At 57.5% G+C, this 104,172-nt stretch overlaps 6 protein-coding genes and 1 long non-coding RNA gene across 13 annotated transcripts; 4 read left to right on the forward strand and 3 right to left on the reverse strand.

Annotated features, from left to right (window-relative positions):
* Positions 1 to 554: 554 nt before the first annotated feature.
* Positions 555 to 40,102, reverse strand: sema3h (sema domain, immunoglobulin domain (Ig), short basic domain, secreted, (semaphorin) 3H). 2 transcript variants are annotated; one of them, XM_088637127.1, is made up of 17 exons: positions 39,031 to 40,102; positions 28,614 to 28,768; positions 25,992 to 26,054; positions 25,196 to 25,315; positions 20,742 to 20,835; positions 17,860 to 17,979; positions 16,026 to 16,180; positions 15,077 to 15,191; positions 10,383 to 10,452; positions 9,291 to 9,435; positions 8,679 to 8,898; positions 7,755 to 7,843; positions 7,499 to 7,540; positions 6,844 to 6,998; positions 6,692 to 6,753; positions 5,998 to 6,140; positions 555 to 4,928 (listed from the first exon to the last, which is right to left on the reverse strand). In XM_088637127.1, exons 1-17 carry the CDS (start codon positions 39,146 to 39,148, stop codon positions 4,476 to 4,478), a joined length of 2,319 nt encoding a protein of 772 aa, XP_088493253.1. In that variant the 5' UTR covers positions 39,149 to 40,102; the 3' UTR covers positions 555 to 4,475. The 2 variants fall into 2 exon arrangements, with proteins under 2 accessions (XP_088493253.1, XP_088493252.1); XM_088637126.1 differs by having other exon boundaries at positions 6,844 to 7,001; positions 39,031 to 40,099.
* Positions 40,103 to 46,513: 6,411 nt separating this feature from the next.
* rhoab (ras homolog gene family, member Ab) lies at positions 46,514 to 58,455 on the reverse strand. The gene is made up of 5 exons (XM_088637160.1): positions 58,293 to 58,455; positions 49,580 to 49,737; positions 47,977 to 48,097; positions 47,541 to 47,671; positions 46,514 to 47,433 (listed from the first exon to the last, which is right to left on the reverse strand). The coding sequence occupies exons 2-5, from the start codon at positions 49,733 to 49,735 to the stop codon at positions 47,260 to 47,262; spliced, it is 582 nt and encodes a 193-aa protein (XP_088493286.1). The 5' UTR covers positions 49,736 to 49,737; positions 58,293 to 58,455; the 3' UTR covers positions 46,514 to 47,259.
* On the forward strand, positions 48,599 to 57,499 carry LOC148662226 (uncharacterized). Its single transcript, XR_015939691.1, has 2 exons — positions 48,599 to 48,707; positions 53,791 to 57,499. It is a non-coding gene; the product is annotated as an uncharacterized LOC148662226 (long non-coding RNA).
* Positions 58,456 to 58,566: 111 nt separating the features above from the next.
* On the forward strand, positions 58,567 to 62,796 carry tcta (T cell leukemia translocation altered). The gene is made up of 3 exons (XM_088637163.1): positions 58,567 to 59,682; positions 61,345 to 61,399; positions 62,002 to 62,796. The coding sequence occupies exons 1-3, from the start codon at positions 59,472 to 59,474 to the stop codon at positions 62,045 to 62,047; spliced, it is 312 nt and encodes a 103-aa protein (XP_088493289.1). The 5' UTR covers positions 58,567 to 59,471; the 3' UTR covers positions 62,048 to 62,796.
* Positions 62,797 to 63,630: 834 nt separating this feature from the next.
* glyctk (glycerate kinase) lies at positions 63,631 to 70,189 on the reverse strand. 5 transcript variants are annotated; one of them, XM_088637134.1, is made up of 5 exons: positions 69,872 to 70,189; positions 69,173 to 69,443; positions 66,620 to 67,017; positions 65,324 to 65,499; positions 63,631 to 64,783 (listed from the first exon to the last, which is right to left on the reverse strand). In XM_088637134.1, the coding sequence occupies exons 3-5, from the start codon at positions 66,979 to 66,981 to the stop codon at positions 63,645 to 63,647; spliced, it is 1,677 nt and encodes a 558-aa protein (XP_088493260.1). In that variant the 5' UTR covers positions 66,982 to 67,017; positions 69,173 to 69,443; positions 69,872 to 70,189; the 3' UTR covers positions 63,631 to 63,644. The 5 variants fall into 5 exon arrangements, with proteins under 5 accessions (XP_088493260.1, XP_088493261.1, XP_088493257.1 ...); XM_088637135.1 differs by lacking the exons at positions 69,173 to 69,443; positions 69,872 to 70,189 and adding exons at positions 67,979 to 68,191; positions 68,312 to 69,155; XM_088637131.1 differs by lacking the exons at positions 69,173 to 69,443; positions 69,872 to 70,189 and adding exons at positions 67,979 to 68,119; positions 68,161 to 69,155.
* Positions 70,190 to 70,431: 242 nt separating this feature from the next.
* Positions 70,432 to 80,709, forward strand: wdr82 (WD repeat domain 82). Its single transcript, XM_088637159.1, has 9 exons — positions 70,432 to 70,732; positions 71,472 to 71,569; positions 74,692 to 74,758; positions 75,162 to 75,261; positions 76,128 to 76,244; positions 77,091 to 77,246; positions 77,598 to 77,667; positions 78,520 to 78,662; positions 79,155 to 80,709. Exons 1-9 carry the CDS (start codon positions 70,572 to 70,574, stop codon positions 79,182 to 79,184), a joined length of 942 nt encoding a protein of 313 aa, XP_088493285.1. The 5' UTR covers positions 70,432 to 70,571; the 3' UTR covers positions 79,185 to 80,709.
* A 4,190-nt stretch (positions 80,710 to 84,899) lies between these two features.
* twf2 (twinfilin actin binding protein 2) lies at positions 84,900 to 103,925 on the forward strand. Of its 2 annotated transcripts, none has more exons than XM_088637147.1 (9): positions 84,900 to 85,130; positions 90,547 to 90,624; positions 97,009 to 97,187; positions 97,931 to 98,026; positions 98,900 to 99,004; positions 100,330 to 100,455; positions 100,633 to 100,783; positions 101,130 to 101,251; positions 101,350 to 103,925. In XM_088637147.1, exons 1-9 carry the CDS (start codon positions 85,106 to 85,108, stop codon positions 101,515 to 101,517), a joined length of 1,050 nt encoding a protein of 349 aa, XP_088493273.1. In that variant the 5' UTR covers positions 84,900 to 85,105; the 3' UTR covers positions 101,518 to 103,925. The 2 variants fall into 2 exon arrangements, with proteins under 2 accessions (XP_088493273.1, XP_088493271.1); XM_088637145.1 differs by lacking the exons at positions 84,900 to 85,130; positions 90,547 to 90,624 and adding exons at positions 96,305 to 96,787; positions 96,820 to 96,928 and having other exon boundaries at positions 96,979 to 97,187.
* The last annotated feature ends 247 nt before the right edge of the window (positions 103,926 to 104,172 follow it).

Below are 104,172 nucleotides of genomic sequence, written 5' to 3' on the forward strand. Positions count from 1 at the left end.
CACCCACCCCCCCTGTGAGCTGCGTGCTTGTGCTGTTACAGTACGTGTTATTTATTCAACATGGCACCTACACTACCTGATCTTACAGCGGGAACACTCGTCCTGTCCTGGTGCTATACCGGCTTATACAGTATCTTATTATATCTTACCTTGTAAAATGTTTCATATACCTTGTCTCATGAGATCTATTACATACAAAGTCTTGTATCTGGTTGTCCAGTGGTCGCCGCAGCGGCTGCAGAGGAAGCTGTGGCGTTAACCCCTGAATTGCTGCTTCCTCCTGGTGCTCGTGGGTGACTCTCTGACCGGGACGCCTGCAGACTGGATGACAGGACCCTGCCAGCAGTCGGGCAACCCCAGTGCCCTGGAACAGCTGAGGCAGCTGGGAAGGCAGGCTAGGAGTCCCATGCTGTCTCTCTCCCTCCGGCGGGTCCCGGGTCACAGAGACCGGCTCATCTCAGACCCCCCCCAGAGAGACACCGCTCATCTCAGACCCCCCCAGAGAGACAGAGAGACACCGCTCATCTCAGACCCCCCCAGAGAGACAGAGAGACTCGTGAAAAACACTTTATTACACAAGAAAAGCATCCTGACACAGAATATTGTTAAAGAACAGAAACTCTCAGACACTACAACTTAAAAATAATCAAATTAAATACGTAATCTTTTTCTTTAGCGTACCTACCACACAATAAGGTACTAATAATCTTATGAAGAACATGACAACAATTATTATTAATAAAATTAACTTATAATTACCAAAGAGGAATTTTTATGTCAGCTCATCAGACTGCAGGCAAGCCTTTTTGCATTTACACAGCGTAAATGAGGTCAAAGAGCCAGCGATTAATTCAGAGTCAGCGTGCGAAGCTCTTGTTTAGTCTGATGCTCTCCACCTTTTGTCAGGCCCAGACGTCAGACCGCGATTCCCAGGTCTGAGCTGTTTTCCGAGCACCGGGGTCTGGGCAAGACGTGGTTTCACGAAGCCCCCTTGAAGTCTGGGAGCGAGGGGCCGGGCTGAGTCACGTCAACAGCTATTCGAAGCCTGACTCTGACACAGGCGGGCTGCTTCATCCACCACTTCAAAGCGAATTTAAAAACAAACGAAGCCAGCTGAAGTTTAAAACATAACACCCCCCAGCCTTTAATCATCTTTTCCTCGCGCGTCGCGGAAACCTCCTAAAACTCTTCATTCCTCTGACTCCTGGCCCTGCCATTCCATTCCTGGAGTGTGGAATGTCCGGAATTCTGGGAACAGCTCTGCGACACAGTCACGGATTCCCACCTGCCCTCGGTGTCCGCTGCTGCAGGTCCTGGGGCTCAGGACCGGCCAGACAGCAGGGCCTGGAGCAGACGACTGCCGTGGGGTTCGGAATCAATGAGCCCTCATGGGACGTGAGGAGTCGAGCAGGCCGGCAGCATTCTGCACCCCGCGCACACGCGCACATACGCACACACACACTCCCTTCCTTTCACGAGCCGAGCTCACTGCCAGGGCGCTCAAATTGCATGCAAAAACCAAGTAGCTAGAAACCCGAGCCAGAGTCCTCAAGAGCATTAACCTCCGGATAATCTGTTCAAAATGCCAAATCTGCTTTGAGTTCTGGTTTGCTCTCTGTTTTCGTAATGGGATTCGATAGCTGGCAGGTCAGTGCCAGAGGGGTCTGAAGGAGACGAATGGCTGCACTTTGAAGATCAGGCTCCCAGCAGCCTTGTGGTGGTTAACTGGCAGTCGACGGCGAATTGGCACAGCTTGGCCTGGTAGTGCTGCCAGGTGTGTCTGTCATGGCACAGGGGGAGAGAGCTCCGCCCTTCCTGTGCCAGAGCAGAGCCGGGCTCACCTCGCCCGTGGTGGGGCGGTGCTGCGCACTGAGCCCCCGCCAGAAGCTCTTCTGCAGAGAGGTTGAGCAGAGGGCGCTGAGCAGCCTGGAGTGAACTGGCACCCAGCACCCAGCTGGCCCTGAGAGCCACTGGCACACGGGATAGAAGCTGATAGGCACTGCCAGGCTGCTCGAGACCAGAGAAGGGGTGTTCGTACAGTCTCCCCAACCTCCTGGAGCTGATCCAACTACGCTATTGGGTTTCCGAGACAATAAAAATGAAAGGGATTTTGCAAAGAAGCAGGAAGCTCCCAGGCAGGGGAGGAAGATCCCTGTCCAGGACGTCCCGTGGCTTGTGTAACAAGGGGAAACCGCAAGCTCAGAGCAAGCAGCTGCACTGAGCACTTCTAATCACAGGGCGAGCGTCTGCTTCTCAACAGACACGCCTCTTGGCAAGGGCACAGTCACTTCTGAGAGCGCGGCAAAGCTCGCCCAGCCAGCTCAACAGCAGGGGGACACAGCAGCATCACAAAGTGGAGAGGCACACGAGCCCAAGGAAAGCACAGCAAAGCAGCCTCAAAGATACCCAACATCCCAATTCCACTCAGCACAGCGCCTCCTACAGGTCCACATCTCAAAACATCTCAAAAGCTCCTACGTGCGCCGGTCTCAGCTGACTGCTCTCGGCCCCACTGCGCCGACAGGGCCGGCGGCCGGGCGAGCAGAGCAGGACGCAGGCCGGCTCTCCGAACTGCACCTGGATTATGGGGGGGACCCCCCCCAGAGGCCCCGTCTGCAGTGCGGCCTCTCGGAAACTCCTCTCTACTGTCATCGTGTCCTTAATGAACCGTTAGCCTTAGCACAGGTGACGGAGATAAAAACACCTGCGTCTGCATGTCTCATCCAGCGTGCTCACTGGGAGTATCGAACCCCCCCCCTCACCCACCCAGAATCTGCCTCTGCCGGTCACTGGCTTTCTCCCTGGGCCGGACGTGTCTCGGGAAGTGAGAGGAGCGACTGTGACCCCGACGGGCTCGTAGTCGGAGCTGCAGGCACAGCCCCGGAGACAGCGCCAGAAGAGGGGGTGCACACATTGCTACCAGCTGACAGAGGCTGCCGTTCAAAGCGCCTGTAACTCCCCTCCCAGGCCAGCTTGGAACCATTTCCCTGGTGTTTCTGGCAGAGAGCTGCGGGGCGCCGTGGTTACAGGCCCCCCCGCCGCCTTCAGAACCAGCCGGCTCTCTCTGCAGCTCGGCCCAGAGCCACGTGCTCCCAGGGCTTTGAAGGCGGGGAGCCACTGAGTCAGCGGTGCAACGCGAGCTCCAGACCAGCGCCCCGCAGAGCTCGCTCCAGAAGCTGTAGGCCACAGCGCGTTACCTCTGAGCGGAGGCCCCGCCGGATAGGGGCAGGCGTGGCTACAGCAGGGGCGCCAAGCGGGCAGGGCCTGCAGAAACAGCTCAGCCGGTGTTCGGATCAGAACGGGGTCAAGCTGAGTCCTGCCAGAAAGCACTTTTCCACAGGAATTTGAGCTCCTAAAGAAACATTCTCCGCGCAGGGCCGATATATACTTCACACCAGAGCCAAGCTCTCTGATTCATGACTGAGGTATCTCTGACCACGTGGCCTTTCAATTGGCCTTTCCTGCTGGAACATCTTGAACGTGTTGCAGCACAATCACGTGCCCGCAAGCCTCCTCAGTCAGGCAGTAGGCTGCTATGCTGAGAAACAGCCCTTGTCAATATGGCTGTAAACGGCGTCGGACTCAGGGACTCTCTCTATCGGAGCTCTGCTGGACCTCGGTACTGCTGAGCTTTTCCAGAATATCTTCTGCTCGGCTCAACAGTGCGACTGGTATTTCAGCACTTTCCCCCACTGGTGCAGCAGCTTCTCTGTGCGGGTGAGTTAAAAGTCTGGAAATAAATACCCCGCCCAACAGCGTGCTGTTGAAATGCGTCACTGCCCCCAGCACAGGCCACAGTGCTGCCCAGCCACACACGACAGCGGATTCCACGATCCTCGGATTCTCCAGAGCTCACGGAGAGCCGCCACCTGTCCGCCTGGAACGCCCACCAGCTGTGCAGCGGAGCATCTGCTGCACCAGCACCTCCTGGCAGATAGGGGGAGCTGTAGCGCAATCCTGCCGCCTTCCCAGGGCACAGTACCTCTGTCTCCTGCCTCCTCCGAGTCTCGTACCGATCGGCCAAACACAGTATTGCAGGATGGGAGCCGGGACCCCGAGCCACAGACTAAACTAGTGAGTGGAGGAGCATGAAAATAAATAGAGATATACATGGGGGTTTTTTTCCCGAAAACAAACGAAAAGATAGTCAAGCAGCAGTGTAGCTGAGAAGTGCGGGCCTCATGGGGCTCTTTTAGAAACTTCCTGATCCTCTCTGCTGGTGTAAGACACCCTGACAGCCCCCAGTACCACCACAATATAGGAAAGGGCACCCCCCCCCCCCCACCACCCCCGCAGGAGGGTCCCCAGTCGCTCGTGCTCTCCCACCCCACCCCCCAAGTACCCCGCTGGCTTGGCTGATCGGGGAACCCCGTTTTCCAGAGCTCGGTCTCGGCACCCCACACCCCGGCGCCAGCTGGTCTGACTGTGGGCACCCCCCTGTCCCGTGCCAGGGCCGCCGCGGCCGCCCAGGGTCGCTAGACGCTGCGCGGGGACCTCAGGGCCACGGGTTCCGGCCTGCTCCTGCTCTTCCTCCCTCCTCCTCCTCCTCCTCCTCCTCCGCCCCCGTTGCTCCCGCGGCCCCCGTGGCCCCCCTGGCCCCCCGCTCCAAGGCGCCACTTCTTGCGGTTCTTCTTCTTGCCCGCGCGGCCCCAGACCTGCTCGCAGTACAGGTCCATCTTGGAGGGGGAGGGGGAGCTGATGAGGTTCATGACGTCCTGGTACCAGAGCTGCTGGGGGTAGGTCAGCGGGGCGGGCGGCGCCGGGGGCTCGGCCCGGGCGGGGCTCAGCACGGAGAGGCGCACCCTCACCGCGGTCCAGCGGAAGCCGTGCTCCTCCAGCTGGCAGTGGTAGATGCCGGAGTGGGCCGGCTCTGCTCGGCGGATCAGAACCCCCCTGTCGATCAGCACCAGCTGCTCCCCGGAGGTCACCTGGACGCCAGGCAGAGACACACGGAGAGGCGGGGCTCAGCGCCGCGAGCTCGGCTCACACGGGCCTTCGCCGCGGGCGTGCCAGCGCCAGGAATTCCCCGCTCCTGCCCGGAAACCCTCTCCTGCTCTCAGTGAGGCCTGCAGTCGGGCGGCGGCGCCGGAGAGGGCAGGCACAGTGTCGGAGCATTTAGAGTTCATGCAGGACGAGTTTAAATACGTTTTGAAGAGCACTGCTCCTTGTGGGCTGTTTCCTAGCGCTTTTGGCCATATGTATCCAGGCCTGGGAGGTCACCTGGTTACTGCCTGAGAGTGTTTCTGTCCTGAATGTGAAGGTCTGTGTGCACTGCAGGCGTGTCTGTGATGTGGGCACATGCCTGTTGCTGAATCGGCCGATCTGTGCTCTGCACGGACGTGCCCCTGATGTGTTTCTGTGTAGTTCTGCTCTCTTCATGTATTAAGGGTGTGTCCAGATCCTGTGTGGGTGTATCTGTGGGCAACATGTCATTGTCACAATGTGCGGCGTGGTTGTGGGTGTGTCTGTGTGATATAGGCATATCTTTGTGTGTTATAGGCATGTCTGTTTACAGTGTAGGGTGGTGGTGTGTGATGATCCGAGCGTGGCTAATGCAGTATGGGCGTGTTTGTCCGTGGGGTGTGTCTACCAATGGTGTAGGTGTGACTGTTTGCAATGTGGGCGTGACTATGTGTGATGATACGGGTGTGGCCACCACCGTGTGGGTGTGGTTATGTGTGGTACAGATGTGTCTGTTTACAGTGTGGGTGTGGTGATGAATGGTATGGGTGTGACCATTTGCAGTGTGAGTGGACCTGGTTATGTACAGTATGGGTGTGTCTATTTGCATTGCAGTGTGGGTGTGGTGATGTATGGTATGGGTGTGTCTGTGTGCAGTGTGGGTGTCTCTATTTGCACTGCAGTGTGGGTGTGGTTATGTATTGTATGGGTGTGTCTGTGTGCAGTGTGGGTGTCTCTATTTGCACTGCAGTGTGGGTGTGGACCCTATGTTGTCCCAGATGGGTCTCCGGGCAGTGTTTCTACATCACTCCTGACCTGGTGCAGCTCATGGTTGTTCTCGCCAGCCTCTCTGAACCAGGTGACGGCCGCGTGCCTGGACTTCGGCAGACACTCCAGGTAGGTGCTGTTGCCCTCGGCGACCACCATCACCCTCTCTTCCACCTCCACTTCCAGGGCAGCTGGGACAGACAGAGACCCAGAAATTAGTCAATACAACTATTACAAAACTCAAAGTTACACTGAAGCCCGAATAACGGTGCATTCAAAGAGCTCAACCCAACCAGAAGACGTTTACGACAGATTGGCGGAGGGGATGAGTGATCTGTATTCTCCTGGAGCAGAGCTCTCTCAGAGCTGCTGTAGAAATGTCCACTTGCCTGCAATTCCAGCCCGGGCGAGAGGTTGAAACCCCCTTTAAAAGCACTAATCACACCTTATTGATGCTAACAGCGTGTTTCACACAGTCCCACGCGGCCTCCTGACCTCCCTTTTGCCCTCCCCCCACACAAGGAGCAAGAATTCACCACTTCACCCGCGACAGGCTAGTGACCGCTTCTCGCTGCCCGTGAAGGGCGCTCAAGGGGGTCAGCTGCCCTGGGCGCCCCGGCCTGTTCACCTCCAGGGGGGTGAGTTGAGCTGCAGCGGCTGACGGCGGTGAGCAGGCGATGGGAGAGGAGAGGCGCCCAGGGTCGCCACACACACAAGACAAAACCACTCTCGGGGTGCTCACCTCCCTGTCTCATGCACTGGGTCAGCGGGTCCCTGGTCACTCCCGCCTGCCTCGCGTTCCTCCTGCCAACACAACGCATGGCCCCCGTCAGCTGGCTCCGCCCCGGCCTTCCGGGCACCGGGCAGCGACCAGGGCGGCGGCGCCAGGCTCACCTGCGGGCGAGCGGCACGAAGGGGCTGCAGGAGGTGCCGTCCCAGGTGCAGTAGGGGTCCCGCGCCAGGCAGCACTCGGCGCAGGCCTGGCCGTACAGATCACACTGGTACAGCGCCAGCTGGGCAAGGCCTTCCCTGGAGCCAACGTACAGCCACTGCTGCGGAAGGGAACGGCCGCCGCGTTAGTGCCCTATCTCCACAGACGCGCGGACTGGGCGCAACACTCGCAGAAGGAGACCCCAGGCCTGAGCCCCGAGGATCCTCAGGCGCCCTGATCAGGTCAACCCGGCGGACTTCTTCAGAACCGACAGGGAAACACGAGCCAGAGGACTCAAGTGGAAACTACAGGGTGCGGAGAGTTTACCCAAAGGGTGGGTGGGGGTGTGGAACAAGCTGCCCAGCCACGTTGTTCCAGCCGATTCTTAGCTGCCAACTACCAAAGAAGTTAGGGGCGTCACAGGGCCTCCACTCGTTTCCACATCTTTCTAAATGTTTTTTTTGAGCAGAGTTCGTTCAGAAAGCTAGCCAAGTGATTCTGCCCTGCAGTAAGAATGGGCTGTTCCAGGGCCCGCGGGCCAGTCCAGCACGGCCCGGCACACCGCAGACCCCAGGGAGAGGAGCAGGCTGGGGCTGCGATCAAGGGGGGGAGTCTTACCCGTTTCTTGGACAGCGTCATCGCCGTGATCGCAGACTGGTCCTGCACAGAGGGAAGAGGAGGAAGGGCTTTACAGACTGTTCTGCACACTCAGTCAGACAGCACGTATAGTGTGTCATGCCTCTCGATGACCACAGCTATCTAGGGCAGGCCGACGGCACAAGGGACAGACATGTAGAGACGCTGACGGACAGGTATATAGTCAGGCAGGTGAACAAACAGGTAGACAGGTGGACAGACAGACAGTCAGACGAACCTTGAAGACCTGCAGCTCCTCCAGAGTGATCTCCTGCTCGCCCTCCTGTCCCTGGGGCAGATGGATGGCCTTCAGCACCAGCCCAGAGTCTGCAAAATCCACACACCTCCGTTACTCTCACCAGCGCCTGCAGGGCTCGTTAAAAACACAGCGTGACCCGAGGGCCTGGCATCTCTGAGCCAAGGTGGGAGTGAGTTTTATTGCTTCCCGACCTCCTGTAAACATGACCCTTGACCTCAGCAACAGGGCGCTCAGACACCTCAACAAGAAGCCCCTTTGTGGAATGTAAACACAGCAACGAGCCTGTTTTAATTGCAGGCTGCCACTGTGTGGGCTGTCAGTGGGCCTTGTCACCATCAGCCCTCATTAACACCCTGAGTCGCATTCATCACTGTCTGGGGCGACAGGCCTGCTGATCGGGGGGAGCCTGACAATCGCCAGCCTGGCAGGGGGTGACCACTGCCGTTTCCTTCACAGCCTGGACTGAAAGTGCGATAAACAGAGGTGTGACTCAGACCTCGTCCGCTTTTCCACTGCAGACCGACCTCTGGCTCTTCTCCTGAGAAAAAATGCTTTCTTGCCTCACTTATACAGGCAGCACGGTGGCCCCGGGTTCAGTTCCAGACCTGGGGTGCTGTCTGTGTGGAGTTTGCATGTTCTCCCCGTGTTCCTGTGGGGCTCCTCCCACAGCCCAGAGACAGGCTGGTGGGTTAACTGACTTCTTGGGAAAATTGGCCCTGGTGTGAGTGCGTGTTTGTGCTTATCTGCCCTGTGATGGGCTGTACCCCGCCTTGAGCCCTTCGATTGCTGGGATAGGCTCCTGCTCCCCCGCCACCCTGAACTGGATAAAGCTTTTTCGCCAATGGGTGGACAGTCTCGTTCATGCACCGACGTTCACACCGGTCTCACAGAGCAGGCACTGACCCGTGCCGATGAACAGGACGTCGTACTGCCCGTCCACAGCCTCCACGTGATCCACCGCCAGCCGCGTCAGCTTGTACGGCACCCCCACCCGCACCAGCAGGGGGCGCCGGTGCACAGGGTACACCGCCTCGTACATCAGCGGGTGCGTGCGGCTGAAGAAGATGACGTCATCAGGGTAATCCCGCGTCGACCTGTAGCCTCCGTAGGTCTGGCTGGGGCACTGGGGAGCAGAGAGCACAGGCAGGCCGCGGGCATGAGGGGGCGTGGGCCTGAACAGCAGACTGTAACCCAGCAGACATCGCGTGCCCTCCCTCCACAAAGTCTTCCCTGGCCCTAACCCTGACCCCAGATCACCTTGAACCTTCACCCTTATCTTTCACCCCTGACCCCCAGCAGCTGGAGCAGCCCCGATCCCTATAGCCCCGGCCCTGACCCCCAGCAGCTGGAGCAGCCCCGATCCCTATAGCCCCGGCCCTGACCCCCAGCAGCTGGAGCAGCCCCGATCCCTATAGCCCCGGCCCTGACCCCCAGCAGCTGGAGCAGTCCCGATCCCTATAGCCCTGGCCCTGACCCCCAGCAGTCGGACCGCGGGGTGCGGAGAGGCGTACTCACAGTGCCCGGCCGGGGGAAGGGGACCCTGCCCGTGTACTCCACCCACTTGTACTGCGGCCCCTCCTTGTGGGAGAAGTGGCCCTTGAAGGCCGCGGCGATGTCCTGCATCCTGTACACGCACACCGCCGAGCCGTTCAGGACGTCGCTGCAGGGGCGAGAGGGGCAACAACGGGGTCCCATCACTGGGCCTGCTCGGGCAGCACGGGCGCCACGCCCCCCAGGACTTTCAGGTCATCGCCATGACGGGAGGTGCGTCCGTTTTGGGACCTCGGCTAAGCGAGGAGGAGGGGTTCCCTGTCCAGACAGGAGGTGTCCCACTACAGCGGGGTGATGTAGCTGGCGGTCAGACTGACCGCGGTGTACGCAGTCTGGAAGGCCCGGCCCGGCCCGAGCACCGCCAGAGAGCCGCGCAGCGTGTTCCCCATTCCGGCTGAAGCGCAGAGTCGGGGGACCACCTTCGGGGCTCGAGCTCGGCCTTACTCTTACGGCCTGGAATCACAAGAGCCCTCGGGGCGTCGGCGGCGCGTGGCAGCGTCTCGTGGCGCGTGTCCCAGGGCCGGCGGCCATCACAGATCACACGTGAGCCCCCCCAGATGTTACCGAAAAGGAATTGGCAGGATACTCCTTAACAACCACCACAGCAAACAGACGCTGCTGCCAGAACCCGAGAGCGGAGCCTGTGTGGACCTTCACACACAGCAGGGCCTCCCACTTTGCGGGGGGACACTCTCCCCGAACTGCCGCTCGCTCGTGAGGTTCACTCCCTCAGCCCGTCAGCACGAGCGCAGGAGCAGCTGGGGCAGAGGGATCCCGGCCCACAGGGAGGGGCGAACTACCAGTCTTACACCTTCCTGACCTGTTTGTAATGGAGTATCAGACCTCACAGGAGCAACAGGGTGTAAAGTACGACCTCTCGCCAAGTTTTATCTGATCTGAACTGGATTTAGATGGGGTTTGTATAACCAGCGACAGAGTGCAGGGCCAACAGAGTCCTGTCCGAGACAGACGCCGAACTGCCCTGTGTTCTGTGGAGGTGACGGCGCAGTGACTGGCTCTGTCCAGGGGGGCGGTGCTCAAGAGGGAACAGCTTACCTGGACGTAGTGAAGAGACCGTAGATGAGGGGGTTGGCCTTGTCCTTGCCCTGAAGAATGAAGACGTCCTCTGTGGGGGGAACAGGGGAAGAAGGGGTGTCAGCTCAGCTCCAGCAGAGCCACTGTAAGAACAGCTGCACCCAGATCCTAATTCACAACATCTCGTCCGAGTGCAGGCAGGCAGTTTAATAGCCCAGTGCCTGTAACAGGTCAGGGCCTGGACTCTGAACTAGAGAGTGCCATGAGCTGTGAAGTAAACACACGGTATAAAAGCAGGACACAGCCTCTTCCTGCTCACTGTCCGCGTCAGAATCCAAACACAAGTTCCAGGGGATCTCCTCCGGCTCACAGAGGAGGGATCCCTTTCCAGGAGGAGTTCCCTAAGGACCCCGACTTCGAAATGAACAGGATGCGCGGGATGGGTGCGCACTGGGAGCAGCGGGGTGCCGTGTCCCCGGGTCCACTGCTGACCCCCTGGCACCCCTCCCTGCCCGTTCCGCTGTGCTCCGCGGTTTGTCGCGGAACGGGCCGCCAGGATGGAAGCTGGAAAGAAAAACAGAGGTCGACAGAGGCCCTGTGTGCTGTTTCCACATCGGAATACAGTAATCATGGCAACTGTGGCATCCTGCTGGCCACACCGCCTTCGCTCAGGGAAAAGGCCCGGCCTATAAAAACGGCTCGTTTTCGACGTCTGTTTTCCATTTCTGGAAGGAATGACCCGAGACTCCCAGGCGAACGGCACGCCGCCTGACTCCCGGCGGTGTTTTTGTTAATCCCGCGTCTGTTTTATTTTTGGGCAGTGCGAGGTGGCCTTCGCCCGGCGCTCCGGAGGGCAGACCCGGGTTCTGCCTGACCTGGCCCAAGCTGGGCTGAGACCGCACGAGCCGAGAACAGGCCCCTCTCTCTCAGAGGAGCGGGGCGCGGCGTCGCCATGGTTTTACGACGGCGTGAAGAGCCCGAAGGGGGAACCCCAGCCAGGATTCACCCCCTGACCCCAGCAGACACAACACCGCTACTGTGCAGCTCGGCCTGCTCGCGCTCCTGAAAAGGAGCTATGTTTTTCACTGGCGCTCAGTGCTGTTTCCCTGCAAGGTCAGGGAGAGCCAGTCCGTCAGTCAGTCAGCCCCCCCCGGCAGGACGGGCCCGTGTGGGCCCACTGCCGCTCACCCCCACGGGGACTGGGGCGCGGAACGCCGGGCTGGCATTCCTGACCATCCACAGCGTGCCGGCGGGCGGAATCGGATCGTGGGGCTGTGGCCGGGGGGGTGTCACAGGATTCCCGTTCAGCCTCTCCGAGCTGCTCCACAGAAAGACCAGTCTAGCGGAGACAGCCCAGCGCACTCGTGACAGACTGCCACTGGTGTGCGGAATGAAGCACCGAGCCGCACCAGGGAGGCTGACATGACAGGAAATTTCACCATTTCCTTCACCACGCAGGGCGACAACCCAGCCTAATAACGGGGAGCTCTGACTGGCCTGATCCTCCTCCCTTCCTGCATCGCCAGTTACACGCGTTGAGGAGCTGATTCCCCTGGTGCAAGATGCTACTTTATCCTGCAGTCAAGCCTCCCTCGAACCTTGCGCTGCAGTCTCGCCTGCGTCTCTCCCCTTTCCCGGGTCACTCTCCGGGAGCCAGAGGCAGGTCTCCTCCACGCCCGCCGCGATCAGAACGGGCTCGGTCCGCTCTCCAGGTTCCGTGGGCCGCCTGTTGTCATGCCCACCAAACCAGCCCCTCTCTGAATCGCGCTGGGCTCCGAATCCCCTAACGAGCCCCCGTTGAATGGAGCCCCTCCAGAGCTCTCCATGATCCACGCTATCCACTCTGCGTGTGAGCAAGAGAAGAAAGGCTGCTGTGATTGCTGACCGCGGCACTCCACATTCCTAAATGAATCCCCGCCACGCTGGGTGGGCTCGGGACGGCCCCCACCCCCGCTGCAGTCCTGGGAACAGCTTGACGTTGCCCAGCACCTGAAGTACCTAACTAATGAGCGCGTGCCAATTAACCCAGCCCTGACCCGCCGCGCCGGCGCGCCCGAGGACAGTCGAGCTTTTGAATGCGCGGAAGGCTGTTCGGAAGCAGCGTGTCTTCAGGCTCCTGGTCGATTCTCCCCGGCTGCCCCGCTCTCCCACCTGAGCGGCCCGCGGGGAGGGAGACGGAGGCAGACCACACACAGGCAGGCGGCCCTGACAGGGGAGCTTTCCCAGCCTGCCCGCGCTGCCCTGGGGTTTTCCAGGGAACTGCGGCTCTCTCCCTGCTGCGTGCCCTGCAGCTCTCACTGGGGATCCGGGCCCTGCTGAGAGTGAGAGTGTGTGTGTGAGTGTGAGAGTGTGAGAGTGTGAGTGAGAGTGTGTGTGAGTGTGTGTGTGTGTGAGAGTGTGAGTGTGAGAGAGTGTGAGTGTGAGTGTGAGAGAGTGTGAGTGTGTGTGTGAGTGTGTGTGAGTGTGTGTGTGTGAGAGTGTCTATGAGTGTGAGTGTGTGTGTGTGAGTGTGTGTGTGAGAGTGTGTGTGTGTGAGTGTGTGAGTGTGTGAGTGTGTGAGTGTGTGTGAGTGAGTGTGTGTGTGTGTGAGTGTGTGTGAGAGTGTCTGTGAGTGTGTGTGAGAGTGTGTGAGTGTGTGTGTGTGAGTGTGTGTGTGAGTGTGTGTGTGAGAGAGAGTGTGAGAGTGTGTGTGTATCTGTGTGAGCTTGTGTGTGTGTGTGTCAGGCTGTTATCTCAAACGCCTCTGTCCTCTCACAGATTTCGCTCCATGTTGTGAAAACAATTGTCTTGAGCTGCTGAGACAGATCCCCTCGTCCCGCAGGGAGGCCCTGTCCCTCCAGGCTGGCAGGCGCGGGGGGCTGGGAGATAGGGGCGCAGAGGGACAGCCCCCCGCCAGGTGTCCTGCCCATCCTGCAATCAGGGCAGCGGGGGAGGGGGGAATGTTCACACTACTCTTTCTTTCCATCGAGGAAAAAACAACTTTTTTCAATGTTTCATTTCTGTCTGGCAGCCAGCAATCACACAGGAAATTCACCGTGTAGAAAGCAGCTCCCCTCGTGCACCTGCCACCTCCCCCCAGAGACACCTCCGCCCCGCACCCCCACTGCTCGCCCAGCGGCTCACCGATCTGTCCGGCTCACGCCTGAACCTCAGGGGGCGTTTCACCGGAGCCGTCCGAACTGTTGAACCGCGCTCAGGGGCAGAACAAGAGTGCCCACCCAGAACCGAAGCCCACGGCCCGCCACTGACGAGCCCGCGGCGCTGATCGCTTTGGAACGACGCCCGCTTGGCTCACCTGTGACTGAGTCATCTGGTGCTCATCTGATCCTTCATTAATAAGGATCTAGCAGGCCCTAATAACAGCACTACAATAGTGCGATCGGTTTTCGCTCGCTACGTTACACGATATTTCTGCCCTGGATCCAGCCCAGAGAAGCACAATCAGACACAGTTTCAGGCTCGAGGGGTGTCCTTGCGCTGGCAGGAGGAAAAACGCATTCTTCTCATGCATTCGAACAAAGGAGATTACGAGGGGAATCTGATACTTGCATTCAGAATCCTCCGGGGGCCCTGACAAATTCCACCCAGCGGACCTCTTCAGACTCGAGAGCGAAACAAGAGCCAGGGACAGGAAGGAAAGCCTCTGGGAAGTGCATCTCAAACCGAGAACACAAGTGCATTTCAAACCCTTCTTGACACAAAGGCAGGGCAGTGGGGGTCTTCGATGAAGCAGATACCCTGGTTTCTTTCTAGAAACAGCTGGATGACATCCTGGGAGCAGAAGCCAGATGGGCCTCTCTTCATGTGTAACCATTAATTCCTTTATATTCGATTTTATCTCCTTACTTTTCGGCACTGAGCAGAAGCATCAGAGCATCATTACGAGGGGGACACTGGCCCACAGGAAACAGGAAACACTGCGGGATCCAGTCTCCTCTCATGGATCTGCGATACAGTACCTGCCCCGGCCTCCCAGGAGGAGAAACCTGACTTCCCACATCGGCACTGTGGGATGAGATTCTCCGACAGCCCGACTGTCCGCTGTGGTCAGGGGCCGCTGGGAGTGTGAGACTGAACCCCCCTTCGGGGACACGCCGTGTCATTAATCACTGGCCGTCGTGCCCAGAAGATACCCTTTCCACGCAAGGCAAGACACGAGGAATTTGGCTCCCTCCCGCTCCCTGTCCTCGCACGTGAGCCCTGATGTCAGGCGAAGCCCCCCGTGCAGAGGAATGTCTCCCGCAGAGCTGGAAGACCTGCTCCTTCTCGGCGCGAAACACTGTTTCTCTTTCCCAGGCCCCGATTCGCCTGGCGGCTGCAGAGCGCTATGCCGGGGCTTGCCCACGTCCCTGCAGGCGTGCCTTCGGGACTGTGGACACCCACAGCGCCAGCCGCCTACAGAGGCGCCCCTGACTGGCGCTGCGCCCTGAGCCCTGAGCCCAGCAGCCCCCGAGGAGCGATGGCGCAGTGTTTACAAGCGGCGGAGAGCGCAGGAACACCCGAGCGGTTAGACTGGGGAGCAGGTCATTCGCCCCACCAGCTCGTCTGATGCTAATTGAGCTCGTCCGGCCCCTTCCTGGAAGACACCCGGCCTCAGCTTCAACAGCAGCTCTGGGCAGCTTGCTCCAGGCTCACGGGCCTCGGGTCGGGTCGGGTCGGGTCGAACCTGACAAGGACGCCGGCGGAAGGCGGAGGAGAGGGGTGCGGGGACTCACGCAGCAGGTCGAAATGCGTGTGGACGCCGTCGGCGCCGGGGACGGAGCAGACCAGCCGGGCCTTCAGGAAGGTGCTCCACTTGTTCACCAGGCTGCGCTGGCCGCCGATGTCGTTCTGCAACACAGAGCAGCAGCAGGTCAGGGCCAGGAGGGGCCACACGGCCGGACAGTCCCGGCTGCAGTTGTTCTATACACTATTTAACAGACCAACAAAAGACCAAGTGAAGGTGAAGTCCTCCCCGAAGAACAGAGAAGAGCAATGCAACGTTTCAGAGCATTCTCTGCCGCCACTGACGTTCCCGCTGCTGGGAAAACGGCAGGCGCAGCTGCCTCTGCTCCGATCGGCTGCGCGCTGCCCGGGAAGGTCAGAGATCAGGGCTATGGGAAGAGCTGTGTTTCCTCTCTAGCCTGCAAGCGGTGGGGCGGCAGAGAAAGGGAGCTGTCACGTATTAACCCTGTTCTCTTATTAACCCTGTTCTCTTATTAACCCTGTTCTCTTATTAACCCTCTTCTCTTTATTAACCCTGTTCTCTTATTAACCCTCTTCTCTTTATTAACCCTGTTCTCTTATTAACCCTCTTCTCTTTATTAACCCTGTTCTCTCATTTATTTATTTATTTATTTATTTATTAACCCTCTTCAAAGCCGTCTGCTCCCAGACAGGTTTTCCAGCCACCTCCTCTTCCTCCGCAGGGTCGTCCCGACAGGATTTCATCCAAAGTTTAATACTTTTTTTTTTCCCCTGTGGTCCCGGTACCAACCAGCTCAACACCCGATTTTCACCCGAAAACGGCGGGCCTCCCCCGAGCCGGGATGAACCCCCAACCCGATCCCCGTGTGGGACGGTTCCCTCCCCCCCGTCTCTGACAGCCCTGTCCCGCCCGGCCCGGCCCGGGGAGCAGAGTGGGCCCGGGAGGAGGCCGAGGAAAGGCAGGGGGCGCCACTGTACCTTGCAGACCCGGGCCACCCGCGAGTACAGAACCTTCCCCGCCGAGCCCGCCGAGCCCTCCGCCTCCTGGGCGCGCTCCGTGAAGAACACGTACACCTTGTCGTCCTCCGGGTTGCCACTCTCGGACACGGACGCCACCTTCACAAACCTGGCGTCTGAGGAGGGGGGGAGAAGGAACAGAAGAAAGATTAGGGACGACCCCCCCCCTCGAGCTCGCCTCGAGACCACGGGCCGAGAGCTCCAGGGTGTCAGCTTCAACAACAGGGCGGGGCAGCTTGTTCCACGCCCCCACCACTCTTTGGGTAAGGAAGTGCCTCCGGTGCTCAATCCACTTCCAGCTTCCACCTGCGTCCTCTCAAACGCACGAGTTATCGGACACTTGGGGTTTAGACATACAGCTTTTTCACTCAAGTGCGCTCCAAATGGACAGTGCTGCTGTGAATGGACCACCGGATTACAGCTGCCTGGCTGCTGACCTCCGTCACCCCCACACTGAGTGTACAAGACGAGGAAATGGGTTTCACAGATGAGGCTGTAAAAGGCAGCAGGTCGCAGTCAGGGAGTTAAACTGGGGTTAAAGAGCTGCTGGCCAGAAACACGGGACACGGGGGGGCCCCTGCAGGGGGGTGAGGAGCGGGGCAGAAAGACAGGTCGCAGAGGGCCTGGGCAGGGGGGTGCGGACCAGCGGATTATTATGGGACAACCAGGCCTGGGCTTCTTCCTGAAGCACTTTCGGGATTTCTCTTCCCCGTGTAGGCCACGTGCATCATTTTTCTCAACACCACACGCCCCTGATTTCACAAAGCCAAACTGAGATTTATAACCTGCCGGCTTCGGGGACTCCCGAACTAGCTGACTAGTCTGCGCGATTGATGTCACGGCGGCTGCTCTTGTGTTTTCAGTGGAGGGGTGCCTTGGAGTGCGTTATAGGTTCGGCCTTCAGGCTCGACTAACTGTCTCCTCCCTCGGGCTCCGGGGGGACAACACCTGCCAGAACATCCCGGGACGTCACCGGGAGGAGCTCCCGGAGCTCGTTAACCCCTGCAGCGCTGGGATAGGAGGCAATGCAACTCACAGCACGGGAAAAGCAGATCAAAAGAGCCTCCTGCAATCTCTCTCCCTCCCCCACGTGTGTTGCTGTAGAAAAGTCTCGCTTTTTGAGGTTCCACAAGAAAGATGGGGAGACTGAGAGCGGGGTTTTGGTTTCCACGCCCACACGCCCACACGCCCACGGACACTCGTACTGCTGGGTATTGGCTGAGAGGAGGCCAGGCCAGGCAGCACCCTGCCAGCCCCCCTGTGCTTTTCAACCAGCCTGAGTGGACAATTTACTGTCTGTGTGTGTGTGTGTGTGTGTGTGTGTGTGTGTAGGGGGGGGGCTCTTGCTCTACCCCAGTGCAGTTGCAGCAGGGTGACCTGCAGGGGGCGCTCACAGGGTGCCAGGCAGGAGCTGGAGCACACGCGCGGGGCGGTAAGGTAAATATTTGTCACTGTGTGGGCTCCAGTCGCGGGACCACCCAGTTTCCTCCAGCCTCCTCTCTCTTTCACACTTAAACACTCTCCTCAGTTACCGCAGAGGGAGGGAGGGATCCGCGTAGAGAGCAGTCCGCGTTTCGGAAGTGGCCCGAAATGAAAACTCGCGAGGGCTGTGGGTTCATTGGCCCTACGTGAACAGGGCAGCGACACGGGGGCACACTGACACTCCTCCAGCAGCTCTGGGGGGGGGAGGGGGGGGTCCCCCTCTTGCTCCACCACACCGAGAGGACACCCCAGGAATAACCCCAGCCCTGGGGCTGCCCTGGCGTCTGACCCAGCAGGTGGCGGCCTCACTCACCCTGCAGCCACTTGAAGTCGTACTGCTCCGTGCGGATCACGTGCCGGCTGCTCAGGCTCCGGAAGAAGGCCGTGTCCCGGCTCATGAAGTCGGAGGAGATACCGGCGTACAGCTCCCCATCTGCAAGCACAGGGGGGCCACAGCATCAGCGTAGGGCCCTGCAGGCTCTCCGGGGGCTCCCAGGGATCCGGCGCTCGGGGATCACGCCACACGCAGCTGCACCGACACTCCCCTTCCTGCAGGGGTCGCCCTAACTGGGCCTCCCACCTGCAGCAGCGTGGACAGGTCCGCCGGAGAAGCTCACGAGCCGCAAGAAGAATCTCACTCCTTTCTACCCCGTGTAACTCTTGTGCTGCATCGTGTAGTTACCAAAACTTACTTATTACAAAAGACGTTGTTGGAATTGAAATTTGGGTCAGCATGGTGGAGCGGAGATTTCGAATGACTGTCTCCCAGCGCTGGGGCCCTGGGTTCAGTCTGCATGTTCTCCCCAAGTTCACAAGAGTTTTGTTCAGGTGCTCTGTTTCCATCCAGAGTCCAAAGACACGCATGGGTTAATTCAGAGAACTGGCCCTGGTGTGAGTGTGTGCAATGGACTGGCGGCCCCTCCAGGATGCCTTCTGCCCATCGATTGCTGGGATAAGCTCAGGCTCCCCCACGAGCCTGAACTGCATTAATGAGGCTTTTCCTATGCAACAATGTTAAACGGCTCTGGATAAAAAGCACAAGCCAAAAGTCATTAATAATAATAATAATAATAATAATAATAATAATAATAATATCTTGAATCAATAAAGTGTTGTCAGGATAGGTACACCTGAGGGAAAACTGGATAGCTGCAGTATTTTTGCAGGTGTCCTTTCGGAACGCTCCGGGTCCTGTAAAGATGTATCTGCCCCGGCAGTGAGTTTATTTCAGCAGGGACTCTGAATCAGTGAAGCTGTAACGCTGGCGGGCGGCCACGTCCTCACCTCCCCCACACCCTGAAACAGAGACTCCAGCAGACGCAGGCTGCAGCCGCTCCACGCCAGTAACTCCCCAGGAAAACAGACGCACGCCCGTCCAGAGAAACATTCAAAACAGATCCCCATTATGCGGCGCTGGAACAGACTCTGATTTTATTCCTGCCCTATTAAAGAGTCACATGGTGTGCGGAGTGGAATTCATTGTGATGCCTTTGAAGCTCCGTGTCTTGGACTGCGCGCCAATGTGGAAAACCCCTTCTCGCAGACGGAGAGATCAGACATTGGCCGAGGAATGAGGAATGAGAACATGACATCGTCGCTAAGGCCCTGCCGAGCGCTGGCGGAGAGACGGCGGGCCGCAGGCCACAGGTGACAGAGCGGAGAGGCAGGCGTGATTCCGAAGTACCAGGCTCATGGGTACCAGCGCCAACACGCTCCAGGAGGGCTAAGGTTAGATCCTTACCCCCCTCCCGCCAGGAGCCTGAGCAAATCATCCCGTCGAGCTCTTTTCCTCTCCACTCATGGAGAGGAAACCACACGTTCATTCATTTATGGAAGTGAGAATTAAAACAAAACGCATTTTACTGTCTCTCGTTACAAGGCAGCGCCGGAGCAGAGGAGCCCACCGGCTGTGTGCCGGCCCCCCACTCACTGACGCCAGCCCTGCTGGAGCCCGGCTCGCTGCCCGGACCCCCCCCGGGGGAGAAGTGTGCCCCCGCTGCCAGGAGCTGCCTCCTCTCTGCTGCTGGGGGGGGGGGAGTTGGGGGAGAGCTCCGGTGTGTCTCCAGGAAAACATGGACAATTGCGAGAAAGATCCGGGTCTTCTGTTGCAGTGAGACTTTGGACAGCCAAAGGTAAACGATCGATTCCTCTGCCCTGCAGATCAGCGATCGGTCCAGAGCCCCCTCCTCTGCCAGGCATGTAGCCCGCGCGTCAAGGTTCACCAACCTGTGGCCCCTACAGTCCGTTCCGCTGCAGCTCTCTGGGCTAACCAGCTCATTGATTGACTCGTCGAGCCCGCTGTCATCCAATTAAGCAATCAAGGAGCTGACTGTTGCAAAACTCCGGAATGGAGCGGAGTGGCAAGGCCACAGGCTGAGTGTATAAATTTGACACCTCTGGAGCTCCGCTGTAAGCCTGCAGCGAACATCCCCTGTGAACTGTACCAGGTGTACACGCAGCTCAGTGTCTCAGATCACATCCTCCCCTCCAGCTACAGGTGTCTGTAGCTCAGTACCGGTCTTGCCGGGATGTCTATCACAGTATTGCATTACCGACTGCATCCTGTCACCTGTTCGACTGCATTAAGATGCTCTTCTGCCTGAAGCACTGGCTTGTGATGGGCTGTGCTGTCTGCCACTCCTGAGAGGAGGTGGCACCAATTCAGAAGAAAACGTGCCGCAAACTGGTTTACAAGCTGTGTGCAGGGTCTGCCTGCCCACTTCAGCGCCCGACAGACAGAACAGGCCACAGGCAGCCTCAGCTGCCCAGCAGGTCACGGGCCCGTGTTCCCAAACGCAGTCAGGGGTTACAGCTACACTCCAACAGGTCTTGAAAAAAGAAGGGAAGCTCTCCTGCCAGCCCAGGCCATGACTGATTGAGAGGCAGCCCATCCTGCTGGAAAAAACATTTTCTGGCCAAAAGAAATGAAATGGAAAGAGGAATCCTGCTGCAGCCAGGGGTACAGACGGCATCTGCAGGAGCTAGAGTGTTAAACCAGATACTCAGCATCACACACGCACACACACACACACACACACACTCGTGCATACACACACACACACTCACATACAAGCACACATACAGACACATGCACACACGTACTCACACGCACATCCATACACGCATGAACATGCACACACACACAAACCACGTATGCACACACTCACACGCGCGCACACACACACTTGCACTCACCAATGATGGCCGTGGCCGTCCTCTGGTGGGGGTCGTACGGACACTTGCCCTTCCCGCACTCCGTCTGCCCGGGCAGCAGGACCAGCCGATCGCCCTGCGGGACAGACGGACAGGTGAGTGGATGGTTCCAGAGGGGCGAACAAGCGGGCGGAGTCACACAGGGGCCGGGACTGAGCTGCACCGGGGGCTCTCCCGGTCCTGGGTCCGCTCTGTTCAAGAACTGTGGTCCTGCGCACAGAACACCGGCTCGGCTCGGCTCGGCTCGGGTGATGTCCAAGCCCGATCGGAGAGAGACTGGGGCTGAATTCCTGTACTTCTGACCCGTTTGAGGACGCCAGCGCGTTCAGTCAGATCTGGCTCGGGGAGGCCTGCCTGGGAGCGGGGGGGAGGGGTATCAAAGGCAGATGTGCTTTGTGTTTATTCCAGAATCCCCCAGACAGCCACGATCCGGCTTCGGGGACTGGATCCGAGTAAAAGGAAACCAGACATAAGACACGAAGGGAGTTTCAAAGAAACCCCCGAAATGTCACAGATGGGAACGGCGCTTGGCCGACAGATCTGTGTGGTCCAGGCCTGCTGATGACTCAATACGGGGAGGACAGTGCGGAGAGGGGAGAGCAGATTCAGTTTCAGGCTCTCCTGATGTCTGCTTCATGAGGTCATGTTTGATCGCTAACAGATGGGTTTATACTGCCGTATCAGTTACACAACTGGAGATATTTAATATTTTCTGCCCGCGTTGTCCTGTCACTTACAGTATTTCTCTTTTATCTGTCCCTTCAGTTACACTGTGAGCCGCAGATCCCCAGCGTGCTGACGGTGATGTCATCCCAGACAGACTGGGAGCGCGCTCGAGGCCAGGTCCGTCCAGGGCTCGAGGCCCGTCCAGGGCGGGCCCCTTCCAGGTGAGCGGACAGAGCCGCTCTGGGCCTTATCCTGCAGTGCCTGCTGGGGAGCAGTTTCTCACGGTTGCTCAGATGGCCCAGGGAAGAGCACACAGCAGGTGTCTGGGTTGGCCTGGTCCTGTGGCGTTACAGGAACTATCAGAGTGATATAGCGCCTCGCACAAAGGGAGGAGGAGAAACTGAGCCTGTGTGCATGAATGTGTGTGAGTGTGTGTATATGTGAGTGTGTGTGATTTGAATGTGCACACTCATGTGTTTGTGAGCGTGAGTGTGTGTGTGTGTGTGTGTGTGTGTGTGAGTGTGTATATGCATGAATGTCTGCGTGCACGTGTGTGCATGCTCGTGTGTGAGTGTGTGTCAGTGTATGTGTGCGTGCAAGAGTGTGTGTGTGTGTGTGTTTGTGTGTGCAGTGCGTTTGCCTGTGCTGCACATGGGCAAGCTCCATGAGCTGCTGCGAAACTGACTCAGGCCTGGCCTGGGCGAAGAGGCCGGTCTGTGAAGACCCTGCAGGGGAAGAGCTGCCTGCAGTGGGTTTAAATCGTCTGGATCGCGTGACTGCAGGCCTCCTCCGTTATCCCTCCCTCCCTCACCCTGCAGAGCCATGACCGAACCAGCTCAGCTGTCTGACAGGGGACAGCTGCGCGTCTCTGTCCTGGCAGACGAGCGGCCCGGACTTCTACAGCAAACAAGAGCACCGTGGCTCAGCCAGGGACAGCGTGACGCTGTGCAGCACCCAGCAACACGAGCCGGAGCCGAGTCCCTCGCTTACACAGAGAAGCAAAGAAGTTGCGCACAGAAACCAGCCCGCAGCAGCCACAGGAGCTGGGCAGCCTTCACGATCGTGTGTAAATTAATAAGGCATGGGGAGGGAAACCTTATTTCCATAAATGGATTCTCACTGCGACAAATGAGATTAATTTCCACTTACTAACAACGCGCTGAGAGGCTAATCCTCCAGGCTGTGGGAAAGCACAGAGGGATTAGGGCTCCCGGCTCAGACGGCCACCAGCACCAGCCTTCCCAGTACATCTTCTCACAGACACGCGGTGGGATCTCGGGCCCCCCCTCCCCCCAGTATCACCCACAACTGTGTGTGACACAGGTACAGAGACAGCCCCACGGGACAGATTCAAGGGGCCGGACAGGAGCGGTGCGATGAGATCCTGCGCTCATGGTGACGGTGCTGTTGGGCCCTTTAAGACCAAGACTACGACACCTCTACCAGCCTGCCAGCCACGGATGCACAGGGGCTGTCGCGCCTGGGCAGAACCCCCCCCTGCTGTTTCTGCAGCTGTGGTTAGGGGCTCCGGCTTCACACCCCGGGGGTCGCGGGTTCAAATCCCGGGTGGGTTCTCCTGTCGTTCCCCTGAGCCAGGCACGTCTCTCAGTAACACGCCCTGCTGTATCAACGGGCGCCAGCGTGAGTCGCCTTGCGTGAAAGTGGCCTTCCGCCGCGCTGAGCGGATTAGCGCTGGCGCCAGCCCCCCCCCCCCCAGCACACCAGCTGCGCACCCCTGCGCCGTGCCAGCAACACGGCCCACAAGCCTCTGCGCCAGCAGGCGAGAAACTCAGGAGACAGTGGAGCGAGTGGCCTGGCGGTGACGCTGTCATGGTGACCCACACTGAAGTGCCCTCTGGGATACATCGGTGGGCCAGCAGCAAGGCAGCATGGGAAGAAAGGCCGAGCCCGATCCAGAGCGCCGCACACTCTGACCTTTCTCACAGAGAGCTGAGCATGTCGCCCCCAGTGCCCCCTCCAGGACCGGGCACAGGGCCAAGTGGTGCCAGTGCCTGTACCAGCCACTGCTCGGCCGCCCTTAACAGCAAGCAGGGCCGGGGAGCAGGGAGAGCTGGGGCTGAGGGGGCAGAATGGGCACAGTGGGTACTGCTGGGCACTGAGGACACTGTGGGCAGTCTGGGCACTGTGGGCAGTGTGGGTACTGCTGGGCACTGAGGACACTGTGGGCAGTCTGGGCACTGTGGGCAGTGTGGGTACTGCTGGGCACTGAGGACACTGTGGGCAGTCTGGGCACTGTGGGCAGTGTGGGTACTGCTGGGCACTGTGGGCATTGGAGGGCCTGTGGGCAGTGTGGGTACTGCTGGGCACTGCGGACACTGTGGACATTGCTGGGACTGTGGGCAGTGTGGGTACTGCTGGGCACTGCGGACACTGTGGACATTGCTGGGACTGTGGGCAGTGTGGGTACTGCTGGGCACTGTGGGCATTGGAGGGCCTGTGGGCAGTGTGGGTACTGCTGGGCACTGCGGACACTGTGGACATTGCTGGGACTGTGGGCAGTGTGGGTACTGCTGGGCACTGTGGACATTGCTGGGACTGTGGGCAGTGTGGGTACTGCTGGGCACTGCGGACACTGTGGACATTGCTGGGACTGTGGGCAGTGTGGGTACTGCTGGGCACTGCGGACACTGTGGACATTGCTGGGACTGTGGGCAGTGTGGGTACTGCTGGGCCCTGCGGACACTGTGGACATTGCTGGGACTGTGGGCAGTGTGGGTACTCCTGGGCACTGTGGACATTGCTGGGACTGTGGGCAGTGTGGGTACTGCTGGGCACTGTGGACATTGCTGGGACTGTGGGCAGTGTGGGTACTGCTGGGCACTGCGGACACTGTGGACATTGCTGGGACTGTGGGCAGTGTGGGTACTGCTGGGCACTGCGGACACTGTGGACATTGCTGGGACTGTGGGCAGTGTGGGTACTGCTGGGCACTGTGGACATTGCTGGGACTGTGGGCAGTGTGGGTACTGCTGGGCACTGCGGACACTGTGGACATTGCTGGGACTGTGGGCAGTGTGGGTACTGCTGGGCCCTGCGGACACTGTGGACATTGCTGGGACTGTGGGCAGTGTGGGTACTGCTGGGCACTGCGGACACTGTGGACATTGCTGGGACTGTGGGCAGTGTGGGTACTGCTGGGCACTGTGGACATTGCTGGGACTGTGGGCAGTGTGGGTACTGCTGGGCACTGTGGACATTGCTGGGACTGTGGGCAGTGTGGGTACTGCTGGGCACTGCGGACACTGTGGACATTGCTGGGACTGTGGGCAGTGTGGGTACTGCTGGGCACTGCGGACACTGTGGACATTGCTGGGACTGTGGGCAGTGTGGGTACTGCTGGGCCCTGCGGACACTGTGGACATTGCTGGGACTGTGGGCAGTGTGGGTACTCCTGGGCACTGTGGACATTGCTGGGACTGTGGGCAGTGTGGGTACTGCTGGGCACTGCGGACACTGTGGACATTGCTGGGACTGTGGGCAGTGTGGGTACTGCTGGGCACTGTGGACATTGCTGGGACTGCGGGCAGTGTGGGTACTGCTGGGCACTGCGGACACTGTGGACATTGCTGGGACTGCGGGCAGTGTGGGTACTGTGAGCAATGCACCCTGGGGGTGAGAACCATTCTCAGAAACATTGAACTCTGTACGTTTCCAATCAAGCATCATCATGTCCTCTCCCGTGTGCTCAGGAGGGTGGCAGCGTGCAGGGCCCTGTGAAACCACGGGCGTGCACAGCGGCGCGGGCTTACCCTGAGGAAGAGCGCGGTGGGGATGAAGGCACAGCGCGGGTGGAAGGCGCCGGTCCCGCAGGCGTACAGGTGGGTGTGGTTATAGGGGTGCAGCACTCTCAGGAAGTTGGCGCAGTCCAGCTGCCAGGGAGAAGGACAGAACCTCAGCACAGCGCCCCCTGCAGGGGTCAGGGCAGTCACACACGGGCTGATGGCTCAGCCTGACGTGTCCCGCGGAGAGGAGCCGCCCGCGCGCCCCTGCATGAAAACCGCGGCCTGCGCCAGGCCAAGCCGGCTGGACTGCAGGGAAGTGGCTGGCGAAGTGCACTACAGGAGCACCAAGGGGTGCCCAGCTCAGCTCCCTTGTGGAGTTTGTAACAAACGTTCAGGAGGGATGACAACAGCCCAGTTCAGTCCGGCTCGGCTGTCAGTAATTCCCAACCACTCCCGACGTCATTTCCTGTCCTAAATACTGGACATCTCTCCCTCAGATACTTCTTTTTGCACCCCTCCTGCACCCCATCTCCCCCCTGCAGCTGCCCCTGGATCACCCCTCGCTCTGCAAGGGGTCCCAGCCTCCTCGTCCTCTGGCCAGGAGGCTTCTCAAACACTCAATAAACACTCAATACACCTCTCAGCTCGCTTCCTTCCTGGCTGTTATTATTCCGAGCGAATTAAAATTCCTATCCTGCAGCCGTGGAAACGTGCACCTTCACGGCCTCTTGCTCCCTCCCAGCGAGCGCAGGATCAGACGCCCCCTGGGCGATGTGAACAGCCAGCTTGAGAAGAGAGAAGTGGTCTCTGAGGGCTCTCTCACCTCACGGTCCTTCCCGGCCATCTCGCACTCCTCGATCCGGTCAGGGCTGGCCGGCCAGTACAGCTGCGACACAGACACACGGGCGTCAGGTGGACAGACAGACAGCACAGACCTCCATACAAACCAGAGCAGGCATTCTGGGTGACCGAGGAGGCAGACAGGCCGCGGAGCAGACGAGAGACCGGCAGACGGCTTACGATCAGCGTGCGGTCTCGCGCGAAATTGCAGGTGATGGTGTGGTTTCTGTTCGTGAGGAGTGAGGAGTTGCGCTCACACAGAGCCAGAAACTCCAGGCAGGTGCCTGCGTGGGCCGAGGAGACAGGCCCCATACTTCAGCGGCCCGTTAGAAGACACAGGAGCCTCCGGGCTCCAGTTCCTCCTGCGAACACTGCGCGGCGATGGGCTCTGCTCACACCTCTCCCAGTCCCTCTCCTCCCTGTCTGCGGGGCGGGACAGCCGGAGCTGGCTGTGGTCCGCCTGTGGCCCGACTGTGGGCTGGGTGACTTACCCAGGCTCCTCCCCCAGCGGCCCGGGCCAGAGCCCTGACCCAGACCACAGGCCCACTCAGTGAGAGGCTTCAGGAAAACATTCCTGGGTGTGGGGGGCACAGACTCCCTCTGAGGGATGGTATTCTTGGGATCTTCTCTTCCCTATTGTTGCTGTTCCCAGGTCTCCCAGCAGCCAGCAGGGAGCAGGGTGTTAAAATACCCCTTTCCCTGGGGCAGATCTCCAAGCTTGCTTGCATGGGGCTTGTTCAGGAGAGTGATTTTTAACTATTTTTAAACACCCACAGGTGCGCTACATTCACGGCGGTATCGCCGATGGGAGAAAGGACGCGAGAGGATTCAAGTGGAAAGTATGTGGAAGAGCCCTGAAGACGTCTTTACACAAAGGGTGGTAGGAGTGTGGAACAAACCGCGGGGCCATGTTATTGAAGCCCTGGCTTCTTTCAAGACACGGCAGGATGAGGTCTCTGCAGTAACTATCCTTGTGTTCTAAAGCTGACTCTCTCAATGTCTCTTCTGCGACATCATGGGGGCTGCAGGTCATGAGTCTGCTGAAGGGCAACGAGCTTCTCCCCCTGCAGGGGGGCCCCTGCCCTTTGAGCTGGGCAGACATGTGGGGGTGCCAGAGGCGTGACAGTAGGTGAGAGAGCCTGGGACAGACACCTAGAGAGAGGATTACGGCCCCCCACACACTGGGGGGTAGGACTGGGGATACCCCACAGAGAGTGGGTCCCTGTGGCTCCTGGCTGCGGGTCCGTGGGGAGTCAGGGAGAGGGGGAGAGGGGCCAGGAGGCAGGGGGCTCCAGCACGGACCCTCCCTGAGCTACTGCAGCGGTCAGCTGTGGGCAGGGAGAGAGGAGCGGGGCAGACAGACGCACCCAGGGGCCGACAGACGGATCACAAAGGCAACACGGCGCAAGCAGGAAACTCTCTCTATCCCAGCTGGAGCGCCTCTGGAATGGCAGCCCTGATCCCTGGGGGCAGACGGGAGACAGCCCCGGCCGGCTGCTCCGGTTCCGGCAGTGCGACACTGCAGGGGCGGAGAGTGGCGCTGGGCTGCAGATGGCCGACTGGGCTCTGTAATTAAAGACAGCGGCAGTCTGGCGCAGCGGCGGAGCCCAGGAATAGCCGCAGCCCTGCGGCGGGCTGTGGAGGAGCCTGTCGCACGGACTTAACTCTGTCAGCCGCTGGGGTGGAGCTGCCTCCTGGCCCTCCTGGGGGCGCTACAGGGAAGCCAGAGGCAGGACGATGGAGGGGGGCAGAGGGGCCGGCTGGGCCCTCCCTGGAGCGGTGCAGGCCAGCGATTACCCCGCTAACGAGCAGCCATTTGGGCCCAATTTGAGCTCCCCGACGTGGGCGGGAGAGGTTATCTGGAATCTGCCCCTTCCCTGCGGGCCCCTCCTCCCTCACACCGCGGGCCGAGGAGTCGTCCACCGGGCAGAGGGGCAGCTGTCCGCCAGCAGACAAGAGCTTCTAGAAACACCTCTGCCTGCCCCCCGGGACCACCGCTGCGCTCATGTCATGCCACAGCTCACGCACCCACCTGACGAGACGACAGATTGCAGCCAGATGGGCTCACAGTGCTCCTTCGTTCCTGCTGCCCGCCCCCCGGATCTGCTGCGAGCCCGTCAGCAGGACAGGGTGTGCTAACGGCACACACTCACACTCACACTCACACTCGCACACTCACACTCGCACACTCACACACTCACACTCACACTCACACACACACTCACACTCACACTCACACTCACACTCACACCCACACACTCACACTCGCACACTCGCACACTCGCACACTCGCACACTCACACTCGCACACTCGCACACTCACACACTCACACACTCACACACTCACACTCACACTCACACTCACACTCACACACTCACACTCACACACTCGCACTCGCACACGCACACGCACACTCACACTCGCACACACTCACACACTCACACACTCACACACTCACACTCGCACTCACACTCACACTCACACTCACACTCACACACTCACACACTCACACTCACACACACGCACACGCACACTCACACACGCACACTCACACTCACACACGAGCCCCCCCAGCTGGGCGCGGCCCCGCCGCCCCTCCCTCACCTTGCGGACCCCGTGGGTGATGTTGTCCAGGCTGGTGGTGACCAGGTGGTCCTTGATGGCGGCGTAGAGGCGGCGCCCGTCCTCGTCCAGCAGGATGGAGTGCAGGTCGCCCGCGCGCAGGGGCAGGGACAGCACCCTGCCCTTCCTCACCAGCTCTGCAGGGGGCAGCGAGACAGGCACCCATCAGGACAGCACGGTTGACAAGGAGCTGACACAGCGGAGAACACAAGGCACACGAACAGCACACGGATAAGGCACACCGACCACGTACGGGCAATACTGCAAGTGGCCAGCGTGGGGCGGTAGACCAAAGCACCTACAGGTGCAGGATGGAGAGAATATCAACGGTCACTTTTTTCTTTGACAGAACCCCCCCCCGCGCACGCACACACGCACACACACACCAGAAAAAAGTGAAGATCGCCGTCTCCCTCAAAATAAGAAATTCCCTTGTCAGCTTCTTTTCCGGCTGACTCACAGAAGCCACAGGCTGTCCCTTCTAATCCGACCGGAAAACCGCGGTGTCCAGCTCCAGCTGCCTCGCGGGCGTGTCTGTCTCCGGGCTGCAGAGGCTGGGACACAGGCCGCCCAGCCAGCCCCACCAAATGCCACCAAAATAGTCCCTTTCTCCAGCTCCCTGGCTGCAGCAGCAGTGATCCGGGTCTGGCATAGAAGCTCACACACAAGGCCAGTACTGAAACCACCAGCGGGGGCAGCGGTCTGGGCTCTGGACTTGTAAGCAGAAGGGTGGGGGTTCAAACCTACTGTTCCTCCAGGAAAATACCCAAATGTATGAATGGATACAAATGTATGAATGGATACAGAATGGTGGGGGTGGAGGGGATCCCCATTACCTGTAAAGCTCTTTGAGTGGAGTGTCCAGAAAAGTGCTATATAAGTGTAAGAAATTATAAGAATAATAGTAAGCCTCTCTGGATCAGCGCTTTAATAATAATAATAATTAATAATTGCTTACACTTATATAGCGCTTTTCTGGACACTCCACTCAAAGCGCTTTACAGGTAATGGGGACTCCCCACCAGTGTGCAGCCCCACCTGCATGATGCGACAGCAGCCATAGTGCGCCAGAACGCTCCCCACACACCAGCTCTCAGTGGGGAGGAGAGCAGAGTGATGAAGCCAGTTCAGAGAGGGGGATTAGTAGGAGGCCATGATTGATAAATCCCCTTCTCTTTTCGAGAAACGCCCTGGGATTTTTAATGACCACAGAGAGTCAGGACCTCAGTTTTACGTCTCATCCAAAGGACGGCGCCTGTTTACAGTACAGTGTCCCCGTCACTATACTGGGGCATTAGGACCCACATGAGCCGCAGGGTGAGCACCCCCTGCTGGCCCCACTAACACCTCTTCCAGCAGCAACCTTAGTTTTTAGAGGTCTCCCCTCCAGGTACTGACCAGGCTCACACTGCTTGGCTTCAGTGGGCTGCCAGCTGGGAGTTGCAGGGTGATATGGCTGCTGGCTTTAGCCATACAAATTCGTAAAATTGACCAGATCACCTTCCTCAAGGTACATTAATACAGAGAAAGTGCTGAAGAGCTTTCTGTATCCCTCCGTGTCTCACCTACAGCCTCACAGAGCGCAGTGAAGGCTGTGGAGGCTGACCAGGTCTCACGCTGTTCTGAAAGGCCTCACAGCAGCCTGGACCCAGAGCCCATCCCAACCAGCAACAGTCCTGCACAGGACACACACAACTTCCCCTCCCCTCCAGACTGTGGAAGGCAACTGGAGCGCCTGGAGGAAGCCCACGCGAACATGGGGACGACATGCAAGCTCCACACAGACAGCACCCCAGCCCTGGAATCGAACCCAGGGCCCCGGCGCTGCGAGGCAGCGATGCTGACCGCTGAATAAAACTTCTGTGGTCTTCCTGCAAAGGAAATAATCCGGACCCTGGGAGCTGCTGACCCGGACCAGCCTCTAAGCGGCACACTTGTGCTGCCAAGCCCTGCTGCTCTCTCGCATCTCTCCCCACGCCAAGCCTGAGCACCACAGCAGAGCCTGCTGAGCACTTTAATGGAGGAAGGGTCACAGCTTTCTGCCCCAGGGATGTCTTGTTCTGCAAAACTCGACTTTTTCTCTGCAGTGTTGGTGCCCCTAGCAAACGCACAGCGAAGATTTTGCACTGGACAGAAATAGAAATTCTCCAGCGTGTCAGTGCTTCCCTTGTCACCTGGTGACCTGCCTGTCCGATTTCACGCCACCTTGCTTGGGCAACAGCTCACAGGCCTCACCCCTGCCCCCCAGGTCTGCATCCGTGCTCCCTCCCACCCCTGATCGGGGTAAGAAGGGAGAGAAGGAACCGAATCTCTTTAGTGTTGAACAGAAAAAACTACAAGGGAATTTCCCCCAAGGCCCTGAGGAACCCAGCAGACCTCTTCAGAGCCAAGAGTGAGAAACAGACCTGAGGACACAGGTGGCAACTATGTGGAGGTGCTGATAACAGCAGGCATTTCTTTGCACAGAGGGTCTACAATGTATATATATACGGGATAGAAAAGCACAAGAAGGCAAACTATGGCCAAGCCAAGTGAATGCAGAGCCAAAGCATGGAAAAAAGGCAGCGATTCTGCGGGCGCAGACAGAGCGCTGTTTTTCTGTGCTCAGACCGCTGGCACGCTCGACAGAAAAATAAAACTGCTTCCATTCCAGAAACAAGCCAGGCGCTCGCCCTGCACTGAGTCATCTCCCTGCCGTCCCTCCTGCTTTTGCAGATGTTTATGCATCAGAGAAAAAATGATTTCCTTTGCACACAGCCCCGGGCGTGTCCGCGGAGAACACCCTCAGGATGACAGAGCTCAGCTTGCAAGGGGCTCTGCCCCGCGCCAGACCGCGAGGGTGTGAGCCGCCAGCGCCGTCCCCCGCCGCGGCCCCCTTCCCGAGATCGATTCCAGGCCTGCCGGTCGCAGGGTGAAACTGGGGCTGCGCTACGCCTGAGTTCGCATCACGATGATGAAGTCGCGCGTTCCTGCGGGCAGGCTGGGGAGCCTCTCCCTGGAAGCCCAACACCTGCTCTCTCGCTCTCCGCAGTCTCCCCCCCCAGCTCAGGGAGCTCCCAGAGCTGGCTGCGGGGGGGGTTTCTGCTGGAGCGGTAAGCTCCGCGAGACACAAAAGACAGTAGGAAGCCATCCTTCACAGGGAACTGACTCGCTGGCGCTCTGGGCCCCGACATCCGCAGATCTGAGGCTGCAGCAGGAGCGCGGGGGCCTGGGCGGCCGGCTCTGGGGCTGTGAACGCCTGTCTGGAGGCCCAGCTGGCGACAGGCCTGTCCCGCAGGGTCCCCCGGGGCCCCAGCACAGCCCTGCTGACACGGGAGGCGCTGCTCAGATCACGCCGCACGGGGTAACGGAAGATCAGTTTCCCTTCAGACCCACACCCACGGGGACACAAGCGGAAACCAAGCAGAACTGGCTTTTAAAACCGAGAACAGTTTCGCTCCTTTACGCCAAGGGTGGTGGGAGTCTGGAACGCGCTAACCAGCCATGTTGTCAAAGCTGGTCCTTTGGCTTCTTTTAAGCAACAGTTGGATGAGACCACTGTAATTAACTGCTAGCAATTAAACAAGCCTGCTCTCGCGCGTAATGCTTCTGGTGTTCACACTGCAAATGTTTCACATGATTTAAGACCTGCTGGCTTCTGTTGGGTCTCAGTGCCATCAGGTGATAGCTGTGCCCTGTGATCCAGCCCAGCCTTCCGCCCTGCCTGCTCTGGAGGTCCCCTGGAGGAGGTCCGGACCAGCACACGCACAGACTGCGTCGGCACCGCGTGGGAGAAGAGGAAGAAGGGAGCTGTGCTCTCGCTGTGCCGTGGGAGTCTGGGTGCTGACTCGAGCGAGAGGGGCCGGGGGTGCAGCAGCGGATATTGCCTTTCCTGTTTACTCTGCGCTGCAAAAACACTGAGCTTAATGAGCGAGCGCCCCCCGCCCTGCCCCCGTGGGTCGCATCAAAGGCTGACCTCGTGACCCACGACCCCAGGCTGCAGGAGTCAGCGGACAGGCCGGAGCAGCGCGTCCTGGAGCCCAGGGCTGATCCCATTCCCAGAGCAGCTGTCTGTGTGGCACTGCCAGGCCTCAGTGCCGCCCCTGTAGAACCGCAGGAAGTCCATCAGGCCATTCAAAGAGGTCGTCCCCAAAGGGAAGGGATCCCCAGGTGTGCGATTCTCCATCTTCAGGTGGTTCGGAGGATTGAAAGCTCTGCGAGCTCTGCAGCTCCTCCTCTTGGGTCTGTTCGCCGAGGAGCTAACAGCACTTGTGTGCTGCTTGTAGGACGCAGCTGAGCACGAGCACGGGGCTGGATCCAGAGTGTCAGACAGTAAACATTCCCCTTCTGGGTGCCAGAAGTGTTACAGAGCTCCGGCTCAAGCAGCAGGGTGTTCGTACGACATCCCGAAGCAAATATTAACACACGCAGCCTTCTGCCAGCTGGCCCTGTCCCGTCCACAACAACAACACCGGAGAACGCAGTCCTTGTTTCCAAGCACAGCAGTTCACTGAAGAAATTTCCCCGGCTGCTCGAATGTAAACTCAGGTGAAAATGCAAGATTTGCTCGATTTCCTACATGGAAGAAAACATTCTTTTTCTACTCCACTGTCTGTGCAAACCTACAGGTCCATTTCTAATTTCACTACAAAGGTTCACAGGGCATTAGTGGGAACGAGATGCTGCTGTACACATGCACAGCAGAGCGCAGGAAATCATACAGGTAAGAACGTGCTGAAACCCAGGAGAAATTAGAACTGTCGTGATGGTTTCTGTGGGACACCTTCATGACAATAGACTCAGTGCATAGTAGAGCCACAGGACCATGAACCTGTCAGCTGTCAATCAAGTGGCAGCTTCCCTTCAGGCAGCCCGAGCTGAGCCCCAGTCTGACCTGCACAGCCCCCCTCTCACCAGGCCGGGGGGCAGAAAAACAGAGCACCACGATGGCTCTTCCCCTCCGAGAGATTGCTAGCTAATTATCCCTCCCGTGCTGGCGCTCGGAGAGCCAGCGCTTCCGTAAGCGGTGCACATCTGTGTGCAATAATGACGCAGGCCTGTTTTCCAGGGATAAACACCACAAGGAAAAACAGCAACATCTGCGATCCTTCCCCGCGCGGCGCAACACCCTTCGCAAGGCTCGCGCGGACTGCGGTGCGTCGGTGCGCCCGCAGCCGGAGAGGGTGGGCCGGCGCCGCCGCGGACCCCTCCCCGGAGAGGCAGCGCTTTACGAACGCAGGAGAGTCCCGCAGATCTGCCGACATGGGCCCGGCCGGAACATTAACTCACTCACTCCTGCGGAAGCACTTTCCTGTCACTGACCCCGGCACGCCCCGGGCAATCCTGAGCTCTGGGAAAGCTTTTCCGAGCCCATCCTCTGGGACAGGCACAGCGGGGCTTCCCAGCTCCCTGTGAGCTTCCGACTGTCAGCGGCTGTGGAGCAAGAGGACGGTTTTTCATCGAAACGAATCTTAAGGCATAGAGCTGGCAGCACCAGCCTGACTGACGGGCGCGTGAGAGAGCCAGGAGGGATTCCTGAGCCACAGGTACAGGGTCTCGTCTCAGGAGGTCTCGGCTTCTTAATTGAACCAATTAATGCAATTAATGCAATGTCCTGCAACCGAAAGGCCACTGCGCTCGCCAAGGCCCCTCCCACACCCTGATCCGAAACAGGGGCTGCTGTACCGTCCCGCACAGGCAGGCTGAAGGGGCGGCCAGGTGTGGGTCTGTATGTCCGCCCCAGCAGCTGGACTCAGAGCCCCCCGACGCCCGTGACCATCCCCCAGCAGGGTCCCGGGCCAGAAACCACCCCTCAGCGGAGAACGCGTCCCGACTTGTGTCTTCTGGACTGTGACAACGAGAGGCCGCGTGTCGGCTCAGGCAGGCCTGCAGAACAAATGTTTTGACGTCCGTGGGGGTCGAATTTCACATTCCTGTCTCTGGGCCTGGCTTCTTCGGCGCAGGAATAAAAACAGACAGTGGCACGGCCTGCGCCCCCATGAGGAAGAGGGAGATTTAGAGCGCCCAGATCTGCGCTGACCGGAGACTTCAGATGGCTGAGCAGCAGGCAGTCGCGTGTCCCATCGCCCCACCTCGGCTCAGCAAAGGCTGCTGTCTGGGGGCCGAGGCCGCAGGTCCTGGAGGAATGAGGAACATTCCTGCCCACGTCCGCCCAGTTCGCTCAGGTCCCAGAAACAATGCCCCGTTTGCAAAGCAACATCACAGCCCACTGCAGTGCCCGCCCCCCACAATGAGTCCAGGTACACTGCGAGAGAGGGATGGCCAAGATGAGACCGTCGGCTTCATTCCTCTGCAGCCCCATATCCGAGGGACCAACCTCACTGAACCCTGTGACTGTGGGAAGAATCGGCAGTGGTGCTGCAGGCCTGCTCAAGACAGCGGGCCAATTCGCCCCGACCTCCACACCGGGACCCCGGGGTGAACGGGTCTGCGCTGCCCCGGGACCTGGCCCAGGCTCTGTGAAGGAATGTACAGGCTGGAGACCTGCAGCATGATGGATGGGGCATTTAAATCAATGACAACCAATTTCACGAGCTCTGGGATTCCTTCAAACCCAGAGTGTCATTAAGTGTAATTTCCAGCGCGCTGTGTTTCATGCGCTGGTATTTAGGAGGTGGTTTGGAGGGGAACTCACTTGGCCGGCTCACAGAAACACAGAAGTTAGGGGTCTGTGTGCAAAACCACAGCTTTCTATCTGTTTTGAAAGAGTCACGCTCTCGGCTCTGCTTCTCCAGGGCTGGGGAATGAATGAGTGGCTCTCAGCCCACCCGGAAGCTGGCAAGTCAGCCAGCACTGTCGAGTCCTGTCTGAAACCCCACTTTTACAGTACATGCTGGCTCTCAACTCCGTTTATCGCATTAAATTAGGGAGATGAAGGAGATCTTAAGAAGGAGATCTTAAGGAGATGGGTCGGGAGAGGCGCTATATAAAATAAAGATTATACTTGCTGTTTTTTTACTTTCCGGGCTGCTAAATTCCTTAATGCAATCTTACTAGACCCAGTCCTGGAGCAGGAGGCTCAGACTCACTGGGCTTCTTCACAGCGCTGACACATGACCTGAGGGCTTTCCTCCAGAGAAGGGACCCGTCACGTGTCTGGGATGAGATCTGGCCCGGCTGGCGCTGGGCATCCATCCCGCCCCGGGGCAGCTCAGCCCTCAGCGAGTTCTTCCTAATTCACACTCCCTGCCCTGGCCCAGGCGACTGGAATGGACACCTTCTAGCTTACAGACACAGACACAGGAACAGGGAATGGGTTTATTCCCTGCTGAACCGAGAAGAGAGAAAACGCAACGTTTCGGCTGTGGAGCCTTCTTCGGGTGTGTGGGGGGACAAGCACGCCCACGCACGCTGACGCAGCTACCCACCTGATCTAATAAACAGGGTGGGCACCTCGAGGGTTTAAACCTTTGTCTGAAGTTATGGGGGGCAGTTTCTTCAACATGACTGAAGTCCCGGATCACTCAGATCATGCAGCGCACCCGAGCTCCCTCCATTAGCCCATTACAGTGCCTTTACCACACCAGGGACCGCGGGGCCGTCAGGTCAGACACGGTCCGCACTGGGTGGCCTGGAGATCAGGGCAGGGCTGTGCTGAGGGGGCTGGGCCACTTCACAGCCTCCACCGATTCCCAGGAACGGCTACGTGCGGATTCTGGGGGGCTCGGGGGGCGACAGCCATCCTGCTCCCCGCTCTTTTTCCTTTTACGGTTTTCCGAGTGCTGTTTCTCATCCCGTTCCCTGCTGGGAGTCTGCATCCCAGCAGCGCGCCAGGGTACTTCAGGAAGCTGTGGCTTATTTCCTATGGAAATGGGCTTATCAAGGAACCAATTACACCTCATTTTCCGATGGTGGTCTGTGATTGCAAACTGAGGCCAGGGAAAGAGACTGACTGTACACATACAAATACACACACACTCTGATACACACTCACAAATACAATCTGATACACACATCCGGATACAGCCACACAAATACACACACTCTGATACAGACTCTCATACACACACAAATACACACACACAAATACACACAGCATGATACTCACACACACCCTGACAGCACCCACACAAATACACACACCCTGATACACACAAACACTTAAATACACACACATGAATATACCGTACACTGACTGCACACACTCTGACACACACATGCCTATACAAATTCTATACTCAAACCTGCTACTACACACTGATGACCACAGTAATACCACACAGATGCCAATACACAAAAAAACATTCCCTAACACAATACACAATCGCTCTTCTTTTCGTACTCCTGGCTCTGAGACAGCTCACTGACTCTCAGGCCTATTGTGATGTACTGCCCTCTGAACTGAAACTCCACACAGTGTGAAACCCGACCGGGAATAAGTCCACTGAATAAATCAGTTCAGTCCACAAAAGAAGAAATAATTTCCACTGTGGGACTGCCACTGTGGGACTGCCCCTGCACACTGTGCTAGGAGAAAACCAATTTCTAATTCAGAGTCACACAGGCCCGAATTCGCTTCCCATCATCCCACTGGACTCCAGCCCAGCTGGGGCAGAACAGCGCCTCCTCCTGGTCAAGGTGACTTTCCTGCCCCTGAGCAAGCGCCCGACTCCAGCCGGACCGCCCCGTCACAGTCCTGAAGGATTCGCTCCCTCTGCCTGTTTGCAGAGTGAGGGGAGCCCCAGCTGGGGTGTGTTTTATTAATCCCACTGTTTATTGGGATCCGACGCCCTTTCCCCCACTGTAAATAAACACTAAGGCCAAGTAACTGTCCGCCAGCCGCGGTCTCCCCCCCCCCCTCGGACCCAGGGGCAGCCACAGCGTCAGGCGCACGAGGTCCTCATTAACGGGTCCGGTCCCAGCTGTCGGCCTGCTCCGGGAAAACACAACTGTGGCGCGGGCGGCAGCGAGAACAGAATGAAAGAAAAGCCTGTTTGTTTTGTGTTGTTGTTAAAAAAAAGAGAAAAGAAAAACGCTGTTCCCCCAAAACAGGGTCATTTGTCGTGCAGTTGCGGCGGGGCGCTCTGTGAGCGGCTCTTCCTCCCCCTCCTCCTCCTCCTCCTCGTCGTCAGAGCCGCCGGGACCCCAGCGGGACCCCAGCGGCGCAAACGAGGAACAGGTGGAGGAGCCACGCGGAGCTTCCGTCCGGGGAAACAGTGGGACTAATTGAGGATCCGGTTTCCGGGCCGGGCCGAAGCGGACCCCGAGAACCGCTGTCAGGCACCGTTTCCCCTGGGAGTATGGGGGGGGTTGGGAGGGGGGGGTCTCCGATCCAGTCCCCATGACATCAGCTCGCGCAGTGACCTTCTGCGACAGCAGGTCATCAAAAGGTCGGGACCTTCAACCCCCACCGGCGGTCGGTGCCGGCAGAAGGGATGTCGCGGGCTGGGCCGGGCCGGGCCGGGCCCACGCGTCCCCCCCTTCTGTCCCCTGCCCCACAGGGGTTCGTCTCCCCCCCGCCTTGGGGATGAAAGAGGCTGGAAAGCTGGACCAGCCCCCGAAACGCTCCGTCCCCGTCGCCTCCGCCTTCCGGCAGCGGGACTCGTCAGGGACGTCAGAGGACATCCGGGAGCCCAGCCAGAATCTCCTCGCACCGGGGGGGGAAAAGGAGCCCCCGTGTGGCGGGGGGGGGGAGAACACGCAGACTCCACACACAAGGTGTGCTCTTCCAGAATCCCAGCCGGCACGCGACTGCTGTGCCAGCGGGAATAACTACTCCACCAGGGCGCCACGCAGCGGGAAAACAGAAATCTGGGTTTTCCTGACAGGACACAGCAAGCGCCCCCTGCGCCCGGCCGTCCCCGAGCTGACGACAGGACAGGCAGCAGCTTCCTAGATTTCAGCACTTCTGCAGTCCTGGTCCCAGACCCGGAGCCCACAGTGCAGCGCCGAGGCTCCGATTGCTGGATTCCAGCCACCGATCCGGACCCCATCGGAAAACCGTCCTCGCTCGCGGCCAGAAACAGACAATCGCTACAAGAGGGAGATCAGGGCACAGCGGGGCCGCAGAGCCCTGCCCAAGGCTTCTCCCCCCCCGCCCCGACTGACCTGCCCCAGGTCCACCTGCCCCAGCCCTACAACCAGCCCTCCAACGCTCCCAGAGCCGCAGAGCAGCCCGGAGCTCCCACCTGCCTCCGCTGACCCCAGTATTCCCCCTGACCACCGGAGAGCACCCCCCGTCCCGCGCACGCAGATCGCCCCTCGCCGAGACCGACACTGCGCCCCTCGCGCCAGGGGCAGAGAGCACGCCGCGGGCAGCCCGGAGTCCCGCTCCTCTCCACTCGCGAGTGTGCAGCTCTTCCTCTATTCTCCTGCACGCCCGGTGTATCCCGGTGTATCCCGGCGCATCCCGGTGTACCCCGGCGCGTCCCGGTGTACCCCGGCGCGTCCCGGCTCTTACCTGAGAAGCTGAACTGCAGGCGTGGCTGGGAGGGCCTCCAGGCCAGGCCCCCGGGGGTCCCCAGGCAGGACAAGAGCAGCACCTCCAGAAGCCCCAGCATGGCCGTGGGGCCCGGCATGGCGCTCCTGTCTCACCCTGTCTCAGCAGAGCTCCGGGCAGGACGGTCACAGGCCTCCCTCTCCGAGCCTCTGCCCGCCTGTCTCTGTCCGCCGCAGATCCCTGTCCACCACGCCTCCGGCCCCCAGGTCCGCTCCCGAACGGTGCTCGTGTCCCAGACGCAGGAGCCACAGCTGCCGCAGAAGAGGAGAGGAATTCCTGCTCTAATCCACAGTCCCCCCGGGATCCCAGCCCTGCCCTCGGCAGTTAACCCCAGCGGCAGCCCTGCAGACGGGGGGTCAGAGCCGGCAGCTTCTCCCAGCGGGCGGGCGAGCGAGCGAGCGAGCGTGTGGGGAAGAGTTAGGAACACAGGCACGCGGAGGCAAAACAAGTCTCCTCCGCTATCTTATCTGTCCTCTCTGCGCGCCTCCGGCGGGCGGTCTCCGATCACACACGTCTGGGTGTGCCCCCCGCCCCCGTCTGGTGGCCCGAAGGCTGGTCCCCGCTGTTCCGGTGCCACTCCCCCCCCCCCAACCTCTCGCACACGGCCGCACCTCCCAATCTCAGCGCTCCGTCGCCCCCCAGCAGGGTGAGGAAGAGGAAGAGGGCTGGGGCAGGAGAGGGCTGGGGGTCCACTGCGGGGTGCCCCACATCTCCACTGCCTTGGCGACTCCCGCTGTGTGGCCCTCGAGGCCCCGGCTCTCAGCAGCACCTCCGCAAGCCTGCTCCCAGGGAAGGCCGCCTGGAGCTGCGTGTGGGGCAGCCTGCCTTCCTCGTCCTCCGGCTCGCGCTGACCTCTGCGCCGGCTGTGGCCACAAGGTCTTTCCACGCTGGCCACTGCTCAGCTGCTGCTGCTGCTGGTCTCCAGGACTCTAGGAGCTGCACTTGCTCTGAACAGCTCGAGGTGCCTGTTTAAATGCTGGATAAAAGTGCTGGAGCGGAGAGAGAGGGAGAGAGAGAGGGAGAGAGAGAGGGAGAGACAGAGGGGTCCGCCAGGGGGGTATGCAACACGCCACCAGATCGGACAAAACTGGGACCTGCCTGACTTCACGCATGTCGGAGAGACCCGTCGGTGCCGACACCTCGCCCCACCACCCACCTGTCTGTCAGAGGAGGCCGGGAGATGGCAGGGGTGTCTCATGGGGAGCAGGGTCTGTCACCCCAGAAACTGCCAGCAAAAAAACTGGGTACACATATGGGGGGGGGGGCTTTGGTTTAAACTAATTATACAGCAGGCACTTTGTCAAAGCAATCAATGAGCCGCACAGAGCTGCAGAACACTGTGCAAATTAAAGAGGCGCGACAGAGCAGCAGAAATACTTGAATCTGGGGTTTGCAGGGCCCAGAGGCCCGAAGCCCCCCCTTCCCCACCCTGCACACGCTGCGGCGCAGGAGGGAAGGTGAGGCCTCAATCATTCACCGCCGCTGCGGGCTTGCGGTCCGACTTCCGCGCTCCCCTCCCCGCTGTCCCGCTGTCCCGGGGGAGTATTCCCGGGAAGCAGGCACAAAAGGAGGGGGCTCTCCCCGCGCAGGCTGGCCCCACCCCCTCTGACCTGCGTGGGCAGGCCCTGCGGACAGGGGGTTCGAGGGCAGTCGCCCCTGACCGCACAGGGACCGAATGAGCCCACGTGCCGGACCGGGGTGTGTCCGCTGAGGATGAGGGTCAGGGTCCTTCCGCGGTCAGCCTGGCTGCCCCTGAGTGACCCGAGTCCACCCCAGCGCTGGACATCCTCCACCCGCCCGGGAGACCTGGGTAATAAGGAACAGGCTGAGCAGCGCAGGCCGCAGTGAGTGACCACTCCTGTACAGCCAGAGGCCACAGTGCTGTGAGTGACCACTCCTGTACAGCACAGAGGCCACAGTGAGTGACCACTCCTGTACAGCCCAGAGGCCACAGTGAGTGACCACTCCCGTACAGCACAGAGGCCACAGTGAGTGACCACTCCCGTACAGCCCAGAGGCCACAGTGAGTGACCACTCCTGTACAGCCCAGAGGCCACAGTGAGTGACCACTTCCGTACAGCACAGAGGCCACAGTGAGTGACCACTCCCGTACAGCACAGAGGCCACAGTGCTAAGGTGAGGAGCCTCCCTCTGTAGTCAGGAAACAGGAAGGGTCCTTCAGTCCAAACCTTCCAGAAACAAACAGGAGTCCAGCGAATGAACAGCGATGTATCTCACAGCAGCACTGTGTGCAGCCTGAGCACCTGGGTAAACGTGATGCCACTGATCCCAGCTGCAGTGTCTCCGGGGCGGGGCGCTGTCAGGGCTCTGATGTCAGCTGGGAGAGGAGAGCTGGCTATCTCTCCCTGCAGCCCCCTGGCAGCTCTGATAAAGCTCTAATCAAACACACACCACACACCACACAGCACTCTCAACATACAACACACCTCACATCACACACACGATGCACAAAGACACTCTCCACACACACAACACACGTACTACACAGCACACAGAACAAGCAATCCACACACACAAAACACACACACACACACAATGCACAGCCCCGCAGAGACCCCCTGGTGGAGACGCCCGTCTGCAGAGCCCACCGAGCGTGGAGAGGAACTGTACCACCTGCTTTAAGCACTTCTGCAGAAGGGGCTCTCAGGATACAGCCCAGGTGTGTGTGTGTGCGTGACGGCCATCTGCAGACCATGGCTTCACTCTGCAGGTAACTGCCAAAACCAAGGAAATACAGATGGGCCGCAGACTCGTCTATTTCACTGTGCTGCTGAGCGTCTGACAGAAGGCATTCAGCTCTGGAGACCCAGGACCCAAGCACCCTGAGCACCTGAACTACAGCACCCTGAGCACCTGAACTACAGCACCCTGAACCTCAGCACTCTGAGCCCCAGCACCCTGAACCCTGAACACACGCAGTGACATCAGTCCCTCCCTCGCTAGTGAAAGCAACTGTTAAGAAAGCCAAAAGGAACCCAGTAACACAATATTTCAGAGCCCCGGTTTTTATTTTGGAAAGTGCTTTTAAGAAAAAAAAACAATCAATTAAAGGCAGAGGCAAACAGTTAGTGGTTTCTGCTAAAGGCCGTATGATCGTGTTTCATGAGAGTTATGCGCGGTCGGTTCTTGTGGGGATCGGCGGAGGAGCAGCCAGGGGACCTCGGGTTCCCCGGAATTACAGGCTTCGCCACAGCGAGAGCGGCGTCCAGGACGCCGACTGGTCAGCACACGTCCAGCCGGACAGGAGTCGCGTCCTCCGCAGCGCTCTCGCTGACCGGACCCGACGCGACACGACACTCCGGCGGGCTGGCATCGCTGCTGTAAACGTGTCACGCACATGAAGCTTATTCTGCTTCGACTCGAAATCGATCGCGGGGGCGGGGGGGGGGGGGGACACACCAAAATCCAACAGCGCCGGCCGGTGGACGTCTAAGGTACAGTCACACAGGGCGGCTGGGTCTTTCTCCAGCGCGCAGCAGCCCGGCTCGGCTCCGCGCCCCAAGGCCGAGCGCGCAGCGCCCCCTGGTGGAAAGTCCGCTTACGACAGGAGGAGACGCGGAGCCGGGGGTTTTGCTGGTAGTTCAGCGGCTACGGGCGGCAGGAACAGCGGTGTGACTCTCAAGACGAATGCCGCCCTGCAGCACACAACAGCCCCGCGTTATACCGCCCCGGTGGCGCACCTGAAGGCGTTTCAACAGCCGCACCGCTGTTTTCGTCTTCCTGCTGCCTGTGCGTGGATATCGACGCGTGTGCAGCGCCGAGGACAGATGTGGGAGCGGTCGCGCTGCACCCCTCGGGCGGCCGGAGAGCGCCTTTTAATTCGGGTGTCCAGTCTGAACCTCCTCCTCCTCCTCTCCGCAAGGTGGCGCTGCGGGACTGCGGCACGCGGCTCGCTCATGGGGGGGGGGCGGATTCCCAACAGGATGGGGGGGTTCAAATATTGTCACCTCGTGCGATGTCAATTGAACCACGGCGACATGATATCATCTACAGCCTCAATATAATCACCCTCACCTGCGGGAGAAAAGTAAAAGAGGCGCCTACATCTTAAGTCTTCCATAAAATAATAAAAAAAATGCAACGATTTGCTTTTAAGGTCAGTGTTTCACTCTTTCGATGATCGTGGCCGGGGCAAATGTTGTCTGCTAGACATGCTGCGCTTCTATAAAGTTACATTCCTGCACGCACGCAAACACGCACAGGAATGTGTCTCTGGACAGGAGCCGGGTCGGTTTACAGGTTAATCTTTCAGCAGGGTGCGGCGCACATCCATCTGACGGAACAGCGATCCCGGCGCCATTCGCGGTGGCGAATACTGAAGCTGCTCTCGCCAGGCGTGACGTGCCCCCCCGTCACACACGCAGACCCCGGGGCGTGGCGTGGCGTGGCGGCGTTTCTGCAGAAAACCCTCGGCCGAGTCACACGGGGCAGGACCGGGGGAGAGCCGGGAGGTCAGTGCGTCGGAAATCGCAGCAAAGAGACCCGTCTGACACCCGGACCAGCGGGGCCCGTTGTGTCTCCGGGGCTGTGTCTCTCCAAGACACGCGTGTGGGTGGGCCCTGCTCGTCCTCGTCCTCGTCACGCACCCCCCTCCCGTCTCTCCCGGGGGCGGGGCCGCGGTGACCTCATGCGCGTTATAAATAGTCCCGCACGCCGAGGCTAAGAATAGCCCGGTATAAAAGGCGCTGAGCTCCGCGCTGAGCTCACTCCAGCACAGGGGCTGGGAGACAGGAGTGATCGGGACAGGAGGCGGCGGATGAGTGCAGCTCTCTCGAAGTCTGTCTGTCCTCCCGGCCCGGGGCGCAGAGCTGCTTCTCCCCGGGGTGGGTGTGACCTCCTGCCGGCGCTGGAGGAGGAGGAGGGGAGGTTAATCGCTTCCTTCCTGCCCGACGGCCGCCATGAAACCGACTGAAGCGTCTCTCCCCTCGCTGTCGCCCTGTCAAACAGCGGGCCTTTATTTCTCCGTCTTCTCGCCCAGATCAAGACACCAAGTAGTTTTAACTCCCGCCCGCCTCTGGAAGGATCTTCCTGACCGCATTGCAATCGCCGCTCCAGTAGATCGATGCTTTTAAATCTCGCCTTCTACTTAACATGTTTTAAGTTCTTCATCTCTCCCCTCCTCTTAGTTTCTTATCTTCATCTGCTTCTGTTGTGTGTTCTGGATACTATACGGGGTTTTATTGCATAATTGATGTAGAGCGCCTCGAGAGGGCTCTGTGATGAAAGCTATACCAGACTGAAACTGAGTGAGTGGTTAATTGATTAATTGAACCCCTCACTGCCCAGATCTTTCACAGACCCTGACCCTCACCTTGCGATCACTCCTCTTGTCTCTGAACGCAGCCCTGCAGGGGCAGTCAGCAATCATATTAATAATTATAATTCCTTAAGCGTACTTGGCAGCCTCAGCCTTCCCAGGAGTCTCCCCTCCAGCTACTGGCCAGGCTCCCACCTGCTGGGCTCCAGTGGGCTGCCAGCTGGGAGCTGCAGGGTGATATGGTAGCTGGAGTTGCAGGCATGTTTCCCAGTTTCTGAAGGGGAGGCTGCGTTTTGCCAGCGTGTTTTTGTGCTTTTAGATAAACTCCCCGTTTGTTGACAACACTGTTGTGACAGACTCCCCAAAGAGTCCTGGTGGTCCTCAGTATCCAATGCAGGGGTACCCCAGAAAAAAGGTTCCAAACCATTCAGCTTGTCTCGTCTGTTCAGTAGTTAGTAGCGTGACCTATAGGTTTCTTCAGATACTCCTGGGAAGGCTGTTCCACACCCCCACAACCCTTTATGTAAGCACCCACCTCCTATACTCAGTTGTAAAGGCTCTGCCCTGTAGGTTAATCTTCTGTCCTCTAGACCTGTTTCACTATTCAATCTGAGCCTGTCAGTGTGGGACACTCCTTTCAGACTGAAGAGACTCAGTTCCTCCAGCCCATCAGTGTGGGACACTCCCTTCAGACTAAAGAGACTCAGTTCCTCCAGCCCATCAGTGTGGGACACTCCCTTTAGACTAAAGAGACTCATTTCCTCCAGCCCATCAGTGTGGGACACTCCCTTCAGACTGAAGAGACTCAGTTCCTCCAGCCCGTCAGTGTGGGACACTCCCTTCAGACTGAAGAGACTGATTTCCTCCAGCCCGTCAGTGTGGAACACTCCCTTCAGACTGAAGAGACTGATTTCCTCCAGCCCGTCAGTGTGGGACACTCCCTTCAGACTGAAGAGACTCATTTCCTCCAGCCTGTCAGTGTGGGACACTCCCTTCAGACTAAAGAGACTCAGTTCCTCCAGCCTGGCAGTGTGGGACACTCCCTTCAGACTGAAGAGACTAAGTTCCTCCAGCCTGTCAGTGTGAGACAGTCCTGAAAGTGACCCAGTTCTCTTCATTCTCTTACTGTGATTGTATGTGGTTGGTTCTCCTCTGGGCCGATTCCAGAACAACAATTTATTTTCTATAACACGGTGACCAATATTGCACACAACATTCCAGATGAGAGCTTACTTGTAAGCTATACCAATGCCTCTTTAATGAAATGCGACAGTTTTATGAATATGTATCCCAACTGTGTGTGTGCCTTTTTAACCTCTACCTTGTCCGGAAGATGTAACCAACATGTCCACATAAGCACCTCTTCCGAACGAGCGTGGGGGGAAATTATTTCGTAAAGAGAAAAACAGCCCCCGTGAAGCCTAAGAGAACACGGACAACGATGAACTACAGGATAAGGGAGGGGAGGTGCAGGACCAGGAGCTGTACAACCGGACTGAGCTCCAGCACGTCCTCGTCCGCTCAGGCTCTGGGAGCTGAAGACGGGGACAGCTTGATCTGGCCCCAGGAGGCCCTGTGGGCTGCAGGGAGGAGGAGCAGCTGCTCCAGAAGCACGTGACGGCTCTCCTCTCGGAGGGCTGCCGATGCACGATCACGCCAGGAGCCGTACAGGTTCAGATCGACAGGCTGAAGTGGGGGGGGCCACTGTATACCGCCTGCTGACGCCACGTTCGCGACCTCCCGGGCCTCACCGCTGCCTCTCAGCAACAAGGTCCCGGGTTCGAATCGAGCGTGCAGGGGAGCCTGTGGGGCTTGGGCCTTCGGGGGCGGGTACTGCGGACCTGTCCTGGGGGGTGGCGGGACGAGCCGGCGGTTCGGCTCCGGGAAGCACACAGTGGCGGAAAATCCACGACCTGCTCTTTCCTTCCCACTCCAGCCCGCTAGGTCACATGGCCAGCGTGTGGGTGTCCCGTCCCCAGCTGAAACGGGGGGGTGAGCACTCCAGCCATGGGGTGCGTAATCAGCCCTTCAAAACTCCCATCCCCCCGGGGGCAGGGGGGAGTACAGGACCCCAGCCCGGCCTCCTGGGGCAGCAGCACCACTGAAGACAGGCTGCCTGCCTTCTGCCCTGTCGGCAGCACCGTCAGCAGGTAAAATTGGATACACTTGTTATATAAAGTTATTTATTTCAGAAAGTTACCAAGCCCAGGTCATACAAATCCAGATTCCAGTTAAGTCCCTGTGTATAAGCTCGCGTACAGCACGGGAGCATGGTTTTTTTTTTTTAGCATCACTTAAACCCCTTTATTTTTGTTATGTATGTCTTTTTCCCCACTTTTTTCTTAAAAATTTGTTTATACATACAGAGAGACTACAAGTTAAGCCATTAGGAAATCCATTTTCTTTTTACAAAAAAAAAAGTGACAGGCGTAACGGAAAGGACAGGAGACCTGAAGGAGGAGACGTGTGAGGGCGCCCTTCTGAACCGCGGCGTCTCGGCAATCGTCGCCAGAGCTCAGAAAGGGCGACGGCGCGGCTTTGTGGGGAAAAAACAAGACCGGAAAAAAAAAAAGTTTTCTTACTTAAATACTGGTAAAGACGTTTCCTTGTTTTCTCCTTAAAAGTAAAAGGGTAAAAAAAAAAAAAAGGGGCAACGATGGAAATGGACATAAGTCGGGCGGGGCACGCGGGACACGACGGCACTGGGAACAACAGACACGATGCGGGATGTGGTTCGAGTCCAGTCAGAGGGCACGGGGGACAGGGCCGAGCGCAGCGGGCGCCTCTGGGAGCAGCCCGGACGCCCCCCCGTCTCCCCGCGAGGACAGACGCCGCGCTCCTGGGGCGCCTCGCGTTAAGCGTCGTCTTTAAAAAGAGGGAGGGGGGTGGGGGGGTGTGGGGGGTATGGGAGTTTACAAAAGAAGGCATTTAGAGGTTTTCTTCCCGCGCCGGGCCTGCAGCGCTGCCCGCGTGGCCATCTCGAAGACCTCCCGCACGCCGTCCTTGGTCTTGGCCGAGCACTCCATGTAACCGAAGGCGCCGATGCGGTTGGCCATGTCCCGGCCCTCCTCCGGCTTCACCGGCTCCTGCGGAGGCAGAGGAAGAGGAAGAGCGAGGGGGGGGTCAGCCGGGGGGGGACTCGCCGGATCGCCGCGGGCGACGGCGGCCCCCGACCGGAGCCCGCGTGGCGTACCTGCTTCATCTTGGCCAGCTCGCGGCGCGTGTGCTCGTCGTTGCGCAGGTCCTTCTTGTTGCCCACGAGGATGATGGGAACGTTGGGGCAGAAGTGCTTGACCTCGGGGGTCCACTTTTCCGGGATGTTCTCTGCAGGGAGCATGGGGGGGGGGGGGACTCGTTCAGTACATTAAGGATGCCAGCAGCCCGTCGGCCGTCTCTTTCAGTGCCTCGTTAACCCCCCCTGTCCCACCAGCTCCCCCAGTTAACCTCTCCAGACCGGGAGAGACCCCAATTGCAGCGTCAGGGACTGGGAACACAACCTCAGCTCTTAACGGACTGCGGCCCACCTGCTCATACCCCAGTGCCCACCCAGCCTGACGCTCCGGTCTCTCCCAAGCCCCCGTGACCTCCGGAAGCTCTGGGGGGGGGCCCTGCATCGCGGCCACACTCACCTAAGCTGTCCGGGCTGTCGATGGAGAAGCACATGAGGATGACGTCGGTGTCGGGGTAGGAGAGGGGCCGGAGCCGGTCGTAATCCTCCTGTCCCGCCGTGTCCCAGAGAGCCAGCTCCACCTGCACACAGACCCCCCGGTTTATCCCTTTCAGCGCTTTCGGAACCGCGTCTCCGGCAAACAGGCCGGGAATACGCGATGTAAAAAAACAAAAAAAAACCCGCAGACCAAGTCTGAGAAAAAGGGAGCCGGGAGACGGAGGCCTGCTCACGCTCCGATAGGGAGAGGATGTGAGAAAGCAAGACAGGAGCGCTTCTGTGTTCCAGTGTACCAGTACCCGAACCGGACTGGGCCAGTGTATATCGGGGGCTCTTGGGGGGTCTGAACTTTCAGCTGGGATCAAATCTGGGACTCTGGCTCTAGGTGGTTCTTTACAGATCTGACACCGCAAGATGCAGACAGATACCGGTGGGGGTCCTAGTTTAAGAACCATAACAACACAAGTTTTCTCGTTTCTGTAGCAGCTTTACTTTTTTGTTTTGTTTAACGCTAACTAGAACAGAACACCTCCATTCTTCTCTAAATGCAAAAATAAAAACCGCTCCGTTTCCCCGCCCAGCGAACGAGAAAGGAGCTCTTCATCGTGTGGGCGAGACCTCAGCTGCGACCTTCACCAGAGGTGCCGATGTTAAACGTGAAAGATTCACCCAAATCTCAGTTCTCAAAAGCAGGTAAATGCAATTCATAGTTAAGTCCAGCGCTTAACACATAAAAAAACATGACAATATAAATTTCCATCTTTAAAGCGTTTAACGCTGGATACAAATTACAAAGAAGGAAGGTGCCACAACATCATTTCTATACCTTCCACAACTAATTCTATTAATGACACAATCAGGGCACTAGTGAATCAGTCTAAAGAGATCGGGCCGTTCCGTTTACAGCTCACAGCTGTTGACAGAAAACCCTGCTCTGCATCTCGCACGCAGCAGGACTGAGAAAACCTCCGTCATGGGCCCGGCGGGGCAGCATTCACTGCTCAGGTGCGCCACTCCTACTGTGGCTCCCAGACGGAGGCATCTGAAGCATTTCCAGACAGCATTCCTTCGAGACGGTCTCGCTGAACGCGCAAGTCACAGGACAGGAATGCGAGGCAAGTTTCCATCTGGGCATTCCATGAGTCACAGGGCAGGCGAGCCGGCGCTAAAGGTTTCGGGCAGCGGAAAAAAAAACCCCAAATCAAACGAGCTAGGTGATGTACACCTACGGCAGCCTCACGTCAGCACTCCCCTTGGGAAAGGACAGCAGGTCAGAGGGGCTGCAGTGAAGAGAACGACATCTCACCCCAAAAGGCCGATCTTACAGCAGCGGAGGGAGGCAAAACGAACTCTAGGAGGACTCCCGAGAGCGGTCGATGGCGCGGAGATCCCGGGGGCACTTCGGGAACGTTCCCGGACTGCCTGCAATCCACCCCGACGCCCCTGCTCGCATGCTCTGCGGTCCCGAATCCGGCTGCTTCGGGCTCCGCTTAAAACTCCCTGTGAAATCAGCTCCAGAACCACCCCCCCCCCCCAACCGCCCTCCGAGGACAGGACTCACGCACCTGCTTGCCGTCCACCTCGATGTCCGCCACGTAGTTCTCGAAGACGGTGGGGACGTACACCTCGGGGAACTGGTCCTTGCTGAAGACGATCAGGAGGCAGGTCTTCCCGCACGCGCCATCCCCCACAATCACCAGCTTCTTCCGGATCGCCGCCATGCCTGCGCGCAGGGGGGGCACAAGCGACTTAATCTTGGGTCAGAGCGCCTTTCTGCCGCCCCGCACCCCTGTCCCAGTCACACCTGTGCTGCTGTCCAGGAGCGGGGTCACTGCCCGCAGCAGGAGACAGCCCACTCTGTGCCGCACCCAGACCCCCCCTCAGTCATTCAGCCGATCATCAGAAACGGTCATCACTCAGCAGTCACTCAGCAGAAACCGCTACAGGTTGTAGCTGAGGCGATGGCGACGGGAAAGGGGGGGGGCTGCCGTGCGACTGGACTGAAGGGGGCGCAGCAGCACAGCCCTGCAGCTTCGCTCTGGGGCGTCTGAACCTCTGGGGAGCGTTGCATGCAGCACAGGCTCCCAGTGTGGGGTCTTGAGGGACCCCCCCCCCCGTATCACCTAGTTGTGTTCACAGCCGGGCCAGCGGATTTTAGCTGGGCCTTTTTGAGGCGCATTTTTAAAACCGCCGTCACAGTCCCAAGAGCTCAAGGGGACTGGCCGCTGGTTCCCCGAGGTTTCAGAGGCGCCGCCGCCCCTCAGACCAGAACAATCCCCTCTCTCTGTGGGCGTGTCCGAAACACCTGGGTCCTTCCATCACGAGCTGCTCAAGCACATTCTTAAGAAGCAAGCTGAGGTGAGTCCACACGCCTTCTAAAACCATGGACTAGGCTACACAGGTAAACGGACAGGCAGATCAGTTAAGAGGCACCAATTAGCACCCATGACTTAAGAGGTCAGCCCGAATGAAATCAAGCCACGACGGCGATCCCCAGGAACCACTGGAGCAGGGGACCCACAAACGATGTTCTGATGCTCCGTGCAAGCCTCTGCCTGAGCGCCCGAGCGAGCCATCGAGAAACGCATCCTGCCCCCTGTGTCTACACGCACTTCTCTCTAGCTGCTGGAAACAGGATGTTGCCACACGCGATGAGTCCTCGCCCGCGGCGCTTCTCGCACTTCCTGTCTGCGCGGCTGGCTGGTGTCAGGCCCGCCCGCCTGCCCGCCCCAGAGCGGAACACCCAGCGCTCCCACCAGCCCCAACAGGGAGGCCAGGCCGTTACCGGACAACAAACCGCCAATACCTGGCGAGAAACGCGGACCACCTTATCTGAGCTTTAACAACACGATACATCAAACTCTCCGCAGACTTTCCAGGTTTCTTTAAAGCAAGATGCCGTTAAACTGGTCTAATTAGACCAATTTAACTGAGGTTAAAAACCCAACAACTGAGACTGGAAACCTGTGAACACGCCCACCCGACAGGACCAGGATTAGACGCCCCTACCCTACAGTTTCCTGTACGTGCAGAACTGTGCTGGATGAAAATGTACCCACAAACTCAGCTGTGCATCAATATACTTTCTGCTTTACCAGCTGTGATAAAGACATGTGGAGCCACTTGTCACTGGAGGGTCGCGGGTTCAAATACCGGATGGGGCTTCACTCAGATCACACCTGACCTGCCCTGCCAGACAAGTCATACATCAGCCAAATGACTGTGACACGCTACGTCCTAAAAAAAAAACTAACTGCAGAAGTCGGCAGAACAAAAGCCGACGTCCATCCCAGAGAGCCTCTAATCCAAACACCAGTGTAACTTACAAGACGGCTCTTACAAAGTTCTCACTGTAGGATAACTTTCCCTACAGAGTTTGATTTTTTTCCCCCCTAACCTATGTTGGAAAAAGTTTGGAAAACGGGGCAAGGTTTGGTGTCACAACATGCCGGCTCTCCCAGCAATCCTCCGGTCCTTCCCAGCCAGAGCAGAGCAACTCCCCCCCCCAGCAGAGATGCCCCCTCCCCCAGAAACATGCTGGGTGAGATCAGACCCCCCACCACTTCGCTGCTGTCGCCTCGCGGCTGCGCTGACGGACTCCTCACAGGGCGCGCCACCCATAGAGCCCTGGGGGGTCCGACTGACACCCCCAACTCCCACATCAACAACACCTCCAGAATCAAGGGGGTTCCCCCTGCGGAGGTGCCGCCAAGCCCTTCGGTCTCTTTCAGCTCAACTGGCCTCCAACACAAACCCTGCCGAGGAGGCTGAGCGGTCTTGCCCTGCCATGACCCTGGACCTCTACAGACCCTGCAGGAATCCCCCCTCGCAGACAAACGGAGTGAACAAAATAAGGAACATCCTGGAGCAGCCTGGGAGATTCCAGTTTTCCCGTCAGGAAGCACCGCGTCACGCAGGGAAGACTTCTTCGGATCCCGCGCGAATTCCTTCGCAGGCTCTCGGGAGCGACAGCATCCACCGGTCCCGGCCCGGGCGGCTCTGGACCTCCGCCCGCGGTGCCAGCTCGCTCGGGCTGCTCCGGGGGGCGCTGGTGCCACCTCGGGTTAAATGTAGCCTCAATTTTGTGATTTTTGTGTTTTTGTGATTTTTGTGAGCTCGCAGAAAAAGGCATTTCATTGCCAGCAACTACTGCTGCACGCCGTATTGTCGTGCACTTGATAAATAAACTTTGATTTGATTTTTGATTTGATTTGGTTCGGCCCGCGGCGGATGGGCCAGGGTAGCGGACCCCCTTCCACACAGGGCGACGCCCAAGCGTGAATGAAAGACCCAGCAACAACAACAACAACAACAACAACAACAACAACAACAACAAGAGAGCTTCACTGGAATAAGAAACGCGTGTTTGTGAATTCAGGTCTCCTGCAGGCAGAGGAAAGTGGACAAACAGGCTCCTTCAGAGGGTCGTGATGCCCGAAGAAGGTCCACGTCCAGCAGAGCCAGGAGCAGACGGACCCCCCAGAGCCGCCTCTCTTCACCGGGACAGAAGCGGGGTGCGGCTCGCCGTGCTCAAGTCACCGGGCCAGAGTGCTGAGCCCCTTCACGGACGGGACATCTCAAATCTCAACTTCCCTAGCGGCCAGGCTGGGGTTCCAGGGACTGAGACCCGCGTCCCGGGACCCGACAGCCACACGTCGAATGCGGTGATCCGGGAGAAGCGGAAGTCATCCCGAGACGGACGCAGTCCTGATCACGGACAGCGCGAGCCCTCACAGAGCTCGGTTCAGGGGGCTTCCTGTGCGCTCGACAGCAGCAGCTTCAAGAAGACGGTCATCGGTCGGCAAGGCCCCAGGATGAAAAGCCGAAGATCCTTCAGGTCCGAAGAAGATTGGCTTGGACTATGCCAGAGAGAAGGGAGACCCAGGCTGAGCCCTGGCCTAACCAGGCGCCCTGTGTGAACACACCCACGACCCGCGCCTGGGCTACACAGCGGTGCAGCTGCCTCCGACAGAAATGACACAACGCCAAGCAACACGCCGACATGACCGCGACGACTGGGAAAGGCGGTCCTGGCTTTGAGGAACATGGCAGCTGACAGCCTGACACCTCACACCCGCACAGGAAGGGCGGCCCCCGGGGGGGGGGGGGATGGGGCTGACCACACAAAGCCGCCCGCACCTGTCTGGAGAGCGCGGGCAGCCCGGATCAGTCCTCGGGACAGGGCCTGGGAACCGCTAGTGCGGGCCTGTCCGTAAGGCGGGCGACAAGATCGACCCAGTGATCATCAACCACAAAGCCCTAACTCCCGTCACACAGGAGGCTCTGAAACAAGCATTAGAGCAAAACTGGAGAACCACCTATATGGAAATCAGATACTCAACAGGGATTTACGACCGATCTTGCCTGATCAATTTAAGAGTCTGAACAAGTAACAACAACAACGGGACACAAGAGGATATGATATGCAGCAGTCTGGTTCTCAGAAGACTTCCGATTAAATTCCCCATAAAAGTAATTCTCTAAATCCAGGCCTCTGCCATTTTAGAAAACAGAGGGTACACCTCAAGGGGTGAATGTGTTACATGGGGTGATGTCATTAGTGGAGTAAGACGCTGACCTGTAGTTGGATCACTGCTCTTCTTTATTCATATCAATGGTCTGATTCTGGTGTAGCCAGTGAATTAGTCAATTCTCCAGAACACACCAAATTAGCAGGATTAGCGAGGCAAATTATACACTACAATCCAAAGTGTAGAATTCAACACCCGAAGAAGACCGCACAGCCGAAACGTTGTTTCCTTTCTTCTCTTTTCAGCAGGAATAAACCCGTTACTTGTTCCTCTGGTGCCTGCGCATGCCGACGCAGCTCCCTGCCTGAACGAACTCCAACCAAAGCCCATTAGATCACAGTTGTACCATGTAGTTAGCAAGGCCTCGTTTAGAGTCGTAGACAGACGTGGTTATCGGACTCCAATCCGTCCAGGGAAGAGAAACGAGATGCACCTCGGAGCTGAAGGGACTGTCCCACGCCGACAGCGGGTTGAACCGAACCTTTTTCAGTCTTGAACAAAGACGACAGGGGGACCCGATAGGAGTTCCCCGATATTCGAGTATTTGAGGCACGACAGGTACCAGACCCATCGGCGAAGAACCCTCCCTTGATCCCCGGGATCAGTTTGACTCCTGACTCCTACCACGGATCGCTGAACCGCTACCCCGGCCGGCAACGGCCTTCTCTCGGACCGTGGCACGCCGGGAACAAGCGGCTAGTCTCCGAGGCAACGGTGGTGGAGACGGAGGGACGTCTGGACACGAGGCCCACAAGGCAGGGCTCTCGCAGCAGGCGGACGCTCAGGAAAGACCCCCGATGAATCCCGCAGGACACAGACAGAAGGGCCGGGCCTGGCATCACTCCAAAAGGCGTCCTAGATCCCCTTCCCCTGTACGCCGACGCGGGTTCCTCGGCGCGGCTCGGCACCGGCGCCAGGCCGACAGGTCCTCCTCCCGCGATTCCACACAACCCACAGCGGCGCAAGGCAACAAGCCGCCGCCGCCCCCGCCCCCCCCCCAGGCTGTGGCTGCCGAAGGCGGCATTTCTCCGGTGGGGAGAAAAGGCTCGGTCTCCGCCGGCGTTCCTTAGCCCCTCTCCCGCGGTTCACGGCCGCATCGGAGCCCCGCGGACGCTCTGGATTTCGAGAGGCGCTACTGAAAACCTCCAGGGAATGAGCACAAGCCAGCCGGGCACCTGTGCCGCCCGCCCCCGACGCGGGGAATACATTCCGCAGGGGTCCGAGGTCGCCTGCCCTCCCTCGGGGACAGAGCTCCCGCCTGGCGTTTAGACACTAGGTGCCCCAGGGAGCAGGTGGGAGGTGCCCCTGTAGTGAACGAGCCGCTCAGCCGGCTGCAGAGGTTTCCTCCACCCAGATTGCGCCCCCGCCCGTGAGCAGCAGCCGATTCGCCTGTTCATTTATCATTCCCAGCTATTGAACGTACCCGCCCAGGCTGGGACAGGCCCGCAGGCCTTGGTTCACACCCTGGGGCTGCACTGGGAGGACCGGGGCGCCCCCCCGACACGCCCCCCAACTCGTCTGCGAGCGTCACCGCCTCGAGCCCACAGGAGGCTTGGGAAGGCCGCGGGGGGGGTAACGGTCCTGCCGGGAGCCGGGGACGACTGTGGAACCGCTTGGGGGAATCCCACTGACAGCTGGGGGCACAGCCCGGACTTGAACCCGCAACACCTGGATGGCGGAGCCTGGCCCACTCCCCAGCACGACTCCTCCACTAGTGGAGCCTTTCAGGAGACCACATTGCCCAGTGGGAAGGGGGGGGGGGGATGTTTAAGCTTACTTTAAACACTTACAAAGACTAGGTACAGATTTGAGAAACGTTTCATTTGACATTCCCCGAGATCGACTGGAGTTGCCTGTCAATTCAACATTAAGCACCCAGTTGACTTGCAATAAATATTTGATGCGTCTTTGCCAAGGCCTTTTGGCACCACCTCTTAAACCGAGACCCAGAAGGTACAGAGTTGCTTTTCAGCAGCTGCATCAGCCCGACAGCAGGAGACCACCCTGGCGAATTCATCGCAACAATTCTTCTGTCTTTTTACAAAGCCTGCGTAACGTGAAGTCTAGTTTATTCTTTGTGTCCAGGTAAATCTGTTCCGTGCTCAAAACAGCCGATAAAAGTCAGTGTTTTAAGTGGTGCCTCAGCCTTCCCCAAACCTAAAAACACTTTTATAAGATGGGGATCAAGAAGAACACCTGTGAGTAAAACACAAATGTCAGAGTAATGAAAAATAATAATAGGAACACATTCACTCACTGGGGACGCGATGTTGATGGACACAGACGGGCAATTCCAGTCTAGGAGAGAGAGTGTGACACCCTGGGGTCTTTTAGGTGCGAGGAGCTGGTTGAAGCTGTGAAACCGGTGCAATTAAAACAAACAACGAGCTTGTCGAGAGTAAATGTGCAGACACCTGCCCTCCTGGACCACAAATGACCCCCCTTGCAGTAGGAAACGGCTCTCTAACGGATATTATCCACAGATCGCCCAGTCGCTACGCGCAAAATCGAGATGGGGTGAACAGCCTTCTCGGAAAATGAGAGCGTCCATCGGCAAGACAAGACGACAGTGTATTCCACAAAAACGCGGGCATCTCCGCCCCGCTCAGCTTGTAGAGCTTGAGGGAGAATATATATTTTTTTAAACCCCCCCAAATCAGCAAAGCAAGACGAGAACGAGTGCTCCAGAGAAACGCGACGCGGGCAGCAGCAGAAAGCGTTGGCAACACTCGGGGTAAAGAGGGAGACTGTTCATCCTCTCGCAAAAACGCCCCCCCCCCCCTCCCAAACAAGCACCGACGACAACATCCGCAAACACCACCCCCACCAGCAGCAGCCATCGCCGAGCTCCGACAGCACGGGCTGCAGCTGGGGCTGCACGCTGGCGAAGGCGATACCCTGTCTTCTTTCAGAAAGGGGCCGTCTGAGATCTCGGGATTAATTAACTACTAACTACTGAGCCGAACAGGCCTGGGGGGGGGGGGGGGGGGGGCGTATGGCTCCTGCCCTTTGCGATGGCTCTGGGGAGGAGGGGGGGAGTTGGTACCTTAAAGAGCACACATCCTTCACAACACCGGTCTGCGTAAACCAGTCCAGCAGGGTCAGACCACCTCCGAGACTCGGCACCCCGCTAAGATCCCTGGAAACCCGCAGAATTAAAACCCCTCCAATTAAAACGCGGAGGAGGGTCAACCCATCCTCACTGGAGTTCTCCGATGAGCTCCGTTCCACAGCTGGTCCAATGACGGCGCATCTAGAAGAGCTCAGGCCAAGTATTTCACCAAGGCCAAGCATGGGCGCCGGAGTCACGTCAGTCATGAGGTGAGCTACCGAACCGGCAGCTGTAAGGAGGATCCAAAGCCCTTTGGGGTTGGGGGTCCCCTTCTACAACCAGGGGGGTAACAGGAGCTCAGACAACGGGGGTACCCCACAACCAGCCCGGCCTGGCGACTCCACCCCTCTCCGTTTCAGAACTCGGCCCAGGCGGCGGAGAAGGAGGCCGAAAACAGCGGGGACGCCCCCGTGTCGAAAGAGACCCCGGTTTCCGAGCGAAGGAGGTCGTGTTCACTATGTTTGCTTTGGGCTGGGTCGCGCAGGGAGCCCCGAAGCAAGATGGCGTCACGCAGCAACAGTTGGGTCCCTCTCTCTCGCTCGCCCGCCGAGAAAGGACACCTTTGTCTTCGGGCACCGGCAGCCGGCAGAGCTCCCCACCCCCGCAGGGTCTCGGGAGTTTTCCGAGGGTGTTTGTAAAGCAACGCGGAAACACGCGCGTACCGACCCCCCCCGGCCCGGAAACTCGCCAGAAACTCCGGTCGGCTACGTGTGTGCATTTGTGTGTCTGTGTGGACGGGGAGGGGGGGGTGGCCGCAACCAAAACTTTGGCATTCCCAACGCCTCTCCCCCCCCCCCCCCACCCAGACCAAATTTATATTAAAAAAAGAAAGAAAATAAAAACACGAAACACGAAACGCGAGGCGAGCTGCGCGCTGCGGCGCCCGGAGCTCCGGTCTGCAGGAATCCTGCGCCTCCGGGTATTTCAAGTTTGGTTAGGCGGTAACCTCGTAAACCTACCCCCCCCCTTCCTCCTCCTCCTCCTCCCTTTCACCCCCTGTACGAGAGAGGTACCGGACGGTGTGTCCGGTGTCCGGAGGGGGGCCGCTGGACTGTAAACACAGGCGCCACATCAAAACACACAGCCCGCAGACAGGCGCCGAGAGGGCGCTCCCCAATCCCCCCACAAACACAAAAAGAGGGGGTGTCCCCCCCCAAAAAAACTCGCTTACACGCAGCCAGGCGAGACCCCCTCACCCGCAACGCTGAAAATGTAGACTGATAACGGGGAGCGGAGAGGCGGGGGCGGCGGAGACCCACGGCGACACGTCGGTGGGGTACTTTCCGTGCGCCGAGAATAGGGCACTTCTCTCGACCGGGGAAGCGCACGCCTCGGGGGGGAGGCTGATAGGGCTCCTAAGTTTTGTTTTTTTTCCAAGTTTGTGGGATGGGAAATGAACACAAAACCCACAAACACAGACAGGCGATTCGGAAACGCCAACCGGGCGGAAGCGACTCTCGGAGGTCGCGCCAGACGAAGAAAATCGCGGAGAGATTTTTATATTTTTTTTTTTTTAAGGCGAGGTTTAAAACTTCAAAACACCTCATTTCCCTCCCCCCCCCGGCAGCAAAACACTAGGGGTGTGGAGGGGGGGCTCCCCGTACCGACGGGACCCGGAGTTTGGAGTGATCTTACCTGCAGTTTCGTTAGGAGTTTTCCTTCGGTTACGACACCCCCCTCCGTCTGCGCCCGGACTCTGTGGTACAATAAACCGGCTCGCGTGTGCGCGCACGGGGCGGGAGAAGGCGCGCCCCCCCCCCCCGACTCTCGCCCGAGGAAACGAGCGAGGGGAGGGAGCGGGGACGCGCATGGGCAACGCCTGCGCGGCCACGCCGTGGAGGAGGGCCGTGCGTGAGGGGGGGGGGCGGGGAGCGTCGCCGCGCACGGATTCATGAGCCCGTGAGGGTCGTGGAGAGACAGTGTTGGGGCTGGTGCAGAAACGGGGTGACCTTCTTTACGGAGAAACTCGCAATCATTTTGGTTATTGACGCGTTCCTAATATTTTGTTGTTGTTTTTTTTTTTTGCCGTTTCGAGCCTGGAGTCCAACAGCGGGTGTTGTGTGTTTTTTTAAAAAAAAAAAAACTATATGAAGTGGTAATTTTAAGGCTTTATGAAACTCGTTCAAGAAACACGACCAAACCGTGTAATGCATCGCCCCCTCGTGTCCAGTTCCGAGAACGCACGGCAGTGAATCCTTCCCAGTCCTGCCTGTTACTGGACAGGAGCAGCTACCTTCAGGCCCCTGGAGTCTTCTTCATTTGAACCGTTGTGCGGACTAGACCCAGTTGGACTCGGCTCTTGAAGACTGACGTTACGTAGTAGACTAATAATTAAAGTTAATAATAACGGAAAAAATGAATGCAGAAATATCAGCAAGCTAAATAACAGGCGGTATGTCATTCTTTGTCACACCGAATTTAACTGGCGCCATGCAAACAAAATTAATTGCTGGTTTTGGACCGCATAGGGGAGACTAAGCGTTTGCCCTCAAGCAAATACATGAACCTCTTTTTCTAGTCCAAAACAGCAGATTTGGTTAAAAAAATAAATAAATAGCGCCGCACTTTCCACTTCAACTCGTTTTCTTTATTCAACTTTTTTTTGAACAATAAAAACTCGAATTTTGCCGTGACGTAGACATTTCCGGCGGCTGCGTGTGACGAATCTGCGATCCCGGAGCAGGGGGCTGCTGCTGCTGCTGCGTTGCTGCGGCAACCGGGGAGGCGGGGCGCTGCGGCCTGGTCGCGGCTCACAGCCTGTCGGGAGGCCCGGTGGCGCAGGGCTCCGGCTTCTGCTGAAAGAAAAAAACAGTGATGGAAGAGCCGTGGGACTTCGAGTTCTTGTCGCTTCTCCTGGACGGTCTGATGTCCTTCGTGTCGGAGTTCGTGAGCGACTGGCTCGCCAACGACGTGAGGGTGGCGATTTTCAAGATCCTGCTCGGCTGGTTCGTCTTCAGCCTGGTCGCCATCCACTTCGCCTGGAAGGTCTACGGCCCCACCGTCAACGACATGTACTACCGGCAGGGTGAGTGTCTCCCCGTGAGGGCTGGCGGGCTGCTGGGCTGCTCTGACCCCCCTCTACCCCCCCACTCGATCGGCAGACAGACGCGGAAATGTGGGACGTGATAACCAGGAGGGACGCGACCCTGCATTATTGTCACTGTCCGTCTCTTCCTTGTGACAGTTAGCTGACCGCTACTCTACGAGCGAGCATACGTTATGGTGCATGTGTTGATAGTTCTTGTGTGAATGACTCGGATGTCTTTAAAAGACGTAGTTCTTAGAGCAGTGTAACGCTGTTGCCCTGAGCAATGCTAGGCGAAGGCAGCAGACGGGTCCGTCTCGTCCAAATTTATTATAATAATAATAATAATAATAATAATTGCTTACACTTATATAGCGCTTTTCTGGACACTCCACTCAAAGCGCTTTACAGGTAATGGGGATCCCCTCCAACACCCCCACCAGTGTGCAGCCCCACCTGGATGATGCGACGGCAGCCATAGTGCGCCAGAACGCTCCCCACACACCAGCTCTCAGTGGGGAGGAGACCAGAGTGATGAAGTCAATTCATAGATTATATAGTGTAAATTATACACTACTTTACAGCGGACGAGATGTTCCGAGTCCAGCAGCACCCGAATCCAGCTACCGTGGCAGATTCTGTGCACGCAGTCCGCAGCGATTATCCAGACACCCGGGAAAAAAGTGCTTTTTGCAGTTTGTCCCAAGATAATCCGAAAAGGGGGATCTCAAAAAGTTATACCGAATGGCTCAATTGCACAGACGTCTTAAAACTCATTGCTGCTCAGATGTAATCTGCGAAACATTACATCAAAGATAACATGTCATCTTTACGTGTTAGGGGGACTGCTGGAAAAACACTTGTATTAAAACGATGCACAAAGATTTGCGGTAGGTTTGCAGCACAAGCAGCTCTGCCCTGGACTAAGAAATGAATTCACACTGGTGAAGAAAATGCCGTCGACCCCTTGGAGACCAGTTTATTCTGAAACAGCTGTTATCATCTGTGTGGTCTTGCACATTAGCTCCTGCTGTGACAGAAAAGCTGCCACTATTTTAAATATGTACACTGCACTCATTCCACAACTCAAGGTGTTAACAGGTAGCAGCAGAGGATACTCCCCTCCACCCCACCAGTGTGCAGCCCCACCTGGATGATGCACCAGTCCGCTCCCCACACACCAGCTCTCAGTGGGGAGGAGAGCAGAGTTATTTATTATCAGAGATGGGGGTTATTAAGGAGGCCATGATTGGTAAAGGCCAGGGGGAAATTTGCCCAGGACACAGGGGTTACATTCCTACTGTTTTTGAAAAATGTCCTGGCATCTTCAAATACCACTCAGATTCAGGACCTGGGTTTTATGTCTCATCTAAAGGAAGGCGCTATTCTGGCCCCACTAACACCTCTTCCAGCAGGAACCTTAGTGTTTCCCAGGAGTCTCCCATGCAGGTACTGATCAGGCCCACGCCTGCTGAGCTCCAGTGGGCTGTCAGCTGGGAGTTGCAGGGTGAGATAGGTCTTGTTTTAAATCTAAATCTAGAATCACATTTAAAATTCCAAACCAGCTGTACTGCTGTCCTTGATTTCGTAGCGTGCTTGTGGAGGGATATTGTGAGGGTGCTGGTGCCCCAGCGCTCAGTCCTGTTTCTCCCCTGTCTGCAGGGACTGGAGGCCAGAATGGGGGGACTCCGGAGGTGGCTCCTCATCTCAGCGGCTGGTGGGTGTGCGCTGCCTGTATATTTCCGACCGTAACTGGAATGCACTTATAGTGTAATAATAGTAAAGAACAAGGAGGCCAGTTCTTTAAATAATAATAATAATACAATTATTATTACAAGAAGGTAGCTGCGTCAGCATGCGTAGGCTGCAAAGGAAAGAAAAGAGAAACAAGGTTTCGGCTGTGACACCCGAAGAAAGCTCCGAAACGTTTCTTCTCTTTTCCTCATGGAGTAAACCTTTACTTGTTCCTTTGCAGTCTGTGCATGCTGACGCAGCCCCCTACTTGAAATAATAATAATAATTATACAGGTGGGGAGCTGGGTCAGCATGCGTGGTCTGCAAAGGAACAAGTAATAGGTTTATTCCATGCTGAAAAGAGGAGAGAGAAAACACAACGTTTCGGCTGTGAAGCCGCACTCAGTATTGCAATATTATTTTTCTTCTTATTAAGGAACTGACCTACTTGCATGATTTTTGCTCAGGGTTGCGAGAGCAGATTCTGAGAATCGGAGGGGTACAGGCTGCAGTATAGGAACGTGCAGCCCTCAGTCCTCTTCCCAGTGTTGCCCTTGTCACCGGACACTGTCCTCTGTCCCGCAGGGAGGGGGTGGCAAGCGGAGATGCTTTCAAGACGCACCGGGAGTGAGCAGGTCCCCGCCCACGCCCTGCTTCTGGCCAACAGGATCGCGGCACCTGGCGCCTTCGACCAATCAGACGTGCGGGAGGACAGCGGTCCTTGTCCTCTGCCAGCCGCCCCTCTCTCCCAGCGTGCAGCGGGCCTGCTGCCTGTCCGGACTGCCATGTGCTTGTTGTGTGGGGGGTCCAGGGTTTCAGGCTTTATTCTCTGTGCAGCAGTGACCTGGTCGGGGTTAAACAGGAGGATAGCCGGGCTGCGCTCCAGCGTGATGTATGCGCACCCCTCTGCATCAGTGACGAGCCCGTGTCCTCTGACACCCGGACGCCCAGCCCCATCATACGCGGGAGTAACTCTGGAGTAACAGTCTCGGGGTTGGGTTCTGTTGCTCTGTTACTCTCTTTTCTTTGCCTTTTTTTTTGTCCGTGGCTCAAATCTTGTGTGTGTTCTGCTTCAAAGAAAGTTGGGCACCACCACCAGGCTTGCAAGACCTCCATTCTCTCCCCCAGTGTCTTATTTCTTTGTCATATTTCTGCCTGAGCTGGCTTTCCACTCTCTACCCTCCCTGCCTGATCGCCATGATGTGATCTGGATGCTTTTCCAGAAGAATAAAAACTGGGGCACTATCTGGGGCAGACGTCCAGCTAACTGCAAACACATTTGATATTTGGTGTTCGACGTGTAGTCGACATTAAACATTTTTTGTGTGCACCTGACCTCTTTTGTGGTGTAATAAAATACAGATGGCAGAGATGCTTAAACTGTGGTTTTTTTTGTCTTTTTCTGTTAAGAACTCTGTGTCCCTATAATAAACTCCACAGTATTTGAGTTTAGAAAAGGTGGGGTGGACTTAAGGAGATGTAATATGGATAAATACTTGCGCCCCCTGGTGGCCATTCAGTTTTCTTAGCAGGTGAGGAAGAAAGTGGTGATAATTGGCTGTTCAACTGTTAGAGAGTAAGAGTTTAGGTGTTCCTGAGCACTTCTCAAGAAACACGTGCAGGTGTTCACCGGATTAGGGTATTTAATGAACACCAGGACATGCGATTCAGCCATCGAGTGCTGAGTCCACACCTCATCTCTACATGACTGGAGTTGTCTCCTGCAGGCGTGTGGTATAGACCTCAAACAAAGCGTTCCTGCATCTGTGTTTTTACACAGATTAACATTTTTAAAACTCTGCAACACACATAACCTGAAATGGTAAAGCGGTACTACTGTGCCTATGGACTTTGTAGTTCGGCGTACAAGAAATGAGCCTGTAGTTTACCGAGCTGCTTGTATGAATTCATTGAGAATAAATGTGTATGATTTAAATATTGCCTTTAAGTTGTTGGGAGTTCCCTGCCCTTTCATTCTGCATACCCACATTCTTTTAACGTTCAACCTTCTGTGCAAGAGGAACACTCTGTAAACGGGTCCCACTTGCTGTATCAGTTATAACCATTATAACCACACAGGAGGGCTGTGGTGATCCTTCAGGCCCTCAGAGAACGGGCAGCGGTGTAGCCGTGTGCCTTTTTACACACAGCAGCCGTAAATGTGCCCAAAATGGAGGAGAACACACATTCAGTTAATGAAATTGAAAACAGGCGTAGAATGGACTAGTCTATAATAAAGTCCAAAAAATGAATTTATTATTTGTATTGGGGTTCTTACATTTAACAGGCCAGATATTCATTACGAGGCAGGTGTTGGTAACTTCATTGTAAACGTGATTGTTCCGAGAATTAGACAACACGTCCGCACGATGCGCGTCTCTCTGACAAAGACGTGATCCAGCGCCGTGACTCGTGCGGACACACCCAGACTGGGGGCTTCGGCCCTTTTTTTTTTTTACCCATGCTGCACTGCTCTGCGCCCCCTCTCGCAGCCCTGCAGGAGGCGCCGCGCCCCCTAGCTGGCGGGGAGCAGCAGCACGTGGACGTCCATCACGTTGGTGCCGGTGAGGCCGGTGCGGAGCAGCCGCCGCCCGCCCGAGAGGCGGGAGAAGAAGGTGAAGGAGTCGTTGTCGCGCAGGAACCCCTCCGGGTCGAGCCCCTGGGCCTGGGCCTCCCGGGCCAGCTGGGCGTCCGCCACGGCGCCCGCCGCGTCCGTGGGCCCGTCCTGCCCGTCCGTGCCCCCGCTGAGGAAGGCGGCGCCATGCCCCAGCTCCAGCCCCACGCGCAGCGCCAGCTCCTGGTTGCGCCCGCCTCTGCCGCCGCCCCGCAGCTCCACGGTGGGCTCCCCGCCCGCCAGCAGGCACAGGCCGGGGCCGCCCCCCTCCGCGGCCTGCAGGGCGCGCCGCAGGTCCCCCGCCGCCACCCCCACCTGCGGGGCCAGCTCCAGCACGGCGGCGGCCAAGCCCGGCGGGGGGCCCCCGGGGCCCCGGGCCTCGCGGGCGAAGCGGGCCAGCGTGGCGTAGAGCCGGGCCACCGCGCGCACGTCGCCGCAGACCCCCGGCGAGACCACCACGGGCCGGAACCCCAGCTCCTGCGCGCGCCGCGCCGCCGCCTCCAGCGCCAGCGTGTTGGAGCCAATCAGCACGTTGTGCACCCGCCCGGGGCCTCCCTCCTCCTCCTCCTCCTCCTCCTCCTGCTGCTGGCTCTCCAGGACGTCCCGCACGGAGCGGGGCAGCGAGGCCCACAGCCCGTAGCGCTCCAGGATGGCCCGGCTCGCCTCGGGCCGGGCCGGGCCGGGCACGGTGGGGCCGCTGGCGATGAGGTCGAGCGGGTCGCCGATGACATCGGAGAGGATCAGGCTGACCACCTGCGCGGGGGACCAGGCAGGGTGAGCGGCGCCGACACCCTGACCCGCGGCCCGTTCCCCCAGCCCAAGCCCAAGCCCAACCGGCATTACAGAACACTGTCCCTTCTTGCCGGCCGGTTAACCCAGGAGCTGACGGATCACTTCAGTGTTGACCACCCCTTAAACTGTCCCCTGACGCCCCCCCCGGTGAAGAAGGGAGAGGATCACCCATAAAACCCTGGGGCCAGTACCACAAGCCGGGCGACACAAGTGGGAGCAACGGGGAAGTGCTTTCATAACCAGGAACAGCAGGCCTTTCTTTACGCAAAGGGGGGTGGGAGCGTGGAACAGGCTGCCCCAGCCATGGTGCGAAAGCCGATCCCCTGGCTTCTTTCAAGAAATGATCCCGGGGTCAACCAGCTGCTAGGGACCGAACAGGCCAGATGGCACTGCTGTACATAGACTCGCATGGGACAAAGAAACGGCAATCCCTAAAAACACACACACACACACACACACACACACACACACACACACACACACACACTCTCAAGACGGTACCTGCGCCGGGTGTGCACAGCGGGCCAGGCCTCCTCCCTTCAGCAGGGACAGCGCCTTGCGCACTGTGTTCAGCTCCTGGATCGTCGCCCCACGCGCCGCCAGCATCCGCGTCAGGCCCTGCTTCTCCTCCAGCGTGACCGGGGGGACGGGGGAGGGCAGGAGCGCTGAGCCGCCCCCTGCGGGCAGACAGCGGGCAGAGAGTCAGCAAACGCGGCCCGGACTCCAGCGCGGCGGAGCGCCCTCTCGTGAGCACCATGACGTTAACCGTGGTCATGTGACCCTTCTGGTTCTTCTTCTGCCTGAGCTCTTCCCGACTGCACCCGTGACCCGTGACCCGTGACCCGTGACCCGTGACCCGTGACCTCTGGCCCATGGCCCATGGCCCGTAACCCGTGACTTTACACAAACCCAAACAAAACGGACATCAAATCGGCCGGTCCGGTCAAAGCCTTAGCGCCCTCCCCCCGACCCGTCTGCGCCCGCCGCGGGGGCCGGTACCGGAGATCAGCACCAGCAGCAGGTCGCGGTCCGTCAGCCCGCCGGCCAGCGCCCTGATCGCCCGCGCCGCCTCCTGCGCCGCCGCGTCCGGGAGGTTGTGGCGCGCTCCCTCCAGCGCCCGGATACGGCTCCCAGCTCCCAGCAGCATCTCCCTGTGCGGAGAGAAGCGCCGGGAATGACCCTGGAGCCGCCCCACCGGGGCGCCCCAAGTGTTTCATCAGAGACCCCCGCGACAAGGGGGTCCCCAGGGTTTACAACACCAGCACCCCCCCCAGAGCCTTCTGCCATCAGGGGCTCCCCCAGCGCCCGCTTTCTCTTTTTAAAGGACACCCCCATTTCCCAACCCAACCCCCTTCCCCCCCAGCTTCAGTTCAGGCGGGTGACCCCCCCGTGACCAGCCCTGTGGCGGATGGCGGGATCCCCCTTCCGCACCGCCGCCCCGCAGCTCGTCCCCGGGCCCACCGACTGGGGGCGCAGCGCCGTCTCCAGCACCACCCAGCACGGCTGCACCCCAGCAGCTCCGGGACGGGACGGGATGGGGGGGTCACTGCGGACCGAGAAGCCCGACTCCACACCAGGAGAACGGAACCGGATCCCACCGGGACTCACGGAGGTGATCGGGACACCCCCACGAGTAGAACCTCCCATTCCCCCGCCGGGACCCGGAATGCCCGACTCAAAACTGCGCCAAGAGCACAGCTTCCCGGCGAGGTGTAAGAGAGAGGATCGGCATCAACTCAGCAGGGAGAACAACGCAAACAAGCAGGGACTGTCCGGAGAGCTCACGTCGACCCTTACCCTTTCCCATCCCGCCTCAGTGCTTCCTGTATCCCGAGCGGCACGCTGATCACGCCCTGCACCAGGTGGTCGCCCACGATCCTCTCCGCGGCCGCCGCCATGCCCAGCACCGCCTTGCCGAAGCCCACCAGGTGCAGGTTCTCCCGCAGGGTGTAACTCCGGCCCCCCACCAGGAGGCGCTCTCCCCGCCGCTCCAGGCTGCGGCGCACCACGGCGTCGGGCTGCACGGCTCCCACCGCCGCGCCGAAGATCTCCCGCGCCTGCGCCGCCCACGACATGGCCCGCGACATGGCCCGCGGGGCGCCCGGGCCGAGGGACAGCGACAGCGACAGGGCGGGGGCGAGGGCGGGGGCGGGGCCCATGGGGCGCTGCTCAGACCGCAGCCGGCTCGTCACGCCCTGCGAGGGGAACAGGAAGTGAGGGGCGAGGCTGCCCTGCGTGCCGTGTGCAGGAGTGGACAGTTAACCTGTCACTCTCACCAGTTATAGCCAGCAGCCATATCACCCTGCAGCTCCCAGCTGGCCGCCCACTGGAGCCCAGCGGGTGTGAGCCTGGTCAGTACCTGGATGGGAGACTCCTGGGAAAAACTAAGGTTGCTGCTGGAAGAGGTGTTAGTGGGGCCAGCAGGGGGCCTAATGCCCCAGTATAGTGACGGGGACACTATACTGTAAATGGGCGCCGTCCTTCGGATGAGACGAAAAACAGAGGTCCTGACTCTCTGTGGTCATTAACAATCCCAGGGCAATTCTCGAAAAGAGTAGGGGATTTATCAATCATGGCCTCCTAATAACCCCCCTCTCTGAACTGGCTCCATCACTCTGCTCTCCTCCCCACTGAGAGCTGGTGTGTGGGGAGCGGTCTGGCGCACTATGGCTGCCGTCGCATCATCCAGGTGGGGCTGCACACTGGTAGGGGTGTTGGAGGGGATCCCCATTACCTGTAAAGCGCTTTGAGTGGAGTGTCCAGAAAAGCGCTATATAAGCGTAAGCAATTATTATTATTATTATTAACTGTGTTTACGCCCCCCTTCTGTCCCAGAGGATCCCAAAGCACGTCTACACACCGGAGCAGGAGGTACTCGTGGTTTGCTCAAGCACGGTGCTTAATGAGTCACCTGCCCCCAGCCCCCAGCCCCCAGCCCCTCCACACACTCTCTCACACTCGGCCTGTCCACTGACACAGCCCAGAGCACACGCGAGTCCTCGGACAGTCCTTCCTGTCCTACACTCCACCCCCCCCGCTGGGATCTCCGGTCCCGACGGTGTCTTTCCCAGCTAGATCCTTCCCATCATCCCCGCTCACAGCGGCCCTACGGACGCCAGCCACACGAGTGAGAAAGTGAAGGAACTGGAGACAGACCTGAGATCCCCAGCGCACAGCACAGCGTAAGCCCACAGTGTCCAGCTCTGTCCTGTCCAGTCCAGCAGCCAGTCTCCTGTGATCTGCTCTGTCCAGCAGCTTGTCTCCTGTGAACTTCTCTGTCCTATATAGTCCAGCAGCCTGTCTCCTGTGATCTTCTCTGTCCTATATAGTCCAGCAGCCTGTCTCCTGTGATCTGCTCTGTCCAGCAGCCTGTCTCCTGTGATCTGCTCTGTTCTCTGCTCTGTCCAGAAGACAGTCTCCTGTGATCTGCTCTGTCCAGTCCAACAGCCTGTCTCCTGTGATCTGCTCTGTCCTGTCCAGTCCAGCAGCCCGTCTCCTGTGATCTGCTCTGTCCAGCAGCCTGTCTCCTGTGATCTGCTCTGTCCAGTCTAGCAGCCCGTCTCCTGTGATCTGTCCTATATAGTCCAGCAGCCTGTCTCCTGTGATCTGCCCTCTGCTCTGTGCGGCTCAGCTCTTATTGACTGAGGGATTAATGATCGACAGGCCAGCTCTGATGTAATGCTTTGCTGGACCGGGCCAGTCCAGTGAGAACAAACTGTCTTCTGCAGGTGGCTGCTGCTGCAGGCCCGGTGACACAGCCGGGCGTTCGGCACCTCCCTCGGGGGACGGAAGTGAGCCCGTCCACCCTGCTGTCCGGGCTCCGGAGCACGAACCCGCCCCAGGCCGCCCCATAGCTGGGAGCCGAAGCTCCATTACTCTTTAATGGGAATGGACAGCGCGCTATCTGCCCCCAGCTCAGAGTCCACTGAGCAACAGCCCCGCCCCTCCCCCCGTCTGTCTGCACGGGGGGGGGCGGTTCTCTCCCAACTCTCTCCCCATCCCCCCCCACGGAATGATCCGAAATCTAAACATTTTACTTGGGGTGCGATGAAAGGAACTGATCTTTTCTCCTGTCGGTGAAGGCAGTCTGTGAGCTACAGCTAAGGCCTGGTTTTCCCGGGCTCGTAAAAGATCTACAGGTGAGGAGCAGACTAGATGTCTGCCGGACCCCTGCTGAGCCACACTGCAGCTGCCTGCTGGTCTCCTCACACAGGTGAGCTGTGACGACTGCCCCACAGGGTCAGCCCCCATTCAGGAGTCTGTCTAAGTCTTCCTGCAGACGTGCATGTTAGGAATATCATAACACGAATATTAAATATAAACGCTCTAGTCACTAAAGTTTAGTTTTACCTAATCTCCTTGAAGCTTGTTTGAAGAATTCCAGCAAGTTAGACGAGACCTTATTTTTCTTATCCCACGCTCGACTCCTGAAGTGTCCTCGTTCTCTCAGTCATACTCTTAATTTGTCTCCATCTATAAACTCCGTATCTCTCCCAGCGTCAGGCGCCAGACTGCCCGGGCTGTCCCTCGGTCCGTTTCGTGGATCGGACCCCGGGGAACTGTTCTTTACTGCCCCGGCTCCTCTACGCCTCGGGATCAATCATGCTAAAGCGAGCCAGTCCTGCGGGAGATCGATAATGTGACATCTTCAGCTATAGTCTGTGTGAACCATGTGACAAACCCCCTATTATCTCATAAGCCACTCGCTCAAGCCTTTACTGCCCTAGAAGTGGAAAAAGTGGTTCACAATACTGTTTCGCCCCCATTGCAATATTTCTTTCTGTCCCCGGCTTGGCGATTCTAATAGTTTTTCAGCTGCTCCGGTACACTCTTTTTCCTCCTCTCAACCTCCTGCCCTATCACGCACGCCTGCTGCGTGGGGCTCTCTTCCTCCCGAGTTTTTTTTTTTTCTCTTAATATCGCCATTAAACTATTGAGGCACTTGTCCTGCCAAGCAACTCAGCCAGGCCCCGATATCCCTGCCCCTCGCACTAAACGGCACTGTCGCAGTCCCCCGAACAAAGGCGTCCGGCACGCAAGTGCACGTACCAGCGCAGCAATGCCATTTCATTCACGCTCGATCCCCTCGACTCCTCATATCCAGCCCCCCGTGAAATGTCCGCCCGGTTGCATTGTGGTACCTGTAGTCCGGCAGGGAAAGGGGGCGCTACGGCGGCCGGACAGGGCCACACACACACACACACGCGCGAATCTCGCAATTCACTGCGCTTGGAAAGGCAGCGAACGCCTCCCTTTCCCAGCGCTCACCCGGCCGGAGGCTGCAGCACACAACCTCGGTTTAGACGCGGGCTCTGTCTTTTAAAGCGCCTCTGCGCTCACAGGCCGGCGAGCAGCGCTCGGCCTCGCGCTTCCGATTGAGCCTCACGTCGCGAGGGGGGCAGCCGAACGCCGAGCACACAATGGGGCTCGTGCCCGCTTGCGCTCCCCCCGGGTGGGGGGGCGCGCGCGTGCATGCGTGCGCGCTCCTGGCGGCGGCGGCGGCGGCGGCAGAAGGCGGGGCTTCCTCGCGCTCCTGGTGCTCGAGCGTGTCCCCGGCGGTTTTTCCCTTCTGCGTTTGAAAAGGAGGGAAAAAAAAAAATCAGGGTTGTTTTCCCGGGGGGCGAGGGCGGGCGAAAACCCGACGAAAAAGCCGCAGTTTCTGTTTCGGAGAGGAAGGGGGGGGGGATTTGACGCCGCGCCGGTTCCCGAGAAGCAGAGGCCGGAGAGGCCGCCGCCAGCGCGGGAGGTCATGAAGCTGACGGATAACGTGCTGCGGAGCTTTCGCGTCGCCAAGGTGTTCCGGGAGAACTCGGACAAGATCAACTGCTTCGACTTCAGCTCCAACGGCGAGACGGTCATCTCCAGCAGCGACGACGACTCCATCGTGCTGTACGACTGCCAGGAGGGAAAGTGAGTTCCCTTCTGTTGTCTCCGGCGGGGCGGTGGGGGGGGGCTCCTCGAGGTGAGGCCTACTGCGGGCGCCTCATCCCCGGGCTCGAGTGAAGCGCCCTGCCCGGCGGGACGGGGGGGGGACTGTACCGCGGGTGGCGGAGTGTGTACAGTTGAGGGGGGGGTCTCTTTTATTGAGCGTGTGAGCCTTTGAATGTCAGTCCGCATGAGCGTACGTTCCCCCCAGCGCAGTGATACGCACGCTTTACGCGCAGGTTGATGTAGCGTGCTCTGTGAGCTCCGTAGGGGCAAATGCGAAGGGGGGTGTTTCACGGAATGGGTCCCCTCCTGGCAGCTCTACGTGCGCGAAGGCTGCAGAGCCCTGACGCCGGTTTGTGTGTGTGTGTGTCGCGCAGCGCGGCCTCCCCGTGTCCCGGCTGCTGCGGCAGCAGTCACGCGTGTGGTGGTGTCAGGCTGCAGTGTCGGATGAGAAGCACCCCCTTTTCTTTTCTGTCCTGCTTCTCGCGTGTGCGTGGGCTGGTAACGCCAGTTGAAGTCCACCCACTGGTCATCGTTAAAAGCCTCGTAGCTAACGCCGACTTGGGTGTAGGGCGGTATTGAGTGCGCAGACTTTCCTCCTTCGCTGTCGCGGTGGCTCAGACACAGTGGGGTGGGTCAGGCTGCCCTGCGGTGGCAGCGTGTCCGTGTCCGTGCGTGGGTAACAGGGATGGTCGATCTCATTGCGCTCGCTGTGTTCCAGGCCCAAGAGGACCCTGTACAGTAAGAAGTATGGTGTGGACCTCATCAGATACACGCACGCAGCGAACACCGTGGTCTACAGCTCCAACAAAATCGACGGTACGTTTCTCCTTGAACAGCTTGCATGCTTAAGTATTGACACCCTCTGTCTTAAGTTATCTAATTCAGTAAAACGGGCTGACACCCCTATCCCTGAGCCTGGGGACCCCCCCCCCCCAATCTTGAAGATTGGGGATGCTGTGTTTTTCTTGCAAAACCCAAGAGTTAAAAGGCAACTTTGTGTTTTGGAACTTGAAGCGAAGCTCAAAATTAAGTCTGTTATGGGGTGTGTTTACTACTAACTGCTTATACTTATATCGTGCTTTTCTGGACACTCCACTCAAAGTGGTTTACAGGCAGTGGGGATCCCCTCCACCCCCACCAGTGTGCAGCCTTTGCAAGTTTTTATTTTGGGATGAAAAGTTGCAGATTCTTATGAAGTGCAGTAGGAACTGGAAAAAAAAGAGATCGAATTAATCATATTTAAGGGTTTAGTTAGGTAACTGATGGCTCATCTGGAATGAAAGTCTGCAGGGTTGGGGGTCCCCTAATTTACGGTGACCATTGAGACTTGAATTGGGGATATTCTGGACTAGGGTAGAAACTCCTGCATCCAAACTCCTTAGCTGTCAAACATGGGGGAGTCCAGCAGTTAGTTCAGTCATCGCTCGTTCAGTGAGAAGATTCCAGTGGAAAGATGGATGTCGGTTTAGATTACATCCCGGGAAACGTTGTTTATGTTTTGCAGAGTACATGTTATTCAAAACTGACCACAAACAGAAAAAGGAGCTTGTACAACACTGAGGAGAGGGGGATATTTAATGATTTTGAAAGGAGAAAAAAAATGATCTGACTGTGCTGTCAGTTTACGCGTGAGGAGAATGCAGCCTAGCTTATTCCTGCAGACGGGGATCTCAGCCTACACCCGGCAGTTTCAGGGTAGTTCTGTTTTCTTATTTTGGAGGTTTGTGTGTACAGCTTCCAAACCAAGTTAAGAAAGGAGCATTGTGTTTATCAGTGAAATTGCTCAAGGGTATCACTTCAGGGTTACGTTTTTAATGCAACACTGTTGCAAGACAAGGGAGTATAACTTTGTGTGGTTCGGTGGAGCGACAACAAAGTACATTTTATGTAAAATAACTGTTGTCAGCTTGTGTGTATCTTCTTAGGCTGCACCCTTTCCCCCAGATCCTAACTGTCATAGAGTTAAAGTGCTAGAGAAGGTAAACGATCCAAGTGAAGCCTCTGGGCTGGGATATTTTAACTGAGGTTAATTATGTACTGTAGTGATGCACGTGCAGTTCTGTGAGTATTCTCCACTGCATTTCTGTGGAACTTATACTGTAGGCCTTCTAGTAATTGCTGGGTCTCAAGTTATCCTTGGGTGTTCGAAAAGCACTATTGTTCTGGGGGTCTGTTTTTTAAATCTGGGGTTCCAACCAGTGCCTGCCCCCCCCCCCCAGATACCTGTACAGTGAGGCTACAGCATCTGTCTTGCAGAGGAGCCATGTTACTGTTTGTCAGCAGTGCAGAGAAAAATAATGGGCTTCGCTCATCCACCTTCCTGCCGTTTCCTCTGGCTTACAGAAGTCTGCTGCTGCCTCTGTTTAATACCTTTTCTTCTCAGCAATAAAAGTTCAATCTGTTATGTTTTATAAGTGGAACAAAGCGAGCTCTGTACTACAAGGTGAAGCCTTAAAGCCTTGGAAGGAGAAAAGCCTTCAAGAGCTCTGACGTCCTTGACATAGCATAGCAAGCTTTTCTGAAAGCTTTTCTACTGGAGGCCTGTGCTATTTTGTGTCCAAACTATTGCAGCATTATGGGGTTTTAATGCTTGTCCGGTATATCCACACGTTGGAGTACTCGCCGCAGGAGTTGAAGGTTACTTCAGTTCCATCAACCCCCCCAGAAGAAGAGACTACAGGGAAGACGGCTTGTGTCCAGGTCTGGAGGAAGCCCGGGGGTTCCTTCGAAGGAGTGCTGCTGACCCCAGCCTGCCCCGGGCTGAGGTAGTTGTTTGTACAGTTTGAGGGTCTGTGATACCACCCGGTAATGGAGCTAACTGTACAGGCCACTGCCTTGCCCGGGGCAGCGCCTTCGTCTCCGGCAGCCTGCAGCGCCTGAACATCGTATGGACTCCTGACCGCCGGCCGGCGCCGCTGTCTCCGGCCGCGGGAGCAGCGCCACAGCAGGCCGCTGCGTCTCGTATCCGCGGAGCCCGCGACTCCCTGCCGGAGTGGCCGTGGTTTTTCTGGAAGGGAGCAAAGCCAGACTCCGTGTGTTACAGACTCCGAAAGGAAGGTCCTACTCTGCCGTGAAACTGCAGCGTCTTTAGTGTTTAATAACGTTTTGTTCTGGGGGCCTTTAATGTGCTGAGGCTTGCTGGGAGAGTGGGGGGGGGAAATGGCTTTTATTGCGTCGTGCAAAAGTCTGAGACATGTTGTAGTGTAGTAGCCTTTTCTCTCGATGCTCATTCTCTGTGCAGGAAAATTAAGTGGTAAGACTTTCCCTGACATTTTATCCAAGTTATTTTAAGATGACAGGGATGTTGATAGATCAGTATTGTATTGTAATACTGATTTAATCTTTTTCTTTGATAGACGTCAACATGTGTTCCTCCCCAGACCTTAAAATGAGGCAGTCGGATCCGAGTGGTAGATGTGATAGATTAGCTACCTCAGCACTGTGTGTAGTTGGCTTTGAGGTGTTGAGTTTTTTTTAAAGATTTTGATGAGTGTGAATTAAAGATTCGTAAATGACAGTCTGGGTTTCTTCTCGACCCAACAGGACTGCATGGGTAAGGGCTGTGTTATAGTAGAAAATGCTGATGTTGATCTTTAATAAAATAATACGCGTAGATTGTAACTCTGGATTGTGTCTAGTATGTTAAAGAGTTTTGCACGGGATACTCGAGCCACAGTATCTTTATAAAACACCACAGGTACAGGACAGGCTGCACTGCTCTGACACTGAACTAGCCACCTTCTTCTGGCCTGATCAGAGGCAGAGAAAGGGGATACAGATTTTCCCTGATTGACATTAATAAAGAGTACCCTTCCCATACGAAGATCCCATGAAAGTATGTATTTGTTGTGCTCGTGTCATAATTGCATTAAGGCTTTGTTTTTTTGCCATTTTCAAGTGAGTTTTTATGTTTTAATAACTCTCTCCGTTTCCTTTAGACACCATTCGGTATCTGTCGCTCCATGACAACAAATACATTCGCTATTTCCCTGGACACAATAAGAGGTGAGACTTGGACTTCTTCGCTAATTCTAGCTGGGATTGGTTTGATGTAACAAAACTGGTTGTTCCAAATTAACACAGGTTTTCCTCCAGCAAAAATCTGGCCTAGTTCTGCTGTCTTTGCTCTGTTTTATTGTTAGGTGTGTTGATTGCGGGCATGTTTACTTTGATGTGGAGAAATTACTTACTGATTATTCGGTCTGTACCAATATGTATAATAGGGGCACCTTCTAATGCTCGGTCTGTTTAGAGCCGCAGGTTTCAATAATGCCCCCCCAGTCTTCTGGTAAACTGTAGAGAAGAATCTGGACTGTGAGTGGGAGTAAAGGTCTCTGGGTGTTTGCCCGTGTGTCGCAGTAATGGCACGGGCTGCAGTTTTGACTTTACCTGCCGTCGGTGGTTTCAGGGTGGTGGCCTTGTCCATGTCCCCTGTGGATGACACCTTCATCTCTGGATCCCTGGACAAGACCATCCGGCTCTGGGACCTGCGCTCGCCCAACTGTCAGGTGGGTGCTGGCCTGGGGTTACGAGTAGGGGTCTTGTGAGTGGCGGTTGTCTTTTCGCTGCGTCGTGCCGCGGTAAGGCGGAAAACCAAACACAACACAAAACCATTTTCACAATTTGGTGAAATCTACACTTGAGTTACAGAAATCCCACTCGGGGGTAGGAAAAAAAAACAGTAGCTTCCAGCTCTCGGAGTACACAATATGAAGGATCAGAATTCACAAATCTCATCTTTCTAAGGGCAGACATGCAGGTTGTAGACAGCACTCTGGCACCATCTGCACCCTTTGACAGAAAAATACACAGAAACTGGATATTGATTAAAAGTTTTTAGTATCCTTTTGATTAATCATTCATGACTGACTGCGGTGCACTCAATTGACTCTTGACTATCGCATAAGAAATAATCAACTCATTAGCGCGAGAGCCGCCCGGCACAGGCGAAGAGGTAATTAAACCCCCTCGGCCGTTGAGCCAAGTGAAAATCGAGAAGGACAGGTGCCGAGCTGCAGCCCGGAAGAGATGTGTCCGCGCAGCACAGGGAAAAGCCTCTGGGGCAGGCAGGCGTCTGATCTGTGCTGCTCCATCCCTGTTGTGCTTAAAGGTTACAAGGGATGGTGGTCGGTATCGCTTTATCTTGGCTCGGGGAGGTGGGGTGCAGAGGGGTTTGTGAAATAAAGGCCGAGGGGGCTATTTTGCTTGTGCGGTTGTGTCTGACCTCCCTGGCAGTGCCTGCGTTCGAGCTCGGAGGGCCTGCCCTCGCCTCTCCTCGCGTGTGCTCGTGGCTGTCTCTCGCGGGGCCCCGGCTGGCCAGTCTCCGCGCGCGGCCGCGCCCCGGTGCTGACATCTCTCTCCTGCGCTCGCACAGGGGCTGATGCACCTGCAGGGGAAGCCGGTCTGCTCCTTCGACCCCGAGGGGTTGATCTTCGCGGCCGGCGTGAACTCGGAGATGGTGAAGCTGTACGACCTGCGGTCCTTCGACAAGGTAAGGAGAGGAGCAGGAGAAAAGGCCCGGGAGCAGGGCGTTCTCAGATTTCAAGCGACGGTTAAAAAGTGTTGGTTGTGTTATAGTTGTCACGTGAGAGGTTCAGTCAATAGACAGCGTTGTAATGTTCTTTTGTTTTTTTACGTTTTTACATTCCAGCTACGTACTTACGAGGGCTGTTTTGCACGTGTGTATTTAATTTAGTGGGTTTGTCTTTGTTATGGTTTCATATGCTTTAAAACGTTTTTGACGTGCGATTGTGACAGACAGACCCCACCTTCGGTGTTGTAAAAAAAGAGTGAGAACTGTAGGAGGCGTTATTTTGGGGTTTTAACTGGTCTCATAGACAAAAAGACTTCGCCTGAAACTCCACGGTTTCCCGTCCCTTCCCCCACGAACACTGTAAAACCCCCTTTTTACAGCCATCACCTCACCCCTCTGATTGCACCTCGGTGGAAATGTGCATCCAGACTCTTTGACCAATAATCCAGTCAGTCACTAATAGACACCCAGTGAAGCTACTCACAGACAGGAGAGGCCTCTGGTGGTTTTTCTTGAGAGAAGTTGGGTCGTTGCAGTCTCTGCAGTGATCATGGAGACCGTTAATTAGCCTCATCTGCCCATTTGGTGAAAAGACAAGGATTCATTCTGACTTGATGTTAACTAAAAATATGATTGCGTGAATATTTAATGTGGCTTAGAATGGGCCTTGTGTAGCCCCCAAAAAACTTTTCAGCTACCCAAGCTCCCAGCCATTATGACATGTTTTGGTCAGCTTGATCTTTGGAATCGTCTCCATGTGTACATGAACGTCTGATTGACACCTCTGCCTTCCCCCTCCTGCAGGGCCCCTTCGCCACCTTCAAGCTGCAGTACGACCGCAACTTTGAGTGGACGGGCCTCAAGTTCAGCAACGACGGGAAGCTCATCCTGGTCTCCACCAACGGGGGCGCCCTGCGGCTTCTCGACGCCTTCAAGGGGGCGGTGCTGCACTCTTTTGGGGTGAGCGTCTCCCACTGTGCACAGTCCGACGTGTACACCCACACACACCCCCCATCGCAGTCAGAGGGCGTCCGTGCAAAGATTTTACTCCTCTGCAACACGCGTCCTGCTTCACCTGTGCCCAGACAAGACGCTCTTAATATCCATGTCTGCGTACCTGAAACAGAACTGCACATCCAGCTCTCTGTGGGATGGCTGTCCCTTCCTTAGAAGGAAACGTACTTTGTGTTTTCAGGCAAGGGAAGAGAACTCCTGAAAGTTGCCTGTGCAGTGTTACTAGACATCAGCTCGTGGGGGTGTTGCGTTCACTTTCACCTGAAGTTTGAAACCCTTCCTTTGCTTTACATCCAGGGCTACAACAACAGCAAAGGGGTGACGCTGGAGGCCTCCTTCACTCCGGACTCCCAGTTCGTGTTGATCGGTGAGTGCTGCCCCTCTTGGTTTGGGAGGGCTGTGCTTCGCCAGCCTCGCTGACAGGAGACGCACCTCTCTTTTTGCCCGTCTTACTGGGTCTCGACTCTGTCGTTTTGAGTTTTTCGAGAGGGGCATCAAACTGAGCAGCCGAGTGTCTTCATCATCCAGTCTCCTTTTTACAAAACGGCCTCGCAGATCAATAACAAACAGCCCGTCTTTGGCCTCAGCTCAAGACAGACCTCTGAGCAGGCACACTCAGCCTGAAAAGGGTCAGTTCTTCGAAGGTGCCTATACTGTTTCTACAACAAAGGGCTTAGCTTTTGCATAAAACAAGAAACGTTAGTCATTTACTTTTCTTAGGCTGTTGGGAGTTTTGAGGACTGGAATGTTTTTTCGTGTAAACTTGTGATAGATACTTTATTGATCCCGTGAGGGAAATGCCGTTTCCGCTTTGAGAACTTAGGCCAATTTAGTTTTGGAAGTTCTGCGTAGTGGGTTGCCAACAGTTCTTTGCTTGTGCCCTCTGCGACAGAATATTTTTACTTTCTCAGCTCTCCAGTTGTCCATTCGTAAGCTTGATTTTCGGGGTGCTCCCCGCAAGAAGTAAGACACAGGGGTTGAGATCTGTAGAATATGGGGGACACGTAGCAACCTCGCATGCTTCATGACTATGGCGAATTAACAGTCTGTCCTGTCTTTAAAACTTTGTCAAGCTTTTGTACTGTAACTCGGCGGAATCACGCGGTTATTTGTGAAATTAAGGAACAGAGGCGTGCGCTGCTTCAGGGCTGGGGTAGGCTGGGGGCTGGAGTTCTGTACTCCCCACGCTGAAGCCGGTCTCTTGCCTTCTGGCCCCCAGGCTCAGAAGATGGGAAGATCCACGTGTGGAACGCGGAGAGTGGGATGAAGGTGGCCGTGCTGGACGGGAAGCACACGGGCCCGGTCACCTGCCTGCAGTTCAACCCCAAGTTCATGACCTTTGCGAGTGCCTGTTCCAATATGGTGAGTGCGAGAGACGCACGCCGTCCCCAGCAGTTTGCGCCCGGCTCCATAAAAACATGAGCAGCCCCTCATCTGTACAGCTGTTCTTGTGCAGGTGTTTGTTCAGTTTAGCAAGAGTAGGAGGAGTCTGATCTTGGTGGTGGGGGGGGGGTTAGGGTTTTAACATTTTCGAACCTTGATGCTGTCTGAAAAATGTAATGGGTCAAATGACCTGATCTTAATGAAACTCTTGCCGGTTTTCAGATATTGATCCAAGAGTGAACCCTGCTTCTCTGTGGTTCTTCCAGACCAGGACTGAGAACGCTGGTATAGATCACGTTCCTGCCGAGCGGGCAGTGTTCATGTTTGGGGAGCCTAACCCCCTAGGCTCCTAGGCTGGGTGTTGTTTTTGACAGAGCAGTAGCCTCAGGTCTTTTTTGCAAGACCTCGCGTAAAAAAAAAAAAAATCTGATGTCTCACTTACGTCTCTTCTCTTTCTCAATCTCTTCCCAGGCTTTCTGGTTGCCCACTATAGACGACTGAGCCCGAGGCTGAGCACCCGGGGGGACAGTTTGACAGCTCGACTGACTCGATTTCTCTCTGTAAATACTTTTCTTATTTTGGAAAGGAGTGACCTGCCGGGGGTCCCCCGAGAGCCACCGTGGTCGTATAGGTGTCCGGCGTGACACCTGAGTGGGATGAACTGCTGTCTGGCAGCGTGGCGCTCGGGCCTTGCTGTCTTACAGAGGCGTGTACGGCCTTTGGAAAGCTCCCTCTCCCCTGGTTTAACTGTGTCAGGGAATAGGCTGCAGCTCCGGCGATGCGTTGTAAATAAGTGGGTAACACGGAGGGAGGGAGGGTTTTTATTACTGTGTATCTATTAAAATGTTTTTTTTTAATATCACTGTTTGGACCGTTGCTGTTGCCTGTGGGTCGTGCTGGAGGTACTGCTTGTAACGCCTCGACTCCCTCGCTTGCTCCCCCTGTCCTGTGAGTCTCTCACTGCGTTGGAGCCCCTGCGGGCTTCGCTCGTGCCCTGAAGGCGGGTGACCTGTGGTCTTCCTGCGGTCTTGTAGACACTAGGGTCTGGGGGGGGGGGGGGGGGACATCCTGCCGATCTCGTTCACACCAGCGGCCCTTGGTCTTTCCCCGTGTTTTCATGGCTTTCGTCCTGCCCCGGTCCTTAAGTTGCTCGAAGATATCAGCGGTGGCGTCGAGTTTTGTTTGAAAAGGCCAGCCAGTGTATGAGATGCGCACCCGCGCAGGCTTTTCTGCAAGTGCACCATCTGTGCTTTCGCCTTTATAGACTTTGGGAAAGGGAACTTGAAAGGAGAGTTTGAGTCCCCCCCCCCCACCCCACACCATCATTGTGCCAACTATAAGGATCTTCCCAAGTCTCAAGCATGCGTTTGTAAATTTAACTCTAAGGGACCAAAAAATCTCATCAAAGAGTCAAAAGTGAGGGTTGGTCGCAGAGCACCGATTTATACAAACAGCTGTTTCGATCTGTAAATGCATTATAGTTGAGATGGGTAGGTTTATTACAAATTGTGCAGCTGAGTGAGGCTTGTTCGGCATAGCTCTCTGGGACTTGTTGCACTTAATCATGCTGGCGGCGCTGAGTGCTTCACACCATTCAGGGTTACGGTCTTCTTTGAAAATATTTTAGGCTACCATCTAAATTCATCTGAATCGGTACTGATGTATTAAACTGCCAGCCCTGAGTCTCCCCAAATGGGTTTGAATGAAGTTTAAAAAAGAATTGGAATGAATCTGGTGATCCGCAGGTCACCTGAGAGTGATTTTATTATAATCGATCATACAGAATGATTTCCTGCTTTCATTTCCTGCCCAAGAAGTATATGTTTAATGAAAATACACAAGTCCACAAATTTCTTTAAAAACAACACACTGTTCTCTCATGCGTCTTAATCAATGCATCATTTGGGATTAAAATAGAAACTTTTTTCGTATTGATGAATATCTTAGATACTGAAAAACCTATTTTTAACAACCACTATTGACATTCCTTGTATGTAACTTGAAGGTAATAAAATTCTTTTATAGATGTTGTGGTTGAAATTCTTTTGGTTGGGTATTTTGTCTGTAGGTACTGGCCACAGCTTTGTGGATTTATTGAGTGCCTCTATGGTGAAAGAATGGTGCAGCATTTGAACACTAGGGGGCTCTGCTAGTGTGTTTTCGTGCCTTGTGTGCAGAATGTGTATCCCTATTGTTTGGGAGATCAGTTCCTGTTACTCTAGTAAGGAAATTACTATTATGTCCTATTTTACATAAGATTAAGAGGACTTTTTTTTCTGGGCAGGTTGTTAGTAACTTTTACAGAGAAGTGTATCAGGCACCCAAAGATATGTTCACCATCACCTTTCCACAGCGTGGCCACCCAGCTTTAGTGTCTTGTGGGAGGGAAACATTAATTTTTAGAAACTTTTTATCCATATATCTAAGGTCAAGGTGGCTTGGAGTCTGACTCGGCCGAAACAATGCATTGCTGCCACCAAGGAATAAAAAATCCTTTTTCTTATCTCGTAATTATGACAAAGTTATCTTGTGATTACGAGATGGTGAGATAAGTTATCTCGTAATTATGAGATGGTAATTCCCGTGTACTTTAAGTGATCATGCAGTGGCACAATTGTCATATAAGATCACCTTATTGGCCATATTCAATTTCTTGTAGTAAGAATTTGTTTTTTTGCAGACCCTAGCTTGTTCTCCATGAGACACACAGACACAGAGAAGCTGGGGGTCAGAGCGCAGGGTCAGCCATTTATACGCAGCAGCTGGGGTTAAGGGCCTTGCTCAGGGGCCCAACGGAGTAGGATTCCTCTGCTGGCCGCGGGATACGAACTGGCAACCTTCCGGCCACAGAGCCTCCGCACTGCCCTGTAATACCAATATCGCTACTGTATGTGCGGTCTTACAGATTTAAGCAGTGGAACTGATTGCACGTGTAACTGTTCATAACAGATCCATCATTGCCTTGTTCGCCATGTCCCACAAAACTGGTCCTCATGCTTATAATGATTATGTTGATATTTCGTTATGACTGAATCCCCGTGAAAAGTAAATCCGTACAAATTCTGCAGCGCTGGACATCGACACGATCATTAAACCGAAAGTGCCAGCCAAGCTCATGGTAGCTTCTAGATGTGTTCAGTGCGCAACATAACGGGTTGAACATACCCTGAAGTAATTATTGCTGTCTCGTAATTAAGAGATGGTCTGTTATCTCATAGTTACAAGATCAGAGGGCGGTTTTTCTTTTTCCCTTGCTGGCAGCAATGTGCTTCCATAGGAATGCACCGTGTAGAGGGGAGAGCGCAGTTTATCTTGCTGTCAGGTCTTTGGCAGTTAATGCAAGTGCCTGGAAAAATGGGAACATGGAGAGGGAGAACATGCAAACTCCAGAGAGAAGGCCTCTTTGTTCCTAGGTTTGGAACTGAACACACGACAGGAGCTGAGGGGCACCAGTGCTCGTTTGACAAAATACAGCTGCGTTTAAGCAGACCACCGTGGAAGTAAAAGCCAGCGCAACCCTTGGAAGATTTTAGCGAATAAGTCTTTTCACATTTAATTGTATCGGCTTGCGTTGTCCTGTTCGTACTGCACCAAGGAGTCGTGGGTATGGCTCTGCACTTCAGCGTGGGCCTGCTGTAGATCATGATGTATTCTGAAACTGCAGCCAGGCAGTAATGCAGGGGGCTGCTGCCCACACTGAGGGCAAAAGATTGTGCTCATTTATAACATGCAGGCTTGGTATGTGCAACTCTACTCTGTGGGCTCCCTAACACTCTCCTCATTAAACTGCAACATGTCCGAATCTCTGCAGTAGGACTACTAACTCACACCAGTCCATGGCAACATACCACTACATTTAAGTCTCCACACTGGTTGCCTATAAAGTCACGTCCCCCCTGCAGGCTCTGCTTCTCTGAGGCTGGTCCTTTGCTCGCTGTTCCCAGGGCAAGGGGTGACCGTGCCGTTTCTCTCGCTGCTCCACTGCTGTGGAAAGCCCTTCCTCTGACTCGGAGAAAAATCCTCTGACTCAAATAGACTTAAAACTCACTGTTTTACGAGGGCCTGTCTGTATGAACCTCTACGTTCTTGTTTAATTTTTTCTCATACTTGTTATTGTACTGTTTTGTCTTTTTCTCCAGGACTATGTGCAGCATCCCTGTGTTTGTAAAGTTGCTTTATACATTAAGTGGTTATTGCAGGGCTCTGTATACGCACACACAAAAGCAGTAGTGATGCCCGTTTTCCAGTACGTCTCTAAAGCACGAAGCAGGTTCTCGTTAGTGTAATTAGAGAGGCAGCCTGTCACCTGCACTGCCAGTGAGCCTGGTGTGATCTCATCCTGGAGGCTCTCATCTATAATTCACACAGAACTGCTTGGGTGCTTGTGGCTATGAATTACGGGCAGGGTTTCACAGGCTCATTGTGGCACAGGAGTGTGTGTGTGCATGCATGTAAAAAGTTTAAAGTCTTAGAACGTGGATAAATCCCACTCAGGCTGGAACAGTCTGGCCTTCCTGCAGTCCCCCCATCATTCAACAAGTGCAGCAGTTTCTCTCTCCACCTCCTGACCTGTGTGCATTGGAGCTGTTGGTGCAGAATGGCCTCTGTGCGTCTCCCAGGTGGGGCTACTGGTGCAGAATGGCCTCTGTGCGTCTCCCAGGTGGGGCTACTGGTTCAGAATGATCCCTGTGTGTCTCCCAGGAGGGGCTGCTGGTGCAGAATGGCTCCTGTGTGTCTCCCAGGTGGGGCTGCTGGTGCAGAATGGCCTCTGTGCATCTCCCAGGTGGGGCTACTGGTGCAGAATGATCCCTGTGTGTCTCCCAGGTGGGGCTACTGGTGCAGAATGGCTCCCGTGTGTCTCCCAGGTGGGGCTGCTGGTGCAGAATGGCCTCTGTGCGTCTCCCAGGTGGGGCTACTGGTGCAGAATGATCCCTGTGTGTCTCCCAGGTGGGGGTGCTGGTGCAGAATGGACTCTGTGTGTCTCCCAGGTGGGGCTGCTGGTGCAGAATGGCCTCTGTGCGTCTCCCAGGTGGGGCTGCTGGTGCAGAATGGTCCCTGTGCGTCTCCCAGGTGGGGGTGCTGGTGCAGAATGATCCCTGTGTGTCTCCCGGGTGGGGCTGCTGGTGCAGAATGCCCTCTGTGTGTCTCCCGGGTGGGGCTGCTGGTGCAGAATGATCCCTGTGTGTCTCCCAGGTGGGGGTGCTGGTGCAGAATGATCCCTGTGTGTCTCCCGGGTGGGGCTGCTGGTGCAGAATGGCCTCTGTGTGTCTCCCGGGTGGGGCTGCTGGTGCAGAATGATCCCTGTGTGTCTCCCAGGTGGGGGTGCTGGTGCAGAATGGTCCCTGTGTGTCTCCCAGGTGGGGCTGCTGGTGCAGAATGGCCTCTGTGCGTCTCCCAGGTGGGGCTGCTGGTGCAGAATGATCCCTGTGTGTCTCCCAGGTGGGGGTGCTGATGCAGAATGGACTCTGTGCGTTTACTGGGGGGGGTAAAGTGGGTCTCCTCCTGTATGTAAAACACTTCAAGATCTCGTGGGATGAAAGGCACTATATAAACTCAATGAATTATTTAAATCTGTTCCACCTGCATTCAGCTATTTTGGGGTAGGAGGTGGCTGTAAGGTGACTTACAGGACCTCGATCTTCCTGAAAGACGGGGCCCGACAGGTATCGGTGATTCCCCGGGGACACAAATAACGAGTCAGTGTCTGAACCAGAACCAGGGCCCGAACTGGGACCCTCCTAGCAACAAAGCCCAAACCAGGGACCTCGAACCCTGGTCTGGGAGAGGACGCAGTCACCCCTGCAGCTCAGGTAACAAGAGGACAGCAGCTCAGAGGTGCGAAGGTTCATACCTCAGCCTTACTGCTCCGGGGTTCCGGGTCTGAGCCTGACTCCTGCCTGTCTGTGTGTTTTCCGCGTGTTTCTAACCCACTATTACAAACGAAACCCTCCAAGGTACAGCTGGGTACGTGTACGAGGAAGAAGAGTTCAGTATTGTTCATCCTGGGTAAGGATATAGTATTTTAAGCCATTTTCCACACAGGAACATTAACGGAGCAGTCAAGCGTCCTATATTTTTTATAAATAAACTTGCTATTGAGTCCTAATTTTAAATGTTCGAGTATACCTCAGCCCTTGCAAACGAACGCGCGGCTCTGATCCGGCCCGGCCACGCTCGGCGGCGGGGGGGTGACGTCACGGACCCGGAAGTGGGGCTGGGCCGCGCCGCTTCCTCTCCTGCAGCGCAGCAGCGGGAGGAGGAGGAGGGGCAGGAGGAAGAGGCTGAGTGGCTGATAGAGGGAAGAGAGGAGGGAGGGAGCGAAAAGAACGGGAAAAGGGTAGAAAAGCACGGCTCGGAGCCCCTCCAGACTTTCCAGCGCTGCCGACGCGTACGGTCGCCCCACATTTGGCGGAGAGGCAGACATGTCGCATCAGACAGGAATTCACGGTAAGGGCTGAGCGAGCAGCTGCAGCGCTGCGGTCTGTGTGTCTGTTCGACCATCCTCGCTGTCATCGCTTTCAGCCGCTTTCTCGAGGTGCTGCGCTGCGGCAGCGCGGAGCCGTGCAGCTCACGGAGTCGGCTCTGCGGCGGCAGCCGCGCCACGACGGGCCGGAATTTCTCGGGGGCACCGATCAGGTGTAGGGGTCCTCCTGGTTCCTTCCTTTTTTTGGGGGGGGGGGTCACGGCCGAGCCGAACCAGCACTCGCCGGAAGCCAGGAGGTCGCTCCCCCAGCCTGTGCTCGTGGGGCTCGGGGGTGCAGGGGGTCCCGGGCTCGCGGCGCTTGTGGGTTTTGGCAGCGCGCCGGCGGGTCAGGCTCGCCCCGCTCGGCTGCAGGACCCAGCGGCGTGTTCTGGTCCAGGTGAAACGCAGCCGTTTTCACTGCATGCCTGAATGTGCAGGTGTTGCACATTCCCGCTGGGATGTCTTTGCAATTTCCTGGCACTGGGAGTCCGGCGTGCTTCCCAGTGTTACAGGTGTGGACTCCTCCAGGCCGAGTCCTGACTCTCTGTCCTAACCTCCGGTTCGGCTGTGAGTCCTGGGCTGGATCTTTCGAGCCCTCCACGCAATCGTGGGATGGACGCACTGGTTCGGACAGGCACTTTCTCTAGCCTTGACCCAATGGGTGAACTCATTGGATCCATATAGCGCCTTTCATCCCAAAGGCTCCTACAGCACTTGACACACATTCGCCCTCCCGCACCCACACCTGGGTGACTCCCAGCAGGTCAGGGGGTGGGGAGAGAAACTGCTGCACCAGCTGGATTGAGGGGGACAGTCCAGGCTCTGGGGTTCCACACCCCTGGCCTAAAGACGGGCTTGATGGGATCTCGCAGATGAACACAGGGGAGCCACTCAGACCCCCCAGCCCAGCCCTGAAGGTTTTATAGGCAACAATGAAACTGTCCACTTCCGAAGCCAAATTTACAGACTCTTGGGGGCCACAAAGATGCAGGCGGGCCACAGGGAGGCAGGAGGTTTGGGGTCCAGCGTAAGCCTGACTGGCCTGGGGCTCTTCGAGATTGGGGCTGGAGAGCCCCGGGCTGTAGCTGTGATAACACTGCAGAGCTGCAGAGAGCTGGGGGCCCGGGGGGGGGGGTGGTGAGGCTCACTGAGACAAGTGGACACGCTGCCTGGTTTTTCCCACTCTGTGGGTGTGAGCAGGACACGTCTCTGCCCCGGAGGTGTGCTGCTCGCAGTCTGTCATTGAAAGGCTAAATTAAGACGCAGGCGCCTTCCGTTTTACGCTGAGGGTGGTCATTAGGAGAGCCTTTTCTGTGCTGGAAGTCACTGCCAGAATAAATCATCTGCCCAGCGGAAGGGTGCCCTCAGCCATGGCGCCAGGCTGGGGCGCCTCAGTCCCCGCAGTGCTGGCGTTTCAGCGGGTGATAAACCGGGGTATCCGCTGCAGCAACAGGGCAGCTTGTTCCCTACCCCCACCACACCCGGTGTAAAGAGGTGCAGTTGTACAGTGAATGCACTTTCCTGTATTGTCCTGTGCCCTTTGGTCTGTGTTTCACTGACGAAGGCCTCAGGGTGGACTTGGTCAGGATCTCTGGGGGTCTCCAAGACTGGAAGGGGAGGTCCCCAGCAGCCTCCTCTGGTCACGGCTGACGAACTTCAGTTCTGTTCGGGTGCGAGAGTAGGACAGTCCTGAGTGCAGGGGTGTACAGCACCTTCCAGAAGTGGAGGGACAGTGAAGTCTAGACTTCAATGAGTTTGATTTTCTAATACTTTCTCCTGGGGGAAAAACCTGACTGATGAGGACAACTCCTGTGTGTTTTATTTTTAGTGAAGTAGATTATGTGCTGCTCTTCCCCACGATGGGTCAATTCAACGATTAAACTGAAAGTTTTGCATGCCTTTATTTGGAAGGAGAAAAGTATTGAGGCGGTTGTCTGACAGGCGTCTCCTGTTGATCAGGTGTTCGTTGTGATGAGACTCCTAGAGGAGCTGTGAGCACACCCAGACTTCGAGTGCAGTGTGTGGACTCCAAAGACAACACTGCAACCAGACTCTATTCTAAATGAGGTCTCACTGGTACAATGTACACTTTCAACACAACACCTCTTGAAAAGATCATTGTTCCTTTGAGCTTTTTCCTTCCTGATCTGGTTCTTGTGTCGCTTGGGGTTTTAGGCTGCCTGATGTAAAAAAAATCTGTGACTGTGAAGCATTTGAACTTTGCTCAAGATAGCAAGGGTGACCACTTAACCGAAATGTGGGTTTTGAAAAAAACAACAGGAGAAAATTAAAATTAGCATCATGCTGGACTGAAGCAGTCCTGTGGTTACACCTTAGAGTAGTCACACTGAGCAGATCAGTGTGTTGCATTCATTTTCTCTGCGCACTGCAGATCAGTGCGCAGTGTGTCTCCCTTCCTGTGCACTGCAGATCAGTGCGCAGTGTGTCTCCCTTCCTGTGCACTGCAGATCAGTGCGCAGTGTGTCTCTCAATTCAATTCAATTCAATTCAATTCAAGGTGCTTTATTAACATGACCGATGGGTACAATCAGTGTTGCCAAAGCAAATGAAAGTAATGATATTTACCTCTCTCTTTGCACTGCAGATCAGCGAGCAGTGTGTCTCTCTCTCTCTTTGCACTGCAGATCAGCGAGCAGTGTGTCTCTCTCTCTCTGTGCACTGCAGACCAGCGAGCAGTGTGTGTCTCTCCCTCACTGTGCACTGCAGACCAGCGAGCAGTGTGTGTGTCTCTCTCTCTGTGCACTGCAGACCAGCGAGCAGTGTGTGTCTCTCCCTCACTGTGCACTGCAGACCAGCGAGCAGTGTGTCTCTCTCTGTGCACTGTTTGCTGTGTGTCATTCTCCTGTTCCCTAGCACTCTGATCCATGCCACATTTTAACAGCCGCCGGGCTCTTGCACAACTTTTACTGGTGAGGCAAAATCGCAGTGCAGAGAAGCCCCTGTCGTTGTGAAACAGCAGGAGGTGTTGAGCTCTTCCACTGTGCCTCTGGTGTGAACGCCAGCCTTCAGTGTGACCACCTGCGTCAGGCCCTGCGTGGTGTCTGAAGCCAGGGCGCTGCTGTGCTGATGTCTGCTGACCGCACTGTGAAACCTGTTTCACTGGGGCTGCTCATTTTGTAGCAGCAGCGCTCGTCCCAGCTGGCGCAGTGAAAACCCCAGACCGCTCCCTCCCACAGTTTAGTCGACACTCTCTGAACGCCCGGAGTGAAGGCTCCTGTCTCCGAGCCTGCAGTGTTTTTCTACGAGGCAGATTCCCTGGACCTGCCTCCCTGTGCTGCTGCTGCTGCAAACTGGGCCCCGTCAGCGCGCGGCTCAGCCGCTGCCATTGTGAACAACAGGCTGCTCGTTATCTCCAGAGCCTTATATGGAGGTCTGCCAGGGCCCGCCGTGTCCGTCAGACTCTCAGAAACTGGAAGACGGATAAATGGATCCACCCCCTCCCCTCCCCCCCCCCCCCCCGTGGTGACCAGACCTTGCTGCTTCTGCTTTTCTCCGGTCGGAACGCTCCGACGCTCGTGGGACCTGCTCCCTGTCCGCGCACTCACACCGAAACCAGGAAGCTGCCATGGCCTCTCCTCCCTGTGCGCTCTGCGGAGGCCCGGTTCCTCTTCATCTCCTTCCCCTCGTCTTCAGGCAGCGGGGGGAGAGGCGGTGTGGGGCTGAAATCCGAGATCCCGTTGTTGGGAACTCGGGGGCCGGAGCAGGCTCTGGAGTAAACGTCCTCCCCGCTGGGCGATCGCGATGACCGAACGGCCGAGTATCACCTTCCGCTGCAGAAAACATCTTGATCGGGGGATCTGTGTGCATGCTTGTGTCTCGCACCTTCAGAACGGGTGATGCAAGGGAGGGCTTCTTCTAGCGCTGAGAATAGCAAGTACAGGCGACTCTGGACAGCCCTGAAGGCAAATGGGGTCGGTTCTGGGGCTCGTGGGGTCTCTGTGGTCCGAGAGGAGCCCCCAGATGTGGCTGCTCCGAGTGGGGCTTGTGGAACTGTGCCGTGGGCCTGTGAAGGGCTCAGGTGGCGCGCGGAGCATGCGAGCAGGTGAGCTTCTCACCGGGACGTGTTACAAGCCCCGAGTACACGCGCTGACACCTCTCTCTGCGTCATCTCGAGGAAAGAACAGACTGTTAGTCCGGGAGAGAGCTCGCGTGCTTCCCTCCCCATGAATGATGCAGGATGATCAGGTGCTGGGGTCATGCTACACGCGTGATCGGAGGAGGGTGCTGGGAGAACAGTCTAACACAAACGGCTCGAGTGCCAGCGAGGACCAGCGGGCAGAGCGCTGGGTCAGAAAGAGCTCTGCAGCAGGGAGGGAGGCCTCAGGTCCTGCAGGGCTCACCCTGTGCCGTCATGTGTCTGCAGGAGCCTGAGAGCTCTGTGGACCACAGGAGCTATTTCTCTCTCCATATCTGTGTGTGCATTTGTGTGTGTGTGTGTCTATATATATATATGTGTGTGTGTGTGTTTGTATATATATTCACATGCTTATTAAAATGAACCAAACTTCCTGACTCTTGAGAGCTGCTCTCAGTACAAGAGTTTATGCTTCCTGACCAAGTCCACCCTGAGGCCTTCCTCGGTGAAACACAAACCAAAGGGCACAGGACAATACAGGAAAGTGCATTCACTGTACAACTGCACCTCTTTACACCTCTTGAGCTGGGTGCTGGCTGTCCTGGGTATTTGGGGTCCTGGGTATTTCGGGTGCTGTGTGTCTGGGGTCCTGTACAGGCTCAGGGGTGCACCGGAGTGGATGGAGAGTGAGAAGGGGGGAGAACAGAGAAGCAGGAGGGAGGAGAGATGGGGGCAAGACATGTGACTTCCCAACAGGACAGCGGCGAGGGAGGTTCACTCTGGTGTGGAGCTCTGGGGGTCAGGGGTCAGGGGTCAGGGGTCAGCTGCGCAGGCTGGAGGATCAAGGCAGGAAGCACGGGGAGGGTGCTGACGGCACCCCTGTGCCCTAAGCCCCACCTCCCCACCCGCCCTCCTCCCCCTCCCTGCTGTCATCCGAAGCAGGCCGGTGGCAGGCTAAATTTGGGAGGCTGTGATGAGAGCCAGAGGGATCGGATTCCTGTGCCCGGGATCACATGGTGCTGGCCTATTTATTCCGCGCGGCTCCGCGCTCCCAGTCTAGACCAGCCCTGTGCCGAGAGCGAGCTCTTTTTTCCGGGCTCTTTTCCGAGCGAGAGGAGGATTTACGGGCTCAGCCTCGAGCGGGGCAGAGGGGGGGAGACCTCGGTGCAGGCTGTGGCTCTGCCCTTGGAGGATCGATTCCTTCTCCCGCTGGACCCCCGTTTCGCCTTCTGCATTGTGACGGAGAGGAGGGGTGCAGGCCAGAAGCGGGGTGCAGACTGTCACGATGTTTCTCGTCCTCGCAGCCACCCCGGAGCTGAGGGAGTTCTTCGCCAAGGCGCGCAGCGGCTCCGTCCGGCTCATCAAGGTGGTCATCGTGGACGGTGAGTCTCGGGGCGCCGCGGGGGTCGCTGGGGGTTGGGGGGGGGGGCTACATAACCAGCTCAAAAACACAAGCGCAAAGAAAGTCAAACTGAAACCACATCTCTCACTTGGTATCGCTGCGTAACTGTATTCCTGCCTCCATCTCGGGCGAGAGCTGTGCTGGGCCGAGGTCCGAGTCTTTACTGGGCCCCAGTTCTACGGGGCGCGTACCTCCCCTCCGCTGGCGCGCTGGCCTCTCGGTCCTGCCCGCTGTGCGTGCCTGGGCCCGGTCTGCTGGGGGGCGCGGATCGCAGGAGCAGCCGGAGGAGGGGCAGGTGTGGGACGAGCTCGCTCCTGGACCAGCCCGCGTGTCGTTCCTGGTTCGCTGGAAGACAGCCTCACGCGAGGCCGCGAGGGGACGGGGATGACGATGAGGGGACGGAGATGACGATGAAGGGTTGGAGATGACGCGATGAGCAAGGTCGGCAGCGGAGCTCGCGAGGGCAGGATCCCAGGAGGGCCCCCCCACAGAGCAGCACTGGGGGCACCGCTGGGCGAGACGGAGGTGTGCAGCTGCCCCGCGGGTGGCTCCTGCGCTGATGCAGCACGCTGTAGACTCCCCCGCGCGTCCCCGCCGGTGAGCGCTGCCCAGGCTGACCCCGCCGGGAGTCGGGGCGCGACTTCGCTTCGGCCATTACCGCCGCGTGCTGTTCCCATGGAGACACACCCAGCGCCCCGGGACACTGGCCTGGACAGTGGCAGCAGCCCAGAGGGATACAGGGTGTCCCGAACTCTCTCTGTGAGGATGGCTGCTCCGGACCGGACACAAGGACAACCTCTTTTCTGGGAGGAGGGGGGGCGCTGGGGGAATTTGGGACAGCCTGTGCCTCAAGTCGGCACTGTTTTCCCTGAGTGCCCGGGCCTCTGCTGAGGATCCTTTCCGTCTCGTGACCTCTGGAATACCGCTGTTTCGTAAGGAGGGGAATCCTGTTTCCTTTCGGCTGCGGAGAGCAGAGTGTTTACTGCAGCACGCGTGCCGCCCCCCGAGGGCGTGATGCAAGCCCCCTCTGGGCTCCAGCGCAGGGGGGCCTGGCCTGGGCCGGTGTGCTGCTGCGGCTGCGGCCGTTTGTCCGTGCGGAAAGAGAACAGCCGAGGTGAGCCGCGCTGTGGGCATCCGCTCCCCATTGGCTGCCGCTGGGGCTCATGTGACCTCCGGCCGGGGCGACACATGCTTGACTATAAACACTGACGGTGCTGTCGGCATCGCGCCCCCCCCCCTCCCCCCGCCCCGGTTCAGCAGGGACACCACGTGCGGCCCGGGTCCGCCGTAATGAAATGATTCATGACCCCGCGCTGCAGAAATATTTCTCTACCGTAATCACAGGATCTCGGGGGGAATCGGGTTTCTGGAGCTGTAAATGAAGTGATGAAGCTGGTCACGGTTGTGGGGGCTGCCCTCGGGGGGGAGGTGCCATCGTGTGTCTTTGTAAATATTCGCTGGCCGTCGGTGGCAGTTGAGGAAAACTGGTTATACGATTTTGTTCTGTTGGTTTTGGGTAAAAAAAGGTGTTCTTTTTTTAGGGGCTGAGCTGGGCATTTTTTTTTGATAAACGCACCAGGACAGGCCTGACAGCAGTTTTAGTTTCAGTTCTGTGTTTCAATCTGCAGTTTAAAGGGACAGACGACTGAAACAGAGGCTCGAGTCTTCGAACTGTCCAGCGTGCGGGCGGGCCGCCGCGCGCCCTGTGACTCGCGGGGCGTGATCGGAGTTTGAGCCGGAGAGCGGAGACCCAGGGCCCCGGAGCACACCTCCCTGGCCGTCCTGATGTGCCCGTGCACCAGCCAGGAGCTGAGGCGGATGCCTTTGTATGGGGCTCCGGGAGGGCGGGCGGACGAGGGGGGGGCAGCGCGCGGGAACGCTCGCCTGGGGCTGCCGAGGACACGTGCGCTGGCGTGCGGCGTGTGCGCGTGCGCGGGGGCGGCTGTGGGCTTGCGCGGCTCGGTCCCAGTGGGGTGGGCGGCCAGCGGAAAGTATGCGCCGAGCTGGATGGAATGCAGGGCACTCAGAATAGCAGCGGTGTGCTGAGCGGGCGGCAGGCGGCACGGCGCTCTGCGGGGAAGCCCCCCTCTGTGCTGCCCAAGGGCACTGGGACAGTCGGAGCCCAGGGAGTCCGAGCGCAGTGCTGACTGCACAGCCTCACTCGGGACTGTCACACTGTGTGCAGGGCTGCAGTGTGTTCAGCAGCTCAGGGTCACCGTGCAGGGCTGCAGTGTGTTCAGCAGCTCAGGGTCAGAGTGCAGGGCTGCAGTGTGTTCATCAGCTCAGTGTCAGAGTGCAGGGCTGCAGTGTGTTCAGCAGCTCAGGGTCAAGAGTGCAGGGCTGCAGTGTGTTCAGCAGCTCAGGGTCAAGAGTGCAGGGCTGCAGTGTGTTCAGCAGCTCAGGGTCAGAGTGCTGGGCTGCAGTGTGTTCAGCAGCTCAGGGTCAAGAGTGCAGGGCTGCAGTGTGTTCAGCAGCTCAGGGTCAAGAGTGCAGGGCTGCAGTGTGTTCAGCAGCTCAGGGTCAAGAGTGCAGGGCTGCAGTGTGTTCAGCAGCTCAGGGTCAAGAGTGCAGGGCTACAGTGTGTTCAGTGGATCGCTATCAGAATGCCGGGCTGCAGTGTGTTCAGTGCCCCAGGGTCAGGGTGCTGGGCCACAGTGGATGAGGCACTGGAGTTTTTTTTTTGATTAACTTCAAAGGGTTACAGATAGTCTCCTCTGTTCAAGACTAAAGAGACTTTGTTCCCGTGTGCAGTCAGGTCTTAATGCATTTCCCCAGCAGCTAGTATTCCGCGCCGGGGGAAATGCCGAGGTTCTGTGCACAGAAAGCTCTCACTCCTGCGTGGCCCCTTCCTGCGCTCGCCCAGGTGGTCTCCACGGAGCCCGGCGCGGCGGCGCTGTGATCGCTACTGCCCCTGGGCGATGAGCTCATCCCGGTCCCAGCGGTGTGCGTTTCAGTCACCCTCCCTGCGCTGAAATCGATCACGCCGCCGAGAGCCGGGCTGTAACCTGCTACCTGAAACGCTAGACGGACCCTCTCGTGGACAGGAAGGAAGGGAGACGGGGGGGAGCGCTGGGGTGGGGCGGAGAGTCGCCCCCTGGGTTCTGCGGGTTCTGTCGCAGCAGGAGCAGCTCGGGCCTGTCCCAGGCAAGTCGATCATCGATCGTATCGGTGGCCTGCGTGTGCAGCACCTGTCCTGTGTTGGCAGCGAGAACATCCTCCTCACCATCATCAGGAGGAAAGTACCGGACTGCAGGAAACGGCCAGCGAGGGTGACTTGGGACAGCGGGTGGTGTTGATTTCTCACGTACATGAAAACATGATTGTGCTTACAAACACCCAGCCTGTTTGGCAGTGAGCAGCCAGCTGACCTGAGGATCTCATCCGGATGTTCAGACTGATACCCTGGCTTCTCTTACAACACAACACGGCTGGGCAGCTTGTTCCACACCCCCACAAAACCTCTGTGTAAAGTGCCCCTCGTTCTGCACTTCCCCGTAGTTTCCTCTAGTTTGTATTTCCCACCAGCTGGGTGGACTTTGAGGATTTGTAATCCTTGGGTCGGTCCAGAGTTTGCCCTCATCAGTAGGAGTGGGAGCAGTACTGGGTTTGTACACTGGGCTCGTCTGAGCTCACTCGGAGTACTCTGCACAGCTGGGGACACAGCGCTATGAAGTGGACACTGTGGAAGAAGTGGAGGCTACAAACGTTCGTCTGCGTTTCAACTCCCAGGCTCGCGATACTAGCGAGCTCTGAGCAGCTCTGTTCTGCCCAACCCCTGGTTTCTGGGACCAGACTGTGGAACCCGCTCAGAGTGTGGTGTTGGGTGGGCTGCCACAGAACCCCCAGATAACTGCTCGATGATCTGAGGTCTTGGAAGGACCCATGTGCCCCCGCTGGGAGCACTGTGTTCACGAGCGTCTCTGTGGGCTGGGGGTGTGTGAGGTCCCAGTGTCCCGGTGTCCCAGTGAAGCTCTCCTCTCCCGGTGCTCCGGCCAGGAATGGTGCACCAGGGAGTCACGGTGTCCTGGACAGAGCTGGGGAGCTGGGGAGCCGGGGAGCTGGCAGAGTGTGACATTCCTCCCCGCGGGAGAAATCCAGTAAAAATATCCCCACCGGATAATATCTGCGTCTGCGTGAGGTGCGCTGTGCTCACTGACGAGGAATAGAACAGCAGTCAGAGTCATGCGTGACAGAAAGTCTATATCCGCACGCTCCCTGGGAAAACACCGGGCAGGGAGAGCGGCTCGGACCTGGCGTGGCTGGCGTGGCGTGGCGGTGTGCTGACACCTGGGACAGCACCACGCCAGCCGGGTGAGCACCGCGAGCGGGGTGCCAGGCGGGGTGTGTGTGAGACCGGGGGGGTCTCCGCTAGCCCGTCACCAGCGCGGCTACCGTCCCACTGGGTCTCCACAGGGTGGACATCCGGGGACTGTCCGGGCTGGGAGTGCGGCGGGGGTCTCGACCGGGGCTCGCTGCGCTCGGTCTCGCCCGCGTGGTGATGCTGGGAAGGATCCCGTGCACATCGGCAGCGTCCGCTTGGCCCAGATCGCACGTGTCTCCTAGGAACCGCCTGGCTGCCGCGTGTCGCGTGTCGCGTGTCGCGTGTCGTAGCCACCAAGTCCGTGGTCCCGCCAGCTTCGGCACCAGGCGCCCCGTTCCTCCTCTTGGTGAGTGAGCACACAGACCCCTGCTTCCAAACCAGAGCTGTTAGGAGAAACAGGCTTGGTGATGGCAGGCCCGGCCCGGCCCGGCCCGGCCCACAGCTCCTGGATGAGCAGCTGGGGCAGGACGGCTGGGCTCCTCTGATGACAGCCGGGCTGGTGGATCAGCACTTCGACCCCATGAATAATTCAGCAGGCCCGCAGGGGGCCGTCATGCAAGCCGGGCGTGTGGACGGGACAGGAGCCCAAGAAGGAAACCGGATCGGGGACACCCGAGAAGAGGGAGTCCTGTTGCGTCTCCTCCGTCAGCCGCGACGCGTTCCCTTCCTGCCCCCCCCACCACCGCCCCCGGGCTGCGGGTTCGAATCCCAGCTGAGACTCCGCACCCTTGAGCAAAGAGCTTCACCTGGATTATTCCACCCAGCTGTATCAACGGGTACAGACGTGCGTCTCGCTGAATAAAAGAGTCACTTAGAAATGACTGTAAAATGTATCTTCTGGATCTGAACGACCTTAATTGGCTGCTGGATTCATTGCTAACAGCTGTGTAGGTGCTGACAGGTGTGTGGTGTCTGTAGTGCTGTGGTTCTGCAGAAGCGGGTGTATCACATCCCTGGACTGGCCTGAGCTCTCCTAGTGTTAACGCCAGCATTCCCAGGTGATTAACTGGGCTGACTCGGACCTTTTCCGCGTTCCAGTGGGGTACCCCAGAGATCTGGCTGGCTCGCATCACCCCAGTCTTGCAGTGAAACGTCAGTTTCCTTTAAAAGCATCCTTGTCTCACAACCGAGGGGTCAGTGACTGTCTGCGACTGTCCTTCTCCTGTGAGCTGATCCGCTGAAGGTTTATTCGAAAGAGCCGACGAGATTTTCTGTGAGCGCTGGCCGAGTGTTGGAACCAGAGACTGTCCGAGGGTGATGAGCCCCACACATGTCCGTCTCCGAGCTGGGGGTGGGAGGGGTGTCGCTGGACTCAGGGTGGGGGAGGGCCAGGTGCCGTTGCTCAGATGTAGGGCCAGGGGAGACTGGGCAGAGTAACAGGAGAGAGAGATTGCTACCAAAATGTTACTCCTCTTTTGTAATCACAGTCTGACTGCTCCGTACACTGCAATTTGAACAGAAACATCTGACCTGTAGAGAGAGAGGAAGGACACAGTCTGTGTGTTTCTAGTATCTCCTTTCTTCCAGTGTCTGGTGTGTCTCCTCTCTCCCAGCACGTGTCTTCTGTATTTCGGTGTGTCTCCTCTCTCCCAGCATGCGTCTCAGTGTATCTCCTTTCTCCCAGTGTGTGTTTGTGCGGGTCTCCTCTCTCTCGGTGTGTTTGTGCGGGTCTCCTCTCTCCCAGTGTTTCTCCTCTCTCCCAGTGTGTTTGTGCGGGTCTCCTCTCTCCCAGCGTGTATCTCGGTGGGTCTCCTCTCTCCCAGTGTGTTTGTGCGGGTCTCCTCTCTCCCAGCGTGTATCTCGGTGGGTCTCCTCTCTCCCAGTGTGTGTTTGTGCGGGTCTCCTCTCTCCCAGTGTGTGTTTGTGTGGGTCTCCTCTCTCTCGGTGTGTTTGTGCGGGTCTCCTCTCTCCCAGCGTGTCTCTCGGTGTGTCTCCTCTCTCCCAGTGTGTCTCCTCTCTCCCAGTGTGTGTTTGTGTGGGTCTCCTCTCTCCCAGTGTGTCTCCTCTATCCAGCGTGCGGTCTAAGCGTGTCTTGCTCTGCAGAGCAGCTGGTGCTGGGCGCGTCCCGCGAGCCGGCGCGGAGCTGGGACCGCGACTACGACGCCTTCGTGCTGCCACTGCTGGACGCGCAGGAGCCCTGCTACGTCCTGTACCGCCTGGACTCCCAGAACGCCCAGGGCTACGAGTGGCTCTTCCTCTCCTGGTCACCTGACCTCTCAGCGGTACGGGCCCGTCGGGGGGGTGCTGGTCCTGGTCACTCCCAGCCACTGTGGTCAGGCGCTTTCTGGCAGCGTGGAGAGGGGAGCAGGGCAGGCAGGGCGGCGGCCTGCAGGGACTCCTCGGTCCCTCCTGTTGATTCCTCTTCCGCTCCCCCGTGTTCCTCACGGGACACATCCCTGTGTGGAGGGTCTGGTTCCGGATGTGGTCCGGAGAGCTTCGCACACGCCCCGGTCACACACCAGAGGCGGCTGCTCGTCCTCTCTAGCTCGTTAGGCTGCTGTTAACTAATTAACCCCAGCGCCTCATCCAGCTGTTTTCCTGGAAAAGAACGTGGTATCGGCTTCGACAGCCTGACCCACACTCCCACAACTCTCTGCGTAAAGCCCTGCTTCCTGCTTTCAGTGTGAAAATTCCCCTTCAATTGCTTAAAATGAAGCTGAAGGTTTTAGTTGTGAATGGGGTTGTACTTGGGTGGGGGGAACAGTCAGCTTTTTCCCCCCAGCAGCAATTCCTCACAGACGTTCAGGTGATCAACAAACAGCTGGTTGAGGTGAGGGGAGTCTGTGCCCGTGCCTGTGCCCTGTGGTGGGGTGCACTCCTGCCTTGCTGGGCCTCTGTGAGAGCAGACAGGTGATCTGGCCAAACCGGCAGGTCTTTCTGGAGGGCCTTTGGCGACCTCTAGTGGCCCCTGCTGTCTCTACAGCCCCGGTGCTGAGCGTTCCCTGGTCCGTCCCCTCTCCTGCAGGTGCGCCAGAAGATGCTGTACGCCGCGACCCGCGCGACCGTGAAGAAGGAGTTCGGAGGAGGGCACATCAAGGATGAGATGTTCGGCACCGTGCAGGTACCACCGGCAGGCTGCTTCTGATAATAATCGCTTACACCTCTAGCACCTATAGCGCCCTTATGGACACCCCACTCACAGCGCTTTACAGGTCATGGGGATCCCCTCCACCCCCACCAGTGTGTACCCCCACAGTACACCCCCCCACACACCAGGGAGGAGAGCAGAGTGATGAAGCCAGTTCAGAGAGGGGGGTCAATAGGAGGCCATGACTGGTAAAGGCCAGGGAGGAAATCTGACCAGGACACTGGGGTGACACCCCTACTCTTTTCGAGAAGCGCCCTGGGATTTTTAATGACCACAGAGAGTCAGGACTTCGCTTTTTCACGTGTGTGCTCCTTCGTCCTTCTCGTCCTTACTTTACAGTAAAGTCCCCGTTGCTGTACTGAGGCATTAGGACCCACACAGCCCACAGGGTGAGAGCGCCCCCTACTGGCCCCACTGACACCTCTTCCAGCAGCAGCCTCAGCTTTCCCAGGAGTCTCCCCTCCAGGTACTGGCCAGGCTCACTTGTGCTGGGCGTCAGTGGGCGGCCAGCTGGGAGCTGCAGGGGGATTGATATATCTGCGCCACAGAGCCCCTTGTGACCAGAATCCATCCGGTCACGTCAGGCCACTTGTTAGACAACTTGGCACAAAACGACTGAGTTGGCAGACCCGGGGTTGGCACAGACGCGCGGGAACGCTGGGTGGGCAGGGTCCCACTGTGACACTGCTGGCTCTCCCGGACAGCTCGCTCGGGACAGGCGCGTGGCTCTTCGGTCGCAGGCCGTGGAAGGCACGGCAAAGATGCATTGCAGCCGCTTGCTGCAGTGTTGCGCCCTGTGGACAGCCGGACCCTACAGCACTAACTTCCCCTTTCCTGTCCCCGCAGGAAGACATCTGCTTCCAGGGGTACCTGCGTCACATGACCTCCTGCTCCGCCCCCGCGCCCCTCACAGCCGCCGAACAGGAGCTGCAGCAAATCAAGATCAACGAGGTGAGCGCGGGGGCGGGCCTTCCGCAGAGACGGGCCCGCCTGGCCCTGGATCACAGGGCCCGTCACAAGCACGGCTACCAGAGGGAGAGGGGGTCAGAGTCCAGTACCCGTGTCAGCCAGGGGTTCAGGAGCGTGGTGGCGCGCTCACATGCCCCACGTTGTAGACGCAGCCTGAAGGCCGCGGGAAGAGCCGTATCTTAGCGAGAGTTCGGCGCGTGTCGGTGCGGTACTGAGTAATTGACCTCTTCCCTCTCCTGCCTCTGCTGCTGCTCCAGGACAGGGTGGTTCGGGTAAGTGTGTGTGTGTGTGTGTGTGTGCACCTGCTTGTTCCCTTGCCTGAAAGCCCTGTGGGGCTGGAGATCTGGAGGCTCGGGGGTGTCTGCGGTGTCCCTGCGTGCTCTGCGCCTGGCTCTAGCTGTAAGGTTCGGCGCCGCAGCTCTCGTTTGACCCGCTGTGGGGGAAGCCGGGACTCCCTGTCTTCCTGAAGCGCAGTGGCGGGGTCCCCCCCCCCCCCCCCAGCCCCAGGCGCCGGGTCGTGAACGTCACGTGACCTCGCGGGGGCGGGAGCACGGAGTGTCCGCCGGCTCGTCTGCGGAGCTCCGTCTGGTCGGGCGTGTTGGCTGCTGTTGCACCTCAGGGGTCAGTCTCTGTGTTTCTGTCTCCCGTGCGCTTCGCCCCAGGAGGAGCGGCGCAGGGCTGGGGTCAGCGGCGGCCGCAGGAAGGTGCGTTCGTCCGACCTCCCCCTCACCCTGTCCTGATCTCCTCCTCCTCCTCCTCCTCTCTGTGCCCTTCCTCTCCTGTGGCTCGGTGTGGGTTGGAGCGTGCGTGTGTGTCGCTTGCTTGCCTCCTGGGCTCTGATCTCCGACCTGCTGGGCTCCAGGCCTCCTGTGTCCGAGGCCTCTGCCCACCTTTTCCCTGCTCCTACAGGGAGCCTCAGACACCTGGTATAGCAGGAAACCCTGCGCTGGACAGGAGCTGAGTTACTGGTCCTCTGTCGTTCTCGGGATCGTTAAGTCCTGGTATTTGAGCTCCTGATTTGTGATGTTTCGTTTTCCTCATATCGAAGATGTTCCCGTGCTCGAGTCGTCCGGGCGAGAGCTGGTGAGGTACTGTAGGTCCTGCCGAAACGAGGGAGTTCTGCTTTTCTGGATTTCTTCTCTGCTAGGAGTGGCAGACGAATTCATGATGAAACTGGCAGTGTAGGAGAGTCGTGGGTTGTAGACGGGGTGCTCCTGGATGGGGGGGGGGGGGATCTCTTCTTGTTTTGCTGAGCCCGAGCCCTTGCCTTGCCCAGATCAGAACCATCTCTCTGTCTCCCCCTGCAGGTGAAGACGGAGATCAGTGTGGAGAGCAAGCACCAGACCCTGCAGGGCCTGGCCTTCCCCCTGCAGAAGGAGGCCCAGCAGGCCCTGCTGCAGCTCCGCCAGAGGAAGATCAACTACGTCCAGCTGGTGAGAAGCCGAGCTGCCACTTGCTGCCACAGGGGGGCGCCAATGTGCACGGAGAGCCGCTGCGCCTGTGAAGATTTCTAACGCACGAGGGTGTTTGGTGTGCGTGCCGCCCGCGTGTGCGCTGGGCCAGTGTGCGTGCGTGCGTGCCCACGTGTGTAACTCGCCCCTCTCTCCCAGCGGCTGGACACGGAGAGGGAGACAATCGAGCTGGTCCACACCAACCCCACGGAGATCGGGGAGCTGCCACGCCGTATCCCCAAGGACACGCCTCGCTACCACTTCTTCCTGTACCGACACTCCCACGAGGGAGACCACCTGGAGTCTGTGGGTGAGGATCCCTACTCCCCCTGCTCTCCGTCTGTGTGATCGTCTCCCTCCTCTCCCTCTTCTTCAGTTCCTCCTTCTCTCTAACACCCCCTCTCGTGGTCCACATTCCTCCTAGCCCCTCCCTTCTTCTCTCTAGCCCCTCCCACCTCCTCTCTAGCCCCTCCCTCATAGCCCCTTCCTCCTGTGACCTGCCTTCCTCCTAGCCCCTCCCTCCTTTGACCTGCCTTCCTCCTAGCCCCTCCCACCTCCTCTCTAGCCCCTCCCCCTGTGGCCTGCCTGCCTCCTAGCCCCTCCCTCCTTCCACTCTCCACTCACCAGCCCTGCCCGCCCCTCCTGTCTCTCTGCAGTCTTCATCTACTCCATGCCCGGCTACAGCTGCAGCATCAAGGAGCGGATGCTGTACTCCAGCTGCAAGAGCCGCCTGCTGGACGAGGTGGAGCAGGACCTTCAGCTGGAGATCGCCAAAAAGGTAACCGCGGCAACCGCCTCCCCCGTCACCGGGGCACCGCTGGGTCACACACTGGGGACCCCAGTGTGTGACTGTCCTCTGTCTGCCCCCCCTCCCAGATGGAGATCGACAGCGGGGAGGAGCTGACGGCGGACTTCCTGTACGAGGAGGTGCACCCCAAGCAGCACGCCTTCAAGCAGGCCTTCGCCAAGCCGCGCGGCCCGGCGGGGAAGAGGGGGATGAAGCGCCTCATCAGGGGCCCCGGAGAGAACGGGGAGGACAGCTAGAGGGGGGCGGGGGTCGGACTGTTTCCACGGCAGCCAAGCCGGGGGCACCCTCCCCCCCCCAGTGCTCGTCTGCGTCCTGTTTCTGCTTGGCTCTCTCTGTCTCTCGCTCTTGCTCGCTCGCCCTGCGCCCGGCCCCCCCGCCCCCCCCCCGCCTGTCCCTCTCCCGGCCCGCTGCTCTCAGGAGGACGGAGAAGGGAAACGCGCCCCCCTTTTCCTGCGCCCCTCTCCCGCGCCTCCTGTGCCGGCGCCCTTCTCCTCCGGCCCGGTTTCCGCGGCGAGGTCCTGTGCCGCCCCCGGCCACCCCCCCGAGCCGCGGGAGAGAGCGCCTGTCCGTGGGGCGCGCCCGAGTCTGGCGGAGCGGTGCTCTCGGCGGCTCCCTGCACCCCTGCGCCCCTCTTTCCACAGCAGCGCGCCCACACACCAGAGCTTGCGTTTTAGGGCCGGAGGGTTGAGTCTTGGCTGTGGCTGATCGTCTGGAGCGGCGCCGGTCTTCGTCTTCGTCAGGCGCTTCTGAGCGGCTCGTGCGACAGTCCTGTGCTCTCGGCCGAGGCCACACTGCTGCGCGCGGTCCAGCTCCTGGGGGGATCTGGGGGCTCACTGGGGCCGTTAATCCAAGGCAGGGGTACACTCTTCCTGGAGGAGCTCTCGGTTCTCCTTGTGGAACACTGCTTCCAGAAAGATTCTGCTTCTGTTGATCGACTTTTTTTTTTTTAAACGCGTTTTTGTTTTAGGGTGATTTTTTTTTTATTATTATTATTATTATTATTCTTTTGTCTAGTCCAGCTGCTGTTAACTGACCCTGCTACTCCCGCCAGTGGGAATTTCAGGACACCGGAGACGGGGGGAGGGCAGTTCTGTGGCATCAGCTCAATGAGGGATATTGCAGTTATTAGATCTTCACTTTATGAAAGGGAAATGAATCATCTTTAAAATGTGACACCGGGGTCTCCGAGCTGCAGGGCTGGTGGGCAGGTCTTGGATCTGTTCAAATCCACCTTCTGTGTGGCGTTTGCATGGCTGTAGCCTCCAGTTTCTTCCCACCTCTGGGAGATGTGCTGGCTCAGGCAGAGGGCTCCTCGGTCTGCAGGTTCCGCTGGGATGGGCTCTGGAGTGCTGTACCTTCTTTTGGGAAGACACCGATTCCTGGTGTGTGGGTTCTGGAGACCTCAGAGCTAGACTGCATTCACAAATTTTGTTTTTAGTTGTTTTTTTTTTCCTCTGCCAATTTCCAAGCATCTTGATGAAAGGTTTCCTGTTTTTTTTTTTTGAAAGTCATTGTTTCACAATCGGGGTCTTTCAAACGAAATGCAACTCACTGTGAACTGTGGTTTTTTAAAAAATTGGGAGTAGTTGAAATTATTGCACCATCGTGTTTCTCAAAGCTCCCCGCTGCAGCCTCGTGCACACCCCCAGGGGGACAGGGGCCTCGTGCTCCTCCTGGCCTGTCCAGTAATCCAGCGCACAACTCGCATCCCGCAGTGAGCAGGGATGGACAGCTGTGCACGGCTGGATCGGTAGGATTTGGGATGCTGGCGGCATTTCCCAGAACTGCAGTGGGGATGCCGGGCTCTCCTGCCGCCCTGGGGGGGTGTGTGTGCCGGGGTCGGGGTCGGGGCTCCTAATGAGCCAGCTGAACTCATTTACTGGCTGAACTGGCTGATCCCTTTTCAAGACTGGGACCTGCCGGTTTAAAACTGACGGGAAGCCAATCCGAGCGTGATCCCCGCTGTTTAAAACTCCGCGGATCGTCCGCTCCGAGCTCCGCAGTGCAGACCGGGGCAACGGGCTCATGGCAAAGGAGTGTGCTGCCGAAGAGCACGGCGCCCCCTGCAGAGAACCCACCCCACACACACACACACACAGGCGCCCCCTGTTGTTCTCACCCAGACGTCACGAGAGCTGGAGGAGCAGCAGCTGTCTTCGTGTGGGACTCCTGCTCCCTGCTCCCCGGCCCAACACAGCCACACGCGGACCCCCTGGTCTTCGCTCTTCACCAGCTGAGGAAGACGGGAGTCGAAGTCTTAACTGCGGTTTCTTTTCTTTTCCTCTCTTGGTCGGTCTGTTCTGTCTCCGTTGTTGCCGGGTGGAGGGGCTGCTGCTGCAGGTGTTCATTCCAGTTCGGCTCCTAACAAGCCAGCACAGCTCACATACTGGCTGAACTGGCTGTTCAGGTGCTGCTGGTTGAGAGGCCTGTGCAAGCCGCAGGGGTGGGGCCCCCTGCTGCTGGAGAGTGCACCCCCGTCCTGTCTCCCACAGCGTTCCCCAGTCCACATGGGCTTCCTGTGCGTGTCGTGTGTGAAGACACAGCCCGCCCCAGTCCCCCTCTTCACCCCTCCATCTGCAGCCCTCACCGAGTCTGTTCATCATGGCAGGACGAATTCTCTTCCAAATAAAATATTTTTTCTGTATGTTTGTTTGGAGTATTTTCTGTTTGCTGAAAGTGAGACGTGGTGTTGGCTACAGCCCTGGGGTGAGTTTAAGTCTGTCCCTGTGTCTTGTGCCAAGTGGTCAGATAAGGAATCTTTAAGATCTGTTTTTTTATTCAATTAGTCAAGTCAGTTGAGAACAATATGAACTCGGCCAGAAAGACGATTAGCTGATCAGCGCCTCATCGACGGGGTGGTATTGGGTTAGCGGTGTCTGAGACCACAGCTG

Source organism: Lepisosteus platostomus, chromosome 6 (assembly GCF_059453375.1).
Source record: "Lepisosteus platostomus isolate fLepPlt1 chromosome 6, fLepPlt1.hap1, whole genome shotgun sequence".
In the NCBI taxonomy this organism is placed as follows: Eukaryota; Metazoa; Chordata; class Actinopteri; order Semionotiformes; family Lepisosteidae; genus Lepisosteus; species Lepisosteus platostomus.

Excerpts from the sequence above, each read along its gene's own strand:
- twf2 (XM_088637145.1), top strand. The coding sequence starts at position 96,560 with ATGCGTCTCAGTGTATCTCCTTTCTCCCAGTGTGTGTTTGTGCGGGTC. Across the intron at positions 100,784-101,129 it reads AGACCACCTGGAGTCTGTGG|TCTTCATCTACTCCATGCCC; the intron begins GTGAGGATCCCT and ends GTCTCTCTGCAG. Across the intron at positions 101,252-101,349 it reads AGCTGGAGATCGCCAAAAAG|ATGGAGATCGACAGCGGGGA; the intron begins GTAACCGCGGCA and ends CCCCCCTCCCAG.
- wdr82 (XM_088637159.1), top strand. The coding sequence starts at position 70,572 with ATGAAGCTGACGGATAACGTGCTGCGGAGCTTTCGCGTCGCCAAGGTG. Across the intron at positions 71,570-74,691 it reads CAGCTCCAACAAAATCGACG|ACACCATTCGGTATCTGTCG; the intron begins GTACGTTTCTCC and ends CGTTTCCTTTAG. Across the intron at positions 75,262-76,127 it reads TGCGCTCGCCCAACTGTCAG|GGGCTGATGCACCTGCAGGG; the intron begins GTGGGTGCTGGC and ends GCGCTCGCACAG.
- tcta (XM_088637163.1), top strand. The coding sequence starts at position 59,472 with ATGGAAGAGCCGTGGGACTTCGAGTTCTTGTCGCTTCTCCTGGACGGT. Across the intron at positions 59,683-61,344 it reads CGACATGTACTACCGGCAGG|GGACTGGAGGCCAGAATGGG; the intron begins GTGAGTGTCTCC and ends CCCTGTCTGCAG. Across the intron at positions 61,400-62,001 it reads GCTCCTCATCTCAGCGGCTG|GGAGGGGGTGGCAAGCGGAG; the intron begins GTGGGTGTGCGC and ends TCTGTCCCGCAG.
- sema3h (XM_088637126.1), bottom strand. The coding sequence starts at position 39,148 with ATGCCGGGCCCCACGGCCATGCTGGGGCTTCTGGAGGTGCTGCTCTTG. Across the intron at positions 28,769-39,030 it reads CCTGCAGTTCAGCTTCTCAG|AGCTGGTGAGGAAGGGCAGG; the intron begins GTAAGAGCCGGG and ends TGCCCCCTGCAG. Across the intron at positions 6,141-6,691 it reads CCAGTGCATGAGACAGGGAG|CTGCCCTGGAAGTGGAGGTG; the intron begins GTGAGCACCCCG and ends TGTCTGTCCCAG.
- rhoab (XM_088637160.1), bottom strand. The coding sequence starts at position 49,735 with ATGGCGGCGATCCGGAAGAAGCTGGTGATTGTGGGGGATGGCGCGTGC. Across the intron at positions 47,672-47,976 it reads CGACAGCCCGGACAGCTTAG|AGAACATCCCGGAAAAGTGG; the intron begins GTGAGTGTGGCC and ends TGCTCCCTGCAG. Across the intron at positions 47,434-47,540 it reads AGCTGGCCAAGATGAAGCAG|GAGCCGGTGAAGCCGGAGGA; the intron begins GTACGCCACGCG and ends CTGCCTCCGCAG.
- glyctk (XM_088637132.1), bottom strand. The coding sequence starts at position 66,981 with ATGGGCCCCGCCCCCGCCCTCGCCCCCGCCCTGTCGCTGTCGCTGTCC. Across the intron at positions 65,500-66,619 it reads CTGAGGCGGGATGGGAAAGG|GGGGCGGCTCAGCGCTCCTG; the intron begins GTAAGGGTCGAC and ends GTCTGCCCGCAG. Across the intron at positions 64,784-65,323 it reads GCTGTGCACACCCGGCGCAG|GTGGTCAGCCTGATCCTCTC; the intron begins GTACCGTCTTGA and ends TCCCCCGCGCAG.